Genomic DNA, 144179 nt, shown 5'->3' on the forward strand with positions numbered 1-144179 from the left:
ACTAGAGAGAGACTTAAATGTAATGTAAATGTAAACTCTGACGTGGTGATAGACACCATCAGACCACTAGAGGGAACTCTGACGTGGTGATAGACACCATCAGACCACTAGAGGAACTCTGACGTGGTGATAGACACCATCAGAAGACCACTAGAGGGAACTCTGACGCGGTGATAGACACCATCAGACCACTAGAGGGAACTCTGACGCGGTGATAGACACCATCAGACCACTAGAGGGAACTCTGACGTGGTGATAGACACCATCAGACCACTAGAGGGAACTCTGACGTGGTGATAGACACCATCAGACCACTAGAGGGAACTCTGACGTGGTGATAGACACCATCAGACCACTAGAGGGAACTCTGACGCGGGTGATAGACACCATCAGACCACTAGAGGAACTCTGACGTGGTGATAGACACCATCAGACCACTAGAGGAACTCTGACGTGGTGATAGACACCATCAGACCACTAGAAGGAACTCTGACGCGGTGATAGACACCATCAGACCACTAGAGGGAACTCTGACGCGGTGATAGACACCATCAGACCACTAGAGGGAACTCTGACGCGGTGATAGACACCATCAGACCACTAGAGGGAACTCTGACGTGGTGATAGACACCATCAGACCACTAGAGGGAACTCTGACGTGGTGATAGACACCATCAGACCACTAGAGGGAACTCTGACGTGGTGATAGACACCATCAGACCACTAGAGGGAACTCTGACGCGGTGATAGACACCATCAGACCACTAGAGGGAACTCTGACGTGGTGATAGACACCATCAGACCACTAGAGGGAACTCTGACGTGGTGATAGACACCATCAGACCACTAGAGGAACTCTGACGTGGTGATAGACACCATCAGACCACTAGAGGGAACTCTTGACGTGGTGATAGACACCATCAGACCACTAGAGGGAACTCTGACGTGGTGATAGACACCATCAGAAGACCACTAGAGGGAACTCTGACGCGGTGATAGACACCATCAGACCACTAGAGGGAACTCTGACGTGGTGATAGACACCATCAGACCACTAGAGGGAACTCTGACGTGGTGATAGACACCATCAGACCACTAGAGGGAACTCTGACGTGGTGATAGACACCATCAGACCACTAGAGGGAACTCTGACGTGGTGATAGACACCATCAGACCACTAGAGGGAACTCTGACGCGGTGATAGACACCATCAGACCACTAGAGGGAACTCTGACGTGGTGATAGACACCATCAGAAGACCACTAGAGGGAACTCTGACGTGGTGATAGACACCATCAGACCACTAGAGGGAACTCTGACGTGGTGATAGACACCATCAGAAGACCACTAGAGGGAACTCTGACGCGGTGATAGACACCATCAGACCACTAGAGGGAACTCTGACGTGGTGATAGACACCATCAGACCACTAGAGGGAACTCTGACGTGGTGATAGACACCATCAGACCACTAGAGGGAACTCTGACGTGGTGACAGACACCATCAGAAGACCACTAGAGGGAACTCTGATGCGGTGATAGACACCATCAGACCACTAGAGGGAACTCTGACGTGGTGATAGACACCATCAGACCACTAGAGGAACTCTGATGTGGTGATAGACACCATCAGAAGACCACTAGAGGGAACTCTGACGTGGTGATAGACACCATCAGACCACTAGAGGGAACTCTGACGTGGTGATAGACACCATCAGACCACTAGAGGGAACTCTGACGTGGTGATAGACACCATCAGAAGACCACTAGAGGGAACTCTGACGCGGTGATAGACACCATCAGACCACTAGAGGAACTCTGACGGGTGATAGACACCATCAGACCACTAGAGGGAACTCTGACGTGGTGATAGACACCATCAGACCACTAGAGGGAACTCTGACGTGGTGATAGACACCATCAGAAGACCACTAGAGGGAACTCTGACGCGGTGATAGACACCATCAGACCACTAGAGAGAACTCTGACGTGGTGATAAGACACCATCAGACCACTAGAGGGAACTCTGACGCGGTGATAGACACCATCAGACCACTAGAGGGAACTCTGACGTGGTGATAGACACCATCAGAAGACCACTAGAGGGAACTCTGACGTGGTGATAGACACCATCAGACCACTAGAGGGAACTCTGACGCGGTGATAGACACCATCAGACCACTAGAGGGAACTCTGACGTGGTGATAGACACCATCAGACCACTAGAGGGAACTCTGACGTGGTGATAGACACCATCAGACCACTAGAAGGAACTCTTGACGCGGTGATAGACACCATCAGACCACTAGAGGGAACTCTGACGTGGTGATAGACACCATCAGACCACTAGAAGGAACTCTTGACGCGGTGATAGACACCATCAGACCACTAGAGGGAACTCTGACGTGGTGATAGACACCATCAGAAGACCACTAGAGGGAACTCTGACGCGGTGATAGACACCATCAGAAGACCACTAGAGGGAACTCTGACGCGGTGATAGACACCATCAGACCACTAGAGGGAACTCTGACGCGGTGATAGACACCATCAGACCACTAGAGGGAACTCTGACGCGGTGATAGACACCATCAGACCACTAGAGGGAACTCTGACGTGGTGATAGACACCATCAGACCACTAGAGGGAACTCTGACGTGGTGATAGACACCATCAGACCACTAGAAGGAACTCTGACACGGTGATAGACACCATCAGACCACTAGAGGGAACTCTGATGCGGTGATAGACACCATCAGACCACTAGAGGGAACTCTGACGTGGTGATAGACACCATCAGAAGACCACTAGAGGGAACTCTGACGTGGTGATAGACACCATCAGACCACTAGAGGGAACTCTGACGCGGTGATAGACACCATCAGACCACTAGAGGGAACTCTGACGTGGTGATAGACACCATCAGAAGACCACTAGAGGGAACTCTGACGCGGTGATAGACACCATCAGACCACTAGAGGGAACTCTGACGTGGTGATAGACACCATCAGACCACTAGAGGAACTCTGACGTGGTGATAGACACCATCAGACCACTAGAGGGAACTCTGACGTGGTGATAGACACCATCAGACCACTAGAGGGAACTCTGATGCGGTGATAGACACCATCAGACCACTAGAGGGAACTCTGACGTGGTGATAGACACCATCAGACCACTAGAGGGAACTCTGATGTGGTGATAGACACCATCAGAAGACCACTAGAGGGAACTCTGACGTGGTGATAGACACCATCAGACCACTAGAGGGAACTCTGACGTGGTGATAGACACCATCAGAAGACCACTAGAGGGAACTCTGACGTGGTGATAGACACCATCAGACCACTAGAGGAACTCTGACGTGGTGATAGACACCATCAGACCACTAGAGGGAACTCTGACGTGGTGATAGACACCATCAGACCACTAGAGGCGTCTGCTAAATGACTTAAAATGTAATGTAAATGTAGAGGGAACTCTGACGTGGTGACAGACACCATCAGAAGACCACTAGAGGGAACTCTGACGTGGTGATAGACACCATCAGACCACTAGAGGGAACTCTGACGTGGTGATAGACACCATCAGAAGACCACTAGAGGGAACTCTGACGCGGTGATAGACACCATCAGACCACTAGAGGGAACTCTGACGCGGTGATAGACACCATCAGACCACTAGAGGGAACTCTGACGTGGTGATAGACACCATCAGACCACTAGAGGGAACTCTGACGTGGTGATAGACACCATCAGACCACTAGAGGGAACTCTGACGTGGTGATAGACACCATCAGACCACTAGAGGGAACTCTGACGTGGTGATAGACACCATCAGACCACTAGAGGGAACTCTGACGTGGTGATAGACACCATCAGACCACTAGAAGGAACTCTTGACGCGGTGATAGACACCATCAGACCACTAGAGGGAACTCTGACGCGGTGATAGACACCATCAGACCACTAGAGGGAACTCTGACGTGGTGATAGACACCATCAGACCACTAGAGGGAACTCTGACGTGGTGATAGACACCATCAGACCACTAGAGGGAACTCTGACGTGGTGATAGACACCATCAGAAGACCACTAGAGGGAACTCTGACGTGGTGATAGACACCATCAGAAGACCACTAGAGGGAACTCTGACGTGGTGATAGACACCATCAGACCACTAGAGGGAACTCTGACGTGGTGATAGACACCATCAGACCACTAGAGGGAACTCTGACGTGGTGATAGACACCATCAGAAGACCACTAGAGGGAACTCTGACGTGGTGATAGACACCATCAGACCACTAGAGGGAACTCTGACGTGGTGATAGACACCATCAGACCACTAGAGGGAACTCTGACGTGGTGATAGACACCATCAGACCACTAGAGGGAACTCTGACGTGGTGATAGACACCATCAGACCACTAGAGGGAACTCTGACGTGGTGATAGACACCATCAGACCACTAGAGGAAACTCTGACGCGGTGATAGACACCATCAGACCACTAGAGGAACTCTGATGTGGTGATAGACACCATCAGAAGACCACTAGAGGGAACTCTGACGTGGTGATAGACACCATCAGACCACTAGAGGGAACTCTGACGTGGTGATAGACACCATCAGAAGACCACTAGAGGGAACTCTGACGCGGTGATAGACACCATCAGACCACTAGAGGGAACTCTGACGTGGTGATAGACACCATCAGACCACTAGAGGGAACTCTGACGTGGTGATAGACACCATCAGACCACTAGAGGGAACTCTGACGTGGTGACAGACACCATCAGAAGACCACTAGAGGAACTCTGATGCGGTGATAGACACCATCAGACCACTAGAGGGAACTCTGACGTGGTGATAGACACCATCAGACCACTAGAGGGAACTCTGATGTGGTGATAGACACCATCAGAAGACCACTAGAGGGAACTCTGACGTGGTGATAGACACCATCAGACCACTAGAGGGAACTCTGACGTGGTGATAGACACCATCAGACCACTAGAGGGAACTCTGACGTGGTGACAGACACCATCAGAAGACCACTAGAGGGAACTCTGACGCGGTGATAGACACCATCAGACCACTAGAGGGAACTCTGACGTGGTGATAGACACCATCAGACCACTAGAGGGAACTCTGACGTGGTGATAGACACCATCAGACCACTAGAGGGAACTCTGACGTGGTGACAGACACCATCAGAAGACCACTAGAGGGAACTCTGACGCGGTGATAGACACCATCAGACCACTAGAGGGAACTCTGACGTGGTGATAAGACACCATCAGACCACTAGAGGAACTCTGACGCGATGATAGACACCATCAGACCACTAGAGGGAACTCTGACGTGGTGATAGACACCATCAGAAGACCACTAGAGGGAACTCTGACGTGGTGATAGACACCATCAGACCACTAGAGGGAACTCTGACGTGGTGATAGACACCATCAGACCACTAGAGGGAACTCTGACGTGGTGATAGACACCATCAGACCACTAGAGGGAACTCTGACGTGGTGATAGACACCATCAGACCACTAGAGGAACTCTGACGCGGTGATAGACACCATCAGACCACTAGAGGGAACTCTGACGTGGTGATAGACACCATCAGACCACTAGAAGGAACTCTGACGTGGTGATAGACACCATCAGACCACTAGAGGGAACTCTGACGTGGTGAAAGACACCATCAGACCACTAGAGGGAACTCTGACGTGGTGATAGACACCATCAGACCACTAGAGGGAACTCTGACGTGGTGATAAGACACCATCAGACCACTAGAGGGAACTCTGACGCGGTGATAGACACCATCAGACCACTAGAGGGAACTCTGACGCGGTGATAGACACCATCAGACCACTAGAGGGAACTCTGACGTGGTGATAGACACCATCAGACCACTAGAGGGAACTCTGACGTGGTGATAGACACCATCAGACCACTAGAAGGAACTCTTGACGCGGTGATAGACACCATCAGACCACTAGAGGGAACTCTGATGCGGTGATAGACACCATCAGACCACTAGAGGGAACTCTGACGTGGTGATAGACACCATCAGAAGACCACTAGAGGGAACTCTGACGTGGTGATAGACACCATCAGACCACTAGAGGGAACTCTGACGCGATGATAGACACCATCAGACCACTAGAGGGAACTCTGACGCGGTGATAGACACCATCAGACCACTAGAGGGAACTCTGACGCGGTGATAGACACCATCAGACCACTAGAGGGAACTCTGACGTGGTGATAGACACCATCAGACCACTAGAGGGAACTCTGACGTGGTGATAGACACCATCAGACCACTAGAAGGAACTCTGACGCGGTGATAGACACCATCAGACCACTAGAGGGAACTCTGACGCGGTGATAGACACCATCAGACCACTAGAGGGAACTCTGACGTGGTGATAGACACCATCAGAAGACCACTAGAGGGAACTCTGACGTGGTGATAGACACCATCAGACCACTAGAGGGAACTCTGACGCGGTGATAGACACCATCAGACCACTAGAGGGAACTCTGACGTGGTGATAGACACCATCAGAAGACCACTAGAGGGAACTCTGACGCGGTGATAGACACCATCAGACCACTAGAGGGAACTCTGACGTGGTGATAGACACCATCAGACCACTAGAGGGAACTCTGACGTGGTGATAGACACCATCAGACCACTAGAGGGAACTCTGACGTGGTGATAGACACCATCAGACCACTAGAGGGAACTCTGACGTGGTGATAGACACCATCAGACCACTAGAGGGAACTCTGACGTGGTGATAGACACCATCAGACCACTAGAGGGAACTCTGATGTGGTGATAGACACCATCAGAAGACCACTAGAGGGAACTCTGACGTGGTGATAGACACCATCAGACCACTAGAGGGAACTCTGACGTGGTGATAGACACCATCAGAAGACCACTAGAGGGAACTCTGACGTGGTGATAGACACCATCAGACCACTAGAGGGAACTCTGACGTGGTGATAGACACCATCAGAAGACCACTAGAGGGAACTCTGACGTGGTGATAGACACCATCAGACCACTAGAGAGCGTCTGCTAAATGACTTAAATGTAATGTAAATGTAGAGGAACTCTGACGTGGTGACAGACACCATCAGAAGACCACTAGAGGGAACTCTGACGTGGTGATAGACACCATCAGACCACTAGAGGGAACTCTGACGTGGTGATAGACACCATCAGAAGACCACTAGAGGGAACTCTGACGTGGTGATAGACACCATCAGACCACTAGAGGGAACTCTGACGCGGTGATAGACACCATCAGACCACTAGAGGGAACTCTGACGTGGTGATAGACACCATCAGACCACTAGAGGGAACTCTGACGTGGTGATAGACACCATCAGACCACTAGAAGGAACTCTGACGTGGTGATAGACACCATCAGACCACTAGAGGGAACTCTGACGTGGTGAAAGACACCATCAGACCACTAGAGGGAACTCTGACGTGGTGATAGACACCATCAGACCACTAGAGGGAACTCTGACGTGGTGATAGACACCATCAGACCACTAGAGGGAACTCTGACGTGGTGATAGACACCATCAGACCACTAGAGGGAACTCTGACGTGGTGATAGACACCATCAGACCACTAGAGGGAACTCTGACGTGGTGATAGACACCATCAGACCACTAGAGGGAACTCTGACGTGGTGATAGACACCATCAGACCACTAGAAGGAACTCTTGACACGGTGATAGACACCATCAGACCACTAGAGGGAACTCTGACGCGGTGATAGACACCATCAGACCACTAGAGGGAACTCTGACGTGGTGATAGACACCATCAGAAGACCACTAGAGGGAACTCTGACGTGGTGATAGACACCATCAGACCACTAGAGGGAACTCTGACGCGGTGATAGACACCATCAGACCACTAGAGGGAACTCTGACGTGGTGATAGACACCATCAGACCACTAGAGGGAACTCTGACGTGGTGATAGACACCATCAGACCACTAGAGGGAACTCTGACGTGGTGATAGACACCATCAGACCACTAGAGGGAACTCTGACGTGGTGATAGACACCATCAGACCACTAGAAGGAACTCTTGACACGGTGATAGACACCATCAGACCACTAGAGGGAACTCTGATGCGGTGATAGACACCATCAGACCACTAGAGGGAACTCTGACGTGGTGATAGACACCATCAGAAGACCACTAGAGGGAACTCTGACGTGGTGATAGACACCATCAGACCACTAGAGGGAACTCTGACGCGGTGATAGACACCATCAGACCACTAGAGGGAACTCTGACGTGGTGATAGACACCATCAGAAGACCACTAGAGGGAACTCTGACGCGGTGATAGACACCATCAGACCACTAGAGGAACTCTGACGTGGTGATAGACACCATCAGACCACTAGAGGGAACTCTGACGTGGTGATAGACACCATCAGACCACTAGAGGGAACTCTGACGTGGTGATAGACACCATCAGACCACTAGAGGGAACTCTGACGTGGTGATAGACACCATCAGACCACTAGAGGGAACTCTGACGTGTGATAGACACCATCAGACCACTAGAGGGAACTCTGATGTGGTGATAGACACCATCAGAAGACCACTAGAGGGAACTCTGACGTGGTGATAGACACCATCAGACCACTAGAGGGAACTCTGACGTGGTGATAGACACCATCAGAAGACCACTAGAGGGAACTCTGACGCGGTGATAGACACCATCAGACCACTAGAGGGAACTCTGACGTGGTGATAGACACCATCAGACCACTAGAGGGAACTCTGACGTGGTGATAGACACCATCAGACCACTAGAGAACGTCTGCGTGGTGAAATGACAAATGTAATGTAAACTAGAGGGAACTCTGACGTGGTGACAGACACCATCAGAAGACCACTAGAGGGAACTCTGACGTGGTGATAGACACCATCAGACCACTAGAGGAACTCTGACGTGGTGATAGACACCATCAGAAGACCACTAGAGGGAACTCTGACGTGGTGATAGACACCATCAGACCACTAGAGGGAACTCTGACGCGGTGATAGACACCATCAGACCACTAGAGGGAACTCTGACGTGGTGATAGACACCATCAGACCACTAGAGGGAACTCTGACGTGGTGATAGACACCATCAGACCACTAGAGGAACTCTGACGTGGTGATAGACACCATCAGACCACTAGAGGAACTCTGACGTGGTGATAGACACCATCAGACCACTAGAGGGAACTCTGACGTGGTGATAGACACCATCAGACCACTAGAGGGAACTCTGACGTGGTGATAGACACCATCAGACCACTAGAGGGAACTCTGACGCGGTGATAGACACCATCAGACCACTAGAGGGAACTCTGATGGTGATAGACACCATCAGACCACTAGAGGGAACTCTGACGCGGTGATAGACACCATCAGACCACTAGAGGGAACTCTGACGTGGTGATAGACACCATCAGACCACTAGAGGGAACTCTGACGTGGTGATAGACACCATCAGACCACTAGAGGGAACTCTGACGCGGTGATAGACACCATCAGACCACTAGAGGAACTCTGACGCGGTGATAGACACCATCAGACCACTAGAGGGAACTCTGACGCGGTGATAGACACCATCAGACCACTAGAGGGAACTCTGACGTGGTGATAGACACCATCAGACCACTAGAGGGAACTCTGACGTGGTGATAGACACCATCAGACCACTAGAAGGAACTCTTGACGCGGTGATAGACACCATCAGACCACTAGAGGGAACTCTGACGTGGTGATAGACACCATCAGACCACTAGAGGGAACTCTGACGCGGTGATAGACACCATCAGACCACTAGAGGGAACTCTGACGACACCATCAGACCACTAGAGGGAACTCTGACGTGGTGATAGACACCATCAGACCACTAGAGGAACTCTGACGTGGTGATAGACACCATCAGACCACTAGAGGGAACTCTGACGTGGTGATAGACACCATCAGACCACTAGAGGGAACTCTGATGTGGTGATAGACACCATCAGACCACTAGAGGGAACTCTGATGTGGTGATAGACACCATCAGAAGACCACTAGAGGGAACTCTGACGCGGTGATAGACACCATCAGACCACTAGAGGGAACTCTGATGTGGTGATAGACACCATCAGAAGACCACTAGAGGGAACTCTGACGTGGTGATAGACACCATCAGACCACTAGAGGGAACTCTGAATAGACACCATCAGACCACTAGAGGGAACTCTGACGTGGTGATAGACACCATCAGACCACTAGAGGGAACTCTGACGTGGTGATAGACACCATCAGAAGACCACTAGAGGGAACTCTGATGTGGTGATAGACACCATCAGACCACTAGAGGAACTCTGACGTGGTGATAGACACCATCAGACCACTAGAGGGAACTCTGATGTGGTGATAGACACCATCAGAAGACCACTAGAGGGAACTCTGACGTGGTGATAGACACCATCAGACCACTAGAGGGAACTCTGACGTGGGTGATAGACACCATCAGACCACTAGAGGGAACTCTGACGTGGTGACAGACACCATCAGAAGACCACTAGAGGGAACTCTGACGCGGTGATAGACACCATCAGACCACTAGAGGGAACTCTGACGTGGTGATAGACACCATCAGACCACTAGAGGGAACTCTGACGTGGTGATAGACACCATCAGACCACTAGAGGGAACTCTGACGTGGTGATAGACACCATCAGAAGACCACTAGAGGGAACTCTGATGCGGTGATAGACACCATCAGACCACTAGAGGAACTCTGACGTGGTGATAGACACCATCAGACCACTAGAGGGAACTCTGACGCGATGATAGACACCATCAGACCACTAGAGGGAACTCTGACGTGGTGATAGACACCATCAGAAGACCACTAGAGGGAACTCTGACGTGGTGATAGACACCATCAGACCACTAGAGGGAACTCTGACGTGGTGATAGACACCATCAGACCACTAGAGGGAACTCTGACGTGGTGATAGACACCATCAGACCACTAGAGGGAACTCTGACGTGGTGATAGACACCATCAGACCACTAGAGGAACTCTGACGCGGTGATAGACACCATCAGACCACTAGAGGGAACTCTGACGTGGTGATAGACACCATCAGACCACTAGAGGGAACTCTGACGTGGTGATAGACACCATCAGACCACTAGAGGGAACTCTGACGTGGTGAAAGACACCATCAGACCACTAGAGGGAACTCTGACGTGGTGATAGACACCATCAGACCACTAGAGGGAACTCTGACGCGGTGATAGACACCATCAGACCACTAGAGGGAACTCTGACGTGGTGATAGACACCATCAGACCACTAGAGGAACTCTGACGTGGTGATAGACACCATCAGACCACTAGAGGGAACTCTGACGTGGTGATAGACACCATCAGACCACTAGAGGAACTCTGACGTGGTGATAGACACCATCAGACCACTAGAGGAACTCTGACGTGGTGATAGACACCATCAGACCACTAGAGGGAACTCTGATGTGGTGATAGACACCATCAGACCACTAGAGGGAACTCTGACGTGGTGATAGACACCATCAGAAGACCACTAGAGGGAACTCTGACGCAGTGATAGACACCATCAGACCACTAGAGGGAACTCTGACGCGGTGATAGACACCATCAGACCACTAGAGGGAACTCTGACGTGGTGATAGACACCATCAGAAGACCACTAGAGGGAACTCTGACGTGGTGATAGACACCATCAGAAGACCACTAGAGGGAACTCTGACGTGGTGATAGACACCATCAGACCACTAGAGGGAACTCTGATGCGGTGATAGACACCATCAGACCACTAGAGGGAACTCTGACGTGGTGATAGACACCATCAGACCACTAGAGGGAACTCTGATGCGGTGATAGACACCATCAGACCACTAGAGGGAACTCTGACGCGGTGATAGACACCATCAGACCACTAGAGGGAACTCTGATGTGGTGATAGACACCATCAGAAGACCACTAGAGGGAACTCTGACGTGGTGATAGACACCATCAGACCACTAGAGGGAACTCTGACGTGGTGATAGACACCATCAGAAGACCACTAGAGGGAACTCTGACGCGGTGATAGACACCATCAGACCACTAGAGGGAACTCTGACGTGGTGATAGACACCATCAGACCACTAGAGGGAACTCTGACGTGGTGATAGACACCATCAGACCACTAGAGGGAACTTAAATGTAATGTGACTCTGTGGTGACAGACACCATCAGAAGACCACTAGAGGGAACTCTGACGTGGTGATAGACACCATCAGACCACTAGAGGAACTCTGATGTGGTGATAGACACCATCAGAAGACCACTAGAGGAACTCTGACGCGGTGATAGACACCATCAGACCACTAGAGGGAACTCTGACGTGGTGATAGACACCATCAGACCACTAGAGGGAACTCTGATGTGGTGATAGACACCATCAGACCACTAGAGGGAACTCTGACGTGGTGATAGACACCATCAGACCACTAGAGGGAACTCTGACGTGGTGATAGACACCATCAGACCACTAGAGGGAACTCTGACGTGGTGATAGACACCATCAGACCACTAGAGGAACTCTGACGTGGTGATAGACACCATCAGACCACTAGAAGGAACTCTGACGTGGTGATAGACACCATCAGACCACTAGAGGGAACTCTGACGCGGTGATAGACACCATCAGACCACTAGAGGGAACTCTGACGATAGACACCATCAGACCACTAGAGGGAACTCTGACGTGGTGATAGACACCATCAGACCACTAGAGGGAACTCTGACGTGGTGATAGACACCATCAGAACACTAGAGGGAACTCTGATGTGGTGAAAGACACCATCAGAAGACCACTAGAGGGAACTCTGAAGTGGTGATAGACACCATCAGAAGACCACTAGAGGGAACTCTGATGTGGTGATAGACACCATCAGACCACTAGAGGGAACTCTGACGTGGTGATAGACACCATCAGACCACTAGAAGGAACTCTTGACGCGGTGATAGACACCATCAGACCACTAGAGGGAACTCTGACGTGGTGATAGACACCATCAGAAGACCACTAGAGGGAACTCTGACGCGGTGATAGACACCATCAGAAGACCACTAGAGGGAACTCTGACGTGGTGATAAGACACCATCAGACCACTAGAGGGAACTCTGACGCGGTGATAGACACCATCAGACCACTAGAGGGAACTCTGACGCGGTGATAGACACCATCAGACCACTAGAGGGAACTCTGACGTGGTGATAGACACCATCAGACCACTAGAGGGAACTCTGACGTGGTGATAGACACCATCAGACCACTAGAGGGAACTCTGACGTGGTGATAGACACCATCAGACCACTAGAGGGAACTCTGATGCGGTGATAGACACCATCAGACCACTAGAGGGAACTCTGACATGGTGACAGACACCATCAGAAGACCACTAGAGGAACTCTGACGTGGTGATAGACACCATCAGAAGACCACTAGAGGAACTCTGACGTGGTGATAGACACCATCAGAAGACCACTAGAGGGAACTCTGACGTGGTGATAGACACCATCAGACCACTAGAGGGAACTCTGACGTGGTGATAGACACCATCAGACCACTAGAGGGAACTCTGACGTGGTGATAGACACCATCAGACCACTAGAGGAAACTCTGACGCGGTGATAGACACCATCAGAAGACCACTAGAGGGAACTCTGACGTGGTGATAGACACCATCAGACCACTAGAGGGAACTCTGACGCGGTTATAGACACCATCAGAAGACCACTAGAGGGAACTCTGACGCGGTGATAGACACCATCAGACCACTAGAGGGAACTCTGACGCGGTGATAGACACCATCAGACCACTAGAGGGAACTCTGACGCGGTGATAGACACCATCAGACCACTAGAGGGAACTCTGACGTGGTGATAGACACCATCAGACCACTAGAGGGAACTCTGACGCGGTGATAGACACCATCAGACCACTAGAGGGAACTCTGACGTGGTGATAGACACCATCAGACCACTAGAGGGAACTCTGACGTGGTGATAGACACCATCAGACCACTAGAGGGAACTCTGACGTGGTGATAGACACCATCAGACCACTAGAGGGAACTCTGACATGGTGATAGACACCATCAGAAGACCACTAGAGGGAACTCTGACGTGGTGATAGACACCATCAGAAGACCACTAGAGGGAACTCTGACGTGGTGATAGACACCATCAGACCACTAGAGGGAACTCTGACGTGGTGATAGACACCATCAGACCACTAGAGGGAACTCTGACGTGGTGATAGACACCATCAGACCACTAGATGGAACTCTGACGCGGTGATAGACACCATCAGAAGACCACTAGAGGGAACTCTGACGTGGTGATAGACACCATCAGACCACTAGAGGGAACTCTGACGTGGTGATAGACACCATCAGACCACTAGAGGGAACTCTGACGTGGTGATAGACACCATCAGACCACTAGAGGGAACTCTGACGTGGTGATAGACACCATCAGACCACTAGAGGGAACTCTGACGCAGTGATAGACACCATCAGAAGACCACTAGAGGGAACTCTGACGTGGTGATAGACACCATCAGACCACTAGAGGGAACTCTGACGTGGTGATAGACACCATCATTGCAGGATATTCAGACCACTGAGTACAGTATGGTAAACATGTGTACCCATTTGAAGTTCACTGCTATATTATGAAATGTTTGTGTTCATCACAATACATTTATCCATATAAAATACAGTGCATCTGTACGTCTAGTCATTACATACATCTTCAGGTCCAATTACCTCCCATTGAAATCAAACTCTAGCTGGTCGAAGAGACTCATACAGCAGAGCTAGCATGTCCTTCATTTAGCTTCCGAGTGGCGCAGCAGTCTAAGGCACTTCTTCTCAGCGCAAGAGGCATCACTACAGTTCCTGGTTCGAATCCAGGCTGTATCACATCCGGCCGTGATTGGGAGTCCCATAGGGCGGCGCATAATTGGCCCAGTGTCGTCTAGGTTTGGCCTGAGTAGGCCGTCGTTGTAAATAAGAATTTGTTCTTAACTGACTTGCCTAGTTAAATAAAAGGTCAAATTATAAACATAAAAAAATACAATATATATAATTTTTTACAATTAGATAAATAAAAATCACTTAAGACTGTGTGAGAATCTCTGGCATTTCTTTGCCTCGTTTTCAAAATCATTGGATGAGGTCAGAGGTCTCTCCCCTCAGAACTTCTCATCCAATGGGTTTTGAGGAGGAAGTTACAGTAGAAGAGAGTATGGGAGGAATCAAGGAAATGAAATTGCCATTCTCCCATTGTTCAAATGATGCTGGTACGCAAGCACACCGTTTACAGTTTATTGTTCAGGTCTGGGCCAAATGCTGTTACAGTGAAATGTCAGGGTAAACTGAAATGACAGGTGCCAAACAAGTCAATTACTTCGCTATTTTTGTTTTTATAAGAACATCCTAACATACAACAAAGAAAAATAATGCTACATTGATGAAATAGTCTATAAGACAGTTGAAAGATTCTGTGGATGAGATGATTCCAACATGTAAACTTTTGCCAGTTTGACATAGCACAACCAGCATAGGCATATAGCTAATGATATTGACATTTGTTTGGTAACTTCATTTTAACTATGCATTTATCATATCACTTGTTAAAAGGGGGAAATAGTTAAATCAAGTTAATCTGTAATTGATTTGACCGAGGTAAATAAGGAAATCCTCAAAACGTGTGTAAATAGGTTTTTCCTTCCACCCAGTGTTTTGACCATAGACATACATTGGTTGTGACACAATTATTTTTCCTTCAGTGCTTTCATTCTGGTGGTAGACTTTACCTACAAATACATACATAATGATCATACTACTAACAATACAAGCCTAATGGTTTTCCTGCTAAAGAAATACAATGTATTTGCATGATATTTAATGGACGTTCATATTTAACTGATGCTAAGGTAAGTGAACAAGCTTTCAATATCACTCTTTCTTCCAATGACTCATTCTGTCTCTTTCTCAATTCATCACCTTTCTCTTCGGCTCCTTCTAAAAACGTATTGGAGAAGAAGGTCCTTCGGGAGGGACCTTGGTACTTCTCTTCCAATGAGGTTGAGAAGAAGGTCTAACAGGAGGGACCTTGGTACTTCTCTTCCAATGAGGTTGAGAAGGTCTGACAGGAGGGACCTTGGTACTTCTCTTCCAATGAGGTTGAGAAGAAGGTCCTTCGGGAGGGACCTTGGTACTTCTCTTCCAATGAGGTTGAGAAGAAGGTCCTTCGGGAGGGACCTTGGTACTTCTCTTCCAATGAGGTTGAGAAGAAGGTCCTTCGGGAGGGACCTTGGTACTTCTCTTCCAATGAGGTTGAGAAGAAGGTCTGACAGGCGGGACCTTGGTACTTCTCTTCCAATAAGGTTGAGAAGAAGGTCCTTCGGGAGGGACCTTGGTACTTCTCTTCCAATGAGGTTGAGAAGAAGGTCCTTCGGGAGGGACCTTGGTACTTCTCTTCCAATGAGGTTGAGAAGAAGGTCCTTCGGGAGGGACCTTGGTACTTCTCTTCCAATGAGGTTGAGAAGAAGGTCCTTCGGGAGGGACCTTGGTACTTCTCTTCCAATGAGGTTGAGAAGAAGGTCCTTCGGGAGGGACCTTGGTACTTCTCTTCCAATGAGGTTGAGAAGAAGGTCCGACAGGAGGGACCTTGGTACTTCTCTTCCAATGAGGTTGAGAAGAAGGACCGACAGGAGGGACCTTGGTACTTCTCTTCCAATGAGGTTGAGAAGAAGGTCCGACGGGAGGGACCTTGGTACTTCTCTTCCAATGAGGTTGAGAAGAAGGTCCTTCGGGAGGGACCTTGGTACTTCTCTTCCAATGAGGTTGAGAAGAAGGACCGACAGGAGGGACCTTGGTACTTCTCTTCCAATGAGGTTGAGAAGAAGGACCGACAGGAGGGACCTTGGTACTTCTCTTCCAATGAGGTTGAGAAGAAGGTCTGACAGGAGGGACCTTGGAATTTCTCTTCCAATGAGGTTGAGAAGGAGGCGAGGTGATGGGAGTAGAGAAGGAGGCGAGGAGATGGGATTAGAGGAGGCGAGGAGATTGGAGAATGGACAGAAAGGTGAAATGACAACCATTTGAGCTCCAAGGTGAATCTGGTTGAGCCTAGGTATGACATGGACACAAAAAATGTATAGAAAAATAACCTATATCTTGGTCCCGTGTTCCAACAAGCCAATCTCTTCTACATCAATAAGTAAAACATTTACACTTTAAAAGGCCCAGTACAGTCAAAAATGTGGTTTCCCTGTGTTTTATTAACTTCCCACACTATGAGCTTGAAATAATATTGTGAAAATTATAATGCCCTTTTAGTGTAAGAGCTGTCAGCCTGTTTTGTTGGGATGGAGTTTTGACCTGCCCGGTAACATCAACAGGCTGTAAATTTGTCCATTTTCAATGTTCCTCTCCCCACTCAGACCACTCCTAGACAGTCCCATCAACATTCTTGCTTGAGAAATTGCTCTGTCTAAGAAGTTATTTTTGTTACTTTAAAAAAAAATGTAATTGAAAACAAATCATAATAAAGGTACTTAATTATTACTCAGAAATTATTTGATATTGAGATAAAAACAGCTGCAATGGACCTTTAAGCCCAAGTTTCGTCTGAATGGATTAAACTAGTCAACACCTTGTTCAATAAATGCTTTCATTTTCTGTTGGTGCAGTACCCAACTCTACCCACTGGGGGGCACTACTGTCCCACCCTGATATCAGGAGGTCTGAGCTGCCTCTCTCCCTCAGCCAGGAAGATCTGCATGGCCCTGTAGAGCAGGTGCACCCCCAGCTCCCTCTTCCTCTTCAACTGCCACGTGGACACCACCCCGTAGTAGTCCCCTCGCTTCTGGTTGGTCAACATCTTCAAGCCTGCAATGGGAAGGTTTCTTTTGTTGAAACTGTTTATCTTATTTCGTTGCATTCATTTTAGTTTCGTATATAGATAGGAAAGACAAAAAAAAAATTAAGAATTTGTAGGACAATTTATTTTTAATTTTTAAACGGGACTTAAAATGATACATTAGATAGAAATTAGGGGGGGAAAAATAGACCTAAACACTTAAAAGTGTCATGTAGTTCAGGATGCAGATCAAATCTCAAGATATCCATGGTAACATTATGTATTTTTTTAAATGTAACCTTTATTTAACTAGGCAAGTCAGTTAAGAACAAGTTCTTATTAACAATGACGGCCTACATTGGCCATACCCGGAAGACGCTGTGATACAGCCTGGAATGGAACCAGGGTCTGTAGTACTGAGATGCAGTGTCTTAGACCGCTGTGATACAGCCTGGAATGGAACCAGGGTCTGTAGTACTGAGATGCAGTGTCTTAGACCGCTGTGATACAGCCTGGAATGGAACCAGGGTCTGTAGTACTGAGATGCAGTGTCTTAGACCGCTGTGATACAGCCTGGAATGGAACCAGGGTCTGTAGTGACATCTCTAGCACTGAGATGCATTGTCTTAGACTGCTGCACCACTCGGGACCCATAGAACATAGAAGTACAACCAGGCTACATAAGATGTTTTCCTCTCCTCGCCTCCCTCTCTCCATCTTCATTGACCGTTACGAACTACACCAGCGAAAGGAAATGACTGAAAGGCATCCTCAAAATATCGACTTGTTTTGTAGCCTGTATTTTCAGATGAGTAAGAAAGAAGGAAAAAAGGATTAGTCACTTTAGACTACTGAGACGGACCCCAAATAAAAGAATGGTCACTCACCAATGGCATCCACCATGACGGCCTCACGCGTGTAGGCCTCCACGGGGATGACGTTCTGGAAGCAGTGCAGAGAGATCACCCCCTGCTCAGCCTTCCAAACCTGGAGGATGTGCTGCACCTTGGAGCACAGTTTCTGTCCCCCCCCCAAAAACAAATAGGAGGAACGTTAACATATATATATTTTTTATTTTACCTTTATTTAACTAGGCAAGTCAGGTAAGGACAAATTTTTATTTTCAATTAGGAACAGTGGGTTAACTGCCTGTTCAGGGGCAGAACGACAGATTTGTACCTTGTCAGGGGTTTGAACTTGCAACCTTCCGGTTACTAGTCCAACGCTCTAACCACTAGGCTACCCTGCCGCCTCTACACTCTAACCACTAGGCTACCCTGCCGCCTCTACACTCTAACCACTAGGCGACCCTGCCGCCTCTACACTCTAACCACTAGGCGACCCTGCCGCCTCTACACTCTAACCACTAGGCGACCCTGCCGCCTCTACACTCTAACCACTAGGCTACCCTGCCGCCTCTACACTCTAACCACTAGGCTACCCTGCCGCCTCTACACTCTAACCACTAGGCTACCCTGCCGCCTCTACACTCTAACCACTAGGCTACCCTGCCTCCTCTACACTCTAACCACTAGGCTACCCTGCCGCCTCTACGCTCTAACCACTAGGCTACCCTGCCGCCTCTACACTCTAACCACTAGGCTACCCTGCCGCCTCTACACTCTAACCACTAGGCTACCCTGCCGCCTCTACACTCTAACCACTAGGCTACCCTGCCGCCTCTACACTCTAACCACTAGGCTACCCTGCCGCCTCTACACTCTAACCACTAGGCTACCCTGCCGCCTCTACACTCTAACCACTAGGCTACCCTGCCGCCTCTACACTCTAACCACTAGGCTACCCTGCCGCCTCTACACTCTAACCACTAGGCTACCCTGCCGCCTCTACACTCTAACCACTAGGCTACCCTGCCGCCTCTACACTCTAACCACTAGGCTACCCTGCCGCCTCTACACTCTAACCACTAGGCTACCCTGCCGCCTCTACGCTCTAACCACTAGGCTACCCTGCCGCCTCTACGCTCTAACCACTAGGCTACCCTGCCGCCTCTACGCTCTAACCACTAGGCTACCCTGCCGCCTCTACGCTCTAACCACTAGGCTACCCTGCCGCCTCTACGCTCTAACCACTAGGCTACCCTGCCGCCTCTACGCTCTAACCACTAGGCTACCCTGCCGCCTCTGATGCTCTAACCACTGGCTACCCTCCCGCCACTACACTTTAACCACTTGGGTCCCTTACATTACATTTGACCACTTTGGCTACCCTGCCGCCTTGTCAACCACTGGCTACCCTCCCCCACTGCAACCACTAGGCTCCCTTCCAATCTACACTCTAACCACTAGGCTACCCTGAAACTACATAACCACTAGGCTACCCTGCCGAAAAACACTCTAACCACTAGGCTACCCTGAAGTTCAAATGTAACCACTAGGCTACCCTGCCGCCTCTAGACTTATCTCCTAACCACTAGGCTACCCTGCCGCCTCTGCCTCTAACCACTAGGCTACCCTGCCGCCTCTATAACCACTAGGCGACCCTGCCGCCTCTACACTCTAACCACTAGGCTACCCTGATGAAAGTCTGAAAACAACCACAGGCTACCCTGCCACCTCTACACTCTAACCACTAGGCTCCCTGCCGCCTCTGACTGCTAACCACTAGGCGACCAATGAAATGATGTTGTTTAAAAACTAGGCTACCTCAATATCAACACTTGCAACCACTGGCTAGTTGCACTCTAACCACTTAGGCTACCCTGGAAAAGCCTCTACATCTAACCACTGACCCTGCCGCCTCTACACTCTAACCACTAGGCGACCCTGCCGCCTCTACACTCTAACCACTAGGCGACCCTGCCGCCACATTGATGTGTATTGATGTGGACCACATCCCATTTCACACGACTTTACACTTGGGTCATTTACATTACATTTGAACTTTGGTTAGCCATTGTTGTTTGTCAAAACGAATGACCCAAATCCCCCACTGCACCAATACGGTCTTTTCCAATACAACCAACCGACAGGAGGAAACTACATAGACCCAGAACGAGAGAAAAACAACAAAAACGGGCCAACGGAAGTTCAAATGTAGTTAAAGAAAAGTGCCTCCAACCTTAGAAGTCTTATCTCCTCGGTGGTAGTCTAGAGCCTCGTACAGATGGCTGTAGGGTCGGGAGCGTTTGCCTTTGCCCACGTAGAATATAGCGCTGATGAAAGTCTGAAAACAATCCACAGGGCTCATGGAATGACTCCGATACGGCAGGTTCTTTGTTACTCTGATGCAGGAAAAGGAACACAATGAAATGATGTTGTTTAAAAATGACGCAAGCTCAATATCAAATTTGCAATGGAGTTGCAAGGAAAGATTCATTTAGGCTATTGGAAAAGCCAAACGATTACAACTGACCTGGGGTCCAGTAGCAGGTAGTTGAAGCTGGACTTGATGACACCCTCCCGCCACTTCCTGTTCTGGTCTGGTTGGTCAAACTGCTGGCACAGCGCCAGCTCGTCCTCCTGGCAGTCGGGCAGCACCAACGTCCGCAGGGCCACACACAGCTCTGGACTGTGTCCCTGCGCAGGACCTAAAAAACACACATAACTCAGTCAGTCACCACAGCAGAAAAGAGTAGCGTTTTCATAAGTACTACTAGTTAATTGATAATCTTTCAAAAGGTAACTAACCCAGAGATGTAAGTGGTTTAAAATCAGAAGGTGGTTAAACACTGAACACCTGACTGGGTGTGAGCGAACAAACCACTTTAAGCTCACAACTAGTCTGGAATCAGCAGGATCCTTAGCATCTTCTAGCCTCAATCTAGAAGACTGCTAAATAGTTGACCAAAGAGCTACCTGGACTATCTGCATTGACCCAATAACTTTTTTTTGACACAGCACATAAGCTGCTGTTACTGTTTATTATCTATCCCATTGACTAGTCACGTTATCCCTAACTACAGAATATACAATACATCACTAAAAGTATGTGGACACCTGCTTGTCAAACATCTCATTCCAAAGTCATGGGCATTAATATGGAGTGGGTCCAAGGCTTTCCACTAGACGTTGGAACATTGCTGCTATAACAGCCTCCACTCTTCTGGGAAGGCTTTCCACTAGACGTTGGAACATTGCTGCTATAACAGCCTCCACTCTTCTGGGAAGGCTTTCCACTAGATGTAGGAACATTGCTGCTATAACAGCCTCCACTCTTCTGGGAAGGCTTTCCACTAGATGTTGGAACATTGCTGCTATAACAGCCTCCACTCTTCTGGGAAGGCTTTCCACTAGATGTTGGAACATTGCTGCTATAACAGCCTCCACCCTTCTGGGAAGGCTTTCCACTCGATGTTGGAACATTGCTGCTATAACAGCCTCCACCCTTCTGGGAAGGCTTTCCACTCGATGTAGGAACATTGCTGCTATAACAGCCTCCACCCTTCTGGGAAGGCTTTCCACTCGATGTAGGAACATTGCTGCTATAACAGCCTCCACCCTTCTGGGAAGGCTTTCCACTAGATGTTGGAACATTGCTGCTATAACAGCCTCCACCCTTCTGGGAAGGTTTTCTGGCACTGATGTTGGAACATTGCTGCTATAACAGCCTCCACTCTTCTGGGGGCTTTCCACTAGATGTTGGAACATTGCTGCTATAACAGCCTCCACTCTTCTGGGAAGGCTTTCCACTAGATATAGGAACATTGCTGCAGGGCACTTGCTTCCATTCAGCCACAAGAGTATTGAATAGAAAAGTAATAACACATAATAATAAATACACAATGACGTTACTATATTATTACTATATTATTACTATATTATTACTATATTATTACTATATTATTACTTTTCTATTCGATCTCTCTCTGCATTGTTGGGAAGCATTTCACTGTTAAGGCGTCACATCAGAAACAGTTTGTGGTCTTCGGCAAGGTTTTTGTTTCGGAGGTTTGTGTACACAAATATTTTTCTTGAGGTGCGCCAAAATCGGTAAAATCGGTAGCTGAAGTCTATAGCCCCTTCATCGGCGTTTGGTCAACAGTAAAGATTTTTGTTGTCATTCAATGAAGGAGGAATCTGCAATTGTTTTCACTTGAGAAATACTGAACCAAACATCTTTTGTCAGATGTAAAAACTGCGAGACGAAGATCTCCTCAACAAAAATGTTAAAATTAATGACAGATTTCTTGAGTGATCTTAATTCTGATTATTTTGAGGAAGTGTATACTGGCTACGGTGTCTCAAATTGGACAAAAAGTACTACTGCCATTTTCTTCTTGTTTTTCAAGTGAAGGTCTTTTAAGGGAGTATGCGAACACACTCGTTCGGTTCGTCTACATGTGACCAATAAAATGTTATTTCCATAATTAACAGTGTTAACCCCCCCTCACATCTCTGATCTAACCTTAATGACGTCATCATGAAATTTGATTGAGAGTTAACACAACTGAAAGGAACATTACCTTGGGGTTGGTCCGGCAGTTGTTGTTGAGTGTCCGGCTCCAGCAACAGCCGCCTGAGCCTCTTCATGTACACTGGCCGGGTACGATGACTTATGGGTCCCGGACTCTCTCCCATCTCCACAAGCCTGCGTCTCAGCTCCTTGTCCGTCAGGCATTTGGTCTCTGACCACTCCTGAGCCACCACGGGCTCCTGGTTCTCCTTCCCTTTGGCCACCGTTCCTCCACCACCCTGCAGGGAGCGCCAGTCGTACAGCACTGTGTCCTCGCCACTGGACGTGCTCATGCTGGAGCTGAGCGAGGTGTTGGCCGCAGGTGGGACGTGGGTCTCGATCAGTTCGTGACCCTGCTCCGTGTCCGTGTAGAGGTACTCCACCGGTTCCTCCAGGTCTGGTATTTGAGGACGTCCGCCTGGGGTGTAGGAGAGGTTGGCCAGCCGCTGGGGCTTGTGGAAGTGGGAGAGTCGACTCATGCTGTAGCGCGGGGTAGTGCCTGGGGTTGAGGGGGGCTGATCTCTTTTTGGAGAGAAGTAACTGGAGCTGGATGAAGATGGAGTCTGGGAACTTGACAAAGATGAGCTTGAGTCGGCCTCCTCTGTGGTCCAGGATTCCTCCACTCTTGGCCCAAAGCTACCAACTGTCCCCTCCTTGGTCACTGCATCACTGGAGCTGGACAAATCGTCGGTTAGAAATTCACAACTTTCAAGAACGTCTTTTCTCAGATAAGTGGGTAAAGTCTCTTTGTGAGGATTTTTTAAAGTAAAGTAATTATCCAGTAAAGATAATTTGTCAGCTAAACTTGGAGTTACGATGACTGTGTCAGCCATGGTTTTAGAGATGAGGGTGTCCGCTTGGCTGGCACTAACACAAGATCCCTGACCTCTGTCGTCCTCGGCGATGATGAGGGTGTCTGCTTGGCTGGAACTAACACAAGAACCCTGACCTCTGTCGTCCTCGGCGATGATGAGGGTGTCTGCTTGGCTGGAACTAACACAAGAACCCTGACCTCTGTCGTCCTTGGCGATGATGAGGGTGTCCGCTTGGCTGGCACTGACATATGACCCTTGACCTCTGTCGGCTCTGAGAGTGCTAGATTGAGGCTCTTGGCTCTCATAGATGACAAATGAGTCCCCAGAAGTACTACCTGTCCCGTTTCCAGAAAAGACTGGGGTGCGACTACGCCCGCATGGCGTGTCGTAAAAGACGTTATCGCTGCCTCGCGACTTGATGTTTTGGCGGCGTGTGCGTGTCGGCGTAGGCAAGGTCTGCTCAAACAGCGAGGAGGTGGAGAGGAGGCTTTCGGGGGTCTTGCCGCTAATTACCGAGCAGCGACTCAGCCGCGAGTGCGTCCTACCAGTGACAAAGGGACTTGGGGTCAGAGGCAGGTCCTCCTCCAATGCTGGAGTAGAACCAGGTCCAGGTCTGGGAGTGCATTCAGTCGGTCTTGTTGACAACTCTTCAACATTACCCGCTAAGACAGCATCTGGAAATATTTTTTCACAACCTGGACCTTTGCTTGGAGATATTTTGTCAGTCAATGTAAGGTTATCTACCATGGCTGGTAGTTCTACCATGGCTGGTTTTGACCTCTCTGAGCTGTTGGGAGTTTCATCAGTATCTACATTGTTAGTGGTCATAGGATTTTGTGTGTGTTTGTCGTCTTCAACACCTCTGCTTTTCACTTTACGCTCCTCTTCAGAGGGTGAGACCCGCCTGGGGGACGCCTCCAGGGTCGTAATGTAGTGGTCACTATCACAGCTGCTGTACCTACTAGCTCCGCTGCTACTGCTGCTGCCAGCAGGGCCACATAATGCTCGTTCAGGGACCTTCACTTCTTCTACCTGATTCTCAACGACTTCTCCGTCCTCTTCCTCAAACGGGAAGTGCCCAACAAATGTTTTTTCCATGTCGATCTCAGTGCACTCATTATTATCCTTGGAGAATACAAACACATGTTCAGGGGAGGTGACATCGATCCCCTGGTGATGTAGGACGGTGGCCATGCGCTCTGGATCCAGGAACTCGGAGTATTCTGAGAAGTCGAGAGTATAGTCTTTAGAGTAGGCAGTACCCTGACTCCCTGGCTCCCGCCTCGGGGATTCTGAACTAAAAACGGGGAAGTATTCGTCCGCTTCCTCTCTGAAGCTCACACTCTTGCGGCTCGTGCGTCGTGCAAAGCAAGGAGGGAGAAGGTCCACCGGAGGAGGAGAGAGTCTGTTCCCGTTTACAGACGGATGCAGCGCACTGCAGTCAGCGAGTGGTACGTCCTCCCGAAGTACAGGAAGTGCGGCTCTGGGACCTGCGACGGACATACGAGTGCTGGATAACATTGATGGAGGCTCCCAGTCAGAGTCCGTGTCCCACTCGTTGGTGTGGCGCACCTCAGGGTTAGATTTACAGTTGGACGCCCCTGAATGGGATCCTCTTCTCCAACTGTGCCTGTTGCTAATAGCAGACAGTTCAAAGAACGAGGTCTGACGTGTGCTACTCAGTGGACCCTCCCCGAAGTCACTCAGCAAGGACATGCTGTGAGAGAAAACACTGCAGTCTTCGGAGTCAGTGTAGCTTGACGCGTCACCTTGGCTATTGTAAACAGCTGCAGGAAATTGAAAAGGACAAATTAATTAAGACTCTTAAGAAATCAGACAATTATAATAACATATGCCATTTCTCATATGCTTTTATCCAACACATCTTACAACAGTCAGTCTGTGACCCAAGGGAATTGAACCCACGGCCCTGGCGTCACTAGCTCCTTGCTCTTACCAACCGAGCCACACAGTGACGCGTCACAGAGTTTGCGATGTGAAGCATCACAAACGGTCTAGACAAATGTCTTACAGTATTGGAATTGAGGCAGATCTTCTTCCTCTGTGTCCAAGGACTGAGACTGGTACTCCTGAAGGAGGTGGGCACATCTGCGGTTGTCCTGTTGTTGTGCCAGATCACCTGGTTTGTTCCCTTCCTGACGAGAGCAATGAGACAACATAAGGAGTAGGTGAGAATGATTGCCATACTGTAAATGGGGTTATGAAGAAGGAAAAAGTGGTGATTGTTTCAAAATCTGGAGGCGGGAAAAAAGAGTAGATATTGTCCAGTGTTTCATTTTCTGGTAACATTGTGAGACTCAAGATTTTTATCATTTTTTTGACGATGCAAAGTTTGGTAACAGAATGCCGGCACAAACTGTTGTTCTGTTACAAACTTTGCATATGTTCTTCAAGTAAATGTGTTTTTGCAACAAAATAAATAGTTGGAATTGGTAAAAGTAGTCATTTTTTCATAGAGTTGTTACGTTGGTTTGTTTAACTTTGCAATATTTTAACATACATTTTAAAGTGAAAAATCTCACTATGTTACCATGGAATTGCCTTGTAATAATGACCACCACACCAGAACAACTCAAAGTAGGCGAGAGAGAGAGAGAGGGAGAGACAGAGAGAGAGAGACAGAGAGACAGAGAGAGAGAGACAGAGAGACAGAGAGAGAGAGAGAGAGAGACAGAGAGACAGAGGGAGAGACAGAGAGACAGAGAGAGAGAGACAGAGAGAGAGAGACAGAGAGAGAGAGAGAGAGAGAGAGAGAGAGAGAGAGACAGAGACAGAGAGAGGGAGAGACAGAGAGAGGGAGAGAGAGAGACAGAGAGACAGACAGAGAGAGAGAGAGAGAGAGACAGAGAGACAGAGGGAGAGACAGAGAGACAGAGACAGAGAGAGAGACAGAGAGAGAGAGAGAGAGAGAGAGAGAGAGAGAGAGAGAGACAGAGAGAGGGAGAGACAGAGAGAGGGAGAGAGAGAGACAGTTGATTCATGTTGTTTTACAGAACACTGTACAGAAGAACATAGTTAATATGTAAATGTAACCCTCCTTTGCTCCTCCTGCTTTCTTGCAGCATTGTGACTACTTACAAGTCTTACAGTAACGTAACTCATGCCTACTGTAGCCTACATTTTAAAGATAAGTGCAAAAAAGCTGAGTGAAATCAGACCCAAATGTAATCTCTCCCACCTGATCCTTTAAGTTTGCGTTCCCTCCATTCTTTAACAGCAGTTTGAGATTCTGATAGCAACCCCATAACGCTGCTACGTGCAGGGGTGTCAAGCCATCTGAAGACCTGGATGAAAAAGAAAAGCTAATTTGATGCAAAGTTTTGCTGCCTGCATGTTTATGACATGTTATAAGAATGTAATGGAGCCGACAGACATGTCAGCTCAGATTCTAGCTCACAAGCATTTCACGACACCCGCAATAACATCTGCTAAATATGTGACCACTATAAAATTAGATTTGATTCATATTATAGCCATATTATAGGAATGTCTAGCTATACAACATAATGGCAAGCAACATGATCTGCACATTGGAAAACAGTAGATAACATTGTTTTACAGTAGAGCCTATTTAGTTGAATTTAGGTCTACAGTACCGGATGTTGGGGTCTGCCCCATGTTGTAGAATTAACTTCAGGCAGCGTATACTTTTCTCCGTCTCTTTGCCAACTGCCAAATGCACAGCAGCAACACCTTTACTTCCGACAAGATTGGGATTTGCTCCTTGTGCGAGAAGAATCTGCACGGTTCTAAAAAAATAAAATGTTCAGAAAAGAGTCATGTTATTCTTTTGTCATAGGTAGTGTTAAAATTGCACGTATGTAAATGTATTAAAATTGGTATAAACCTTACAGACAACAAGGTTAAAGTTAAATATCATAGAAGTGCATAGTTAACTAAGCCCTGTTGTTATCTAGCTAACTATAAATAGTTACGTTACCTTCTGTACAGTATGAAGCTACTGACTAGTAACGTGACAGTAGCACATTATGATCCCCTTACATCTGCGGTAACAGTCAGCCTGGTATCTCTGGCCCTTCTCATAACTCTAATGATACATGCTTTCCATAGTTGTACAGTATGAAGATACTGACTAGTAACGTGACAGTAGCACAGATGGATACTCCTCGGTAGTAACGTTAGCTAGTCAGGTAAAGAGATGACAGCACATTACCTTGGTTCTCCGTCATTCACAGCTTTGCACAGCTGTGTTGCCAGACTGGTCTTGCTTCGATGCTGCATGACTCGCGTACTTCTGCAATATTTCGTCTGGTCATCAAAGCTTTTACTTTAGCTACCGAACTAAACGCATGCAACCCAAGTCCTCGTGCACGTCGGATGCAATTTAATTGAGATTGATCGGTTTCGTTTATTTATTTATGTTTTGCAATTTTGATAAATTCACATTTCATCTTCGATTTCCTTTCTTTGTTTATTGTGTTGAAGTTCCCTCCAAGTTCATAAACCCCGCCTGTCCGTTTCCGGCAGACGAGATGCAGTATTGGGTATCGCTGCCTTTCTCAGGTCGGAGTGCGAATTACACATTTAAATATCAACTAGCCTCACAATCCTAGTTGCAGGCCGGTTTGAGTTTATTTTTTTACAGGGACAGTGCACATTAATCAATAACCTGGGCAGGTTATTAAAAACAATTACAATATAGACAATCATTGAGCAGTGAGCAGACGCAGAGCAACATAGGACAAGCAAGACGTAGCATACAGACAGAGAAACATAGGACAAGCAAGACGTAGCATACAGACAGAGCAACATAGGACAAGCAAGACGTAGCATACAGACAGAGAAACATAGGACAAGCAAGACGTAGCATACAGACAGAGCAACATAGGACAAGCAAGACAGCATACAGACAGAGCAACATAGGACAAGCAAGACGTAGCATACAGACAGAGAAACATAGGACAAGCAAGACATAGCATACAGACAGAGCAACATAGGACAAGCAAGACAGCATAGAGCATACAGACAGAGAAACATAGGACAAGCAAGACGTAGCATACAGACAGAGCAACATAGGACAAGCAAGACAGCATACAGACAGAGCAACATAGGACAAGCAAGACAGAGAAACATAGGACAAGCAAGACAGAGCAACATAGGACAAGCAAGATACAGACAGAGAAACATAGGACAAGCAAGACGTAGCATACAGACAGAGCAACATAGGACAAGCAAGACAGCATACAGACAGAGCAACATAGGACAAGCAAGACGTAGCATACAGACAGAGAAACATAGGACAAGCAAGACATAGCATACAGACAGAGCAACATAGGACACGCAGGACGTAGCATACACATAGAGAAACATAGGACAAGCAAGACGTAGCATACAGACAGAGAAACATAGGACAAGCAAGACGTAGCATACAGACAGAGAAACATAGGACAAGCAAGACGTAGCATACAGACAGAGAAACAGGAGAAGCAAGACAGCATACAGACAGAGAAACATAGGACAAGCAAGACGTAGCATACAGACAGAGATACATAGGACAAGCAAGACGTAGCATACAGACAGAGAAACATAGGACAAGCAAGACGTAGCATACAGACAGAGATACATAGGACAAGCAAGACGTAGCATACAGACAGAGCAACATAGGACAAGCAGGACATAGCATACAGACAGAGATACATAGGACAAGCAAGACGTAGCATACAGACAGAGATACATAGGACCAGCAAGACGTAGCATACAGACAGAGATACATAGGACCAGCAAGACGTAGCATACAGACAGAGAAACATAGGACAAGCAAGACGTAGCATACAGACAGAGATACATAGGACAAGCAAGACGTAGCATACAGACAGAGAAACATAGGACAAGCAGGACATAGCATACAGACAGAGAAACATAGGACAAAGCAGCATACAGACAGAGAAACATAGGACAAGCAAGACGTAGCATACAGACAGAGCAACATAGGACAAGCAAGATGTAGCAGACAGAGAAACATACAGACAGAGCAACATAGGACAAGCAAGATGTAGCATACAGACAGAGCTACATAGGACAAGCAAGACGTAGCATACAGACAGAGCTACATAGGACAAGCAAGACACAATATACAGACAGAGCTACATAGGACAAGCAAGACACAACATACAGACAGAGCAACATAGAACACGCAGGACGTAACATACAGACAGAGATACATGTTTCCACACCTCACAAGCTACAGACAACAGACAACATGGAAAGCGGAAACACACAGCTAGGGACCATGTTCACAAATCTGATGGACCTTTAGCCATGTCTTCATGCATTTTGTGAAAGTGTGAAACCACAACAATTTCCTTGCTATTTCGTTATGCCTGTCATTTGAGGCCAAAATTGTTACAAGCGAAAATGTGGTGACACCCAACTCAGCCATCTCACAGAAAAATGTCCTCCTATCCTCAGTATACCGCCTTCAATATAACAGGACATGCTTCACAATCTGTACCTCAACACATTCCTCACACCCCATCTGGGTTTTCCCCCACTAACACTAGCCCACTTCCCAATCCACTATGACCCTGCATCAGCCTATTTTGAGCAGAAGTCCAATATCCCGCCTACAGATAATACTGATTGGTTTAATCTAGTATCTGTCAGCATTCGAACCAATTACACTTTACCATCAAAACTGGGTGGCATGTATTTTTTATTTTACCTTTATTTAACTAGGTAAGTCAGTTAAAGAACAAATTCTTATTTTCAATGATGGCCTAAGACCAGTGGGTTAACTGCCTTGTTCAGGGGCAAAACGACTGATTTTTACCTTGTCGGCTCTGGGATTCGATCTTGCAACCTTTCGGTTATGGGGTTTATCTCAATGAAGAAAAGAGGAATAATTTCCTTGTTTCGTTAGTTATGAGTAATTCTTAAATATTCTTTCACCATGTATTCAGTTAACTAGATATAGGTCAGTCAATATTTATTTAACTAGCTATAGATCAGTCAATATTTATTTAACTAGCTATAGATCAGTCAATATTTATTTAGCTCGCTATAGATCAGTCAATATTTATTTAGCTAGCTATAGATCAGTCAATATTTATTTAGCTAGCTATAGATCAGTCAATATTTATTTAGCTAGCTATAGATCAGTCAATATTTATTTAACTAGCTATAGATCATTCAATATTTTTTTAACTAGCTATAGATCATTCAATATTTTTTTAACTAGCTATAGATCAGTCAATATTTATTTACCTGGATATCGATCAGTCAATATTTATTTACCTGGATATCGATCAGTCAATATTTATTTACCTGGATATCGATCAGTCAATATTTATTTACCTGGATATCGATCAGTCAATATTTATTTACCTGGATATCGATCAGTCAATATTTATTTACCTGGATATCAATCAGTCAATATTTATTTACCTGGATATCGATCAGTCAATATTTATTTACCTGGATATCGATCAGTCAATATTTATTTACCTGGATATCGATCAGTCAATATTTATTTACCTGGATATCGATCAGTCAATATTTATTTACCTGGATATCGATCAGTCAATATTTATTTACCTGGATATCGATCAGTCAATATTTATTTACCTGGATATCGATCAGGGAATGATATGAGACCTATCTATGGCTCCATTTCAATAGTTTTGTTTTTTACAGTTCCTTTCCTTTATCACAGCGTTTCCCAAACTCGATCCCCGGGACCCCAAAAGGTTTTTTTTTTTTTTTGCCCTTACACTACACAGATGCTTCAAATGATCAACGCTTGATGATTAGTTGATTATTTCAATCAGCTGTGTAGCGCTAGGGCAAACAAAATGAACTTGGGTTCCCTAGGACTGAGTTTGGGAAAGACTGTTTCATCCTGTACTTTTTGAATAATCAATTAGCACATAATTTACTCTAAAGAAATACCCAGCTACATGTATTTTAAAAAATGTCATTCTATATTCCAAAAATATATTAATTTATTTGTTTGTTTATTTGTTATTTGTTGTCCACAGTATTGCGTTTCATAGTAGATTACTGACTGAAGTCATAGCCGTTTATCTTTTCCTTACAATAGTCATAATATAATAAATAATAATATATGCCATTTAGCAGACGCTTTTATCCAAAGCGACTTACAGTCATGTGTGCATACATTCTACGTATGGGTGGTCCCGGGGATCGAACCCACTACCCTGGCGTTACAAGCGCCATGCTCTACCAACTGAGCTACAGAAGGACCACGTCATGTTACTAACTATGACAATAAAATGGTTAACAAGCATTAACTTCTTCAAGAATTATTGTTTCCTACCAAAAAATGTCATTTTATTTGAAATGATTTAGACTAACCGCAAGTACATTTGGATACGTTTTTATAGAGTGTCAATGGAGATTATACTGTAGATCAGCTCAGTTTACACAACACCATTACTATCCATACCCCTTTCCATTTCCTTAATAACAAACATTACTATCAATACCCCTTTCCATTTCCTAAATAACAAACATTACTATCAATACCCCTTTCCATTTCCTAAATAACAAACATTACTATCAATACCCCTTTCCATTTCCTAAATAACAAACATTACTATCAATACCCCTTTCCATTTCCTAAATAACAAACATTACTATCAATACCCCTTTCCATTTCCTAAATAACAAACATTACTATCATTTCCTAATAACAAACATTACTATCAATACCCCTTTCCATTTCCTAAATAAACTATCAATACCCCTTTCCATTTCCTAAATAACAAACATTACTATCAATACCCCTTTCCATTTCCTAAATAACAAACATTACTATCAATACCCCTTTCCATTTCCTAAATAACAAACATTACTATCCATACCCCTTTCCATTTCCTAAATAACAAACATTACTATCTACCCTATCTAACCATTTCAAATAACAAACATTACTATCAATACCCCTTTCCATTTCCTAAATAACAAACATTACTATCCACCCCTTTCCATTTCCTAAATAACAAACATTACTATCAATACCCCTTTCCATTTCCTAAATAACAAACATTACTATCAATACCCCTTTCCATTTCCTAAATAACAAACATTACTATCAATACCCCTTTCCATTTCCTTAATAACAAACATTACTATCCATACCCCTTTCCATTTCGTAAATAACAAACATTACTATCAATACCCCTTTCCATTTCCTAAATAACAAACATTACTATCAATACCCCTTTCCATTTCCTTAATAACAAACATTACTATCCATACCCCTTTCCATTTCCTTAATAACAAACATTACTATCCATACCCCTTTCCATTTCCTAAATAACAAACATAACTACCCCTAACTCAATAACAAACATAACTACCCCTAACTCAATAACAAACATAACTACCCCTAACTCAATAACAAACATTACTATCCCTAACTCAATAACAAACATAACTACCCCTAACTCAATAACAAACATAACTACCCCTAACTCAATAACAAACATAACTACCCCTAACTCAATAACAAACAAACATGGGTTGAACATGATGACCCATATCTTGATTGAACATTAGCAATGCCAACAAATAAGGTATATCATTATTTCAGGACAGAAGAGCAATCCGAGTGTTGCTATTGGTCCCGTGTAGGTCAGTTGGTAGAGCGTGATGCTTGCAAAGCCAGGGTTGTGGGTTCGATATCCCCATGGGGGGGACCAATACAAAGATGGATGTACTCACTACTGTAAGAAAATCTGCTAAATGACTCAAATGTAAAATGTCTGTGTGGTGGAATATCGGAAAAATCTCAGTAGGTTAATCATAGCTGGGTCTCTACATGTTTCCAAAATCAGACAGATATAATGGAGAGGAGGGCAGGTATGAGGCCCATCAGAGGAAACAGAGTGCAGGTATGAGGCCCATCAGACAGCGAAGAGGGAGAGGAGTGCAGGTATGAGGCCCATCAGCAGCACTATGAGGCTGGGGTTGGTGGCTCCTGTGTGGTCAGGCTCTGGCTCTAGGTCTGGGATGAAGCAGTCTGTGTAGGGCTCAATGCAGGCTGCGTAGGCCATGACGTGGGCAATGTAGCTCTGCTCCTGGACCCCGTGAAAGAGGTGAGCCATGGGACCCTTGGCAAAGATGGCCACGTCCTCTGAGCCGTGAGTCTCAGATTCCAGAGGTACGGCTGACTGCTGCTTGTAATCTTTGTGATCTGAAGGGGAGGTGAGAAGGAGAGACAAAGTTAGGAGAGAGAAAATATACATGCAATTTAGAAACTGTAGGTCTTTTAAGGAGTTTTGAAAAGAGGGGAGGATAATTAATTATCAATCATTGGCTTTCATGTTGATGTTCATTTCCTAGTATTATCTGCAGTATAAAAGCATTGAAACTATTGTAATCTTCAATAACTGATATCAGGGTTGGGGTCAATTTGAACTAAAGACTGTCAATTCAAGAAATAAACTAACATTTTAATTATATTTTAAATAACTTCTCATTAAACTGAAAGTATAAGATTTTATTTTTTAAAGTTGAATTTTTTAAATGTACATTTTAAATGCAATTTACTTCCTAAATGTACTGCCCCGCCCCTAATTCTTTTGCCAACACAATTTTTCCATTTAATTAGACAAGATTGTCTTATTTTGCTGTCCTTTTCCTCTACACATTCTGTTAAATTTAGAGTTCCTCAATATGATGCATCACTTTAAAGCCAAACGTACCTGCTTCCGTCGTGTTGACATCTGCACGAGATCCATTGACTAACTTGTATCCCGGTCCGTTTCCATAGAGTGTGGTGGTAAAGCTCTTTTTATCGTCAGCCAGGTTACGAGACAGACCTTCAAGACACAACGCATACCAGCATGCCATTAGATTTTGTCAGTCTAACACTAAGCTTGCTCAAATACACATAACATCCCCCTTGACCACATAATTATATAAACCCCTATGTTTAGCCCCCCAAAAATAGCATTAAAGCAAAATGGAATAGGGGGCCTGATCTATACACTGCATTTTATGGCCATATTTGATGGACCATGTATGATGTGGTCTACCTAGGGATGCAAAGAGTGCATATATTACTGGAAACTTTCAAATTTACCTGTAAACTACCAACATCTTAGTAGCTTTCAAGCAGGGGTTGGAACCGGTTCAGGGAACAAAACCGAAAACAGTAAAAGAGCGAAATCAGAACCTGGAACGAAAGTGATCTCTACTGTTCCAGAAAATAACCGTTATTTTCAAAGGTATGGGAACCGGTTGATACATTTATTTGACTTTCTAAGCATTTTTTCCAGCCCCACAAAAAAACGCAACAAAGCGCCTATGCAAACCACTTACGCTGTCACTCAGAAACATATTCCAGTGCCTGCCTTCCAGCTGAAAATCTTTGCCAGTGTGTGTAATTGTGTAGGCTACCTGCTACCCCATCTGAAGCCTAGGTTACTGTAGCCCCTCCCCCTCCGAAGCCTAGGTTACTGTAAGCCCCTCCCCCTCTGAAGCCTAGGTTACTGTAGCATACTGACGTTACAAGCGAGATTTAGAAATTAGGGAAATATTTTGGATTACATTATACTATAGTTATTACGTTTCACATTGGATTTATTAGCCACAAAAAGGTAAGGCATGTTTTTATTGTACCACTCTGGACACACAAGCTTGTTATCTGGCTCGCTCGCTCTGGTCCAACATTAAGCAAACTCAAACTCAAGACATTCAAAGTTCCTCCATAGAAGCCACAAACTCCTCTAATTCAGATAATGCATGTCATAACAAGATACCCAGCGCTTCAAGCCTCTCCCTCTCTTCTGACCAGCAAAATGTCAATCGCATCTCTCGCCACCTGTCTTTCCATCACACATGTAAACAACTATAGCTTGCACTTCCCATAACAAGCTGCTCTATCAGCACTGATTGGTGAAGTAATTTAAAATAAGTTGATTTCAAGAGGTTTAAAACAGAACAGAAAGGAATTATCCACTGAGTGTACAAAACATTAAGGACACCTTCCTAATATTGAGTTGCCCTCAGAACAGTTTCAATTCATCAGGGCATGGACTCGATCAGGGCAAGATGTCGAAAGCCTTCCACAGGGATGCTGGCCCGTGTTGACTCCTATGCTACCTTTCTAATATTGAGTTGCCCGTTCAGACCGAAACGATTGGAAAATAATTTAAGTTCCACCCCGTTTTCAAGTTTATTTCAAGTTTATTTTAGATGAACCTTTATTCAGATGATCAAAATGTGTCTGTAGTAGTGGTGCCTCTAGTAGTGGTGCCTCTAGCACTGAGATGCAGTGCCTTTGACCGCTGTGCCACTCGGGAGCCCCCGCGTGGCCTCATCACATGTAATGTACAGAGTATTCAGAAAGTATTGACTTTTTCCAGATTTTGTTATGTTACAGAATTATTTGAAAATGTATTAAATAAATGTTTCCCCTTCATCAATCTACACACAAAACCCCATGATGACAAAGCAAAAATAAGTTTAGAAATTTTGGCAAATGTAAAAAAATAAATAAAATAATAATAATATCACATTTACGTACAGTGCCAGTCAAAGTTTTGGACACACCTTCTAATTCCAGGATTTTTATTTATTTGGACAATGTTCTACATTGTAGAATAATAGTGAAGACGTCAAAACTATGAAATAACACATATGGAATCATGTAGTAACCAATAAAGTGTTAAACAAATCAACATAATTTTTCAACATATTTCTTCAAAGTAGCCACCCTTTGCCTTGATGAAAGCTTTGCACACTCTAGGCACAGCATGATGCTGTCACCACCATGCTTCACTGTAGGCATGGTGCCAGGTTTCGTTCAGATGTGACGCTTGGCATTCAGGCCAGAGAGTTCAATCTTGGTTTCATCAGACCAAAGAATCTTGTTTCTCATGGTCTGAGAGTCTGTAGGTGCCTTTGGCAAACCCCAAGTGGGATGTCATGTGCCTCTTACTGAAGGCTTCCGTCTGGCCACTCTACCATAAAGGCCTGATTGGTGGAGTGCTGCAGAAATTGGTGTCCATCTGTAAGGTTCTCCCATCTCCACAGAGGAACTTTTGAGCTCTGTCAGTGACCATCGGGTTCTTGGTCACCTCCCTGACCAAAGCCCTTCTCACCCGATTGCTGAGTTTGGCTGGGTGGCCAGCTCTAGGAAGGGCCTTAGTGGTTCCAAACTTCTTCCATTTAAGATTGATGGAGGCCACTGTGTTCTTGGGGTCCTTCAAGGCTGCAGACATTTTTTGGTACCCTTCCCCAGATCTGTGACTCGACACAATCCTGTCTCGGCGCTCTACGGACAATTCCTTCGACCTCAAGGCTTGGTTTTTGCTCTGACATGCCCTGTCAACTGTGGGACCTTATATAGACAGGTGTGTGCCTTTCCAAATCATGTCTAATCAATTTCATTTACCAGAGGTGGACTCCAATCAAGTTGGAATAACATCTCAAGGATGATCAACGGAAACAGGATGCAGCTGAGCTCAATTTCGAGTCTCATAGCAAAGGGTCTGAATAATTATGTCAATAAAGTTTTACATTTTTTAATTTTTTTAATACTTTTGCAAACATTTCTTTAAAACGTGTTTTCTTTTTGTCATTATAGGGTATTGTGTGGGGATTTCTGAGGACATTTTTTCAATTAATAAATTTAAAACATTTGTCTAATGTAACAAAATGTGGGAAAAAAAGTCAAGGGGTTTGAATACTTTCCAATGGCAAATAAGACATTTTTAAAATAAAATAAATTATGACAAAGCTGTAAAACAATATCCTAAATATAAACCATCAACTTAGTGAATACCATTGATGTTTAATATGTTTTCTTTGGCGAATTACCGGTAGCTTTGTAATGCTAGGCCTAACTATGGACTTCATGATGTAGCCTACCTAAGACGGGGTTCCCTCTGTTGGAGTACCCTCCAAAGGAGAAGACGTGGGAGTGGTCAGCAGTGACCACAGACAGAGTGTCCAGCTCACTGGTCAGTTCTGCCGCCCGCTCGATGGCATTGTCAAACTCCACCGCCTCCGTCAGGGCAAATTTGGCCCCGCTGCCATGGTGACCGTGATCAATTCTCCCCCTTGAAGTGAAAATCCCCCGCAGCAATTGTCAATATAATATGATCTTTATGAATTATATTTGTTAGTCTCCTCACTCGCAGAAGCTTTAAATAGATGTAATAGGCTGTTAAACTGTGCTCCATCTAGGAGAGATGATGTCACTGTCAAAATTGTACTCCATCTTGGAGAGATGATGTCACTGTCAAAACTGAACTCCATTTTGGAGAGATGATGTCACTGTCTAACCCATACTCCATCTTGGAGAGATGATGTCACTGTCAAAATTGTACTCCATCTTGGAGAGATGATGTCACTGTCAAAACTGTACTCCATCTTGGAGAGATGATGTCACTGTCAAAACTGTACTCCATCTTGGAGAGATGATGTCACTGTCTAACCTGTACTCCATCTTGGAGAGATGATGTCACTGTCAAAACTGAACTCCATTTTGGAGAGATGATGTCACTGTCAAAACTGTACTCCATCTTGGAGAGATGATGTCACTGTCAAAACTGTACTCCATCTTGGAGAGATGATGTCACTGTCTAACCTGTACTCCATCTTGGAGAGATGATGTCACTGTCAAAACTGAACTCCATTTTGGAGAGATGATGTCACTGTCAAAACTGTACTCCGTCTAGGAAAGATGATGTCACTGTCAAAACTGTACTCCATCTAGGAGAGATGATGTCACTGTCAAAACTGTACTCCATTTTGGAGAGATGATGTCACTGTCAAAACTGTACTCCATTTTGGAGAGATGATGTCATTGTCAAAACTGTACTCCATCTTGGAGAGATGATGTCACTGTAAGAAGGAACACCATGTACAAATTGTCAACAAAATGTAAGAACTAAAATGGAATGACATACTTGATGGTCATTGATTCATAGGGCTTGAGTTAAGTACCCTATATAGGCATGATTTCGTCCACAATTACTCCTGTACAATACACTCCCCAACTACTGCCAACTGCATTAGTTTACACTGAAAAGCTCTCGTCCTCCTGATTTGATTATCCTGGCCTAGGTTCTCCTACACAGGACATCATTTGGGGATGCTGTTACCCAAGGTCATCCAGGGATGTATCAATACTCATCTTCCACAAAGAGGTAGTATCCTTTGGGGTTCCTGCGGAGGATCTTGATGGCTTTGTCCACCATCTCAGTGAGGGAAGGGTCCAAGGTATGGTCACGCTCTAGCTCATAGCGGCAGTCACTTGGCTCAAACAGACCTGGATTAGAAAAAACACAGAGGGAAATCCCCAGGTAAAATGGCCAATCCACTGTTACAAGATATGGGTGAATAGAATGCAGAAAAGAAGCATTCAGTAATATTGACTATAAAACGTTTTAACAGTTGAAATCGGAAGTTTACATACACCTTAGCCAACTACATTTAAACTCAGTTGTTCACTATTCCTGACATTTAATCCTAGTAAAAAGTCCCTGTCTAAGGTCAGTTAGGATCACCAATTTATTTTAAGAATGTGAAATGTCAGAATAATAGTAGAGAATGATTTATTTCAGCTTTAATTTCTTTCATCACATTCCCAGTGGGTCAGAAGTTACATACATTCAATTAGTATTTGGTAGCATTGCCTTTCAATTGTTTAACTTGGGTCAAACGTTTTGTGTAGCCTTCCACAAGCTTCCCACAATAAGTTGGGTGAATTTTGGCCCATTCCTCCTGACAGCTGGTGTAACTGAATGAGGTTTGTAGGCCTTCTTGCTCGCACACGCTTTTTCAGTTCTTCCCGGGAAATTTTCTATGGGATTGAGGTCAGAGCTTTGTGATGGCCACTCCAATACCTTGACTTTCTTGTGCTTAAGCCATTTTGCCACAACTTTGGAAGTAAGCTTGGGGTCATTGTCCATTTGGAAGACCTATTTGCGACCAAGCTTTAACTTCCTGACTGATGTCTTGAGATGTTGCTTCAATATGTCCACATAATTTTCTTTCCACATGATGCCATTTATTTTGTGAAGTGCACCAGTCTTTCCTGCAGCAAAGCACCCCCACAACATGATGCTTCACGGTTGGGATGGTGTTCTTCGGCTTGCAAGCATCCCCCTTTATCCTCCAAACACAACTATGGTCATTATTGCCAAACAGTTCTATTTTTGTTTCATCAGACGAGAGGACATTTCTCCAAGAAGTACGATCTTTGTCTCCATGTGCAGTTGCAAACCGTAGTCTGGCTTTTTATGGCGGTTTTGGAGCAGTGGCTTCTTCCTTGCTGAGCGGCCTTTCAGGTTATGTCGATATAGGACTCGTTTTACTCTGGAAATAGATACTTTTGTACCTGTTTCCTCCGACATCTTCACAAGGTCCTTTGCTGTTGTTCTGGGATTGATTTGAATGGGCCAAAATTCACCCAACTTTTTGTGGGAAGCGTGTGGAAGGCTACACTACACGAAACGTTTGACCCAAGTTAAACAATTGAAAGGCAATGCTACCAAATACTAATTGAGTGTATGTAAACATCTGACCCACTGGGAATGTGATGAAAGAAATTAAAGCTGAAATAAATCATTCTCTACTATTATTCTGACATTTCACATTTTTAAAATAAATTGGTGATCCTAACTGACCTTAGACAGGGACTTTTTACTGGGATTAAATGTCAGGAATTGTGAAAAAATGAGTATCAATGTATTTGGCTAAGGTGTATGTAAACTTCCAAACTTCAAATGTATATTTTTAGCAAAGTGATGCAGACAATTACATTGATGGAAGCAACAATCTAATATAAGCTGATCTACCACCTACATTTAAAAAAAATATACATTTCAAATAATTATTGTTAACTTCTAAAAGCTCAGTGTTCCTTTCTAGCAGAGCAAGATGTACGTATATTCTTACCCATCAGGTAGTCTGTTTTTTCCGGATTCACTTTGTCAAATTCATCTTTGTTCCACACATACTTTGCATTCTGTAAAGCAGAGGTACGGGTAAGGGTTTATTGAAAAGGGTTGAGAAATGGTGAAGAAGCAGGAAAGTGGAAATTGTCTGATCTCATTGTGACTTATTGTCCAGATTCAGACTTTTTTTGTTCAGCCTACAGATACCAATAACACAAGGGTCACCAATTGCCAAGGTTGTCTAAGCTGGTATAACACCTTCAGTCCAGCATTACCACATTGCTGTGAATGAGTCCTTGATACAATTGTAGTGAAGGTTTAGTGTCTGCAGCCATGTTTAACCTGTTTGTTATTGAGCCACACTGCGGTGAGGTCAATCTTGTCGTTACGGACTCCTTTGTATGATGGATACTCTGGGTCCGGTGTTTCCTTGGAAAACATATATTTTCGTCCTCCACCAAGAATGACCTGTCACAGGACACATGGAGGTTAATGGACAGTAGATGTTGGTTGGTTTCCATGTATGGATCAATGTTCATGCTGTGGGATACATTTTGGTAGCCTGATGGAAGCAGTTTGATCGCTAACCATTCTATTTAACTTCACTGACAATCAACATGTCAGCAATTGGGTTACTTTCAACCAATCAGTGGAAGGCTTAATTCAACACACAGTGAGGGATTTTGATAAAGACGAAACGTGCTGCACCGGTCTATGGCCCGTGACGTGAACAGACCAAAGTGGTGAGGGAGGAGCACCATGTTCAAATGGACTAGTAAAACCACGCCGATTGGTCATGTTGTCAACAAGGAAGCATGATGCATCATTCAGAAATGTCTTTTCCATAAAACAAATATTTTAATTTTCAAACTAGTTGTTACTGGGAAGTCAAACGAAGGCAGATAAAGCGTGTTTATCGAAAGCCATCTCTTTAGCATGTGAACACAGAATCCTACTCATTACTCCATGTGTTTATCCAAAGCCATCTCTTTAGCATGTGAACACAGAATCCTACTCATTACTCCATGTGTTTATCCTATGTGACTTTAGTTTTGAGACGACGTCGTTGTCGGCCAGAGCAGGGCACCTGGCTCACGCCCGGGATGCAGCCTAGTTCCAAAATGAATTCCGGTGCAAACTCCTTCCACCAGGGCAACACCAAACTCCTTCCATCAGGGCAACACCAAACTCCTTCCACCAGGGCAACACCAAACTCCTTCCACCAGGGCAACACCAAACTCCTTCCACCAGGGCAACACCAAACTCCTTCCACCAGGGCAACACCAAACTCCTTCCATCAGGGCAACACCAAACTCCTTCCATCAGGGCAACCCCAAACTCCTTCCATCAGGGCAACACCAAATCCTTCCATCATGGCAACCCCAAACTCCTTCCATCAGGGCAACACCAAATCCTTCCATCATGGCAACCCCAAACTCCTTCCATCAGGGCAACCCCAAACACCTTCCATCAGGGCAACCCCAAACACCTTCCATCAGGGCAACACCAAACTCCTTCCATCATGGCAACCCCAAACACCTTCCATCAGGCCACCCCAAACTCCTTCCATCAGGGCAACCCCAAACTCCTTCCATCAGGGCAACACCAAACACCTTCCATCAGGCCACCCCAAACTCCTTCCATCAGGGCAACCCCAAACTCCTTCCATCAGGGCAACACCAAACTCCTTCCATCATGGCAACCCCAAACTCCTTCCATCAGGGCAACACCAAACTCGTCCCATCAGGGCAACACCAAACTCCTTCCATCAGGGCAACCCCAAACACCTTCCATCAGGGCAACACCAAACTCCTTCCACCAGGGCAACACCAAACTCCTTCCATCTGGGTAACACCAAACTCCTTCCATCTGGGTAACACCAAACTCCTTCCATCAGGGCAACACCAAACTCCTTCCATCAGGGCAACACCAAACTCCTTCCACCAGGGCAACACCAAACTCCTTCCACCAGGGCAACCCCAAACAACTTCCATCAGGGCAACACCAAACTCCTTCCACCAGGGCAACACCAAACTCCTTCCATCTGGGTAACACCAAACTCCTTCCATCTGGGTAACACCAAACTCCTTCCATCAGGGCAACACCAAACTCCTTCCATCAGGGCAACCCCACACTCCTTCCACCAGGGCAACACCAAACTCCTTCCATCAGGGCAACACCAAACTCCTTCCATCAGGGCAACCCCAAACTTCTTCCATCAGGGCAACACCAAATCCTTCCATCATGGCAACCCCAAACTCCTTCCATCAGGGCAACACCAAACTCCTTCCACCAGGGCAACCCCAAACTTCTTCCACCAGGGTAACACCAAACTCCTTCCATCAGGGTAACACCAAACTCCTTCCACCAGGGCAACCCCAAACTCCTCCCACCAGGGCAATTCCAAACGGCTCCTACCAGGGTAATACCAAACTACTCTCACCGGGGCATCGCAGAATCCTCCCACCTGGGTAACCACATACTCCTCCCACCGGGGAAACACCAGAATCCTCCCACAGGGGCACTGCAGAATCCTTCCACCGGGGTAACCCCAAACTCCTCCCACCGGGGAAACACAAATCTCTTCCCACCGGGCACCCCGTGACAATTATTCAATCCCCTCAGTGTTTATAATCAATTTTAGTTTCATAGTTCCGACTAGCACGTGAATGCGGCATAAGCCCAGACTGATAAGTAAAGTGAAATAGAATGGGGGATGCAGCGACTGGGCTGGTTCCACCATAACAGAATGGGGGGATGCAGCGACTGGGCTGGTTCCACCATAACAGAATGGGGGATGCAGCGACTGGGCTGGTTCCACCATAACAGAATGGGGGATGCAGCGACTGGGCTGGTTCCACCATAACAGAATGGGGGATGCAGCGACTGGGCTGGTTCCACCATAAAAGACTGGGGGATGCAGTGACTGGGCTGGTTCCACCATAACAGAATGGGGGATGCAGCGACTGGGCTGGTTCCACCATAACAGAATGGGGGATGCAGCAATCGGTCTGGTTCCACCAGGAAAACCTTTTGGGAGCAGGCTAACTTAATGTTTCAAGATGCTACATTCCAAAAAAGCTTGGAAAGTGTGGAATTACTTTTTAAAAATGTAATGTTGTATGCTATTTTGAATTATCTTGCTGGATGAGTTAACTGACTGAACTGATATGTCTTGCAATGTAAACAATACACATTCAACATGTTTCATTCACATAAGATAATATCCATTATGGTACTCAATATCCTTGAAAGTCAGCCATCTTGTCTATTATCTAAGATGACCACCTCTGGAGTCTTACATTGATGTCAGTGTTGTGGACCAGCTGGTAGGCGATGTCACGGCATCCTGCTGTGATGTCGGCGGTGTTCATGTCAGAGTCGGCGTACCAGTTTCGGTTGGCTGTGTGGGAGTAGGCGGCTCCAGGAGAGGCATGCTGCACACGGGTGGTGGAGACGATGCCCACCGACTTCCCTGAAACGCAAAACCACAGGCTCATGTTCATAAGGAACCAACGGGAGAGAAACTGAGTGACGCTGAGGGAAAGTACAACTTGTTCAATAAGAAACACTCGTTTATATTTTCTAACCTGATGTTTTACTATGGTCTCTAAACCATCTCAATATCTAGCTAACTACTCTAACTCTGAAAATACCAATGTGATATCGGACCCTTTAAAAAAATGTTCACCTAAAATGACATACCCAAATCTAACTGCCTGTAGCTCAGGCCCTGAAGTGAGGATATGCATATTCTTGATACCACTTGAAAGGAAACACTTTGAAGTTTGTGGAAATTGGAAATTAATGTAATATAACACATTAGATCTGGTAAAAGATAAACGATTTTATTTTTTTATATCCTCATTGAAATGCAAGAGAAAGCCCATAATGTAATATTGCAGTTTAGGCGCAATTTAGATTGTGGCCACTAGATGGCAGCAGTGTACGTGCAAAGCTTTAGGCTGATCCAATGAACCATTGCATTTCTGTTCAAAATGTTTTATCAAGTCTGCCCAAATGTGCCTAACTGGTTTATTGATACATTTTCAAGTTCATAACTGTGCACTCTCCTCGAACAATAGCATGGTATTATTTCACTGTAATAGCTACTGTAAATTGGACAGTGCAGTTAGATAAACAAGAATTTAAGTTTTCTGCCTGTATAAGACACCTGTATGCATGCTAATCACATTCGCACACGTTAGCTCCCGTACGGGGACACCGATCCCGTAGAGGTTAAAAATAGTCCCAGGTAGTGTCTCAATACACTTAAAAATAGTCCCAGGTAGTGTCTCAATACACTTAAAAATAGTCCCAGGTAGTGTCTCAATACACTTAAAAATAGTCCCAGGTAGTGTCTCAATACACTTAAAAATAGTCCCAGGTAGTGTCTAAATACACTTAAAAATAGTCCCAGGTAGTGTCTAAATACACTTAAAAATAGTCCCAGGTAGTGTCTAAATACACTTAAAAATAGTCCCAGGTAGTGTCTAAATACACTTAAAAATAGTCCCAGGTAGTGTCTCAATACACTTAAAAATAGTCCCAGGTAGTGTCTAAATACACTTAAAAATAGTCCCAGGTAGTGTCTAAATACACTTAAAAATAGTCCCAGGTAGTGTCTAAATACACTTAAAAATAGTCCCAGGTAGTGTCTCAATACACTTAAAAATAGTCCCAGGTAGTGTCTCAATACACTTAAAAATAGTCCCAGGTAGTGTCTAAATACACTTAAAAATAGTCCCAGGTAGTGTCTCAATACACTTAAAAATAGTCCCAGGTAGTGTCTCAATACACTTAAAAATAGTCCCAGGTAGTGTCTAAATACACTTAAAAATAGTCCCAGGTAGTGTCTAAATACACTTAAAAATAGTCCCAGGTAGTGTCTAAATACACTTAAAAATAGTCCCAGGTAGTGTCTCAATACACTTAAAAATAGTCCCAGGTAGTGTCTCAATACACTTAAAAATAGTCCCAGGTAGTGTCTCAATACACTTAAAAATAGTCCCAGGTAGTGTCTCAATACACTTAAAAATAGTCCCAGGTAGTGTCTAAATACACTTAAAAATAGTCCCAGGTAGTGTCTCAATACACTTAAAAATAGTCCCAGGTAGTGTCTAAATACACTTAAAAATAGTCCCAGGTAGTGTCTAAATACACTTAAAAATAGTCCCAGGTAGTGTCTAAATACACTTAAAAATAGTCCCAGGTAGTGTCTAAATACACTTAAAAATAGTCCCAGGTAGTGTCTAAATACACTTAAAAATAGTCCCAGGTAGTGTCTAAATACACTTAAAAATAGTCCCAGGTAGTGTCTAAATACACTTAAAAATAGTCCCAGGTAGTGTCTAAATACACTTAAAAATAGTCCCAGGTAGTGTCTCAATACACTTAAAAATAGTCCCAGGTAGTGTCTAAATACACTTAAAAATAGTCCCAGGTAGTGTCTAAATACACTTAAAAATAGTCCCAGGTAGTGTCTAAATACACTTAAAAATAGTCCCAGGTAGTGTCTCAATACACTTAAAAATAGTCCCAGGTAGTGTCTCAATACACTTAAAAATAGTCCCAGGTAGTGTCTAAATACACTTAAAAATAGTCCCAGGTAGTGTCTCAATACACTTAAAAATAGTCCCAGGTAGTGTCTCAATACACTTAAAAATAGTCCCAGGTAGTGTCTAAATACACTTAAAAATAGTCCCAGGTAGTGTCTAAATACACTTAAAAATAGTCCCAGGTAGTGTCTAAATACACTTAAAAATAGTCCCAGGTAGTGTCTCAATACACTTAAAAATAGTCCCAGGTAGTGTCTCAATACACTTAAAAATAGTCCCAGGTAGTGTCTCAATACACTTAAAAATAGTCCCAGGTAGTGTCTCAATACACTTAAAAATAGTCCCAGGTAGTGTCTAAATACACTTAAAAATAGTCCCAGGTAGTGTCTCAATACACTTAAAAATAGTCCCAGGTAGTGTCTAAATACACTTAAAAATAGTCCCAGGTAGTGTCTAAATACACTTAAAAATAGTCCCAGGTAGTGTCTAAATACACTTAAAAATAGTCCCAGGTAGTGTCTAAATACACTTAAAAATAGTCCCAGGTAGTGTCTCAATACACTTAAAAATAGTCCCAGGTAGTGTCTCAATACACTTAAAAATAGTCCCAGGTAGTGTCTCAATACACTTAAAAATAGTCCCAGGTAGTGTCTAAATACACTTAAAAATAGTCCCAGGTAGTGTCTAAATACACTTAAAAATAGTCCCAGGTAGTGTCTCAATACACTTAAAAATAGTCCCAGGTAGTGTCTCAATACACTTAAAAATAGTCCCAGGTAGTGTCTCAATACACTTAAAAATAGTCTCCTTTCCTTGTTTTTCCACTGAGGACCAAGGATGACCCCTAATTTAATGAAAGCTCTGGATGGATTTACACCAAAGGCCCATCTCCAGTACAATCCCTTTTAGATGTAAGTCGCTCAGGATAAGAGCGTCTGCTAAATGACTTAAATGTAAATGTAAATGTAGATCTGAAATAAAAGGAGGCGAAAGGAGGAATCTATTCCACTAGATCAGGGTTTCCCAAACTAGGTCCTGCCCCCCACCCCCCACCCCCCCACCCCCCTGATTGCACATTTTGGTTCTTGACCTAGCACTACTGTACACAGCTGATTCAAATAACCAACTCATTGTCAAGTTTAGATTATTTGAACCCTCTGGGTAGTCAGGGTTGGGGAGTAACGAATTACATGTAAGGGATTACATAAAACTGGTAACTGTAATCCGTTTACGTTACCAGCAAAAACATTGTACTCGGATATCAGATATTTTTGAAAAACTAGATGATTACTTTGAGGATGACTTTAAACATCAGAAAGGATGTTTTTTTTGCTGACATGTTCAAATCAGCATTGAAAAAAGGCGCAAGTTTAAGTTTGTTCCACCTGAGCGAGTCTGACCAACAAGTCAGAGACCACTGTGATGTCACAGACCACTATGATGTCAGAGACCACTGTGATGTCACAGACCACTATGATGTCAGAGACCACTATGATGTCAGAGACCACTGTGATGTCAGAGACCACTATGATGTCAGAGACCACTATGATGTCAGAGACCACTGTGATGTCACAGACCACTATGATGTCAGAGACCACTGTGATGTCAGAGACCACTATGATGTCAGAGACCACTATGATGTCAGAGACCACTGTGATGTCACAGACCACTGTGATGTCAGAGACCACTGTGATGTCACAGACCACTGTGATGTCACAGACCACTATGATGTCAGAGACCACTGTGATGTCAGAGACCACTGTGATGTCACAGACCACTATGATGTCAGAGACCACTGTGATGTCAGAGACCACTATGATGTCAGAGACCACTATGATGTCAGAGACCACTGTGATGTCACAGACCACTATGATGTCAGAGACCACTATGATGTCAGAGACCACTGTGATGACACAGACCACTATGATGTCAGAGACCACTATGATGTCAGAGACCACTGTGATGTCACAGACCACTATGATGTCACAGACCACTATGATGTCAGAGACCACTGTGATGACACAACAAATGTGTGATGGATCGGGGAGAAAGAGCAGGAATTGGCTTTTGTAGGCTACAGTCCAAGCTATGTCTTCCAATGGTGCGACTGCTGTCTTCATCCAAGGATTATACCATTTGAATAAACGCTTGGCGGTAAGGATGATAGTAGTGGTGTAGTCTAGGGCAACACGGATATCACTTACTATTGATACTATTGAGGCGGCAGGGTAGCCTAGTGGTTAGAGCGTTGGAAGTTTAAGTTCAAACCCCCGAGCTGACAAGGTAAAAAATCTGTCGTTCTGCCCCTGAACAGGTCGTTAACCCACTGTTCCCAGGCCATCACTGAAAATAAGAATTTGTTCTTAACTGACTTGCCTCGTTAAATAAAGGTCAAATAAATAAAAAATATTGACATAGCGCATTAGCGCATTGATGTGAATCACACTGTTGCTCTCTCATTTAGGTATTTGCACCTTACGGATTGTGGTTGGTGTGGATGGCTGTTCACAAATCTCAATGTGTATTTCAACCCAATAATGGTTGAATTCAAGAAGTTTAAAGATGCCTATCAATCATTGTTTTTGAAACCAGTGGACAGTCTGTGAAAAATGCGCTTTTGAAACAGCTGCATAGTGCAGATCCCAGCCTATGGAATAACAGCTGCATAGTGTAGATCCCAGCCTATGGAATAACAGCTGCATAGTGTGGATCCCAGCCTATGGAATAACAGCTGCATAGTGTAGATCCCAGCCTATGGAATAACAGCTGCATAGTGTAGATCCCAGCCTGTGGAATAACAGCTGCATAGTGCAGATCCCAGCCTATGGAATAACAGCTGCATAGTGTAGATCCCAGCCTATGGAATAACAGCTGCATAGTGTAGATCCCAGCCTATGGAATAACAGCTGCATAGTGTGGATCCCAGCCTATGGAATAACAGCTGCATAGTGTGGATCCCAGCCTATGGAATAACAGCTGCATAGTGTAGATCCCAGCCTATGGAATAACAGCTGCATAGTGTAGATCCAAGCCTATGGAATAACAGCTGCATAGTGTGGATCCCAGCCTATGGAATAACAGCTGCATAGTGTGGATCCCAGCCTATGGAATAACAGCTGCATAGTGTGGATCCCAGCCTATGGAATAACAGCTGCATAGTGTGGATCCCAGCCTGTGGAATAACAGCTGCATAGTGTGGATCCCAGCCTATGGAATAACAACTGCATAGTGTGGATCCCAGCCTGTGGAATAACAGCTGCATAGTGTGGATCCCAGCCTATGGAATAACAGCTGCATAGTGTAGATCCCAGCCTGTGGAATAACAGCTGCATAGTGTGGATCCCAGCCTATGGAATAACAGCTGCATAGTGTGGATCCCAGCCTATGGAATAACAGCTGCATAGTGTGGATCCCAGCCTGTGGAATAACAGCTGCATAGTGTGGATCCCAGCCTATGGAATAACAGCTGCATAGTGTGGATCCCAGCCTGTGGAATAACAGCTGCATAGTGTGGATCCCAGCCTATGGAATAACAGCTGCATAGTGTAGATCCCAACCTATGGAATAAAAGCTGCATAGTGTGGATCCCAGCCTATGGAATAACAGCTGCATAGTGTAGATCCCAGCCTGTGGAATAACAGCTGCATAGTGTAGATCCCAGCCTGTGGAATAACAGCTGCATAGTGTAGATCCCAGCCTGTGGAATAACAGCTGCATAGTGTGGATCCCAGCCTGTGGAATAACAGCTGCATAGTGTGTATCCCAGCCTATGGAATAACAGCTGCATAGTGTGGATCCCAGCCTATGGAATAACAGCTGCATAGTGTGGATCCCAGCCTGTGGAATAACAGCTGCATAGTGTGGATCCCAGCCTATGGAATAACAGCTGCATAGTGTAGATCCCAGCCTGTGGAATAACAGCTGCATAGTGCAGATCCCAGCCTATGGAATAACAGCTGCATAGTGTAGATCCCAGCCTATGGAATAACAGCTGCATAGTGTAGATCCCAGCCTGTGGAATAACAGCTGCATAGTGTAGATCCCAGCCTATGGAATAACAGCTGCATAGTGTAGATCCCAGCCTATGGAATAACAGCTGCATAGTGTAGATCCCAGCCTATGGAATAACAGCTGCATAGTGTAGATCCCAGCCTATGGAATAACAGCTGCATAGTGCAGATCCCAACCTATGGAATAACAGCTGCATAGTGTAGATCCCAGCCTGTGGAATAACAGCTGCATAGTGTAGATCCCAGCCTATGGAATAACAGCTGCATAGTGTAGATCCCAGCCTATGGAATAACAGCTGCATAGTGTAGATCCCAGCCTATGGAATAACAGCTGCATAGTGCAGATCCCAGCCTATGGAATAACAGCTGCATAGTGTAGATCCCAGCCTGTGGAATAACAGCTGCATAGTGTAGATCCCAGCCTATGGAATAACAGCTGCATAGTGTAGATCCCAGCCTATGGAATAGCAGCTGCATAGTGTAGATCCCAGCCTATGGAATAACAGCTGCATAGTGTGGATCCCAGCCTATGGAATAACAGCTGCATAGTGTGGATCCCAGCCTATGGAATAACAGCTGCATAGTGTAGATCCCAGCCTATGGAATAACAGCTGCATAGTGTAGATCCAAGCCTATGGAATAACAGCTGCATAGTGTGGATCCCAGCCTATGGAATAACAGCTGCATAGTGTGGATCCCAGCCTATGGAATAACAGCTGCATAGTGTGGATCCCAGCCTATGGAATAACAGCTGCATAGTGTGGATCCCAGCCTGTGGAATAACAGCTGCATAGTGTGGATCCCAGCCTATGGAATAACAACTGCATAGTGTGGATCCCAGCCTGTGGAATAACAGCTGCATAGTGTGGATCCCAGCCTATGGAATAACAGCTGCATAGTGTAGATCCCAGCCTGTGGAATAACAGCTGCATAGTGTGGATCCCAGCCTATGGAATAACAGCTGCATAGTGTGGATCCCAGCCTATGGAATAACAGCTGCATAGTGTGGATCCCAGCCTGTGGAATAACAGCTGCATAGTGTGGATCCCAGCCTATGGAATAACAGCTGCATAGTGTGGATCCCAGCCTGTGGAATAACAGCTGCATAGTGTGGATCCCAGCCTATGGAATAACAGCTGCATAGTGTAGATCCCAACCTATGGAATAACAGCTGCATAGTGTGGATCCCAGCCTATGGAATAACAGCTGCATAGTGTGGATCCCAGCCTATGGAATAACAGCTGCATAGTGTAGATCCCAACCTATGGAATAACAGCTGCATAGTGTAGATCCCAACCTATGGAATAACAGCTGCATAGTGTAGATCCCAACCTATGGAATAACAGCTGCATAGTGTGGATCCCAGCCTATAGAATAACAGCTGCATAGTGTAGATCCCAACCTATGGAATAACAGCTGCATAGTGTGGATCCCAGCCTATGGAATAACAGCTGCATAGTGTGGATCCCAGCCTATGGAATAACAGCTGCATAGTGTGGATCCCAGCCTATGGAATAACAGATGCATAGTGTGGATCCCAGCCTATGGAATAACAGCTGCATAGTGTGGATCCCAGCCTATGGAATAAAAGTGGGGCTTTTATCGCTCAATCTAATTCATGATGATAAAAAATAAATATCCAAAGGCCTAATGGACATGTGATCAAACTCACACAATTTTGATAGACTTAAAGGGGCAATCTGTAGTTGCTAAATCCATTTTATTTTAATGTAATCATATTATTATATGTAGTAGAAAGTGATGGGTGAGAAGAAGCCTACATAACCAACCCATTAAGTAAAATTTGAGTAAACTTTAACATTGACCTGCAATTGATGTCATTCAATTGGAAACATACATTTTTTTTGTCTTCTTCTAATGCCTCTTTTCAGGGGAAAGTAATGTAAAAGTGTTAAGGGATTTTTTTTTATCAATAATGACTAATTATGTATACATTTCAATCAGGACTGACTAATCAGAATACTATTATGTTACTGTATATATACTAATCAGAATACTATTATGTTACTGTATATGTACTAATCAGAATACTATTATGTTACTGTATATATACTAATCAGAATACTATTATGTTACTGTATATATACTAATCAGAATACTATTATGTTACTGTATATATACTAATCAGAATACTATTATGTTACTGTATATGTACTAATCAGAATACTATTATGTTACTGTATATGTATGAATTTTCTTTCTTAATCCTAGTACTGAATATAATGTGTGTAAATATAATCAAGAATTAGAACAATGACTGTCTGTTCCTTGGTAGAAATGAATGAACTATATCTTCAGAATGGCTAGAATACTTATCTACACAAGAAGACCTTGGCTCGACCATAACTTATATTAAATTAGTAGGGAGACGATGTGGGAAGGCTTGAGATACTGCCTTTGTACCAGGGTGGGAGAAGAGACGGGTTGGTACTGGAAATAATGACGTCATTTTCAGTTTATAACCTGTGGTAAACTGTATCGTGTTCAGTACTCTCGTGAATAAAGGCTGCTATTTGACTTTAAGACCGGGCTCTATCCATTACTATAAAATAAGGGTCTTACAAATCCTTATGAATTGACAGAGTGTTTCATTTTAATTGGGTATTAAAACATAGAGGAATTTAATTCCTGTAACAAAAAGTAACTGAATGTAATCAGATTACGTTATTACGCGTTAATAATCCAAAAAGTACGTTACTGATTACAATTGTGGACAGGTATCTAGTAACTGTAAGGGATTACATTTAGAAAGTAAACTTCCCAACCCTGTGTGTAGTGCTAGGGCATAAACCAAAATGTGCACCCAGGGGGGGCCTCAGGACTGAGTTAGGAAAAGCCTGCTGTAGACCCTTCAGACAAGGACCCTATTTAAAACCCCTACCTGCCATCTTGGCGCGGTGAAGGACAGATTCCACCTCGTTTCCGAAGGTGCTGTTGCAGTTGTAGCGCAGAGCTGAGGCACTGAGACCCAGGGTTCCATAGTTGGCCTTCACACCACACAGGTAGGCAGTGGCTGTGCCGGCACTGTCAGGCATCTGCTGGTCCACGTTGTACGTCTGAAGAGTCAAATACACATGCACGCACGCACGCACACACACACACACACACACACACACACACACACACACACACACACACACACACACACACACACACACACACACACACACACACACACACACACACACACACACACACACACACACACACACACACATATATTTGTTGTAAACCAGTGAAACATCTTAATTTACATGTTCAGTTCTCCATTAAATTTATTGGATAAATATATAACTATTTTATTTTTAGTAATTTATTTATTGAATGGATTCTTTTACAGTGGAATAGAACCCTCCCCTGGTGTAAACACTATCAGTATAATGGTAGTATAATGATATTACTAGTATCCTGAAGTCATAAAGGCCATCAGGTGGGTTAACTTCACATCTTTACAGCAATAGGCCTGTTCAAAGTAGTGAGCATGATACATATTTGAAATGTCTGACATCAAAATGAAAAAAATGACGAGGTTCAAAAAATATTGTCTTCATGAGAGGAGATTGGACAGACCTTAGACAGGGCTAAGTGTGGGAAGGTGTCCATTGCCAGACTAAACTCCTCTCCGTTCCCTCCATTCATCTGGCCTTTGAGGATCCTCGCTGCAGTCACTGTGGAGATGCCCATACCTGCATGGACATTGGCGGAGCACACAACCTTTTGACAACTTCACCTGAATTGACAGATAATGTTTTTACAGCTTCTCCTGAAAGACACACAACCTTTTGACAACTTTACCTGAATTGACAGATAACATTTTTACAGCTTCTCCTGGGTGTCACGAATATTACCGAAGGTGACTCCCCTTCTTGTACGGGTGGCGCTCGGCGGTCGTCGTCGCCGGTCTACTAGCTATCGCCGATCCGTTGTTCTGTGTTCCTTTAGTTCTGTCTATTGGTATCACCTGTTTCTTGTTTGGTTGTTAGGGTAGGGTTATATATAGTCTGTTCAGCCCGCTTCTGTTTCGTGCGGGCTTGTTCGTCTGTTTTGTTGGTTGAGTGTATTTTGTTGGCATTTGGGTTTCACGCTGTCCGTTTATATTTCTGTTCATTTGTGTTTCCACTTTTGTTCATGTTATGTTTCCGGGACATTAAAGCATTTTTTTTTTTAATTTCCCCACATCTTTTGCTCTCTGCGCCTGACTCCACACCTCATCACTCATTTACCGTTACACTGGGGCGGCAGGTAGTCTAGTGGTTAGAGTTTTTCCTGGGGCGGCAGGTAGTCTAGTGGTTAGAGCTTTTCCTGGGGCGGCAGGTAGTCTAGTGGTTAGAGCTTTTCCTGGGGCGGCAGGTAGTCTAGTGGTTACAGCTTTTCCTGGGGCGGCTGGTAGTCTAGTGGTTACAGCTTTTCCTGGGGCGGCAGGTAGTCTAGTGGTTAGAGCTTTTGGCCAGTAACCAAAAGGTTGCTGATTGATTCCCCTGAGCTGACAAGGAAAAAAATCTGTAGTTCTGCCCCTGAACAAGGCACTGTTCCCCGGTAGGCCGTCATTGTAAATAATAATTTGATCTTTAACTGACTTCACTTTTTAAATAAAGGTTCAATAAAAAATGTCCTGTGCTGTGTGGAAGAGAAATCAAATGTACTGAATACGTTACTGTGAAATGTTTACTTACAAGCCCTTAACCAACAATGCAGTTCAAGAAATAGAGTTAAGAAAATACTTACAATGTACATTTTTTAAATAAAAAGTAACACTATAACATAACAATAACAAGGCTAGAAACAAGGGGTACTGGTACTTGGTCAGCAGGTCAGCCAAGGAATTAATTATACTCCTGAGCAAACATTCCATAACTCCAGGTGACAGTAAATCACCAACATTGGCTTTATACCTACTACGCATCTTATCACATTATTTATGAACTGCCAATACACTTAAAGAAGTAGGAGAAGAAATGTATCATTTTAGAATGGAGAAATCAGCACCTCAATGGTGCAGCCCAGGCTATCACAGGAGACCTGGCCTCCACAATCCCCCGACTTCAACTAAATTGAGATGGTTTCGGATGAGTCAGACCGCAGAGTGAAGGACAAGCAGCCAACAAGTGCTCAGCATATGTGGGAACTCCTTCAAGACTGTTTGAAAAGCATTGCAGGTGAAGCTAGTTGAGAGAATGCCAAGAGTGTGCAGAGCTGTCATCAAGACAAAGGGTGGCTACTTTGAAGCATCTCAAATATAAAATATATTTTTATTTGTTTAACACCTTTTTGGTTACTATAAGATTCCATATGTGTTATTTCATAGTATTGATGTCTTCACTATTTTTCTACAATGTAGAAAAAGGTAAAAATAAAGAAAAACCCTGGAATGAGTAGGTGTTCTAAAACCCTGGAATGAGTAGGTGTTCTAAAACCCTGGAATGAGTAGGTGTTCTAAAACCCTGGAATGAGTAGGTGTTCTAAAACCCTGGAATGAGTAGGTGTTCTAAAACCCTGGAATGAGTAGGTGTTCTAAAACCCTGGAATGAGTAGGTGTTCTAAAACCCTGGAATGAGTAGGTGTTCTAAAACCCTGGAATGAGTAGATGTTCTAAAACCCTGGAATGAGTAGGTGTTCTAAAACCCTGGAATGAGTAGGTGTTCTAAAACCCTTGAATGAGTAGGTGTTCTAAAACCCTTGAATGAGTAGGTGTTCTAAAACCCTGGAATGAGTAGGTGTTCTAAAACCCTGGAATGAGTAGGTGTTCTAAAACCCTGGAATGAGTAGGTGTTCTAAAACCCTGGAATGAGTAGGTGTTCTAAAACCCTGGAATGAGTAGGTGTTCTAAAACCCTTGAATGAGTAGGTGTTCTAAAACCCTGGAATGAGTAGGTGTTCTAAAACCCTGGAATGAGTAGGTGTTCTAAAACCCTGGAATGAGTAGGTGTTCTAAAACCCTGGAATGAGTAGGTGTTCTAAAACTTTAGACTGGTCGTGTATGACTCATACAATTTACAACTTTCAGTCCACTTACCACTGCCTTGCCGCAAGACCTGATAATGATTGCATGGTTCAATGAGCTACAGATTATCAGCTCTAACATTGATGTGTGACTACAGAATATCAGCTCTAACATTGATGTGTGACTACAGAATATCAGCTCTAACATTGATGTGTGACTACAGAATATCAGCTCTAACATTGATGTGTGACTACAGAATATCAGCTCTAACATTGATGGGTGACTACAGAATATCAGCTCTAACATTGATGGGTGACTACAGAATATCAGCTCTAACATTGATGTGTGACTACAGAATATCAGCTCTAACATTGATGTGTGACTACAGAATATCAGCTCTAACATTGATGGGTGACTACAGAATATCAGCTCTAACATTGATGTGTGACTACAGAATATCAGCTCTAACATTGATGGGTGACTACAGAATATCAGCTCTAACATTGATGTGTGACTACAGAATATCAGCTCTAACATTGATGTGTGACTACAGAATATCAGCTCTAACATTGATGTGTGACTACAGAATATCAGCTCTAACATTGATGTGTGACTACAGAATATCAGCTCTAACATTGATGGGTGACTACAGAATATCAGCTCTAACATTGATGTGTGACTACAGAATATCAGCTCTAACATTGATGTGTGACTACAGAATATCAGCTCTAACATTGATGGGTGACTACAGAATATCAGCTCTAACATTGATGTGTGACTACAGAATATCAGCTCTAACATTGATGGGTGACTACAGAATATCAGCTCTAACATTGATGTGTGACTACAGAATATCAGCTCTAACATTGATGTGTGACTACAGAATATCAGCTCTAACATTGATGTGTGACTACAGAATATCAGCTCTAACATTGATGGGTGACTACAGAATATCAGCTCTAACATTGATGTGTGACTACAGAATATCAGCTCTAACATTGATGTGTGACTACAGAATATCAGCTCTAACATTGATGGGTGACTACAGAATATCAGCTCTAACATTGATGTGTGACTACAGAATATCAGCTCTAACATTGATGTGTGACTACAGAATATCAGCTCTAACATTGATGGGTGACTACAGAATATCAGCTCTAACATTGATGGGTGACTACAGAATATCAGCTCTAACATTGATGTGTGACTACAGAATATCAGCTCTAACATTGATGTGTGACTACAGAATATCAGCTCTAACATTGATGTGTGACTACAGAATATCAGCTCTAACATTGATGGGTGACTACAGAATATCAGCTCTAACATTGATGTGTGACTACAGAATATCACCTCTAACATTGACGGGTGACTACAGAATATCAGCTCTAACATTGATGGGTGACTACAGAATATCAGCTCTAACATTGAATGTGGAGGGAGTTTATCCTAGCCACCGTGCTTCTACACCTGCATTGCTTGCTGTTTGGGGTTTTAGGCTGGGTTTCTGTACAGCACTTTGAGATATCAGCTGATGTACGAAGGGCTATATAAATACATTTGATTTGATTTGATAGACTGACTAGAATTAATAGTTGAGAACTTGTTCTCAACTGCCCTACCTGGTTAAATAAAGGTGAAATAGAAAATAAATATAAGGCCGCTGGCCTTCTTGATCATACCTGTTGCTCATCTGCCCTATATGTCATGAACATGCCATTCATGAGCAGGTGATGTAAAGTTATCCAACAATATTACTGATAAGATCACCATCATGAAATAGCTGAACTCTCAATCCAACCAACTGCGTTAGTCAGTTTTTAACGAGATGAAAGCTGATATATTTTGCTAAATTGTTTATTTATGATTTATTTATAATTTATTTATAATAATTATTAACTCTGACTATGTTTTACACTTGAATCGTTTAAGTCTATTGTTTGTACACAGAGAGAATAGCATCCTTTCCATCCTCATCCTGCTTGTAATATATGTTTTAATGAGTGCTTCATAATGCATTATAAACTGGGTGGTTCCAGCCCTGAATGCTGATTGGCTGACAGCTGTGGTATATCAGACTGTATACCATGGGCATGACAAAACCATGTATTTTTACTGCTCTAAGAACAGCCCTTGGCCATGGTATATTGGCCATATACCACACCCCCTTGTGCCTTATTATATCATGTGTCAAGTGTCTACAGGTTTTCGCTCCACCCTGGATGGATGTATTACGGTCTCCCTCACATGGTTGTCTTTATTAAAAGAAAAACCAAAAAATTGCATGTAATGAGTTTGACACCCCTGTATTATATTCATAGTTGGTGGCAGGTAGGCCTGGTGATTAACGGCCAAGCATACAGCACTTAACCCTAATTTCCCTGTAAGTCTCTGAGGATAAGAGCATCTGCTAAATGACTAAAAATGTCTATAAAAAAGCCTCGTAGTTCCGCTATCATAGGTAATATCACTAAATATCTGCAACCGAGCCATGCTGCTGCCTGGAGGACAGAGTCCAACAACTGCAACCGAACCATGCTGCTGCCTGGAGGACAGAGTCCAACAACTGCAACGGAGCCATGCTGCTGCCTGGAGGACAGAGTCCAACAACTGCAACGGAGCCATGCTGCTGCCTGGAGGACAGAGTCCAACAACTGCAACGGAGCCATGCTGCTGCCTGGAGGACAGAGTCCAACAACTGCAACCGAGCCATGCTGCTGCCTGGAGGACAGAGTCCAACAACTGCAACGGAGCCATGCTGCTGCCTGGAGGACAGAGTCCAACAACTGCAACGGAGCCATGCTGCTGCCTGGAGGACAGAGTCCAACAACTGCAACCGAGCCATGCTGCTGCCTGGAGGACAGAGTCCAACAACTGCAACCGAACCATGCTGCTGCCTGGAGGACAGAGTCCAACAACTGCAACCGAACCATGCTGCTGCCTGGAGGACAGAGTCCAACAACTGCAACCGAACCATGCTGCTGCCTGGAGGACAGAGTCCAACAACTGCAACCGAACCATGCTGCTGCCTTGAGGACAGAGTCCAACAACTGCAACCGAGCCATGCTGCTGCCTGGAGGACAGAGTCCAACAACTGCAACGGAGCCATGCTGCTGCCTGGAGGACAGAGTCCAACAACTGCAACCGAGCCATGCTGCTGCCTGGAGGACAGAGTCCAACAACTGCAACCGAGCCATGCTGCTGCCTGGAGGACAGAGTCCAACAACTGCAACGGAGCCATGCTGCTGCCTGGAGGACAGAGTCCAACAACTGCAACCGAACCATGCTGCTGCCTGGAGGACAGAGTCCAACAACTGCAACCGAACCATGCTGCTGCCTGGAGGACAGAGTCCAACAACTGCAACCGAACCATGCTGCTGCCTAGAGGACAGAGTCCAACAACTGTAACCGAGCCATGCTGTTGCCTAGAGGACAGAGTCCAACAACTGCAACTGAACCATGCTGCTGCCTGGAGGACAGAGTCCAACAACTGCAACCGAACCATGCTGCTGCCTGGAAGACAGATCCCAACAACTGCAACCGAACCATGCTGCTGCCTAGAGGACAGAGTCCAACAACTGCAACCGAGCCATGCTGTTGCCTAGAGGACAGAGTCCAACAACTGCAACCGAACCATGCTGCTGCCTGGAGGACAGAGTCCAACAACTGCAACCGAGCCATGCTGCTGCCTAGAGGACAGAGTCCAACAACTGCAACCGAGCCATGCTGCTGCCTGGAGGACAGAGTCCAACAACTGCAACCGAGCCATGCTGCTGCCTGGAGGACAGAGTCCAACAACTGCAACCGAACTATGCTGCTGCCTAGAGGACAGAGTCCAACAACTGCAACCGAACCATGCTGCTGCCTAGAGGACAGAGTCCAACAACTGCAACCGAACTATGCTGCTGCCTGGAGGACAGAGTCCAACAACTGCAACCGAGCCATGCTGCTGCCTAGAGGACAGAGTCCAACAACTGCAACCGAGCCATGCTGCTGCCTAGAGGACAGAGTCCAACAACTGCAACCGAGCCATGCTGTTGCCTAGAGGACAGAGTCCAACAACTGCAACCGAGCCATGCTGCTGCCTGGAGGACAGAGTCCAACAACTGCAACCAAACCTTGCTGCTGCCTAGAGGACAGAGTCCAACAACTGCAACCGAGCCATGCTGCTGCCTAGAGGACAGAGTCCAACAACTGCAACCGAGCCATGCTGTTGCCTAGAGGACAGAGTCCAACAACTGCAACCGAGCCATGCTGCTGCCTAGAGGACAGAGTCCAACAACTGCAACCGAGCCATGCTGCTGCCTAGAGCACAGAGTCCAACAACTGCAACCAAGCCATGCTGCTGCCTGGAGGACAGAGTCCAACAACTGCAACCGAACTATGCTGCTGCCTAGAGGACAGAGTGCACTAACTGCAACCGAGCCATGCTGCTGCCTAGAGGACAGAGTCCAACAACTGCAACCGAGCCATGCTGCTGCCGAACATTGAGTGCTACAATGCGCAACGCCTCCTATGAACCAGATTAGGGATGGTACATTTCCTGGACTGACTCCGTGTTTCTCCAGCCAGACCCCTTGCTCTGTTCTTTCCCCCTGACCCCTTGCTCTGTTCTTCCTCTCTGACCCCTTACTCTGTTCTTCCCCCCTGACCCCTTGCTCTGTTCTTCTCCCCTGACCCCTTACTCTGTTCTTTCCCCCTGACCCCTACTCTGTTCCACCCCCCTGAACAGTACTCTGTACTTTCCCCTGACCCCTACTCTGTTCCACCCCCCTGAACAGTACTCTGTACTTTCCCCCTCACCCCTACTCTGTACTTTCCCCTGACCCCTACTCTGTTCCACCCCCTGAACAGTACTCTGTACTTTCCCCCTGACCCCTACTCTGTACTTTCCCCTGACCCCTACTCTGTTCCACCCCCCTGAACAGTACTCTGTACTTTCCCCCTGACCCCTACTCTGTACTTTCCCCCTGACCCCTACTCTGTTCCACCCCCTGAACAGTACTCTGTACTTTCCCCCTGACCCCTACTCTGTACTTTCCCCCTGACCCCTACTCTGTTCCACCCCCCTGAACAGTACTCTGTACTTTCCCCCTGACCCCTACTCTGTTCCACCCCCCTGAACAGTACTCTGTACTTTCCCCCTGACCCCTACTCTGTTCCACCCCCCTGAACAGTACTCTGTTCTTTCCCCCTGACCCCTACTCTGTTCTTTCCCCCTGACCCCTACTCTGTTCCACCCCCCTGAACAGTACTCTGTTCTTTCCCCCTGACCCCTACTCTGTTCTTTCCCCCTGACCCCTTGCTCTGTTCTTTCCCCCTGACCCCTACTCTGTACTTTCCCCCTGACCCCTACTCTGTTCCACCCCCCTGAACAGTACTCTGTACTTTCCCCCTGACCCCTACTCTGTACTTTCCCCCTGACCCCTACTCTGTTCCACCCCCCTGAACAGTACTCTGTACTTTCCCCCTGACCCCTACTCTGTTCCACCCCCCTGAACAGTACTCTGTTCTTTCCCCCTGACCCCTACTCTGTTCCCCCTGACCCCTACCCCACCCCCTGAACAGTACTCTGTTCTTTCCCCCTGACCCCTACTCTGTTCTTTCCCCCTGACCCCTACTCTGTTCTTTCCCCCTGACCCCTATTCTGTTCTTTCCCCCTGACCCCTATTCTGTTCTTTCCCCCTGACCCCTACTCTGTTCTTTCCCCCTGACCCCTTGCTCTGTTCTTTCCCCCTGACCCCTACTCTGTTCTTTCCCCCTGACCCCTACTCTGTTCTTTCCCCCTGACCCCTATTCTGTTCTTTCCCCCTGACCCCTACTCTGTTCTTTCCCCTGACCCCTATTCTGTTCTTTCCCCCTGACCCCTACTCTGTTCTTTCCCCCTGACCCCTACTCTGTTCTTTCCCCTGACCCCTATTCTGTTCTTTCCCCCCTACTGTTCCCCCTTGCCCCTATTCTGTTCCACCCCCGACCCCTACTCTGTTCTTTCCCCCTGACCCCTACTTTCTTTCCCCCTGCTCTGTTCTTTCCCCCTGACCCCTACTCTGTTCTTCCCCCCGACCCCTACTCTGGTCTTTCCCCCCTGACCATTGATCTGTTCTTTTCAACTGACCCCTGCTGTTCTTCCTCCTGACCCCTGCTCTGTTCTCCCCCCCGACCCCTTCTCTGTTTGACCCTCCCAGCCCCCGCTACGTTCTTTACCCCTGACCACTGCTGTTCTTCCCCCCGACCCCTGCTCTGTTCTCCGCCCCTGACCCCTGCTCTGTTCTCCCCCTGACCCCTGATCTGTTCTCCCCCCCGACCCCTGCTCTGTTCTCACCCCCGACCCCTGCTGTTCTTCCCCCCTGACCCCTGCTCTGTTCTCCCCCCCTGACCCCTGATCTGTTCTCCCACCCTGACCCCTGCTCTGTTCTCCCCCCCTGACCCCTGATCTGTTCTTCCCCCCTGACCACTGTTCTGTTCTCCCCCTTGACCCCTGCTCTGTTCTCCCCCCCTGACCCCTGATCTGTTCTCCCCCCCTGACCCTTGCTGGATGAACAACCTACTGGTAGTGGCGGCTATACTGTTCACCTCACCAGCAGCTAGAACTTCATCTTGGGACTGACTTGTCTTGTGTCTTGTGTTTTTGAATGTTTGTAAACTTCCCAAGACTTACAAGCAAATTGCCTTTTAAAACTGTCTGTGGTGGCCTGGTATCGGTAGAACCTGTGTTTGACACATGCATACAGCATACATCATTCAGCGAAGCATATTCCCCTCCAAGCATTTTGCCCATTCAATAACCTATCCCTGTCCCCAAGGGTCGCTTTGATTGCATATGGGGTGGGACAACATAACGGGTCTGTCTGAAAATGTTTTGCCATTCAAAGCTATTTTTTTTATTAGGCTCTAGCTTCCATGAATTCAAATGTTACCCTTTAAATAACATAAATAGACACATTTTTAAGTGTGGGGGGGACATGTCCCCCCTCCATTCATCCTGTCCATAGTGGAAATCATGCCAACACTTAGCCCCATCTCACTCACCATCTCCCAGGAACAGAATAGTGTTCTTAGCCCGACGGACGTTTGGCTTCATATCCAGAGCTTTGTGGAGGGCCTGCTTCGCCTTGTTGTTCCAGTAGCTGGGATGCTTCTCGTTCTCTAAGGAAGAGCATCAACATTTTGTTACGTTTGTTTTTTATTCATGACATTGTCCACGTAGTTCCAATAGCTCAGAGACTTTGGTTCTGGAAATATCAGGGTTGGAGGTTTACAATGGTTGTGATTCCTGCTTAGGTCAGATATGAATTGGTGTTTAAGATCACTTTATTGATCAATTTGCCTACAAGGTCCAACCAAAATGTTTACTTTAACCCAAACCCTCCAAAAGACACCTACAGCACCAGTCAAAAGATTGGACACACCAAATCATTCCAGGGTTTTTCTATTTTTTTTCTCTTCTATTTTCTACATTGTAGAATAATAGTGAAGACATCAAAACTATGAAATAGCAAATCTGTAATCATGTAGTAACCAAAAATAAAAATAAAAATCTAAATATATTTCACATTTGAGATTCTTCCAAGAATTACCAACGTTTGCTTTGATGACAGCTTTGCACATTCTTGGCATTCTCTCAACCAGCTTCACAAGGATGCATTTCAATTAACAGGTGTGTCTTCGTAAATGTCTTAGTTTAATGCGTTTGAGCCAATCAGTTGTGTTGTGACAAGGTGGGGGTGGTATACCTAGATAGACCTATTTGTTTTAAATGACCAAGTCCATACTATGGCAATGACAGCTCAAATAAGAAAAGAGAAACGACAGTCCATAATTACATTAAGACATGAAGGTCAGTCAATTTCAAGAACTTTGAAAGTTTCTTCAAGTGCAGTAGCAAAAACCATCAAGTGCTATGATGAAACTGGCTCTCATGAGGACTGCAACAGGAAAGGAAGATCCAGAGTTACCTCTTTTGCAGAGGATAAGTTCATTAGAGTTACCAGCCTCAGAAATTGCAGCCCAAATAAATGCTTTACAGAGTAACAGACACATCTCAACATTAACTGTTCAGAGGGACTGCGTGAATCAGGCTTTCATGGTCAAATTGCTGCAAAGAAACCACTACTAAAGGACACCAATAAGAAGAAGAGACTTGCTTGGGCCAAGAAACACGAGCAATGGACATTAGACAGGTGGAAATCTGTCCTTTTTGTCTGATGAATCCAATTTTTAGATTTTTGATTCCAACTGCCGTGTCTTTGTGAGAGGCAGAGTAGATCTTTGCATGTGTGGTTCCCACCGTGAAGCATGGTGGAGGAGGTGTGATGGTGTAGGCGTGCTTTGGTGCTGACATTTGTCTGCGATTTATTTAGAATTCAAGGAACACTTAACCAGCATGGCCACCACAGCATTCTACAGTGATACACCATCCCATCTGGTTTGCGCTTAGTGGGAATATCATTTGTTTTTCAACAGGACAATGACCCAAATCCCAACTGTATAAGGGCTATTCTATCAAGAAGGAGAGTGATGGAGTGCTGCATCAGATGATCTGGCCTCTACAATCACCCGACTTCAACCTAATTGAGATGGTTTGGGATGAGTCAGACCGCAGAGTGAAGGAAAAGCATATGTGGGAACTCCTTCAAGACTGTTTGAAAAGCATTGCAGGTGAAGATGGTTTTGAGAATGCCAAGAGTGTGCAAAGCTGTCATTTAGACAAAGGGTGGCTTTTTTAAGCATCTCAAATATAAAATGTATTTGTATTTGTTTAACACCTTTTTGGTTACTATATGATTCCATATGTGTTATTTCATAGTGTTGATGTCTTCACTATTATTCTACAATGTAGAAAATAGTACAAATAAAGAAAACCCCTGAGTGGGTGAGTAGGTATGTCCAAACGTTTGACAGGTACTGTAGATAGATAAACAGGTTTTTGGAGAGGTGCGGCAGGCTATTGTTGTGGGGGGTTAAGTGCCTTGCTCACGGTCACAACAGCAGGCAATGGCATCTAGGATTTGAAACCAGCAACCCACCGGTTTCCGTCTCGCCTCCCTTACCGGTAGGCTACCTCTCACTAGCCTTTATGCTGCTTTGCATTAAAGCATCTCTCCATATAATTGCTACTTCAGACACAACTTTAACATACAGTTAATACAGAAAGAGTAGAAATGTTTTGCGCTCTTCAAAGAAGTACCGTCATACTATATGCACTGTACTTCAGCAAACCTGCGAGATGCCATATCTCTCTTAAATAGTTACAGTTGAAGTTGGAAGTTTACATAAACTTAGGTTGGAGTCAGTAAAACTAGTTTTACAAACTTTAGTTTCGGCAAGTCAGTTAGGACATCTACTTTGTGCAGACACAAGTCATTTTTCCAACAATTGTTTACAGACAGATTATTTCACTTATAATTCACTGTATCACAATTCCAGTGGGTCAGACGTTAACATGCACTTAGATGACTGTGCCTTTAAACAGCTTGGAAAATTCCATAAAATGATGTCATGGCTTTAGAAGCTTCTGATAGGCAAATTGACATAATTTGAGTCAATTGGAGGTGTACCTGTGGATCTATTTCAAGGCCTATCTTCAAACTCAGTGCCTCTTTGCATCATGGGAAAATCAAAAGAAATCCACCAAGTCCTCAGAAAAAATTGTAGACCTCCACAAGTCTGGTTCATCCTTGGGAGCAATTTCCAAACGCCTGAAGGTACCACGTTCATCTGTACAAACAATAGTACGCAAGTATTAACACCATGGGACCACGCAGCTGTCAAACCGCTCAGGAAGGAGACTCGTTCTGTCTCCTAGAGATGAACATACTTTGGTGTGAAAAGTGCAAATCAACCCAGGACAACAGCAAAGGACCTTGTGAAGATGCTGGAGGAAACAGGTACAAAAGTATCTATCTCCACATTGAAATGAGTCCTATATTTGTCACAAATCCCGCTTCCTAAGTCTGTGTTTGCCTGTGTTTCTGTCCTGGAGTGTGTTTCCGGTGTCCTGGAACGCACCCAGTCTGGTTGCCGGGCGAATTAGCTTGTTGGGAGATCAATGTTCACCCGCACCTGTATCCCATCAGTAATCTGCACACCTGTCCTGATCATCACCTCTCCCCTTCAAAAGCTCTGACCTGACATCCATTCCCTGCCGGATCGTTAGCCATGAACAGTATGTTGTGCCATAGTATCAGCCTCAAGTTGGATAGCCTACTCAATCACTTTTTATTGCTACTGTTTACAGGCCTCCTGGGCCATATACAGCGTTTCTCACTGAGTTCCCTGAATTCCTATCAGACCTTGTAGTCATTGCAGATAATATTCTAATCTTTGGTGACTTTAATATTCCCATGGAAAAGTCCACAGACCCACTCCAAAAGGCTTTTGGAGCCATCATCGACTCAGTGGGTTTTGTCCAACATGTCTCTGGACTCACTCACTGTCACAGTCATACGCTGGACCTAGTTTTGTCCCATGGAATAAATGTTGTGGATCTTAATGTTTTTCCTCATAATCCTGGACTATCGGACCACCATTTTATTACGTTTGCAATTGCAACAAATAATCTGCTCAGACCCCAACCAAGGAACATCAAAAGTCGTGCTATAAATTCACAGACAACACAAAGATTCCTTGATGCCCTTCCAGACTCCCTCTGCCTACCCAAGGACGCCAGAGGACAAAAATCCATTAACCACCTAACTGAGGATCTCAATTTAACCTTGCGCAATACCCTAGATGCAGTTGCACCCCTAAAAACTAAAAAAATGTCTCATAAGAAACTAGCTCCCTGGTACACAGAAAATACCCGAGCTCTGAAGCAAGCTTCCAGAAAATTGGAACGGAAATGGCGCCACACCAAACTGGAAGTCTTCCGACTAGCTTGGAAGGACGGTACCGTGCAGTACCGAAGAGCCCTTACTTAATGGTTGTACAGTCGTCTCAAATAAAACTGTGAAGGACCTCGGCGTTACTCTGGACCCTGATCTCTCTTTTGAAGAACATATCAAGACCATTTCGAGGACAGCTTTTTTCCATCTACGTAACATTGCAAAAATCAGAAACTTTCTGTCCAAAAATGATGCAGAAAAATTAATCCATGCTTTTGTCACTTCTAGGTTAGACTACTGCAATGCTCTATTTTCCGGCTACCCGGATAAAGCACTAAATAAACTTCAGTTAGTGCTAAATACGGCTGCTAGAATCCTGACTAGAACCAAAAAATTTGATCATATTACTCCAGTGCTAGCCTCTCTACACTGGCTTCCTGTCAAAGCAAGGGCTGATTTCAAGGTTTTACTGCTAACCTACAAAGCATTACATGGGCTTGCTCCTACCTACCTCTCTGATTTGGTCCTGCCGTACATACCTACACGTACGCTACGGTCACAAGACGCAGGCCTCCTAATTGTCCCTAGAATTTCAAAGCAAACAGCTGGAGGCAGGGCTTTCTCCTATAGAGCTCCATTTTTATGGAACGGTCTGCCTACCCATGTCAGAGACGCAAACTCGGTCTCAACCTTTAAGTCTTTACTGAAGACTCATCTCTTCAGTGGGTCATATGATTGAGTGTAGTCTGGCCCAGGAGTGGGAGGGTGAACGGAAAGGCTCTGGAGCAACGAACCGCCCTTGCTGTCTCTGCCTGGCCGGTTCCCCTCTTTCCACTGGGATTCTCTGCCTCTAACCCTGTTACTGGGGCTGAGTCACCGGCTTGCTGGGGCTCTCTCGTGCCGTCCCTGGGGGGGGGGTGCGTCACCTGGGTGGGTTGATCCACTGCTGTGGTCGGCCTGTCTGGGTTGGCGCCCCCCCCCCACTGGTTGTACCGTGGCGGAGATCTTTGTTGGCTATACTCGGCCTTGTCTCAGGATGGTAAGTTGGTGGTTGAAGATATCCCTCTAGTGGTGTGGGGGCTGTGCTTTGGCAAAGTGGGTGGGGTTATATCCTTCCTGTTTGGCCCTGTCCGGGGGTGTCCTCGGATGGGGCCACAGTGTCTCCTGACCCCTCCTGTCTCAGCCTCCAGTATTTATGCTGCAGTAGTTTATGTGTCGGGGGGCTAGGGTCAGTTTGTTATATCTGGAGTACTTCTCCTGTCCTATTCGGTGTCCTGTGTGAATCTAAGTGTGCGTTCTCTAATTCTCTCTTTCTCTCTTTCTTTCTCTCTCTCGGAGGACCTGAGCCCTAGGACCATGCCCCAGGACTACCTGACATGATGACTCCTTGCTGTCCCCAGTCCACCTGGCCATGCTGCTGCTCCAGTTTCAACTGGCCTGGGCCCTAGGACCATGTCCCAGGACTACCTGACATGATGACTCCTTGCTGTCCCCAGTCCACCTGGCCATGCTGCTGCTCCAGTTTCAACTGTTCTGCCTTACTATTATTCAACCATGCTGGTCATTTATGAACATTTGAACATCTTGGCCACGTTCTGTTATAATCTCCACCCGGCACAGCCAGAAGAGGACTGGCCACCCCACATATGCTCTCTCTAATTCTCTCTTTCTTTCTCTCTCTCGGAGGACCTGAGCCCTAGGACCGTGCCCCAGGACTACCTGACATGATGGCTCCTTGCTGTCCCCAGTCCACCTGACTGTGCTGCTGCTCCAGTTTCAACTGTTCTGCCTTATTATTATTTGAAAATGCTGGTCATTTATGAACATTTGAACATCTTGGTCATGTTCTGTTATAATCTCTACCCGGCACAGCCAGAAGAGGACTGGCCACCCCACATAGCCCGGTTCCTCTCTAGGTTTCTTCCTAGGTTTTGGCCTTTCTAGGGAGTTTTTCCTAGCCACCGTGCTTTTACACCTGCATTGTTTGCTGTTTGGGGTTTTAGGCTGGGTTTCTGTACAGCACTTTGAGATATCAGCTGATGTACGAAGGGCTATATAAATAAATTTGATTTGATAGAATTTGTTTTGTTGTTTTTTACGTATTGCTTGCCTTAAACTTACCTCCGTTTGTTCTGTCTTCAGTTACTCACCCGGATCATTTACCCCATTCCCACCTGGTCGTCGGAGGATTCCGCTACCCCATTGGATCCACCTATTTACTCCCATCAACTCACCACCGCTGCCCGCTACGCCACCTGGATATATCTACCCATTCACATTCACTTGTAAATAAATACTCGCCTTCTTCCTACTCTCCTTGTCCTGGTCTGCTTCTGGGTTCGATTTTGAAAGAACGTGACAATATTGACATAACCTGAAAGGCCACTCAGCAAGGAAGAAGCCACTGCTCCAAAACCGCCATAAAAAAGCCACACTACGGTTTGCACCTGCACATGGTGACAAATATTGTACTTTTTGGAGAAATGTCCTCTGGTCTGATGAAACAAAAATAGAACTGTTTGGTCATGATGACCATCGTTATGTTTGGAGGACATTTGGCTTGCAAGTCGAAGAACACCATCTAAACCGTGAAGCACAGACGTGGTAGCATCGTGTTGTGGGAGTGCTTTACTGCAGGAGGTTCTGGTGCACTTCACAAAATAGATGGCATCATGAGGAAGGAAAATTGTGGGTATATTGAAGCAACATCTCATGGCATAGGTCAGGAAGTTAAAGCTTGGTAGAAAATGGGTCTTCAAATGGACAATGACCCCAAGCATACTTCCAAAGTTGTGACAAAATGGCTTAGGGACAACAAAGTGAAGGTATTGGAGTGGCCATTACAAAACCCTGACCTCAATCCTATAGAAAATGTGTGGGAGGAACTGAAGAAGCGTGTGTGTGTGTGCGAGCAAGGAGGCCTACAAACCTGACTCAGTTACGCCATCTCTGTCAGGAGGAATGGGCCAACATTCACCCAACTTATTGTGGGGAACTTGTGGAAGGCTACCCAAAACGTTTGACCCAAGTTAAACAATTTTAAAGGCAATGCTACCAAATACTAATTGAGTGTATGTAAACTTCTGACCCACTGGGAATGTGATGAAAGAAATAAAAACTGAAATGAATCATTATCTCTACTATTCTGACATTTCACCTCCTTAAAATAAAGTGATTCTAACTGACCTTAAACAAGTATATTTTACTTGGATTAAATGTCAAGAATTGTGAAACTGAGTTTAAATGTATTTGGCTAAAGTGTAGGCAAACTTCTGACTTCAACTGCACATGTGATGTGTGATACATGTCATATTGCATTACATTTATTTACATTAGTCCCTATCGTATTTTGTCACACTTTGTGTCACACATGAGTTGTTACTCCTAAAATAATTTTAAAAAGAAAAGTCTGTCCATCATCCTGATGAGTTGATATTTGTTATGTTTCTCTTGTTAAAAATATTTTTAATTCATTATTGTTCAACATGTATGAATAGTCGTCGATAACCAATTCATTGCAGATAATGTAAGAATACCATAAATGAATTGCTTAATTGGTAAACATATACCTAGCAAATAAAACAGTTGTTTACCTGGAATGACAGATGAAGTCCAATCCACTGATAGAAATAGGATTAATCCAATGAGGGTATGTTGACTAGCCATGATGTGTGCTTAGTAATGACATTAGGACATCTGAACAAAGTTAGGAAGGTTGAAGCACTGTCAGTGGTCCGATTTATGACCTGAATGTGGTGTGTTCAAAGGGCAAATGTGTAATCCTCGACATGTGAGAGGACACACACACACACATGCAGAGTTGCAAAGAAAAAGCCATATATCAGACTGGCCAATAAAAATAAAAGATTAAGATGGGAGAAAGAACACAGACATTGGACAGAGGAACTCTGCCGAGAAGGCCAGCATCCTGGAGTCGCCTTTTCACTGTTGACGTTGAGACTGGTGTTTTGTGGGTACTATTTAATGAAGCTGCCAGTTGAGGACTTGTGAGGCATCTGTTTCTCAAACTAGACACTCTAATGTACTTGTCCTCTTGCTCAGTTATGCCCTGGGGCCTCCCACTCCTCTTTCTATTCTGGTTAGAGCCAGTTTGCGCTGTTCTGTGAAGGGAGTAGTACACAGCATTGTACGAGATCTTCAGTTTCTTGGCAATTTCTCGCATGAAATAGCCTTCATTTCTCAGAACAAGAATAGACTGATGAGTTTCAGAAGAAATTCATTTGTTTCTGTCCATTTTGAGCCTGTAATCGAACCCACCAATGCTGATGCTCCAGATACTCAACTAGTCTAAAGAAGGCCAGTTTTATTGCTTCTTTAAACAACAGTTTTCAGCTGTGCTAACATAATTGCAAACAGGTTTTATAATGATCAATTTGCCTTTTAAAATGATACACTTGGATTAGCTAACACAACGCGCCATTGGAACACAGGAGTGATGGTTGCTGATAATGGGCCTCTATACGCCTTTGTAGACATTCCTTAAAAAATCTCCCGTTTCCAGTTAGTGGGGCAAAAAAAGTATTTAGTCAGCCACCAACTGGCGGCGTAGTGTGTTACTGATGGTAGGCTTTGTTATTTTGGTCCCAGCTCTCTGCAGGTCATTCACTAGGTCCCCCTGTGTGGTTCTGGGATTTTAGCTCACCGTTCTTGTGATCATTTTGACCCCACGGGGTGAGATCTTGCGTGGAGCCCCAGATCGAGGGAGATTATCAGTGGTTTTGTATGTCTTCCATTTCCTAATAATTGCTCCCACAGTTGATTTCTTCAAACCAAGCTGCTTACCTATTGCAGATTCAGTCTTCCCAGCCTGGTGCAGGTCTACAATTTTGTTTCTGGTGTCCTTTGACAGCTCTTTGGTCTTGGCCATAGTGGAGTTTGGAGTGTGACTGTTTGAGGTTGTGGACAGGTGTCTTTTATACTGATAACAAGTTCAAACAGGTGCCATTAATACAGGTAACGAGTGGAGGACAGAGGAGCCTCTTAAAGAAGAAGTTACAGGTCTGTGAGAGTAAGAAATCTTGCTTGTTTGTAGGTGATCAAATACTTATTTTCCACCATAATTTGTTAATACATAAATTAAAATTAAAGAGCAAATCAACAAATTTAGTTTTTATTTTTGGAGATATTCAAAACAAATTTCTACAAATGTATAAAAATACAATGTCTTTTATACAAAAAAAACATTCATTTTCAAAATCAACAACAAAAACAAGATTATAATGCTAATATGAGGTACAATCTGAGGAAGACAATTGATCTGGTAACAAAAAGGTCAAAATACACCAATTAAACCTTTGCTAAATGGCAGTTAACTTCCCGTTTACTTCTAAACCGTGTCCATAATACAGTTCAGTGGGAGAATTTCATCCTAAATGTTCTCAGAACAACCTTTGACTTCCTTTGACCCTTGGCCAAGCCAAGGGATCTAAGCAATAACAGGGTAAAAAGACTGATGAAATTAGAATGAGCTGTATTTTCCGTTCCCCAGACACGTATTAAGCCTAGCACTTGTCTAAGAAGCATATTGAACATGCTTTTTAGTCCGGACTAGGATTAACTTCAAAAGGCTCCTTTGTTCTCCACTTCCTGTCTGAATGACGTGCCCAAAGTAAACTGCTTGTTACTCAGGCCCTGAAGCCAGGATATGCATATAATTGGTAGCATTGGAAAGAAAACACTTGGAAGTTCGTCTAAATGTTACAATAATGTAGGCAAGTATAACATAATAGATATGGTAGGAGAAAATCCAATGAAAAACCACCCGGAAATTTAGTTTTTTTGAGAGACCATGCTCTTCCAATGGCCAGTATAAAGGCATACTCAATTCAAGCTCCCAAGATGCAATTCCTACGGCTTCTACTTGGTGTCAGTAGTCTATGTTCAAGGGTTCAGGCTTGTAACTTGAAAAACGAGTAAGAAATAACAGTGTTATTACAGGGACACAGTCTTGGTAATCCGTGTTTGCGCACGACCAAGAAGACAAGACGTACCTTTCCTATTACTTCTTTCCGTAAGAAATACTATAGTTTGATTACATTTAAGGGTATCTGAGGAGTAAATAGAAACATATTTTGACTTGTTGAAACAAAGTTTAGGGGTAGATTTTCAGGTTTCCTTCTTTGCAAGTTGAACAAGTAGATTACTAAAATCAATGGCGCCAACCAAACAGACTTTTTGGGATATAAAGAAGGATTTTATCTAATAAAACGACACTACATGTTATTTCTGGGACCCGGGGACGTCGTTAGCCCCCTCCCAAATAAATCAATATATCAGTCAATATATTTTCTCTGTGATTTCTTTTTTTTTCATCAACCGTTCCATCGCATCTTAAACTGCTTACCGGGCAGGCACTAGGACCTGGGGTTAGGCTCCTGGACACGTTGGTGACAGTTGGGTCTACTTGTATCTAACATGTTGGTTAACGTTACTGCTGTGGCTTGAGACTGCTAGCTAACAAGAAACTGACAGGAAAAGACTCTGACAGGACGGATTCATGCAGATAGGCTACGATGTGAATTTGTGGTATGTTAGAACAGAGAGAGAGAGACTATTCACGATTATAGACTTTGGTCATAATCAAAGCTTTGTTAACCAATACGTGTTTAAGTGAGGCTGCCTGTAAGTTACAGTGTAACAGACGTTACGAGCTAGTTAATGGTAACGGTGTCTTTTAAACGCGACATAAGTTATGTGGCGATGACATCTAGTTAACGTTGTATTTAATGTAGTTTTGCAATCTGTGCCAGGCTATAAATGAGACACATGACGAAACATCATGCACATATCTTTTCATACTCAATTGCTTTCATTCAGTAGGCCATTGTAAAACAATGATAAGGTCATGTGTAGAAAAGGTGACATAGTGTTGATCACAATAATTATACAGATCCAGAGAGAGAGAGGGAGAACAAACAGATCCAGAGAGAGAGAGGGAGAACAAACAGATCCAGAGAGAGAGGGAGAACAAACAGATCCAGAGAGAGAGGGAGAACAAACAGATCCAGAGAGAGAGGGAGAACAAACAGATCCAGAGAGAGAGGGAGAACAAACAGATCCAGAGAGAGAGGGAGAACAAACAGATCCAGAGAGAGAGGGAGAACAAACTGATCCAGAGAGAGAGGGAGAACAAACAGATCCAGAGAGAGGGAGAACAAACAGATCCAGAGAGAGGGAGAACAAACAGATCCAGAGAGAGAGGGAGAACAAACAGATCCAGAGAGAGAGGGAGAACAAACAGATCCAGAGAGAGAGGGAGAACAAACAGATCCAGAGAGAGAGGGAGAACAAACAGATCCAGAGAGAGAGGGAGAACAAACAGATCCAGAGAGAGAGGGAGAACAAACAGATCCAGAGAGAGAGGGAGAACAAACAGATCCAGAGAGAGAGGGAGAACAAACAGATCCAGAGAGAGAGGGAGAACAAACTGATCCAGAGAGAGAGGGAGAACAAACAGATCCAGAGAGAGAGGGAGAACAAACAGATCCAGAGAGAGGGAGAACAAACAGATCCAGAGAGAGAGGCAGAACAAACAGATCCAGAGAGAGAGGGAGAACAAACAGATCCAGAGAGAGAGGGACAACAAACAGATCCAGAGAGAGAGGGACAACAAACAGATCCAGAGAGAGAGGCAGAACAAACAGATCCAGAGGGAGGGAGAACAAACAGATCCAGAGAGAGAGGGAGAAGAAACAGATCCAGAGAGAGAGGCAGAACAAACAGATCCAGAGAGAGAGGGAGAACAAACAGATCCAGAGAGAGAGGGAGAACAAACAGATCCAGAGAGAGAGGGAGAACAAACAGATCCAGAGAGAGAGACAACAAACAGATCCAGAGAGAGAGGGAGAACAAACAGATCCAGAGAGAGAGGGAGAACAAACAGATCCAGAGAGAGAGGGAGAACAAACAGATCCAGAGAGAGAGGGAGAACAAACAGATCCAGAGAGAGAGGGAGAACAAACAGATCCAGAGAGAGAGGGAGAACAAACTGATCCAGAGAGAGAGGGAGAACAAACAGATCCAGAGAGAGGGAGAACAAACAGATCCAGAGAGAGAGAGACAACAAACAGATCCAGAGAGAGAGGGAGAACAAACTGATCCAGAGAGAGAGGGAGAACAAACAGATCCAGAGAGAGGGAGAACAAACAGATCCAGAGAGAGAGAGACAACAAACAGATCCAGAGAGAGAGGGAGAACAAACAGATCCAGAGAGAGAGGGAGAACAAACAGATCCAGAGGGAGAGAGAGAACAAACAGATCCAGAGAGAGAGAGAGAGGGAGAACAAACAGATCCAGAGAGAGGGAGAACAAACAGATCCAGAGAGAGAGGGAGAACAAACAGATCCAGAGAGAGGGAGAACAAACAGATCCAGAGAGAGGGAGAACAAACAGATCCAGAGAGAGGGAGAACAAACAGATCCAGAGAGAGGGAGAACAAACAGATCCAGAGAGAGGGAGAACAAACAGATCCAGAGAGAGAGGGAGAACAAACAGATCCAGAGAGAGAGGGAGAACAAACAGATCCAGAGAGAGAGAGAGAGGGAGAACAAACAGATCCAGAGAGAGGGAGAACAAACAGATCCAGAGAGAGGGAGAACAAACAGATCCAGAGAGAGAGGGAGAACAAACAGATCCAGAGAGAGAGAGAACAAACAGATCCAGAGAGAGGGAGAACAAACAGATCCAGAGAGAGAGGGAGAACAAACAGATCCAGAGAGAGAGGGACAACAAACAGATCCAGAGAGAGGGAGAACAAACAGATCCAGAGAGAGGGAGAACAAACAGATCCAGAGAGAGAGGGAGAACAAACAGATCCAGAGAGAGAGGGAGAACAAACAGATCCAGAGAGAGAGGGAGAACAAACAGATCCAGAGAGAGAGGGAGAACAAACAGATCCAGAGAGAGAGGGAGAACAAACAGATCCAGAGAGAGAGGGAGAACAAACAGATCCAGAGAGAGAGAGGGAGAACAAACAGATCCAGAGAGAGAGGGAGAACAAACAGATCCAGAGAGAGAGGGAGAACAAACTGATCCAGAGAGAGAGGGAGAACAAACTGATCCAGAGAGAGGGAGAACAAACAGATCCAGAGAGAGAGGCAGAACAAACAGATCCAGAGAGAGAGGGAGAACAAACAGATCCAGAGAGAGAGGGAGAACAAACTGATCCAGAGAAAGAAAGTAGTTAAGCCGCTGCAGCAACTCCTTCCAGAAATGAGAGCGATTTAATTGACAAAGACACTGGGCCCAGACAAGTGAAGCTGGATAGCTACCAACACAAACGTTTTGGTACTCAGAAAAGGGGTTTGAGAAATACAATTGTGTAGAGTCCTCTGTCCACAAAAACACAGCTTTCTGCTTTCCATCTAGAGTTTTTTGGCAAAAACATTCAATTTTATTCTTTTGTCAGTAATGGCTGCAAAAATTGGGAAAAAAAAGCTTTGTTTATCTTCGGTAAACATGAAATGGCACAAACACACAGAGACAGTGTTGTGGCATGGCAAAGCTACCAGGCAACTAGCACTCATGGGAACATTGCTCAGATTTGAACATGTGCCCATGCTCGTGATATTGCAGAGAGAAGGGAGTATCTGAGGAGAATTGTTGCGGTCCCCTCAATGTTAGGAAGACCGGGACTCTCTTTCCGTGCCAATGATGAATCTAGTGGAAGCACAAATAGAGGGAACTTTCTAGAATGTATGGAGCTTTTGAAGGAGTTTGACCCTTTCCTGCAAAGGTACAATACTCAATCAAATGCGATGTATGTCTCTTCAGAATCTCAGAATGACATGATCGAATGCTGTGCTCAAGAGATTATGGACACCATGGTCTCTGAGATGTCAACGTCTGGAATGTATACCATTATGGTAGATGAGGCCAGGGATGGGCAGTCTGAACAGTTGGCTCTGTGTGTTAGATATGTGACAGAGGGGACAGTTAAGGAGAGTTTACTAGCACTAGCAGAAATCAAGTCATTTGATGCCAAATCGATAGCAGATGAGTTGCAATAGCAACTCCAAATGAGTGGGGTAGCAGGCGTAAAGTGCGTTGCACAGACCTCCCCGGGACCACCCATACGTAGAATGTATGCACACATGACTGTAAGTCGCTTTGGATAAAAGCGTCTGCTAAATGGCATATATTATTATATTATACCTATGATGGTGCAGCTGTCATGAGTGGGTTCAAAGGAGGTGTGCAAGCACATACCAGAGTGCTGCATCCGGAGGCAATTCATGTACATTGCTATGCTCATGAGATTAATTTGGTGTTGTGTCATACTTGCACGGCTATTTCAGAGGCTGCTGAGTTTTTCAGTTTCTTTTGAGAACGTGTATTCGTTTTTCAGTACATCCCTAGTTAACCACCAAAAGTTCAAAGAAGCTCAGTCCAAACTTGGAATAGCGTCAGCTGAACTTGTACAGCTCTCAAACACTGGCTGGGCATGCCAGCTGAGGTCCATAAAGGCAGTCCTGGATTTTCTTCTAATGGTATAATATGACCTGCAAGTCTTCACATTTCTCTCTCTCTCTCAAAATAACACCCAGAAAGTATTTTGGCTAGTATTCTGGCTAGCAATGTTTGTGCCTTTTGTTGGTGTTGGATGGATGGGGACAGAGTGGACTTTAATTTCTTTATTTGGTTAGAATTTAAGTAAGTCATATTAGATCAGTGTCTAACACAAACTATGAGACAGGTATACTTTTACCCAACCAAACATAACATTTATTTGATCGATTTTACACCCGTTGTTACTCTAAAAATACATGATGATTTTGGGGGCTTAAAAACAAATCCTAGGGGAGTATGCCCAGTTCCCCCTAAAAGAGGCTTAGCCCCCCTATCCACGAATCTCTAGTGACGTCCCTGCTGGGACCCATTGGATGACAAATCAGAGGAAGATTTTCAAAAAGTAAGTGAATATTTCATCTCCATTTGTGAATTTATGAAACCTGTGCCGGTGGTCATCCCATCACATGACATGCTTTCTCTTTAATAACTACTGTAAATCGGACAGTGCAGTTACATTAACGAGAATTTAAGCTTTCAACCGATATAAGACACTTGTATGTACCTCAATGTTAAATATCCATAATTTGTATGATTATTTATTTGAATTGCGCGCCCTTCAGTTTCACCGGAAGTTGTCCCTCTAGCGGGACGCCCAGGCTTGACCTGTGTCTGGGATACCTGACCATACTGCTTAAAGGGGAATGGAAACACTTTAGGAAATACATCGAAGCAAAGACATGTATTTAATACTAAACATGTGCATTTAACATAAAAACATCTCTATATTTAGCATTTAGGATTATTTGAGCTATGGTCAGCTCCATTTTAAATTGCCATAGTAACAATTTAGATACGTGACCATACTACTTAAGCCACTACATCTTCTTTAGTTACCAGTCATCTTATTGTCTTAGTCCAGCTATAGTGATTGCAAATCAAATATACAGACCCCATCTCTTTGGAGTTTATAGTAAGGCCTACTTCTACTAGGAAATACATCTAGGTGACATTCCAGGTTTCCTGTTTTCCAGTTTCACTACAAACCACATTAATAGTGTACACACTAAAACATGAGGGTTCCTCAAGGGGTTCTTTGGGATTTGTGATGGTTATCAGTGGAACCGTAATGACTCCAATAACCCTTTGAGCTCTTCAATGGTTCTTTACAGGGTTCTTTGCTCTTTTAGTGGCTTGTGTGAATATTTTGGACCGTGGTTTTAGTCATAGCTCTTTTAGTGGCTGGTGAATATTTTGGACCGTGGTTTTAGTCATAGCTATTTTTGTGCAACCGTGAGTAAGAGTGTAATTCCAGTTGATCTAATGTGTCGTGTTATTCCGTTACATATTATATATGACTGTGGCCGGTGACGGTGTCTTGTGAAAGACTTGCGTATGACCTTGTGTCAATTGTGAACGGTTGACTACTCCCGGTTGTTCCAGAGGTAGCTCACTTGATTCTACTTGTCAAGTAACACAAAAATTACACAGATGGAATTTTAACAATATAATATGGCTGACCAGATTAAAATACCCTTTATGTTTCTTCAAAAGGATCTACAAAGAACCTTTCGGATTGTGAAAGGTTAGTTATAGAATCATTCTCCATAAATGTTCTATAAAGAACCTTTCGGACTGTGAAAGGTTAGTTATAGAACCATTCTCCATAAAGGTTCTATAAAGAACCTTTCGGACTGTGAAAGGTTAGTTATAGAACCATTCTCCATAAAGGTTCTATAAAGAACCTTTCGGACTGTGAAAGGTTAGTTATAGAACGATTCTCCATAAAGGTTCTATAAAGAACCATAAAAAATGGTTCTTTATAGTCCCAAACAGAGTTGTATAAGCATAGCGGAACCCGGTTTTGGTGCTATGTAGAATCTTTCTTAACAGTTCTTTATAGAACCTTAAGAAAATTATCTTTATAGCACCTTACATGTTCCATTTAGAACCTTATGGGGATGGTTAGAAATTGCTGCAGTGCAATATGACGTAGCAATCTAGACACTTCTCCAAAATAGACAACCTAGAACTATCCCGTTTCCACCATCTCCGACACAACTTTTATGGACCGGTAACTGTCTTAATATGGACACTGTACCCATGATGGTCGGATTGTGTGTCGTCATCTGAACAGGATCCAGAGGAGGCTAGCCAGACAGAGAAGCAGCCCAGAGAGGGTGTGTGTGTGTCCGGTTGAGGCGGGTGGATGTGGTGGGCAGTCCGTGTAGGGTGGGATGCAGGCTGCGTAGGCCATGGCGTGGGCGATATAGTTCTGCTCTTTGACCCCGTGAAAGAGGTGGGCCATGGGGCCTTTGGCGTAGATGGCCACGTCCTCCCCGCCGTGGGTCTCAGAGTCCAGAGGGACTGCAGCCTGCTGCATGTACTCTTCATCGTCTGAGAACCAGAGAGGTAGTGGTTAAAGCCCAATTTGTCTACATGTTTATAAACACATACAAGGCGCGTTCACACTGCACCTTAGCCCTGGGCTAAGAGCCTCCTGAGAGCCTGAGCTAAGGGAGATTTTAGCCCGGGGCTAAGAGCCTCCTGAGAGCCTGAGCTAAGGGAGATTTTAGCCCTGGGCTAAGAGCCTCCTGAGAGCCTGAGCTAAGGGAGATTTTAGCCCGGGGCTAAGAGCCTCCTGAGAGCCTGAGCTAAGGGAGATTTTAGCCCTGGGCTAAGAGCCTCCTGAGAGCCTGAGCTAAGGGAGATTTTAGCCCGGGGCTAAGCGAGTGTTCACACTTGAACATTGTAAGTGGGCTAGCACCAACGTTAGCCCAGGGCTAGCTGGCCCTGCTCCGGAGCAGGGTTAGCACCGACTTTTTGAAGTTAGCCCCAGAAACACAGTGGCAAAATAGCCCGTGTGAAACGGGGACAATAACCACGCCTAGACTGCTGTCTGTCCAATCACAAAAGCTGCACTGTCACTTAATTTACATATGCTGGTGATGCCTGTAATGTGTTCTGCATTTTATTTTTTAGAAGTAAGTCCATACTATTTAATTCTTCTAGGACAAAAAAACAAAATACTTTCATCAATGCAAAATCATTGTTTGCTATGCCTAACAAAAACTGCCAAATAAAGCTACACACTCTACAGCTGGAAGGGCAGAAAACACTACATTTTCCTCTTTCTTCGTAGCTTTTTTATTAATATTTAATTAGATATATCCATGATAATAATATTGTTGCATGATTTTGCCTGGATCAGAAAAGTTGATGTCTCGTTCCTTCACAGCATTCTCTGTGAATTTCATGGCAGAGAATTAATGTTGGTCATTTGGCATAGATAAAATGTTGGTTGCATGGCAGAGATGGAATGTTGGGCTCCTGGCAGAGATGGAATGTTGGGCCCCTGGCAGGGATAGAATGTTGGTCCCCTGGCAGAGATGGAATGTTGGTCCCCTGGCAGGGATAGAATGTTGGTCCCCTGGCAGAGATGGAATGTTGGTCCCCTGGCAGGGATAGAATGTTGGTCCCCTGGCAGGGATAACATGTTGGTCGCCTGGCATGGATAGAATGTTGGTCCCCTGGCAGGGATAGAATGTTGGTCCCCTGGCAGGGATAGAATGTTGGTTGCATGTGTGTTTGTCTGTTAGCCCAAGTCAGGTTCATCCTTGGGAGCAATTTCCAACTGTACAAATAATAGTATAAACACCATGGGACCATGCAGCTGTTATACTGCTCAGGAAGAAGACGTCTCCTAGAGATGAACGTACTTTGGTGCAAATCAATCCCAGAACAACAGCAAAGGACCTTGTGAAGATGCTGGAGGAAACAGGTACAAAAGTATATATAAAAGTATAGAGTAAAACGAGTCCTATATCGACATAACCTGAAAGGCCGCTCAGCAAGGAAGAAGCCACTGTTCCAAAACCGCCATTAAAAAGCCAGACTACGGTTTGCAACTGCACATAGGGAAAATATCATACTTTTTGGAGAAATGTCCTCTGGTCTGATGAAACAAAAATAGAACTGTTTGGCCATAATGACCATCGTTATGTTTGGAAGCCGAAGAACACCATCCCAACCGTGAAGCACTGGGGGTGGCTGCATGATGTTGTGTGGGTGCTTTGCTGTAGGAGTGACTGTTGCACTTCACAAAATGGATGGCATCATGAGGAAGGAAAATTATGTGGATATATTGAAGCAAAATCTCAAGACATCAGTCAGGAAGTTAAAGCTTGGTTGCAAATAGGTCTTCCAAATGGACAATGACTCCAAGCATACTTCCAAGGTTGTGGCAACATGGCTTAAGGACAACAAAGTCAAGGTATTGGAGTGGCCATCACAAAGCCCTGACCTCAATTCTATAGAAAATTGGTGGGCAGAACTGAAGAAGTGTGTGCGAGCAAGGAGGCCTACAATCCTGACTCAGTTACACCAGCTCTGTCAGGAGGAATGGGCCAAAATTCACCCAATTTATTGAAGCTTGTGGAAGGCTACCCGGAACGTTTGACCCAAGTTAAGCAATTTAAAGGCAATGCTACCAAATACTAATTGAGTGTATGTAAACGTCTGACCCACTGGGAATGTGATGAAAGAAATAAAAATGGAAATAAATCATTATCTCTACTATTATTCTGACATTTCACATTCTTAAAATAAAGTGGTAATCCTAACTGACCTAAAACAGGTAATGTTTACTTGGGTTAAATGTCAGGAATTGTGAAAAACTGAGTTTAAATGTATTTGGCTAAGATGTATGTAAACTTCTGACTTCAACTGTATGTACATGCATGTAACAAACAAACAAACAAACAAACAAACAAACAAACAAACAAACACACACACACACACACACACACACACACACACACACACACACACACACACACACACACACACACACACACACACACACACACACACACACACACACACACAATTCACATGCGTATTACTTTAATAGTTGTAGTACACTTACAGTAATCCACCAATGTGATGTTTCCTCTCGTTCCATTCACATGTACATAACCAGGACCGTTGGCATACAGGATGCTAGTGAATGGCATCCTATCATCTGCCTTCTTGTGTGCCAAACCTGACACAAAATGGTTGACATAACATGACGGTGAACATTACGTTATGTGCTGGACACAAAAATGTATGACTTTGCACCCTTACAGGCCAGTGTACATTGTAGGACATCATTGTGATCCTTGAGGATCTCCTATAATAGTAGCATGTATATCTGTAACACACATGGGACTACGACTGTTTTGGGTCGTACCAAAAATGGGGTTTCCGCGGGGGGTGTTTCCTCCGAAGGTGAAGACGTGGGAGTGGTCTGCGGTTACGACAGTGAGGGTGTCTGATTCTCTGGTGAGCCGGGAGGCTCGTTGCACCGCCCGGTCAAACATCACAGCCTCAGTCAGCGCCAGCTTGGCAATGCCATCATGGTGCCCATGGTCAATTCTCCCTCGTAAAACAAGAACAACACAACACAACGCAGACCGAGTTGATGATCGACTCAAGAAGGGGAGGACCTTTAAGACTGAGTGTGTCCTAAAAATTGACATATTTCTACTCCTTTATCATTGAATCCTAACTTGAGATCCTCACAACAAACACATCTGCATGAATCATTAAATGTGAAAATTGTGTGAACATTTAAGTAGCCTATCTCAGTTTAGGACTTGACCCCTCTTGAACAATACTGTTTCAAAATCAAGTAGAATTTCACTTTGTTAACTAACAAAAAACAATTCTGATGCCACTACAACCACAGCTGTTAATACAGCCACAGCTACCATTACAACTACAGCTGTCATTACAACCACAGCTGTCAATACAACCACAGCTACCATTACAACTACAGCTGTCATTACAACCACAGCTGTCAATACAACCACAGCTACCATTACAACTACAGCTGTCATTACAACCACAGCTGTCAATACAACCACAGCTGTTAATACAACCACAGCTACCATTACAACTACAGCTGTCATTACAACCACAGCTGTCAATACAACCACAGCTACCATTACAACTACAGCTGTCATTACAACCACAGCTGACAATGCAACCACAGCTGACAATGCAAACACAGCTGTCAATGCAACTACAGCTGCTGTTACAAACGCACAATCACAGCTGTCATTACAACCACAGCTGACATTACAACCACAGCTGTCAATACAACCACAGCTGTCAATACAACCACAGCTGTCATTACAACCACAGCTGTCAATACAACCACAGCTGTCAATACAACCACAGCTGTCAATACAACCACAGCTGTCAATACAACCACAGCTGTCATTACAACCACAGCTGTCAATACAACCACAGCTGTCAGTAATTGCTGTCAGTAATTGCTGTCAAAAATTACAATATCATAAATGCAAAACAGGATGCAGCCTGGGTAAAAAAATAATATCTTCGCAGTTCTTGTTGTATATGTAATAGTAGCCCATGCTACAGTATGTGTTTAAATAAAGGTGCTCATCTTCTACAAAGAGGAAGTAGCCTTTGGGTTTTAAATAAAGGTACTCATCTTCTACAAAGAGGAAGTAGCCTTTGGGGTTCTTGCTGAGGATCTGAATGGCTTTCTCTGTCATCTCGACGATGGACGGGTCACGTGAGGCATTCCGGAAAACCTCAAACCGCATATCCTTTGGCTCAAAGAGACCTGCCGCCACAAGAAGGAAAGAGAGAGGGAGGAAGAAAGTTATAAAAGAGAGAACACAATGTTGGGAACGCAGTTCACCTTTTGGTAACAAACTCAAGCCCCCCCCCCGTGTGGTCCTTCTGTAGCTCAGTTGGTAGAGCATGGCGCTTGTAACGCCAGGGTAGTGGGTTCAATCCCCGGGACCACCCATACGTAGAATGTATGCACACATGACTGTAAGTCGCTTTGGATAAAAGCGTCTGCTAAATGGCATATATTATATTATTATTACATCATCCATATTAGGAAATCAGCAATTCTCAGACAAAACTTCAGTAACAGTCTTATCATTCATTACTTAGGCTATAGAATGGCATGGTATACAGTATATAACACCAACACCTGATAACATATACACTAGCGGCTCAGGGAATGTTTGTGAGTGTGTATGATAGTACGTGTGGCTGTGTGTAGGGTGTGCGCATATGTGTGCGACGTAGAGGAGGCTGGTGGGAGGAGCTATAGGATGACATTTGTAATGGCTGGAATGGAGAGAAAAAATACATGGTGGGAGGAGCTATAGGAAGACATTTGTAATGGCTGGAATGGAGAGAAAAAATACATGGTGGGAGGAGCTATAGGAAGACATTTGTAATGGCTGGAATGGAGAGAAAAAATACATGGTGGGAGGAGCTATAGGAAGACATTTGTAATGGCTGGAATGGAGAGAAAAAATACATGGTGGGAGGAGCTATAGGAAGACATTTGTAATGGCTGGAATGGAGAGAAAAAATACATGGTGGGAGGAGCTATAGGAAGACATTTGTAATGGCTGGAATGGAGAGAAAAAATACATGGTGGGAGGAGCTATAGGAAGACATTTGTAATGGCTGGAATGGAGAGAAAAAATACATGGTGGGAGGAGCTATAGGAAGACATTTGTAATGGCTGGAATGGAGAGAAAAAATACATGGTGGGAGGAGCTATAGGAAGACATTTGTAATGGCTGGAATGGAGAGAAAAAATACATGGTGGGAGGAGCTATAGGAAGACATTTGTAATGGCTGGAATGGAGAGAAAAAATACATGGTGGGAGGAGCTATAGGAAGACATTTGTAATGGCTGGAATGGAGAGAAAAAAATACATGGTGGGAGGAGCTATAGGAAGACATTTGTAATGGCTGGAATGGAGAGAAAAAAATACATGGTGGGAGGAGCTATAGGAAGACATTTGTAATGGCTGGAATGGAGAGAAAAAATACATGGTGGGAGGAGCTATAGGAAGACATTTGTAATGGCTGGAATGGAGAGAAAAAATACATGGTGGGAGGAGCTATAGGAAGACATTTGTAATGGCTGGAATGGAGAGAAAAAATACATGGTGGGAGGAGCTATAGGAAGACATTTGTAATGGCTGGAATGGAGAGAAAAAATACATGGTGGGAGGAGCTATAGGAAGACATTTGTAATGGCTGGAATGGAGAGAAAAATACATGGTGGGAGGAGCTATAGGAAGACATTTGTAATGGCTGGAATGGAGAGAAAAAATACATGGTGGGAGGAGCTATAGGAAGACATTTGTAATGGCTGGAATGGAGAGAAAAATACATGGTGGGAGGAGCTATAGGAAGACATTTGTAATGGCTGGAATGGAGAGAAAAAATACATGGTGGGAGGAGCTATAGGAAGACATTTGTAATGGCTGGAATGGAGAGAAAAAATACATGGTGGGAGGAGCTATAGGAAGACATTTGTAATGGCTGGAATGGAGAGAAAAAATACATGGTGGGAGGAGCTATAGGAAGACATTTGTAATGGCTGGAATGGAGAGAAAAAATACATGGTGGGAGGAGCTATAGGAAGACATTTGTAATGGCTGGAATGGAGAGAAAAAATACATAACGGTATAAAACATATCAAACATATGGAAACCATGGAAACCACGTTCGACTCCGTTCCATTTATTCCATTCCAGACGTTACATCCTCCTATAGCTCCTCCCACCAGCCGCCTCTGTGTGTGTGTGTGTGTGTGTGTGTGTGTGTGTGTGTGTGTGTGTGTGTGTGTGTGTGTGTGTGTGTGTGTGTGTGTGTGTGTGTGTGCCCATTTATACAGAATGTCGTTTTTTTTTTTTTAAACAACCTACCCAGGAGACGGTCAGTAGTCTTTACATTTATCTCGTCAAACTGCTTCCTGTGCCAAACATACTGGGAACTCTTGTGCTGAAACACAGACAATCACAGAGGACACAGTTTGATTCATAGCTTTACATTGACGTCATGCGGTACCGCAACATTAATTACACCTAACAATTTTACTGGCAATTAAGTAGTAAATAAATACAGCCCTAAGCTCTAAATTACGCCTGGCTCATGTTCAGCGGGTAACAAATGGAAGAAAAACAGACTGGAACAGGATATCAACCTGGACTTAATCAATGTTACTAGCCGGCTACCACCTGGTACTCAATCCTGCACCTTAGAGACTGCTGCCCTATGTACATAGACATGGAACTCTGGTCACTTTAATAACGGAACACTGGTCCCTTTTAAAAATGGAACACTGGTCCCTTTTAATAATGGAACACTGGTCACTTTAATAATGGAACACTAGTCACTTTAATAATGGAACACTGGTCACTTTAATAATGGAACACTAGTCACTTTAATAATGGAACACTGGTCCCTTTTAAAAATGGAACACTGGTCCCTTTTAATAATGGAACACTGGTCACTTTAACAATGGAACACAGGTCCCTTTTAATAATGGAACACTAGTCACTTTAATAATGGAACACTGGTCACTTTAATAATGGAACACTAGTCACTTTAATAATGGAACACTGGTCCCTTTTAAAAATGGAACACTGGTCCCTTTTAATAATTGAATACTGGTCACTTTAATATGGAACACTGGTCCCTTTTAATAATGGAACACTGGTCACTATAATAATGGAACACTGGTCCCTTTTAATAATGGAACACTGGTCCCTTTTAATAATGGAACACTGGTCCCTTTTAATAATGGAACACTGGTCACTTTAACAATGGAACACTGGTCACTTTAATAACGGAACACTGGTCACTTTAATAACGGAACACTGGTCCCTTTTAATAATGGAACACTGGTCCCTTTTAATAATTGAATACTGGTCACTTTAATATGGAACACTGGTCCCTTTTAATAATGGAACACTGGTCACTTTAATAATGGAACACTGGTCCCTTTTAATAATGGAACACTGGTCACTATAATAATGGAACACTGGTCCCTTTTAATAATGGAACACTGGTCCCTTTTAATAATGGAACACTGGTCACTTTAATATTGAACACTGGTCCCTTTTAATAATGGAACACTGGTCACTTTAATAATGGAACACTGGTCCCTTTTAATAATGGAACACTGGTCACTATAATAATGGAACACTGGTCCCTTTTAATATTGGAACACTGGTCACTTTAATAATGGAACACTGGTCACTTTAATAATGGAACACTGGTCCCTTTTAATAATGGAACACTGGTCACTTTAATAATGGAACACTGGTCACTATAATAATGGAACACTGGTCCCTTTTAATAATGGAACACTGGTCCCTTTTAATAATGGAACACTGGTCACTTTAATAATGGAACACAGGTCACTAATAATGTTTCCGTACTGTTTTACCCATTCCATATGTATGATACTGTATTCTAGTCATGGTTCATCCTATTTAACTACTGCTGTACACACCTTTTCTATTCATATACTGTTCATACTCTCTATACACACCATGCCTTCAGACAATATCCATACCCCTTGACTTACTCCATATTTTGTTGTGTTACAGGCTGAATTCAAAATTGATTAAATACTATTTCTTCTCACCCATATATATATATATCCCATAATTACAAAGTGAAACATACATAAATATCTCATTTACATCAGTATTCACCACCACTGAGTCAATACATCTAAGAATCACCTTTGGCAGTGAATACAGAGTCTTTAAGAGTCAGAGCTTTGCACATCTGGATTGAACAATATTTGCATGGTCTGTCAAGTCAGTTGTTGATCGATCATTGCTAGACAGCCATTTTCAAGTCTTGCCATAGATTTTCAAGCAGATTTAAGTCAAAACTGTAACTGGGCCTCTCAGAACTTTCAATTTCGTCATGGTAAGGAACTCCAGTGTATATTTGGCCTTGTGTTTTACGTTATTGTCCTGATGAAAGGTGAATTTGTCTCCCAGTGTTTGTTGGAAAGCAGACTGAACCAAGTTTTCCTCTATGATTTTTCCTGTGCTCAGCTCTATTCATTTTCTTTTTATCCTAAAAAACTCCCTCCATTTGTCGATGACAAGCATACCCATAACATGATGCAGCCACCACCATGTGGGGTTCTAACAGACAACAGGTTCCAGAACACTAACACAGTTCTGTGGGGTTCTAACTGACAACAGGTTCCAGAACACTAACACATTTCTGTGGGGTTCTAACAGACAACAGGTTCCAGAACACTAACACAGTTCTGTGGGGTTCTAACAGACAACAGGTTCCAGAACACTAACACAGTTCTGTGGGATTCTAACAGACAACAGGTTCCAGAACACTAACACATTTCTGTGGGGTTCTAACAGACAACAGGTTCTAGAACACTAACACAGTTCTGTGGGGTTCTAACAGACAACAGGTTCCAGAACACTAACACAGTTCTGTGGGGTTCTAACAGACAACAGGTTCCAGAACACTAACACATTTCTGTGGGGTTCTAACAGACAACAGGTTCCAGAACACTAACACATTTCTGTGGGGTTCTAACAGACAACAGGTTCCAGAACACTAACACATTTCTGTGGGGTTCTAACAGACAACAGGTTCCAGAACACTAACACAGTTTTGTGGGGTTGTAACAGACAACAGGTTCCAGAACACTAACACAGTTCTGTGGAGTTCTAATAGACAACAGGTTCCAGAACACTAACACAGTTCTGTGGGGTTCTAACAGACAACAGGTTCTGGAACACTAACACAGTTCTGTGGGGTTCTAACAGACAACAGGTTCCAGAACACTAACATAGTTCTGTGGGGTTCTAACAGACAACAGGTTCCAGAACACTAACACAGTTCTGTGGGGTTCTAACAGACAACAGGTTCTAGAACACTAACACATCCTTAAGTGTAAAAGCTCATACAATATCCCCTCAATATGACCAGACATTATCAATGTGTACCTGCTGGGCCTTCATCCAGACGTCAATGAGGTTCCTCTTATCTTTCCGATCCCCTTTCCGGGACGAGGAAGTGGGGTACTCAGGGTCTGGAGTTCCCTTTGGTGTCATATACATCCGCCCCCCACCCAGGATAACCTGATGCACCAGAAAGATACTTCATATTACTGTGTACATTCCACACACAGTAAGTAGTACAGTATGTCCCAATCCTGGTCCTGGGGACCTAAAGGTGTGCATATTTCAGTTTGTTTGCCCTTGAACTAACACACCTAAATCAGGTCAAATACTTGATGTTGATTACTGTTACCACAGGGGGAACTGATTTCCCCAGATTGTGTTTATTTTATTTTCTCTCCCTCCCAAATCAAATCAAATCAAATTGTATTCGGCACATGCGCCGAATACAACAGGTGTTTCACCTTACAGTGAAATGCTTACTCACGAGCCTCTAACCGACAGTGCAGTTTCAAAAAAATACTCTCTCTGTCCTTGTTGAGTGCTAGGGCCCAAAACTAAAATCTGTCCTTGTTGAGTGCTAGGGCCCAAAAGTAAAATCTGTCCTTGTTGAGTGCTAGGGCCCAAAAGTAAAATCTGTCCTTGTTGAGTGCTAGGGCCCAAAACTAAAATCTGTCCTTGTTGAGTGCTAGGGCCCAAAAGTCAAATCTATCCTTGTTGAGTGCTAGGGCCCAAAAGTCAAATCTGTCCTTGTTGAGTGCTAGGGCCCAAAACTAAAATCTGTCCTTGTTGAGTGCTAGGGCCCAAAAGTCAAATCTATCCTTGTTGAGTGCTAGGGCCCAAAACTAAAATCTGCATGCCTTTGGGACTCTTCCCACTGGGCAAACCATTGGTTGGGATTAATGATGCTTCTACATCATTTCAACCAAAAAAAAGCCAATGTGATGACATTGAATCAACGTGGAAACATTTTTGTATTTAAAAATAAAATCTACGTAAGGGAATTGTGTTTTATTTTTTTTCACTCAACATTTAACCTAAATACAATGACATGGGTGAATTATTTTGTCAATTTCAATCGAAAAATCAAAAATAGACATTGAACGTTGAACTGACATCTGTGCCCAGTGCGTTAGGACCAGGTTTGGGAAATACTGCAGTGAAAAGCAATTACATGAGATGATAGTTATTATAGACTGTGATACCAATAAAAGGCCTTCATGGAGACTTACATCAATGTCAACGTTGGTCACCAGCTGTGTGGCAATATCAACACAGCCCTGTCGGCGGGCACTAGAGGGAATGTCAGCATCGCTGTACCAGCTGCGGCTCACTGAGTGGGCATAGGCGGCAGCAGGAGATGCATGCTGTACACGAGTGGTGGTCACGATGCCCACTGACTTCCCTGGAACACATATCCCATTGAGAAACATAGAGGTGTACATTGTTTCATATTAGGACACACTTCCACACCCTAGACATGCACACAACTATTCACTGATAGACACAAAAACAACTGATTCTACAATGGTACTCATCTATTCAATTATATTGAGGCATACAAACATTTTAAATAGACGCTCTTATTCTTAGTGACTAACAGGAGCAACATCATTTTCACATAGTCGGCTCAGTGTTTGGAACGAGCAACCTTGGGTTACTAGCCAACCACTAGGCTACCTGCCGCTCACAAAATGATTTCTTCTTCAGTCTACATCTACAGCATGGTTACTATCAAGTCAATGTCCACAGATGTCTGGGAAATTGCGTTTAAAAGTATTTTATTGTGTGCAGGTTCTTAATCTGTTTTGGAATGAATCCCGGCCGTAAATATAAGAATCAATGATTAACAAGTATAAGGGTTATGGGTCTTAAAGGCCCAATGCAGCCATTTTATATCAATATCAAATACTTTTCTGTGTAACAATTTAGTACCTTACAGTAATAGATTTCCATTAAAATGGGCAAAAAATGCTTTTTAGCAAAAAACTATTTCTCAAGCAAGAAATGTGCTACAACTGCCTGGGAGTGGTCTGAGTGGGGACGGGAAAAGGGAAAACTAGCTGTTATTGGCAGAGAGGTTTGGAACTCGTTTTGTTATTGGTCTATTAACCAATTTACCACATGGTGATGTCACCATGGAAAGCCGAAACTCCCACCCAAGCTAACCTGCTGATTAGAAGGTCCTGTGTCCATTTTATTTTCAAACAGCAACTATGAGGAATTTGTTCACAGTTTTACAGTGTTAGTTTCATCCGCTGTTGTAAAATATAATATAAAACACAGGCAAAAATATAATTTTAACTGCACTGGGCCTTTAAGGGTCACTTAATATCAGATTATCGTTTTACTCCCAGACACAGTAGATAATGAGTTGAGAACATTGCACTTTAGATAACCTTGCAATCCTATCATCCTCATCTATCTATCTATGGTGGAGTGTGTGAGGGTGTGGATACAATATAATGATAGTGAACCTTGACCATTTGTAAGCCCTGCCCCCTTTTGTTACTGCTGCTACCTCAATCAACCATTTCAATGACCCTTTGGACCTACTGGAGAAAACCCCTGTCGATGAACTCAAACTGTGTTTTTGACAATGAAACCATACAACAAACTACCCCTTGCTAATCTGGAGACTCGCTTTTGTTGAACTGTCATTAAAACTGCTTGATGGCAAAATTGGTCAAATAAACCTGGTAAAATGAAGTTTGTAGTCTGGCTATGGGTCTTAAATGGCTCTGAATGCATTGTCAGCATGCAGTCAAAGCTACTAACCAATTTTGGAACTAATTAGTAATCAAAAATCATATCCTGCTGTCAACAGTAGATGAGAGTTGTATTTATAATATAACGTTGGCTAATTTAGCTAGTTAACATGCATTTGGAGAAAACAAGTTATATTAACTGACTAGCTAGCGTTAGCAATGGTGGTCAATGAGACACTGAGACTAAGACAAGACCAAGACTGAGAGCTAGCTAACCAGCTAACAAACAATGCAACTTCGCATCATTTTCTGGACAACCGAGAGTCGGAGTCGACTCCAAAAGCCCTGTCTAGGCAGCTAGACGTAGGTTACTGATTATCCTTGAATATTCTGGTAAGTAGAGATTGTAAGAAGGCTCCATGTGTATTGCTAATCAATTACCCAGATCATTAGGGTGCAGGCACACACTAACTAGAGAAGTGGAATGAATGGGCTGCTGCACAGTCACTATGGGAGCTCTTTCTAGGTCTAATGTTCATTGCTCTTGTTTCTTGGCCCAAGCAAGTCTCTTCTTATTATTGGTGTCCTTTAGTAGTGGTTTCTTTGCTGCAATTTGACCATGAAGGCCTGATTCCTCTGAACAGTTGATGTTGAGATGTGAACTTATCCTCTGCAGCAGAGGTAACTCTGGGTCGTCCTTTTCTGTGGCGGTCCTCATGAGTGCCAGTTTCATCATTGCGCTTGATAGTTTTTGCGAAGTGCACAAATTTTCCATATTGACTGACCTTCATGTCTTAAAGTAATGATGTACTGTCAATTCTCTTTGCTTTTTTGAGCTGTTCTTGCCATAATATGGACTTGATCTTTTACCAAATAGGGCCATCTTCTATATACCACCCCTACCTTGTCACAACACAACTGATTGGCTCAAACACATTAAGAGGGAACAATTCCACAAATTAACTTTTAACAAGGCACACCTGCCAATTGAAATGCATTCCTGGTGGCGACCTCATTAAGCTGGTTGAGATAATGCCAAGAGTGTGCAAAGCTGTCATCAAGGCAAGGAGTGGCTACTTTGAATATTCTCATTTACAGAATGTATTTTGATTTGTTTAACACCTTTTTGGTTACTACATGATTCCATATGTGTTATTTCATAGTTTTGATGTCTTCCCTATTATTCTACAATGTAGAAAATAGTAAAAATAAAGAAAAACCCTTGAATGAGTAGGTGTGTCCAAACATTTGACTGTTACTGTAATTGTGGCAATAATTTGTGGTTAACATACAGGTAACTGCCAAAATAAAGGAAACACCAACATAAAGTGTCCTTATAGGGTCTTGGGCAACCACAAGCCAGAACAGTGTCAATGCACCTTGGCATAGATTCTGGAACTCTATTGAAGAACTCATAGAGTGTCTGGAACTCTATTGAATAACTCATAGAGTGTCTGGAACTCTATTGAAGAACTCATAGAGTGTCTGGAACTCTATTGAATAACTCATAGAGTGTCTGGAACTCTATTGAAGAACTCATAGAGTGTCTGGAACTCTATTGAATAACTCATAGAGTGTCTGGAACTCTATTGAAGAACTCATAGAGTGTCTGGAACTCTATTGAAGAACTCATAGAGTGTCTGGAACTCTATTGAAGAACTCATAGAGTGTCTGGAACTCTATTGAAGAACTCATAGAGTGTCTGGAACTCTATTGAAGAACTCATAGAGTGTCTGGAACTCTATTGAAGAACTCATAGAGTGTCTGGAACTCTATTGAAGAACTCATAGAGTGTCTGGAACTCTATTGAAGAACTCATAGAGTGTCTGGAACTCTATTGAAGAACTCATAGAGTGTCTGGAACTCTATTGAAGAACTCATAGAGTGTCTGGAACTCTATTGAAGAACTCATAGAGTGTCTGGAACTCTATTGAATAACTCATAGAGTGTCTGGAACTCTATTGAAGAACTCATAGAGTGTCTGGAACTCTATTGAAGAACTCATAGAGTGTCTGGAACTCTATTGAAGAACTCATAGAGTGTCTGGAACTCTATTGAAGGGATGCGACACCATTCTTCCACAATAAATTCCATCATTTGAATGTATGTTTTTAACGGAGGTGGAAAACGCTGACTCAGGCACCGTTCCAGAATCTCCCATCAGTGTTAAATCGGGTTGAGATCTGGTGACTGAGACAGCAATGGCATATGGTTTACATTGTTTACATGCTCATTAAAGCATTCAGGTACCTCTCGTGCCCTGTGGATGGGGGCATTGTCATCCTATAGTGGCATAGCCATGGTAGACAAAATAATGTCCTGCCCAGCATTTTTTTACTTGACCATGTGTGGAAGCCCCTGCTTTCTGTATATTGTACTTGGTATCTCTCATTTACTCAAGTGCTTCCCTTTTTTGGCAGTTACCTGTATACTGTCTTCATAACCCTTTCCCGAAGTCAATGACCAAAAGCGGCCCCTTCAGTCTCATGTGTGAAATGTTAAATATTATATTTTAGAAATTCATAATTAATAAAGATAAAATCATATTTTTTTTTACTGCGAAAATTGTGTGTTTCTATGTCAAACAGTTGTGTTATATTTCAGTCTTCTGTGATGTATATGAAAGGTAATATTGGGATGCAAACTCTATATCTGACATGGTACAAGTATCTTATTTTTTAAAAGTCCATAACTATGTGTGTGAGGTGTATACTTTTGTTTCAAAGTAGATTTGTTTAAGACTACCAAGAAACACTCCATGTGCCTCTGGTGGCAGGTAGCCCTGTGGTTAGGCGTGTAGAGCCAGTAATCAAAAGGATGCTGGATCAAAGCCCCAAGCTGACAAGTTAAAACTCTTGTTGTTCTACTCCTGAGCAAGGCAATTAGCCCCCTGTTCCCCACGCGCCAAAGATGTGAATGTCGATTAGGGCAGCCTTCCTCCGCTCTCTGATTCAGAGGCTTTGGGTTAAATGCAGAAGACACATTTCAGTTGTACAACTGACTAGATATCCCCTTTCTTTCCCCTTCATTTAGCCTACCGCAGTAAAAGGTTCAATTGAAAGTTACGAGGTATAAATATCATACCATATCAGTAACTTTTTCCCTCATCATTATTCACATTTCCTTCATGATTTTCCGTAACCGTGGTAGCATCCACATGAATGTACAAGTGTTCAGAAACACATTATATTCTTATTTACAATAAAAGTGACTCCGTAAGGACACAGTACATTATTTACCATTCATTCTTATTGGGCGTAAAATAATCTGAAACACAACAGTACATTATTTACCATTCATTCTTATTGGGCGTAAAATAATCTGAAACACAACCAAAACAAACAGCAAATGCATCCAAACGAGTTTGTAAAATCACAAGCTTGATGTTGCCAAGAATATAGGACCAAATAAACTTTTGACCAAATACACTTTTTTACTACTTTGAAACACTGTAAGTGAATTTGTCCACATACTTATGACACCCTCAAATGGGGGGACCAGATACATCAAGTGCATTCAATTCTAAAGGTCGCACAGATATGTATGAAAATTCCCTCAAATAAAAGGTGACATTCTGTACTGTCGCCTCATATTAAAACATCTGAAATCCAAAATGCTGGAGTATAGAGACAAAGTGAAAGTGGTTGCTTCACTGTCCAAGTAAATACATGTATGTAGGGGAGTGTATATGTAGATAGTACATTTTATGTTTAGGTTTCAATGTATCACAAACTGTTTCTGCATATTGGTTAGTGATTTGGAAACTTTAAAACTGTACTGTCTATTTATCAAAAGGGACGGACAGGAAGCAGCGACAGCATCATTTTCAACTTATCTTTTCAATAGTATTCAACTTAATCAGGTAAAAAAACTGCTGAATGAGTCCAAAAATGTGCTGAGATTAATTACTTTTGATGATATACCAGACATCGTCTAAACAGGTTGGCCATGCCTATGCTGACATTGCAGCTGTAGCTATTGTTATCTCATTTTGGTCTAGTCTTGTCAAATTGGAGTCAGAATTGAGAGTGTTGACTCCAACGACTCCGATACTATAGCTACAAACACAAAACAGGTTAGCGACAGTTGCTATCCACCGGAGCGTTGCGATTGGTTTTCCAAAATGTTGGGGCGGGACTTAGCGAAGGGTCAATTGTGCAATGGAATGTGTATGGGGTGGCTTTGAATGGGTTGTGTAAGTGAGCATGTGTGTGTGTGTGTGTGTTTGTGCTTGTCTGTATAAAATGAGTGTGTGTGTGTTGCGGTACACCATACCTTGTGTTTTGGCACGATGTAGCACGGAGTACACTTCATTCCCAAACGTGGTGTTGCACTCGTAGGCCACTGCATTGGCGCTAAGGCCCACTGTCTTAGCGTTAGCCTTCACTCCGCAGTGGTACGCTGTAGCTGTGCTAGCGCTGTCTGCTACCTGCTTATCAACACTGTATGTCTGTATGGCACAAAACAAACACATACACACTCAAATGATAGGGATACATAAGTACTGGAACAACCTTTCCCCAACACCTAGGAACTTCGCCAAGAGGCTTGGAGCTCTTTGCGTAACAGCTAAGCTGCAATAGCTACTAAAGTCCAAAGTCCGAAGTCTCTTCTTGACTCTTAAACACTAGTTTATAAGATAACGTACAACTTTGCAGTCTATCTTGGGTTGGAATCTTAGGGAAACATATAAAAAAAAAAAGGAAGGGTCATTGAGTCCCTGTAAACTACATTATTTTGGTTGCCATTTAGTGCACCTTATCTGATGAATGTGAGCTAAGTTGGAATGGACATCGAAGAGACCGGAAATTCTTATCCAAATGTGTAGAATTCAATGGAGAATGAAAAGATTCTGGAATTATGTTTGGCTAACTTCTATCTGACCATAGACCTCAATTCTGTGTTTCCTGCTTTCACCACAATGGTTATGGTTGCATTTTCATTTTAAATGTCAAATTCAACTTAATTAAGCTGTGTAACATTTTCTTACAACAACACCAAGAGCTGAGCTGTAGTAGAGTGGAAAAACGACAAGATACAACATGTCAGGAGAACAGAGCAAAACATCTTCCTGAAATGAAACCAAGGACTGAGTGAATTGAATGGATGCATAGTGAGAGGTTTAGGGTGAGAATAGAGCAGGGTTCCATCCGACCTTAGAGAGCGCGAGGTACGGAAAGGCATCCATGGCGAGCACTGTCTCCTCTCCCGACCTTCCTTCCATCTGGCCCCTCAGGATGCGAGCCGCAGACACAGTGGACACACCCATTCCTGAGTGACCAATGAGATGACAATGATGTCATCCACCCTCATTAATGTGTTCTAAGACCTAACACAATGTAATTTCTAAAATGTTTAATTGAGAAGCCTCTTATATTGATACAATTCTATTTATACTGAACAAAAATATAGACACAACATACAACCATTTAAAATATCTGAATTACAGTTCATATAAAGATGTAAATAAATAAATGAGGCCCTAATTCATGGATTTCACAAGACATATACATAAATGAGGCCCTAATTCATGGATTTGACATGCCTGGGCAGGGGCGAAGCCATATGTTGGCCTGGGAGGGCATAGGCCCACCCACTTGGAAGCCAGACCGACCCACTGGGGAGCCAGTCCCAGCCAATCATAATGAGTTTTTCCTTACAAAAGGGCTTAACTAAGAACCTTGGCGTGACCCTGGACAACACCCTGTCGTTCTCTGAAAACATCCAAACAGTGACTCGCTCCTGCAGGTTCATGCTCTACAACGTTCGTAGAGTACGACCCTACGTCAGACAGGAAACGGATCAGGTCCTAGTTCAGTCACTTGTCATCTCCCATCCGGACTACTGCAACTCGCTGGGCTCCCTGCGTGTGCCATCAAACCCCTGCGACTTATCCAGAACTCTGCAGCCCGCCTGGTGTTCAACCTTCCCATGTCACCCTGCTTCTCCGCACACGCCACTGGCTCGAAGCTCGCATACACTATAAGACCATGGTACTTGCCTACGGAACAGCACGAGGAACTGCCCCTCCCTAACTTCAGGCTATACTCAAACCCTACACCCCAGCCCAAGCACTCAGTTCTGCCACCTCTGGTCTCTTGGCCCTCCCGTTCAGCCCAGTCCAAGCTCTTCTCTGTCCTGTCCCCCTTCATGATGGAACCAGCTTCCCCCTGAAGCTAGTACAACAGAGTCCCTGCCCATCTTCTGAAAACATCTGAAACCTCTTCAAAAAAGTATCTTAAATACAAATCAAATCAAATTGTTATTTGTCACATACACATACACTGTTTTAATTAAGATGAATGCACTCTGGATAAGAGCGTCTGCTAAATGACTCAATTGGCAATGTAAATGACTCATGAAGAAGAAGAAGAAGAAGAAGAAGAAGAAGAAGAAGAAGAAGAAGAAGAAGAAGAAGAAGAAGAAGAAGAAGAAGGAGAAGAAGAAGAAGAAGAAGAAGAGGAGGAGGAGAAGAAGAAGGAGGAGGAGAAGAAGAAGAAGAAGAAGAAGAAGAAGAAGAAGAAGAAGAAGAAGAAGAAGAAGAAGGAAGGAGAGAAGAAGAAGAAGAAGGAGAAGAAGAAGAAGAAGAAGAAGAAGAAGGAGAAGAAGAAGAAGAAGAAGGAGAAGGAGAAGGAAAGAAGAAGAAGGAGAAGGAGAAGAAGGAGAAGAAGAAGGAAGAGGAGAAGAAGAAGAAGAAGAAGAAGAAGAAGAAGAAGGAGAAGAAGAAGAAGAAGAAGAAGAAGAAGAAGAAGGAGGAGGAGAAGAAGAAGAAGAAGGAGAAGAAGAAGAAGAAGAAGAAGAAGAAGGAGAAGAAGGAGAAGAAGGAGAAGAACAAGGAGAAGGAGAAGGAGAAGAAGAAGAAGGAGAAGGAGAAGAAGGAGAAGAAGAAGGAAGAGGAGAAGAAGAAGAAGAAGAAGAAGAAGAAGAAGGAGAAGAAGAAGAAGAACTTCCCCATAAATATCACAAAATAGACCTTTCATGCAGAGTAGAAATTCTGTCAGCCAATGACAAAAACACTGAGACCTTGTGTCCCTCTAAGCGTGCATCGCAAAGCCGCTCTACTCTCTTTAAACCACATTCGTTGGATGCACGCCTGAGCCTCAATAACTACAATTCCAATTATTTATCCAACAGTATTCCTCCAGTGTAACTCCTGTAATTGACAAAGAAATCCCTGTGCTAGATAGTAAAGTGGCTGTGCTCTGCAGTGCCAGATAATGCCGGGCTTTACATAAACACCATCTGGTTATCGTATGTCTATGGTTCTGCCTCTTTACCGTCCCCCAGGAAGAGGATGATGTTCTTGGCGCGGTGCACTCGGGGGCGGAGTCTCAGCGCGGCTCGGAGTGTCTCTTTGGCCTGAGCATTCCAATAGGCTGGGTCCCTCTCTTTCTCCAGCTCCTCTATATGAAAACAAAAAACACAAAAGCACGTTACAGTTGAGACAACATTTTTCCTAGGGGACTTGGGTTCTGAGGAGGCATCAAAAAGGACAAAACCAGTTAAGAAACACCTTGATGTCTCAGAATAGTGTCAGCAGTCCTGATGGTGTGAGGAAGACTGAACACAAAAACAACGGAAAGACAAACAGTCCATCCATCCCGTTGTGTCATAACAATTTACTTAAGCTGGATCTGACACACACACACACACACACACACATACAGAGACACACACTTTCTTTCTCTCCACTCACACACCTGACCACAATTACTTACGAACCACAGCTGAGGTTACCTGTGAGACGAACCAAGCCTAAGCATGTGAGATGACTTTAACAATGTAAAAAGAAAAGGACAGCCTCACAGACAAGGAGCTCAGATACAATAATTTAGGCAGGCAAGCTGTCATCATCAGGGTAAAATACCTGTGAGACAAACCACGGCTGAGGTTAGCTGTGAGACTAACCACGGCTGAGGTTAGCTGTGAGCCCCACCCGCCCGTCCACCCAGACCACTGGTAATATTACCGGCAGGGACAAAGCGACTGCTGGGTCCTGAATCCTCACCTTCAGCTGTGACAATACTCCCGGTAACGGCAAGCAGGCGAGAGGCCAGGAGGAGAGGGAGCAGCCTGAAGGCCCAGCGTTGTGGTGATGCCTGCATCACTGGCCTGGAGGATGGAAAAGCTGTCCCACCGACCCACACAGCACTCAGGAGGAGAGGAGAGTGTACCTCCTCAGACCTCCAGCCCAGCCTTTTAAAAGCTCAGGGTGTGCTGTAAGCTAAGGGCCCTAGCCAGCTCATAGGCTTAGGCAGAGTGAGAGAGAGAGAGAAAGGGGAAGCAGGGACCACACAAGACCAAACTCCTCCAGAATCGTTCCACACTCAGAGGAGCCCCTTTCTCTTAAAAGGCTTGCCCCCCCTCTCTCTTCCCTCCAGCTCACTCTCTAAAAATGTGTATTATTTAAAATGGAATTGTTTCTTTGATGTGGGAAATGCTCTAATGTGTATTTTTATATGGCAGTTAATTTAACAGAAAGGAAAAATGGCTACCCAATGTGTGTTGGCATTGACGTACTGTAGTGCAAATCACAAATGACTCTTTTCATTGCTTAAAAATGTGAGAATGTACAATTCCCCAGTCTTATTCTTGGGGATAAGTTATTGAGTCATGATCTGAGCTGTGCTTTTCATGTTGGAAAGGGTTCAAATTTCAACTTTCCTTTGCTTTAAAGGGGAAATTAATTCCAAAACAATGTGAAATGTGTTATTTTCATGTAAAAGACCTTCTACCGTACGGTAAAAAAAAATCATCCAGAAATGTTGACTGTTTTGATGGGAAGTAAATGGGATATAAAGTGGGCTGCATGTTTCTTCCGTGAGGTAGTGGAGACTGCCTGTGGTGTTAATACATTTTAAAAAATCACACAAAGACAACAGTTAGTGTGTGAAACGAGGTGACGGGAACCAACATTGTTCCTCCTGCACCCACTGACTGACTCTAAGGTTCGGGTCTTGATGTTGAATGTCGAATGTTGATGTGAACAAAAAACCCAAAAGGCTTGTAAGAGGGGACTGCATCCTGTTATCCCTGTTGCCATGAGAAACCTCTGCCATTTCGCCAAGTGACTCACACGCAGAGTAGCAGATTGTGGTTAGTCACGTGTACAGTGTGCCTAATCAAGCCTAATCAAAAAGAGGAATCAGAGCAGAGGGGCGTCACATGATTTGGCTAACAGCACATGTACCACCATGGTAACAGAATAACTAGAATGGGGGGGAAATGTTTAAATTTTATTTAACTAGGCAAGTCAAAGCTCCATCACAGAACATTGACCCTGAATGGGAGGGGGTTGTGTGCTCAAGCAGTGGTGTAAAGTACTTAAGTAAAAATACTTTAAAGTACTACTTAAATATTTTTGTGGGGTCTCTGTACTTAAGTAAAAATACTTTAAAGTACTACTTAAGTATTTTTGTGGGGTATCTGTACTTAAGTAAAAATACTTTAAAGTACTACTTAACTATTTTTGTGAGGTATCTGTACTTAAGTAAAAAGACTTTAAAGTTCTACTTAAGTATTTTTGTGGGGTATCTGTACTTAAGTAAAATACTTACTTTCTGGCGGACTCACTAAACAGAGAACATCCCTGGTCATCCCTCCTGCCTCTGATCTGGCGGACTCACTAAACACACATGCATCTTTTGTAAATTATGTCTGAGTGTAAAAATAAGAAAATGGTGCCGTCTGCTTTTCTCTCATTTAAAATGATTTACACTTTCAGTATATTTGAGCAAAATTACATTTACTTTTGATACTTTAAGTATATTTGTAAGTCGCTCTGGATAAGAGCGTCTGCTAAATGACTTAAATGTAAATGTAAATGTATATTTAGAACCAAATACTCAAGTAGTATTTTACTGAGTCACTTTTACTTTTTTTCTTGAGTCATTTGCTATTCAGGTATCTTTACTTTTACTCAAGTATGACAATTGGGTACTTTTTCTCCACCACTGCGTTCAAGCCCTTCTATTTCTGCGTGCACCAACACCAACCAAAATACCAGCGCAGACACGGGAGCCTCTGAGCTTGTGGAGGCACGTCTGTCTATTATAATGAGGGATCTGTCTCTAGACTCTCAAAAGAAGGCTGGTTTATTTAGAGAGAGTTGCTGAGTTTCCATCAAGACAAGTGGAAATACCACAAGATCTGCCGGTCTTAACACGGCTTCTCTTCCACCAACAACTCACGTCCGTAAGTTAATTACTTACTTAAAAAAGCGTGTTTTAACAGGCTGAGTTTTCCCTCCTAAAGCACAGAAGGGTACGGCATTCACCAAGTCTGACTTCTTAAGCAGATGACTGACGACTTACTGTGATAATTTTATCATGATGAACTTGTCAACACGCTCATGCTCCAAGACTCTATTACTGTGGAGAGAGAGTGGAATGTCATGGAAACTCACTTTATTATAAACCTATCTCTGTACACACCATTAAACACTAACCTTGAATACACCATTAAACACTAACCTAACACTAACCCTGTATATACCATAAACACTAACCCTGAACACACCATTAAACACTAACCCTGAACACACCATTAAACACTAACCCTGTACACACCATTAAACACTAACCCTGAACACACCATTAAACACTATAGCTAGTCTCCCATCCAGGGACCGACCAGGACCAACCCTGCTTGGGTGGCTTGGTGGATGCAGGGTGGTATGTTGGGGAAGTGTCCAGTAAAGTGACGTTAAGAGGGGCGGCAGGGAGGCCTAGTGGTTAGAGTGTAGAGACGGCAGGGTAGCCTAGTGTTTAGAGTGTAGAGGCGGCAGGGTAGCCTAGTGGTTAGAGCGTTGGACTAGTAACCGGAAGGTTGCAAGTTCAAACCCCCGAGCTGACAAGGTACAAATCTGTCTTTCTGCCCCTGATCAAGTGACTAGGCTGTCATTGAAAATAAGAATTTGTTCTTAACTGACTTGCCTAGTAAAACAAAGGTTAAATAAATAAAAGAGAAGAACACACGAGTGACTACACAGCGGGAGTGAAGCCATTGTCCGTCCACATAAGATGCTACAGACCCACATCATACTGAGTCCATAATCAAACTGTTTATGTGTTTAATTGTATATACAGGGTTAGTGTTTAATTGTATATACAGGGTTAGTGTTTATTGTATATACAGGGTTAGTGTTTATTGTATATACAGGGTTAGTGTTTATGGTGTATACAGGGTTAGTGTTTATGGTGTATACAGGGTTAGTGTTTATTGTATATACAGGGTTAGTGTTTATTGTATATACAGGGTTAGTGTTTATGGTATATACAGGGTTAGTGTTTATTGTATATACAGGGTTAGTGTTTATGGTATATACAGGGTTAGTGTTTATGGTATATACAGGGTTAGTGTTTATTGTATATACAGGGTTAGTGTTTATGGTGTATACAGGGTTAGTGTTTATTGTATATACAGGGTTAGTGTTTAATTGTATATACAGGGTTAGTGTTTATTGTATATACAGGGTTAGTGTTTATTGTATATACAGGGTTAGTGTTTATGGTGTATACAGGGTTAGTGTTTATTGTATATACAGGGTTAGTGTTTATTGTATATACAGGGTTAGTGTTTAATTGTATATACAGGGTTAGTGTTTATGGTATATACAGGGTTAGTGTTTATGGTATATACAGGGTTAGTGTTTAATGTATATACAGGGTTAGTGTTTAATGGGTGTACAGGGTTAGTGTTTAATGGTGTATATATGGTTAGTGTTTAATGGTGTATACAGGGTTAGTGTTTAATGGTATGGGAGACCTATATAGGTGAATGTGGAGAAAAGTTATCTATACAGGGTTTTCACATTATTTTTAATATTTTTAAATGTCAGTGTTTTTTTTCAAGATTGTGTGTATATAGGGTTAGTGTTTATTGTATATACAGGGTTAGTGTTTATGGTGTGTAAACATTACACATACAAAAGTTTCAGGGTTAGTGTTTAATGGTGTATATATGGTTAGTGTTTAATGGTGCTTTGTAACAGGGTTAGTGTTTAATGGTGTATATATGGTTAGTGTTTAATGGAGAGATGTGGAGAGATATACAGGGTTAGTGTTTAATGAAGTGTATATATGGTTGGAGTGTTTAATTGTGTGGAGAGATACAGGGTTAGTGTTTAATGGTGTATATAAGAGAGGGAGAGAGAGAGCAATGGTTAGAAGAGAGGGAGAGAGAGAGCAATGGAGAGATTTAATGGTGTGTACAGGGTTAGTGTTGGAGAGATACAGGATACAAGGATACAGGATACAATGGAGAGATACATGAAGAGAGGGAGAGAGAGAGTATTGGAGAGATATTTGAGGAGATAGAGAGAGAGCAATGGAGAGATATATGAAGAGAGGGAGAGAGAGAGTAATGGAGAGATATATGAAGAGAGAGAGAGAGAGAGATAATGGAGAGATATATGAAGAGAGAGAGAGAGAGAGAGCAATGGAGAGATATATGAAGAGAGAGAGAGAGAGAGCAATGGAGAGATATATGAAGAGAGAGAGAGAGAGCAATGGAGAGATAATGGAGAGATATATGAAGAGAGAGAGAGAGAGCAATGGAGAGATATATGAAGAGAGGGAGAGAGAGAGTAATGGAGAGATATATGAAGAGAGAGAGAGAGAGAGATATGAGAGAGAGAGAATGGAGAGATATATGAAGAGAGGGAGAGAGAGAGTAATGGAGAGATATATGAAGAGAGAGAGAGAGAGAGAGAGAGAGATAATGGAGAGATATATGAAGAGAGAGAGAGAGAAATGGAGAGATATATGAAGAGAGAGAGAGAGTAGAGAGATAATGGAGAGATATATGAAGAGAGAGAGAGAGAGAGAGCAATGGAGAGATATATGAAGAGAGAGAGAGAGCAATGGAGAGATATATGAAGAGAGAGAGAGAGAGAGTAATGGAGAGATATATGAAGAGAGAGGAGAGAGTAATGGAGAGATATATGAAGAGAGAGAGAGAGTAATGGAGAGATATATGAAGAGAGAGAGAGAGAGAGCAATGGAGAGATATATGAAGAGAGAGAGAGAGTAATGGAGAGCTACATGAAGAGAGAGAGAGAGTAATGGAGAGATATATGAAGAGAGAGAGAGAGTAATGGAGAGATATATGAAGAGAGAGAGAGAGAAATGGAGAGATATATGAAGAGAGAGAGAGAGAGCAATGGAGAGATATATGAAGAGAGAGAGAGAGTAATGGAGAGATACATGAAGAGAGAGAGAGAGTAATGGAGAGATATATGAAGAGAGAGAGAGAGTAATGGAGAGATATATGAAGAGAGAGAGAGAGCAATGGAGAGATATATGAAGAGAGAGTAATGGAGAGCTACATGAAGAGAGAGCAATGGAGAGATATATGAAGAGAGAGAGAGAGTAATGGAGAGCTACATGAAGAGAGAGAGAGAGTAATGGAGAGATATATGAAGAGAGAGAGAGTAATGGAGAGCTACATGAAGAGAGAGAGAGTAATGGAGAGATATATGAAGAGAGCTACAGTGCATTCAGAAAGTATTCTGAAACCTTGACATTTTCCAGATGTTGCACCGTTATAGCCTTATTCTAAAACTGATTATTTTTGTTTTGTTATCCTCAGCAATCTACACACAATACCCCATAATGACAAAGTGAATACAGGTTGTTTTGCAAATGTATAAAAACATTTTTTTTGTTAAATACCATATTTGCACAAGTATTCAGACCCTTTGCTATGAGACTCAAAGTTGAGCTTAGATGCATCCTGTTTCAGTTGATCATCCTTGAGATGCTTCTCCATCTTGATTGGAGTCCACCTGTGGTAAATTCAATTGATTTGACATGATTTGGAAAGGCACACACCTGACTATATAAGGTCCCGCAGTTTACACTGCATGTCAGAGTAAAAATCAAGTCATGAGGTTGAAGGAATTGTCCGTAGAGCTCCGAGACAAGATTGTGTCGAGGCACAGATCTGGGGAAGGGTACAAAAAAGTCTGCGGCATTGAAGGTCCCCAAGAACACAGTGGCCTCCATCATTCTTAAATGGAAGGAGTTTGGAACCACCAAGACTCTTCCTAGAGCTGGCCACCCAGCCAAACTTAGCAATCGGGGGAGAATGGCCTTGGTCATGGAGGTGCCCAAGAACCCGATGGTCACTCTGACACAGCTCTAGAGTTCCTCTGTAGAGATGGGAGAACCTTCCAGAAGGACAGCCATTTCTGCCGCACTCCACCAATCAGGCCTTTATGGTAGAGTGGCCAAACGGAAGCCACTCTTCAGTAAAAGGCACATGACAGCCTACTTAGAGTTTGCCAAAAGGCACCTAAAGTCTCTGAGACCATGAGAAACAATATTCTCTGGTCTGATGAAATCAAGATTGAACGCTTTGGCCTGAAAGCCAAGCGGCACGTCTGGAGGAAACGTGGCACCATCCCAACGGTGAAGCATGGTGGTGGCAGCATCATGTTGTGGGACTGGGAGACTAGTCAGGACTGAGGGAAATATGAACGGAGCAAAGTACAGAGAGATCCTTGATGAAAACCTGCTCCAGAGCGTTCAGGACCTCAGACTGGAGCGAAGGTTCACCTTTCAACAGAACAACAACCCTAAGCACACAACCAAGTCAACGCAGGAGTGGCTTCAGGACAAGTCTCTGAATGTCTTTGAGTGGCCCAGCCAGAGCCTGGACTTTATCCTGATCGAACATCTCTGGAGAGACATGAAATTAGCTGTGCAGCAATGTCCCCCATCCAACCAGACAGAGCTTGAGTGGATCTGCAGAGAATAATGGGATAAACTCCACAAATAAAGGTGTGCCAAGCTTGTAGCATCATACCCAAGAAGGCTCAATGCTGTTATCGCTGCTAAAGGTGCTTCAACAAAGTACTGAATAAAGGGTCTGAATACTTATGTAAATGTGATATTTCAGTTTAAAACGTTTAATAAATTAACAAGCATTTCTAAAAAACTGTTTTTGCTTTGTCATTGTGGGGTATTGTGATGTCATTGTGGGGTATTGTGATGTCATTGTGGGGTATTGTGATGTCATTGTGGGGTATTGTGATGTCATTGTGGGGTATTGTGATGTCATTGTGGGGTATTGTGAGTAGATTGACGAGGAGGGGGGGATGACGACAATTTAATACATTTAGAATATGGCTGTAACATAACAAAATGTGAAAGAAGTCAAGGGGTCTGAATACTTTCCTGAAGGCACCGTATATGGAGAGAAATCAGAGAGAAACAAAAAGACAGTGAATGAAAGAGAAAGAGGGAAACGTAGTGTTGTTGGAATGATCTAGTCAAACCCCAGTCCAAGATGTCTGTGATCTACTTTGACTCAGTTATGTACACGGCATGGGGGTGTCGCTCATATCTACCTAAATAGACTGATGCCATAAGTCCAAATCAATAAGATGAATTTAACCAGGCCGTAAATGACGTAATGGCGTTTATGTGTAGAGCTGCAGCTCTTATCAAATCAAATCAAATCAAATTGTATTCATATAGCCCTTCGTACATCAGCTGATATCTCAAAGTGCTGTACAGAAACCCAGCCTAAAACCCCAAACAGCAAGCAATGCAGGTGTACATGCTCTCATGGCCATACTGCAGCTCTCATGGCCATACTGCGGCTCTCATGGCCATGCTGCAGCTCTCATTGCCATACTGCAGCTCTCATGGCCATACTGCAGCTCTCATGGCCATACTGCGGCTCTCATGGCCATACTGCAGCTCTCATGGCCATACTGCAGCTCTCATGGCCATACTGCGGCTCTCATGGCCATGCTGCAGCTCTCATTGCCATACTGCAGCTCTCATGGCCATACTGCAGCTCTCATGGCCATACTGCAGCTCTCATGGCCATACTGCAGCTCTCATGGCCATACTGCAGCTCTCATGGCCATACTGCGGCTCTCATGGCCATACTGCAGCTCTCATGGCCATACTGCAGCTCTCATGGCCATACTGCAGCTCTCATGGCCATACTGCAGCTCTCATGGCCATACTGCAGCTCTCATGGCCATACTGCAGCTCTCATGGCCATACTGCAGCTCTCATGGCCATACTGCAGCTCTCATGGCCATACTGCAGCTCTCATGGCCATACTGCAGCTCTCATGGCCATACTGCAGCTCTCATGGCCATACTCTCATGGCCATACTGCAGCTCTCATGGCCAGCTCTCATTGCCATACTGCGGCTCTCATGGTCATACTGCGGCTCTCACGGCCATACTGCAGCTCTCATTGCCATACTGCAGCTCTCATGGCCATACTGCAGCTCTCATTGCCATACTGCAGCTCTCATGGCCATACTGCGGCTCTCATTGCCATACTGCAGCTCTCATGGCCATACTGCGGCTCTCATTGCCATACTGCAGCTCTCATTGCCATACTGCAGCTCTCATGGCCATGCTGCGGCTCTCATTGCCATACTGCAGCTCTCATGGCCATACTGCGGCTCTCATTGCCATACTGCAGCTCTCATGGTCATACTGCAGCTCTCATGGCCATACTGCAGCTCTCATGGCCATACTGCAGCTCTCATGGCCATACTGCGGCTCTCATGGCCATACTGCAGCTCTCATTGCCATACTGCAGCTCTCATGGCCATACTGCGGCTCTCATGGTCATACTGCAGCTCTCATGGCCATACTGCAGCTCTCATGGCCATACTGCAGCTCTCATGGCCATACTGCAGCTCTCATGGCCATACTGCAGCTCTCATGGCCATACGGCAGCTCTCATGGCCATACTGCAGCTCTCAGAAAGAAAAGGGCAACCAATGAAGAAGAACACCATTGTAAATGCAACCCATATTTATGTTTATTTATTTTCCCTTTTGTACTTTAACCATTTACACATCGTTCCAATATTGTATATATACATAATATAACAATTGAAATGTCTTTATTCTTTTGGAACTTCTGTGAGTGTATTGTTTACTGTTGATTTTTATTGTTTATATCACTTTTGTTTATCTACTTCACTTGCTTTGGCAATGTTAAAATGTGTTTCCCATGCCAATAAAGCCCTTGAATTGAATTGAATCGAGTGGACGGAGGGAGAGTGGAGGGACGGTGAGTGGAGGGACGGTGAGTGGAGGGAGCGAGAGTGGAGGGACGGTGAGTGGAGGGCGTGAGAGAGAAGGGACAGTGAGTGGAGGGAGCGAGGGAGGGAGGGAGGGAGGGAGGGAGGGTGGGTGGAGGGAGAGTGGAGGGAGAGTGGGAGAGTGGAGGGAGCTGTGCCTCACAAGTAATACAACACATGATCAGTGTAATAAAATACCTATGTTATTTTCAATGTAAGCCTAGCCAGAATGCAGGGATACTGTAATGGGCCTATAGCTTACTGCACAAACCTCATTGCTACAGAACTGCTTTTAATTAGTTCATGTTGCAAGTCATTTTGAAACAAATCTGAGCGGTAGATCTCGGCCTGCATTTTGACTCAGAAAATGATCTTGACTGAAAAAAATGTTTAACTGTTCTACAGTATTTATAATCACATTAGAATTTCACGTGTCACGACTCTGCTATTCATGTTTACTCCTCATTATGGATGTGTGCCCATTAAATTGTCAACCAAGATACAACACCTGAATATATATATATATACTGCAGAGCAGCAGCATCCACAGAAAAGACGAGCAGGTACAGCGCCACAAGCCTCATCTTGCCCCTTGTGCCCTAGGACACTACAGCATCTTGGTCCGTACAGCATCTTGGTCCGTACAGTATCATGGTCCGAACAGCATCTTGGTCCGTACAGCATCTTGGTCCGTACAGTATCATGGTCCGAACAGCATCTTGGTCCGTACAGTATCATGGTCCGAACAGCATCTTGGTCCGAACAGCATCTTGGTCCGTACAGCATCTTGGTCCGTACAGTATCATGGTCCGTATAGCATCTTGGTCCGTACAGTATCATGGTCCGTATAGCATCTTGGTCCGTACAGTATCATGGTCAGAACAGCATCTTGATCCGTACAGTATCATGGTCCGTATAGCATCTTGGTCCGTATAGCATCTTGGTCCGTATAGCATCTTGGTCCGTACAGTATCATGGTCCGTATAGCATCTTGGTCCATACAGTATCTTGGTCCATACAGTATCTTGGTCCATACAGTATCTTGGTACATACAGTATCTTGGTCTGTACAGTGTCTTGGTCCTCAGAATCTCTGACGTTGAGACTTTCTATGTAAGTCTTGTATCCCTCTCTATGTGACCGTTAAACACCAGATCTGCAATCTGCCTCTTAAAACGCCTTCCACAACAATGGCTGGCAAAGTTTCCCACCTCTGGGAATTACAGAAGTCATAAATTATGGACGTAAACACTAGCTAGCTTCCATCCCCCTACTTCCACACCGTAGCTCCTCATTTTATTGTGTTAAAGAGAGGGGGAAGGAGAAAAACAAAGTAAAAACACCACTCACCTTTTGGTTTTGACCATTAACACACGTCAGAACAATCCCAGTGCTTTGAAAGCTAGATGGCCCATTCCTGTTCTCCCTCTTCACCACAGCAGCACACTTGAAGTCAGACTAATAAGTTTTGTTCTCTATCTTTGTGAACACAAGCCTGTTAGGTATGTTCTGTCAGTTTCTCAGGTTGTGGGGCTTTGTAGCTATATGCAGGTTATTTCTTTGAATTTATTCGTGAGGAACCGAAGAGGGACTCTGAGGGTTCATGAGAAGGAGAGAAAGAGATAGGCACAGGCACACATACTGCACACACATACACACACACACACACACACACACACACACACACACACACACACACACACACACACACACACACACACACACACACACACACACACACACACACACACACACACACACACACACACACACACACACACACACAATTAGAAACAGTCACAAAGAGACACAACCACAGCTGGCAAAGGAGTTATATGTAAACATACTGATATAATAGATACTGCTATAATAGATACTGCTACAATAGATATACTGATGTAATAGATACTGCTATAACAGATATACTGATATAATAGATACTGCTATAATAGATACGGATATATAGATATACTGATATAATAGATACTGCCATAACAGATATACTGATATAATAGATATACTGATATAATAGATACTGCTATAATAGATATACTGATATAATAGATATACTGATATAATAGATACTGCCATAACAGATATACTGATATAATAGATATACTGATATAATAGATACTGCTATAATAGATACGGATATATAGATATACTGATATAATAGATACTGCCATAACAGATATACTGCTATAATAGATATACTGATATAATAGATACTGCTACAATAGATATACTGATATAATAGATACTGCTATAATAGATATACTGATATAATAGATACTGCTATAACAGATATACTGATATAATAGATATACTGATATAATAGATACTGCTATAATAGATATACTGATCTAATAGATACTGCTATAACAGATATACTGATATAATAGATACTGCTATAACAGATATAATAGATATACTGATATAATAGATACTGCTACAATAGATATACTGATATAATAGATACTGCTATAATAGATATACTGATATAATAGATACTCCTATAATAGATACGGATATATAGATATACTGATATAATAGATACTGCTATAACAGATATACTGATATAATAGATATACTGATATAATAGAAACTGATATAATAGATATACTGAAATAATAGAAACTGATATAATAGATATACTGATATAATAGATACTGATGTAAAATAAACGTATATAATAGATATTCTGACACAAGCCTTGTATGGACGGTCAACCAGTGGCTACATTGACAGGGACCTGTTCAGGAAGTGGTTTCAGCACTTCACTAAGCATGCAGTGAAGGAGCGCCCTCTCCTTCTCCTCTTTTGATTGGTTACAAGAGCCACATGGACCCGGAGGTGCTCACGGCGGCACAAAAGGAAGGAGCTATACTTCTTTGTCTTCCACCACACTGCACCCATGTCCTTCAGCCTCTGGACTTGGAATACTTTGTATAGTTGGCATAGTTCTCCAAGGTAGCTGGAGACCTCAGCCAATTTAACCACTCCTACATGGTCAACAAATCAGAATTTGCCAGAGTATTCCGCTACCCGTACCAGCGCTGCAAAGACATGCGCTATGTGGTGGAAGGGCTTCCTCCCCAGCGACCACAGAAGGACCCTCAGTCCCAGCTCCAGTCCCTGCTCCAGTCCCAGTCCTAGTCCCTGCTCCAGTCCCAGTCCTAGTCCCTGCTCCAGTCCCAGTCCTAGTCCCTGCTCCAGTCCCTGCTCCAGTCCCTGCTCCAGTCCCAGTCCATGACCCAGCTCCAGTCCCAGCTCCAGTCCTAGTCCCTGCTCCAGTCCCTGCTCCAGTCCCAGTCCCTGCTCCAGTCCCAGTCCCTGCTCCAGTCCCAGTCCATGACCCAGCTCCAGTCCCAGCTCCAGTCCTATTCCCTGCTCCAGTCCCTGCTCCAGTCCCAGTCCCAGCTCCAGTCCTAGTCCCTGCTCCAGTCCCAGTCCCTGCTCCAGTCCCAGTCCCTGCTCCAGTCCTAGTCCCAGCTCCAGTCCCAGTCCCTGCTCCAGTCCCAGTCCCTGCTCCCGTCCTAGTCCCTGCTCCAGTCCCAGTCCCTGCTCCAGTCCTAGTCCCAGCTCCAGTCCCAGTCCCTGCTCCAGTCCCAGTCCCTGCTCCAGTCCTAGTCCCTGCTCCAGTCCTAGTCCCTGCTCCAGTCCTAGTCCCAGCTCCAGTCCTAGTCCCTGCTCCAGTCCCAGCTCCAGTCCCAGTCCCAGCTCCAGTCCTAGTCCCTGCTCCAGTCCTAGTCCCTGCTCCAGTCCTAGTCCCAGCTCCAGTCCCAGCTCCAGTCCTAGTCCCAGCTCCAGTCCCAGCTCCAGTCCTAGTCCCTGCTCCAGTCCTAGTCCCTGCTCCAGTCCTAGTCCCAGCTCCAGTCCCAGTCCCTGCTCCATAGTATTGTGTTTATATTGGTGTTATCGTGTATTAAATACCTTGTCCACGCATCTCAGCTCTCCTGCGCCTGACACCTTTCACCAGTTACTCACAGCCTTGACAGATATACTGATGTAATAGATACTGATATAATAGATTTTTTTATTTTTTTTATTTTTATTTCACCTTTATTTAACCAGGTAGGCTAGTTGAGAACAAGTTCTCATTTGCAACTGCGACCTGGCCAAGATAAAGCATAGCAGTGTGAACAGACAACACAGAGTTACACATGGAGGAAACAATTAACAAGTCAATAACATATACTGATACAAAAGGGGACGAGAAGGCAGTAGTATCCAAGAAGGATTTGATGGCGATCCTATTGAGAAAACTAACTGTACTCTTTTTTTAGTCAACTCTCAATCTAACCTGTATTTTCTTTACTTCAAAGACATCTCGATTACGAAGTGATGTTAGTAACAAAATAAATCAAAATTGAAATAAAAAATGTCATGTTGTCCTAGATATAGTACATTCACATAAAAAATACCAGGAAAGAGCTAACCTATTTAATCACATTCAAACTCCATTGAAACCAAATGACCTCCAGCTGTTTCATTTATTTCCACAATATAGTAACCCTCCATTGACCGGGCACATACACATGCATAGATACCCGCTGCCAGATAGTGAAATGAGAAAGAGACTGTCAGCATTTTATGGTGGTCAACGTTGTCTAAACCTGTCTCCTTTATTAACGTGGAGAGAGTCTGTGTGGTTGTGCATGGTGGTCAACGTCTGTTTGTGTCTGTATGTCTGCTGACTTTATTAACGTGGAGAGAGTCTGTGTGGTTGTGCATGGTGGTCAACGTCTGTTTGTGTCTGTATGTCTGCTGACTTGACCATGCTGACGCGGCAGTTTCACCATTAAGGAGAGGCTGTGTGTGTGTGTGTCCTGCTGACTTGACGGTGCGAGTGGTTTCTTTTCCTAAAGGACGCCTGCCTGCTCAGGCATCGAGGGTAATCTTTCCTGCACGGTCACCGGGGCGTGACGTTCCAGTTACCGCACATGAGGGAACATGTTACCCAACAAGGAGGTCAACAGTTCCACCAATGGGGCTTGAGGTCAGACCCTGGTTTATTTACTCAGGGGGGGCGTGCATGTAGCTAGAAAGGCCCCAGTCCAAAAACATCCTCTTGCGGTGACCTCCACGTCAAACAGGTGTTGACCAGACATAGCCTATTAGCTGGAGAGAAGCTTACCACTCTGGAGCTCTGGATCGTGGTGCTTCTATCGTTCAACCGGTGAAAGGGTGAATCTCAATAGTCTAAAGGATATCCTCTCCTTGTCTCCTTCCCTTATCAAATCCTTTGTTTCTACTAGTGGACCTTTCTGCTTTGCCTTTGCTATCATCTCAGTGCAAATGAGAGGAGGCAAATAGAGGAAGGCGTTGAAGACTAGCGAGATTCACCCATGATTGTTCTTGTTTCCAGTTTATTAGCTGGGGAATGGATTTCTTCTCAATAAAACATGTGTTTTATTGCGTTGCGAAGGACTTTAAACAATGGTCTCGCTAGATATCAAACACAGTTATGTATGAGTCAGTTTTCTGCATTGGTTTTCACAGGAAGTAACACAGGACACCATCACCGTGGGCTGCAGATGGCGAACATGCTGTAAATGCAAGAGTCCTTTGTCGGTTGTGGCCTGTCTAAATTAATACATGGAGATATATATATATATATATATGTATGTAGGCCTACTAATGGAAATGACCATTGAAAAGCCACACAGAAGCGTTCCCAAGACAAGGCCAAAAGAAAACAGAGAAAAAACAGAAGTGACCTCTACTGCATAACTAGGTATTATTTACAAAAGCTACGTACGGGAGGATATTTTTGGCAAAGTTTCACTCTCGATTTGTGCATAGTATCGGATCACCATAGGCAACTAAAAGGTACAGTATTTCAATGCCATTAGCTACCAGTGTAGATTTTAGAGTCAACCTTTCTGCTGGCATTTCTACACCGTGCAATAAGACAAGTTTAAAAAAATATATATATATATTTTTTTTTACCAGACTAATTATATTTAACAGTGGCATCTTTGTGGGAAAACACGAGTTCGTCAACAATGGTCTGCTTCTTCTGAGAACATCTGGGTATAACAGTAGCTTAGTCTACAAGTCACAGTGTAGGTAATACACTGACTGTGCAAGACATGAAGAACACCTGCTCTTTCCCATGACATAGACTGCCCAGGTGAATCCAGGTGAAAGCTATGATCCCTCTGTTACGGATACAGTTATCCTGTGTGTGTGTATCCTGTGTGTGTTTCTTTTCTCTCCTTCTCCCCTCACAGGTGAAAATCATCACTCCCCAATCAGTCAACAATCAATCATCAATCAGAAGACACACCTCCTCCTATTTCCTAGCCTATCACAGTTCCTTCTCCATGGTTTAAAAACCCCATCATTTGTTTGTTCTAGAGCTCAATCTCTCTGTAAATGCCAGGTTTCAAGACTAGTCATTCAACTGAGACTGCTCTTCTCTGTATCACGGAGGCGCTCCGCACTGCTAAAGCTAACTCTCTCTCCTCTGCTCTCATCCTTCTAGACCTATCGGCTGCATTCGATACTGTGAACCATCAGATCCTCCTCTCCACCCTCTCCGAGTTGGGCATCTCCGGCGCGGCCCATGCTTGGATTGCGTCCTACCTGACAGGTCACTCCTACCAGGTGGCGTGGCGAGAATCTGTCTCCTCACCACGCGCTCTCACCACTGGTGTCCCCCAGGGCTCTGTTCTAGGCCCTCTCCTATTCTCGCTATACACCAAGTCACTTGGCTCTGTCATAACCTCACATGGTCTCTCCTATCATTGCTATGCAGACGACACACAATTAATCTTCTCCTTTCCCCCTTCTGATGACCAGGTGGCGAATCACAACTCTGCATGTCTGGCAGACATATCAGTGTGGATGACGGATCACCACCTCAAGCTGAACCTCGGCAAGACGGAGCTGCTCTTCCTCCCGGGGAAGGACTGCCCGTTCCATGATCTCGCCATCACGGTTGACAACTCCATTGTGTCCTCCTCCCAGAGCGCTAAGAACCTTGGCGTGATCCTGGACAACACCCTGTCGTTCTCAACTAACATCAAGGCGGTGGCCCGTTCTTGTAGGTTCATGCTCTACAACATCCGCAGAGTACGACCCTGCCTCACACAGGAAGCGGCGCAGGTCCTAATCCAGGCACTTGTCATCTCCCGTCTGGATTACTGCAACTCGCTGTTGGCTGGGCTCCCTGCCTGTGCCATTAAACCCCTACAACTCATCCAGAACGCCGCAGCCCGTCTGGTGTTCAACCTTCCCAAGTTCTCTCACGTCACCCCGCTCCTCCGCTCTCTCCACTGGCTTCCAGTTGAAGCTCGCATCCGCTACAAGACCATGGTGCTTGCCTACGGAGCTGTGAGGGGAACGGCACCTCCAGGCTCTGATCAGGCCCTACACCCAAACAAGGGCACTGCGTTCATCCACCTCTGGCCTGCTCGCCTCCCTACCACTGAGGAAGTACAGTTCCCGCTCAGCCCAGTCAAAACTGTTCGCTGCTCTGGCCCCCCAATGGTGGAACAAACTCCCTCACGACGCCAGGACAGCGGAGTCAATCACCACCTTCCGGAGACACCTGAAACCCCACCTCTTTAAGGAATACCTAGGATAGGATAAAGTAATCCTTCTCACCCCCCCCCCCTTAAAAGATTTAGATGCACTATTGTAAAGTGGCTGTTCCACTGGATGTCATAAGGTGAATGCACCAATTTGTAAGTCGCTCTGGATAAGAGCGTCTGCTAAATGACTTAAATGTAAATGTAATGTCTGTAGGTCTCTGTGTCTCACTCTCGCTTTGTGTCTTAACCTCTCTTTTGTTTAAGCACCTCATAGCACTTTGTCATCACCTGTGAGTATTGTTTTTGGTTATGGTGTTTGTTTGTTGCTGGTGGGAAAAGGGGGAAACCAAGACAAATCGCCCATGGGCATACACTACCCGTAGGTGAACTTTGTTAAATACACTAGTTAGAACTGGGCGGACCACCCACTGTATTTTTGGTTAGTTAGTTAGCTGTTGTTAAAGTAGGCTAGTCTAGCTTGGGGGTGTTTTTGAATACTTATTGTTTCTTTCCTTGGGTCCAGCTCAGCCCCTTTTCCTGCTCCCCCCATTACCGTGTGTTTATAAATAAACCTGGAGTTTGACGGTAGATTTCTGTTGTCGTGGTTATTTCGTTCACACTTTTACTTTGTCACAATAATAATTTGCATGAGTTATGTTACGGGTCTCATTACCATCCCCCCTAGACTGTCGGGCCAAAAGGGATTCGTAACATAAGTGGGGGCTCGTCCGGGATCTGTCATAACTGACACCCATGCCGCTCATGTAGATTGTTGTAGTGGTATAGTTCAGTGTTGAGCGTCATAGCTGAAGTAGCATTAGTGTTTGCTATTTTCTTTGGCACTTGTGAAGTAGTGTAAAATGACTACTTTTGATTTGAAATCCTTTTTGGATAACCCTTCGTGGGAGGTTTTTGACAAATGTCGTAGAGTTGATTTCATGACCTTGGCTGACCATTATTCAGTATCGATTCCGCAGAGTTTAGTTAAGGCGGAGGTGAAACGGCTAGTAATAAATGTATTGTTGGAAGAGCAGGTGCTTGTGTTACCGCTGCCTGAGCCTACTACCCCTGTAACGGATGTTGCTGCTCCTGTAAGCCCATTGGTGTCTGATAATGAGGGAGAGGCTAAAACACCAGCCACATTGTCCCGTTTTGATCCACTCTCCCCACTGTCAAATGGTGATGCCAGGAGGGATGTCCGTTTAGCACAGTTCCACCTGGAGGTGGAAGAGAGAGCCCAAATTAGGCGAGAGACTCTCCAGTTGGAGATGTGTAAAATAGAGGCAGAAAAAGAAGGAGAACAACGGCATTTGGTGATGTGTAAAATTGAGGCAGACAGAGAACAAAGGCAGTTGGAGTTCAAAATGCGCCAGATGGAACTGGAGGCAGAGACAGCGAGGCTAGCCTCCGGTCCTACTGTGCCTGTTTGAGTCGTCCTCACCTGTTGTGTCCTCAAACACGTTTGACATTAGTAGGCAGATTGCCTTAGTACCTTTGTTCAGAGAGTCAGAGGTTGACTCCTATTTTTGTGTATTTGAGCGTATAGCCGTAGCATTGAAATGGCTTGAAGAGGTATGGTGCCTATTACTTCAGTGTAAATTAACTGGTAAAGTCCAAGAGGTTTTGTCAGCGCTACCTCTGGAGGACAGTTTGAATTATGAAGTGGTCAAAGCTACTGTTCTTCGTGCCTATGAGCTTGTGCCTGAGGCATACCAACAGAGATTTAGGTCTCATAGAAAGTCTTCTAGTAAGACTTATGTGGAATTTGCTAGAGACAAGGGAAATCTGTTTGATAAATGGCATGCTGCTAGTAAGGTAACTGATTTCAACTCTCTCTGGGAGTTAATCTTATTGGAAGAGTTTAAAAATTGCTTACCCGAACGCATTGTAGTTTACCTAAACGAACAGAAAGTATCCTCCCTGGCAGAAGCGTCTGTGTTGGCAGACGAGTTTGTGTTGACGCACAAGAGTGTGTTTTCGGCTCAAACTGAGAGTAGAGCCACTGAGTTTCCTACCTTTAGCCCTAGTCGGCCAGCAGTAGTATGTCAAGCACGCCAGAAGAATGAGCGTCCATGTTTCTATTGTCATAAAGTAGGACATATGATTAATGATTGCTTCCTGCTTAAATGCAAACAAGGGATGCCTCTTCGTGCCAAGCCACCAACAGGTGTTGCTCTAATTCATACGGTTGTGAGGTCTGCAACAAAACAGGTGCCTCAGGGTAACTGTAGTGTGAAAGTCTCAGTCCCCGACCACAGTTATGAACCATTCATTTTCGAGGGGTTTGTGTCCCTAACGAATGACGAAGCGTCTCGCAGTCGTTTATATTGTCTGATGTGTTGCCCTTATCTGACGATACATACTGTGGTTCCAGTGTGTTAGTGCAGGGTATTGACATGGGTTTTGTCCCAGTGCCATTGCACTTTGTGAAAGTACACTCTGAGTTAATCAGTGGAATATTCAGAGTGGGGGTACGTCCTATGTTGCCAGTGAAAGGTGTGACCTTTATAATGGGTAACGATATTGCCGGAGGAAAGGTAGTACCCATATTGGAAGTATTGGATAAAAGTGACCACTCTCTCTCGAATGAGCTGGCACAGAGTTATCCACATGTGTTCCCCGCTTGTGCTGTCACTCGTGCTCAGGCACGGCAAGAGGGTGATGAGATAGATTTGTCGAACACTGTTCTGTTCAAAGAGGTTGATCAAGAGGATGGATTGTGTGATACCTCTGAGAAGCTGATCACCTCTGACAAACAGCCCAGGAAAGAATCAAAGAACGTTGAACTTATTGCGGATGCAATACAGTTACCAGTCACTCGTGAGCAGCTGATTGCTAACCAAAAGGTTGACAACAAGCTTGCTAAATGTTTTTCTAGTGTTGTCTCATTGGAAGATGTGAAGAAGAACGTGGCTTACTTCATTGATGGTAATCTCCTCATGCGTAAATGGAAATCCCATGTAGACGCGGATGGAGATTGGAATGCTGTTTATCAAATAGTGATTCCTACAGCCTTTTGACAAAATGTGTTATCCCTTGCTCATGATCACCAGTGGTCTGGTCATTTAGGAATCACAAAAACTTATGATCGGATCCTTCGACATTTCTTTTGGCCGGGTTTAAAACAAGATGTGGCTCAGTTCTGTCGGACATGCCACACATGTCAGATAACAGGTAACCAAATCAGGTTATTCCTCCCGCTCCTCTTTGTCCCATACCTGTCATAGGTGAACCATTCGAGCATGTGGTGGTTGATTGTGTCGGACCGTTACCGAAGACAAAATCGGGTAACCAGTTTTTGTTAACGATAATGTGTATGGCTACAAGATACCCCGAGGCCATTCCTCTGAGAAGGATTACAGCCCCGGTAGTGAGTAAAGCCTTAATAAAATTCTTCACGACATTCGGGTTACCTAGGGTGGTACAAAGCGATCAAGGTACCAATTTCCTATCCAAGCTCTTCAGGCAGGTGTTAAAATCCTTGTCAATTACGCACCGTGTGTCAAGCGCCTATCACCCAGAGTCTCAGGGTGCACTTGAAAGATGGCATCAGACACTGAAGTCTATGCTACGTAAATATTGTTTGGAATCTGAGAAAGATTGGGATGAGGGAGTTCCTCTAGTTTTGTTTGCTGCTCGTGAAACTGTGCAGGAGTCCCTAGGTTTCAGCCCGGCTGAACTGGTGTTTGGTCACACAGTGAGAGGACCAATGAAAGTCCTTAAAGAACAGTTCTTGTCCCAAGAGTTGTGTACCAGAGATGAGAATGTGTTGGACTACGTTAGTCGCTTTCGTGAGCGCCTACACCAAGCTTGTGCTCTCGCAAAGGAAGCTCTGTCTTCCTCACAGAGGAGCATGAAAAGACACTATGATAAAGAGGCTGTTTCTCGTCCACTACAGCCAGGTGACCAAGTACTGGTGTTATTACCTGTTCCAGGATCTTCACTGTCTCGTTTCTCGGGTTCTTATTTAATTGAAAAGAAAATAAGTGAAACTGACTATGTGCTTCAAACTCCTGATAGACAGAACAGGGCTCCGGGCAGCCGAGCGGAAATGGAGGAAAACTCGCCTCCCTGCGGACCTGGCATCCTTTCACTCCCTCCTCTCTACATTTTCCTCCTCTGTCTCTGCTGCTAAAGCCACTTTCTACCATTCTAAATTCCAAGCATCTGCCTCTAACCCTAGGAAGCTCTTTGCCACCTTCTCCTCCCTCCTGAATCCTCCCCCCTCCTCCCTCTCTGCAGATGACTTCGTCAACCATTTTGAAAAGAAGGTCGACGACATCCGATCCTCGTTTGCTAAGTCAAACGACACCGCTGGTTCTGCTCACACTGCCCCACCCTATGCTCTGACCTCTTTCTCCCCTCTCTCTCCAGATGAAATCTCGCGTCTTGTGACGGCCGGCCGCCCAACAACCTGCCCGCTTGACCCTATCCCCTCCTCTCTTCTCCAGACCATTTCCGGAGACCTTCTCCCTTACCTCACCCCGCTCATCAACTCATCCCTGACCGCTGGCTACGTCCCTCCCGTCTTCAAGAGAGCGAGAGTTGCACCCCTTCTGAAAAAACCTACACTCGATCCCTCCGATGTCAACAACTACAGACCAGTATCCCTTCTCTCTTTTCTCTCCAAAACTCTTGAGCGTGCCGTCCTTGGCCAGCTCTACCGCTATCTCTCTCAGAATGACCTTCTTGATCCAAATCAGTCAGGTTTCAAGACTAGTCATTCAACTGAGACTGCTCTTCTCTGTATCACGGAGGCGCTCCGCACTGCTAAAGCTAACTCTCTCTCCTCTGCTCTCATCCTTCTAGACCTATCGGCTGCCTTCGATACTGTGAACCATCAGATCCTCCTCTCCACCCTCTCCGAGTTGGGCATCTCCGGCGCGGCCCACGCTTGGATTGCGTCCTACCTGACAGGTCGCTCCTACCAGGTGGCGTGGCGAGAATCTGTCTCCTCACCACGCGCTCTCACCACTGGTGTCCCCCAGGGCTCTGTTCTAGGCCCTCTCTTATTCTCGCTATACACCAAGTCACTTGGCTCTGTCATAACCTCACATGGTCTCTCCTATCATTGCTATGCAGACGACACACAATTAATCTTCTCCTTTCCCCCTTCTGATGACCAGGTGGCGAATCGCATCTCTGCATGTCTGGCAGACATATCAGTGTGGATGACGGATCACCACCTCAAGCTGAACCTCAGCAAGACGGAGCTCCTCTTCCTCCCGGGGAAGGACTGCCCGTTCCATGATCTCGCCATCACGGTTGACAACTCCATTGTGTCCTCCTCCCAGAGCGCTAAGAACCTTGGCGTGATCCTGGACAACACCCTGACGTTCTCAACTAACATCAAGGCGGTGTCCCGTTCCTGTAGGTTCATGCTCTACAACATCCGCAGAGTACGACCCTGCCTCACACAGGAAGCGGCGCAGGTCCTAATCCAGGCACTTGTCATCTCCCGTCTTGATTACTGCAACTCGCTGTTGGCTGGGCTCCCTGCCTGTGCCATTAAACCCCTACAACTCATCCAGAACGCCGCAGCCCGTCTGGTGTTCAACCTTCCCAAGTTCTCGCACGTCACCCCGCTCCTCCGCTCTCTCCACTGGCTTCCAGTTGAAGCTCGCATCCGCTACAAGACCATGGTGCTTGCCTACGGAGCTGTGAGGGGAACGGCACCTCAGTACCTCCAGGCTCTGATCAGGCCCTACACCCAAACAAGGGCACTGCGTTCATCCACCTCTGGCCTGCTCGCCTCCCTACCACTGAGGAAGTACAGTTCCCGCTCAGCCCAGTCAAAACTGTTCGCTGCTCTGGCCCCCCAATGGTGGAACAAACTCCCTCACGACGCCAGGACAGCGGAGTCAATCACCACCTTCCGGAGACACCTGAAACCCCACCTCTTCAAGGAATACCTAGGATAGGGTAAGTAAGGGTAAGTAATCCTTCTCACCCCCCTTCTCTCACCCCCAAAAAAAAAAAAGATTTAGATGTAAGTGGCTGTTCCACTGGATGCCATAAGGTGTATGCACCAATTTTGTAAGTCGCTCTGGATAAGAGCGTCTGCTAAATGACTTAAATGTAATGTAAATGTAATAGACAACGCCAATCTCGTGTGTGTCACATTAACATGTTGAAAGCTTACCACACCCGACCCATCACACAGTTAGAGAGTTCAAAAACAGGGGAAGGTACTGCTGTCTCCTCTGCTACTACTGCTATGATAGTGTATGTAAATGTAATGATAGTGGACTGTCATATTGATGATGTTGATGGCTTGGAGTTGCGCAATACTCAGCAGCAGTGTGTTAGATTGCCCAACTCAGAAATGCTGCTGTCTATCCTATCCGGTCTGGTTCATTTAACAGATGGACAGGCCAATGATATTGTGAGGCTACTACACAGTTTTCCATGTCTCTTTAATGACGTTCCTACTCGCACAAATGTGTTGGAACATGACATTAATGTTGGAAATGCTACACCTATCAAGCAACACCCATATCGTATCAATGCTTCCAAGAGGAAGATAATGAGGGATGAGGTGAGATATTTGTTGGAGAATGACCTGGCTAAGCCAAGTTCAAGCCCTTGGAGTTCTCCTTGCATTTTGGTTCCTAAACCTGATGGTACGTCCAGGTTATGTACGGATTATCGAAAGGTTAATTCTGTCACAATGCCAGATTCGTTCCCGTTACCCCGACTGGATGACTGTATCGACACTATTGGTGCTGCTAAGTATGTAACTAAGTTAGACCTCTTAAAAGGTTACTGGCAGGTTCCGTTAACTTCACGTGCTTCTGAGATTTCTGCCTTTGTGACCCCAGACAACTTCCTACAGTACTCAGTCATGGCTTTTGGGATGCGAAATGCACCAGCCACCTTCCAACGACTGGTTAACTCCGTATTAGCTGGCGTTCCTAATTGTAGTGCATACCTTGATGACCTAGTGATTTATATTCGTCTGAGTGGTCAGATCATGTTGACTCGCTAAGGGTAGTATGTGAACGGTTGGCAGCTGCTTCTCTAACCCTGAACTTGGCAAAGTGCGAGTTTGGGAAGGCTACTGTTACCTATCTCGGTAAAGAGGTTGGCCATGGACAGGTGCGCCCTGTTGATGCCAAGGTCTTGGCTATAACTGCATTCCCTGCACCTACCACCAGACGAGAGCTACACCGCTTTTTAGGGATGGTTGGCTACTACCGTAGCTTCTGTAAAAATATCTCTGCCCGGCTAGATCATTTGTGTGGTCCCCTGATTGTAAGAGAGCTTTTGAATCAGCGAAAGCACTCTTATGTAGTACACCTGTATTTGCTGCTCCAGATTTTGAACAACCGTTCAAACTTGAGGTAGATGCTAGTGCCAGAGGTGCTGGTGCTGTTCTACTGCAGCAGGACAAGAGTGGAGTGGATCATCCCGTTTGTTATTTTTCACGTAAATTTAATAAATGTCAAACAAACTATGCGACAATAGAACAAGAAGCTCTTGCTTTGTTGTTGGCTCTGCAATACTTTGAAGTATTTATTGGTTCCAGTGCCCTACCCGTGATTGTATATACTGACCATAACCCCTTAGTTTTTCTCCACCGAATGTACAACCAGAACCAGCTCCTTATGCGTTGGGCGCTGATTGTACAAAATTATAATTTGGAGATCCGCCACAAAAAGGGTTCTGATAATGTGTTGGCAGATGCATTGTCTCGTGTGTGAAAATGATTTCTGTATGTTTTGCAAGGTTGTTGCTTTGTTGTGAGTATTCATTGAAATACTGTAGTCGCAACCCCTAGGGTTGCTCTTTTAAGGGTGGGAGTGTTACGGATACAGTTATCCTGTGTGTGTGTATCCTGTGTGTGTTTCTTTTCTCTCCTTCTCCCCTCACAGGTGAAAATCATCACTCCCCAATCAGTCAACAATCAATCATCAATCAGAAGACACACCTCCTCCTATTTCCTAGCCTATCACAGTTCCTTCCCCATGGTTTAAAAACCCCATCATTTGTTTGTTCTAGAGCTCAATCTCTCTGTAAATGCCATGTCTGTAGGTCTCTGTGTCTCACTCTCGCTTTGTGTGTCTCACTCTCGCTTTGTGTGTCTCACTCTCGCTTTGTGTGTCTCACTCTCGCTTTGTGCCTCTCTTTTGTTTAAGCACCTCATAGCACTTTGTCATCACCTGTGAGTATTGTTTTTGGTTATGGTGTTTGTTTGTTGCTGGTGGGGGAAACCAAGACAAATCGCCCATGGGCATACACTACCCGTAGGTGAACTTTGTTAAATACACTAGTTAGAACTGGGCGGACCACCCACTGTATTTTTGGTTAGTTAGTTAGCTGTTGTTAAAGTAGGCTAGTCTAGCTTGGGGGTGTTTTTGAATACTTATTGTTTCTTTCCTTGGGTCCAGCTCAGCCCCTTTTCCTGCTCCCCCCATTACCGTGTGTTTATAAATAAACCTGGAGTTTGACGGTAGATTTCTGTTGTCGTGGTTATTTCGTTCACACTTTTACTTTGTCACAATAATAATTTGCATGAGTTATGTTACGGGTCTCATTACCATCCCCCCTAGACTGTCGGGCCAAAAGGGATTCGTAACACCCTCATTGATGTCACTTGTTAAATACACTTCAGATTACTTGACCTCCACAACACCCTGACCTCAAACTAATTGAGATGGTTTGGAATGAGTTGGGCCGCAGAGTGAAGGAAAAGCAGCCAACAAGTGTTCAGCATATGTGGGAACTCCTTCAACACTTCATGAAGCTGGATAAGAGAATGGCAGGAGTGTGTAAAGCTGTCATCAAGGCAAAGTGTTCAGCATATGTGGGAACTCCTTCAACACTTCATGAAGCTGGATAAGAGAATGGCAGGAGTGTGTAAAGCTGTCATCAAGGCAAAGTGTTCAGCATATGTGGGAACTCCTTCAACACTTCATGAAGCTGGTTGAGAGAATGGCAGGAGTGTGTAAAGCTGTCATCAAGGCAAAGGGTCGTTACTTTGAAGAATCTAAATTATAAAAATATATTTTGATTTGTTTAACACTTTTGATTACTACTTGATTCCACATGTATTATTTCATAGTTTTGAAATAAAAATATAGAAAACATTGGAATGAGTAGGTGTGTCCAAACATTTGACTGACACTGTGTGTATATATATATATATATAATACTTTTGACTGGTACTGTATATACACATATATATATATATATATATTTATTTATTTATAATACTCTTGACTGGTACTGTGTATATGAAAACAAACATTATAATGAGTAAAATGTGAAGTATGTTTTAGTTGATGACTTTGGCTTTTGCTAGTATTCTCACCCAATGTTGGTTGAACCTGACAATCTAAGAGGCTGTGTCCCACATGGCCCCCCTATTCCCTATATAGTGTACTACTTTTGACCATGGTTTATAGGGAATAGGGTGCCATCATATCCTCAGTGTGTTGTGAAACGAGGCATGCTTGTACTCTTCCCTTTAATATAAGTATGGATTGTCTGACACCTTTCGGGAAGTGCAATCAATAAATCAATGTTCTAAAGGTTACTAGACAACAGGGGGAATTTTCAAGGGAAACGTTTTGCAGAAGAAGAAAGAAAATGGAAACTATCTGGAAGAAAGATGATTGTTTGAGTTACGGTGCCTTTTGAATGAAATGTGCCTCACCAGATGTTCTTCATAACCTGATATTACATTTCAGTCTTTTCTATTTAACTAGGCAAGTCAGTTATGAACAAATTCTTATTTTCAATGACGGCCTAGTGGGTTAACTGGCCTAGGAACAGTGGGTTAACTGGCCTAGGAACAGTGGGTTAACGACAGATTTATACCTTGTCAGCTCAAGGATTCCGAACTTGCAACCTTTCGGTTACTAGTCCGACGCTCTAACCACTAGGCTACGCTGCCGCCCAAGAGGCACTTATACAAAGTGACTTGCAGTTCAGTGCATTCAACTCAAGTAGGTAAAACAACCACATATCAACCATTACAAGCATAACTTCCTTAAATATATGTATATATCATATATGACAATGGTATTTATGTGTAATTGTTTTATGATTATATTTTGTGTAATTTCTTTATGATTGTATCTTGTGTAATTGTTTTATGATTGTATTTTGTGTAATTTCTTTATGATTGTATCTTGTGTAATTGTTTTATGATTGTATTTTGTACCGTTGGCATCATGACTCACACTGTAATTTGACACCACATGACTGGAGCATGAGGTAGCATGATACGAGGAAGCTTTTAATCTGCATGGATTATCATGGATACTTTTGGGTGCATTTAGTGCCTTACTTGATGAAAAAAAGGTTATGGCAGACTCATACATAGAGGAGAACATTTTCCACTTCTAAATAAAACTAGAACCTTTCCAGCAAGGAGGGCATGCCAATTGAACAAAAACAGATTGTAAAACTGGAGTTTTTCATTATTACTCTTCTATGTGCTTCTACATCTGCATTGCTTGCTGTTTGGGGATTTAGGCTGGGTTTCTGTGCAGCACTTTGTGGCATCGGCTGATGTAAAAAGGGCTTAATAAATACATTTGATTGATTGATACTCTGTGTGCAATGTATTTACATGCTGTTTGCCTTGATTTGACATAATGCCCACCCTTTTTTTGAATCCACATAGTTTTGGATTCAGAAGCATAGGAATAGAAGACTGTTGTATTGTGTATGATTAGAAGGGGAATTGTCGGCCACCGTGGCAGGGCCAAAGGACATCTCCTCCGCACATGTAAACATTAACCTTGTGATCTGCGTTCACTTGGTCACGCTCACATTGCACATGTGCAGAGCGGATGAATGTGAGTTCACTTCTCCGGGTGCGTTTCAGTGGGATGACTTTACAGATGAGGAAATGTGGCAGAGCAAAGTCCTTAAACTGAGTGGATTCTTTGAAATGACTGAAGAGTCTGAAGGGCAGGTGGCTTTGATTAGTTACCAATATGACTAAAATCACTCGTCGTTATCATCCTCATCGTTACCATCATCACATTGCGAATATATGATCTCATTGACGCAAAGTGACTTCTTTGTCAAGTTATTAATCACCGTACCTAAACCTCTGTGTGCATTTGGGGTGCTGCATCAGTCAAAGGGTAGGTGGGGAAATCCTTGGGAAGCGTTTATGTACATTGTCACATAATCTTAAAGGAATCTTAAACCTCATCGCTAGACATTTATTTGGGTTATTCTTCCAGGCTTCCTATTAATTATGAGGGATGAGAGGTGTTTCAGACATAATTATACACTATAGTGGTATTTTTAAATTTTCGCACAGGGAGATTCCAACCAATGATGTCATTGGTTGATTGAGCCTGCTGTCGGATCTAAAAACTAAATGGAGTCATGTTTGTAGCAATTATTGTGGCCTTTGTTACACAGATTGCGAGATCACGCTCCCTTTTCAATCGAGTAATTGAACTTGTCTCAACGATTATACAGGTTCATGGGAGCTACTGTATGTCACTATGTACTGTCTATCCAAGATTGCCAAATAATTATAATGGTTACTTCTGATGATCCCTCTTTCCAAGAAGAGCTGGACGACAAAACTGTTTTTTTTATGTTCTTTTACATGCTAACATAAGGACATACTGCCCTATTCATTTGAGCCGGAAAACACTGAAGATGAGTTGACAGCGAGAACAAGAATTGCGAAAGCAGCAAGCAGTCACGGAGATCCACGGTCAGACTCTGACTGGTGGTGTCTATGTGGGTGCTGTCCAGCCATGCAGACAGAAGAAGAGGATTGTCTGTGCTGCAAAGAATTCGATTACGGACAGTTCTTAGTGGAGGGTCACTGCAGACCCTATGGAACATGTATCAAATCAAATCAAATTTTATTTGTCACATACACATGGTTAGCAGATGTTAATGCGAGTGTAGCGAAATGCTACATACAATAACATTTGACGCACGTAGGAGTGCTGGAGATGTTCCTCAGAACCTCCGAGATCAACTGGCGGGGGCAGCCGATACAAGCTGGACCAGGAGGGCAAATAACAAAGTTGTTTTGTTTTTACTAGCTAGCTAGCTAGCAATAGAAACTCGCATTTCATGAGGCGATGTTCATTACTGTATAATTTTGTGATCGATTCGGCTATAACGGGGCTTGCTAGTACCACTTTCACCAAGTCGCGATAGCTAGCTTTGTTAGCTTTACAGTAAACAGTACTGTAGCTCATATTATAGCTAGCTAAAGTTAGCTAGCTAGCTAGCCTCAGTGCATCTCATTAGGAGTAAAACTGGATACCTGTTTTGATGATGATGATGAAGAGCAAATGACTGCCTTTGTCATTACGACTCAGATTACACTGTACCAGTGTGTTGTAGCTAACTAGCTAACGTGCGTCTGTGAGATATGTTAATATTCTACACCATGCTGCTACAGTAGGAATACAGACAGTACACAACGATATCCCATGAATGTCTAACAGTGTTTTTGCCGTTCTGTGACAGACAATACCGCTTGGTGGCCTACTGATTACTTATGGAGTGTGTTCTACGTGGGGAGAATCCCCTTACCTGTGTGTGTGTGTGTGGGTGTGTGTGTGTGTGTTGTTGGGGACCATACAAGAAATGTATCCCTCACACGATGGACAGTATGTTGGATACCTCACACGATGGACAGTATGTTGGATACCTCACACGATGGACAGTATGTTGGATACCTCACACGATGGACAGTATGTTGGATACCTCACACGATGGACAGTATGTTGGATACCTCACACGATGGACAGTATGTTGGATACCTCACACGATGGACAGTATGTTGGATACCTCACACGATGGACAGTATGTTGGATACCTCACACGATGGACAGTATGTTGGATACCTCACACGATGGACAGTATGTTGGATACCTCACACGATGGACAGTATGTTGGATACCTCACACGATGGACAGTATGTTGGATACCTCACACGATGGACAGTATGTTGGATACCTCACACGATGGACAGTATGTTGGATACCTCACACGATGGACAGTATGTTGGATACCTCACACGATGGACAGTATGTTGGATACCTCACACGATGGACAGTATGTTGGATACCTCACACGATGGACAGTATGTTGGATACCTCACACGATGGACAGTATGTTGGATACCTCACACGATGGACAGTATGTTGGATACCTCACACGATGGACAGTATGTTGGATACCTCACACGATGGACAGTATGTTGGATACCTCACACGATGGACAGTATGTTGGATACCTCACACGATGGACAGTATGTTGGATACCTCACACGATGGACAGTATGTTGGATACCTCACACGATGGACAGTATGTTGGATACCTCACACGATGGACAGTATGTTGGATACCTCACACGATGGACAGTATGTTGGATACCTCACACGATGGACAGTATGTTGGATACCTCACACGATGGACAGTATGTTGGATACCTCACACGATGGACAGTATGTTGGATACCTCACACGATGGACAGTATGTTGGATACCTCACACGATGGACAGTATGTTGGATACCTCACACGATGGACAGTATGTTGGATACCTCACACGATGGACAGTATGTTGGATACCTCACACGATGGACAGTATGTTGGATACCTCACACGATGGACAGTATGTTGGATACCTCACACGATGGACCGTATGTTGGATACCTCACACGATGGACAGTATGTTGGATACCTCACACGATGGACAGTATGTTGGATACCTCACACGATGGACAGTATGTTGGATACCTCACACGATGGACAGTATGTTGGATACCTCACACGATGGACGGTATGTTGGATACCTCACACGATGGACGGTATGTTGGATACCTCACACGATGGACAGTATGTTGGATACCTCACACGATGGACAGTATGTTGGATACCTCACACGATGGACAGTATGTTGGATACCTCACACGATGGACAGTATGTTGGATACCTCACACGATGAACAGTATGTTGGATACCTCACACGATGGACAGTATGTTGGATACCTCACACGATGGACGGTATGTTGGATACCTCACACGATGGACGGTATGTTGGATACCTCACACGATGGACGGTATGTTGGATACCTCACACGATGGACGGTATGTTGGATACCTCACACGATGGACAGTATGTTGGATACCTCACACGATGGACCGTATGTTGGATACAGCGATGTTGATGTCTTAAGAGGAGATGTGAAAGGTCCATAACAATCTCGCCCTGTATCAAAGTGACTCCCAACACCTCACTGCACCTTCCGCCGCCCTATCACACCACCATGTACAAGTATTCTCTTTATAGAACCATAGTACTGGAACGGCCGTCATCGGTGAAAGAAGGTGAGGACCAAGGTGCAGCGTGGTAAGTGTTCATGATTTTTAATATAATCATAACTGAACACTAAACAAAAGAACAACTAGGAAGAACGAACAAACGAAACAGTCCTGTCTAGTGATGACACACAAAACAGAAAATAAACACCCACGAAACACAGGTGGAAAAAGGCCACCTAAGTATGATTCTCAATCAGAGACAACTATCGACACCTGCCTCGGATTGAGATCCATACCAGGCCAAACTTTTTAAAAAACATAGAAAAACAAACAGACTGCCCAACCCAACTCACACCCTGAACAACCTAAAACAAAGACAAAACAAAGGAACTAAGGTCAGAACGTGACAAGTATTTATTCTAGATGAATACAGTAGAAGAACAATATACTACTGTATACATGTCATACATTGACATAACTGTTCCTACATACTGCTGTGTAAACTCACCTCGGTCTCCAGAGGAAATAAACTTGGTCTTGAATACAAGTCATGTCTACATATTAGATACATTGCCAGACAAAATCTACTGTTTTATTGAAACATGTTAACTTGCCAACAAATGATAGGTGAAATGATATACCAACTCCCTGCAGTCATTTGGAGGACCTGAGCCCTAGGACCATGCCTCAGGACTACCTGAAATGATGACTCCTTGCTGTCCCCAGTCCACCTGGCTGTGCTGCTGCTCCAGTTTCAACTGTTCTGCCTGTGATTATTATTATTTGACCATGCTGGTCATTCATGAACATTTGAATATCTTGGCCATGCTCTGTTATAATCTCCACCCGGCACAGCCAGAAGAGGACTGGCCACCCCACATAGCCTGGTTCCTCTCTAGGTTTCTTCCTAGGTTTTGGCCTTTCTTGGGAGTTTTTCCTAGCCACCGTGCTTCTACACCTGCATTGCTTGCTGTTTGGGGTTTTAGGCTGGGTTTCTGTACAGCACTTTGAGATATCAGCTGATGTACGAAGGGCTATATAAATACATTTGATTTGACATTTGATTTGTTTTAGCAGTAAGATTGTAGCTAATTACTTACAAATACATTTCATGAATAACACAAGACATTGACACATAAGTTGAAGTCAACACTTTATTGGTTTCTGATGCAGCTGGAATCATTTAGTTAAACTTGTAAAAAACACATAATATACCCACCTCCAACAGACACCAGTCAGTCACCCACACCCCTCCTTGCTAATAACTCTACTTTTCTCCAATGTAGACTTCAAGCTTTGCATAAAGAATCATCAACTAAACAACAGTAGAAGTTGTAGCCTACTTGTAAACACACCAACTATGACAACAAGACACAGACCATGTTTATGCCTAGCTCCAATGTATTTATTTGCTCATCATGGGTAGGTAACTTACACTAGCTCCTGGTGCTGAGGTTGATGTTGAAGCTGCTGCAGTTGTTGATGGGCTCAGTCTCTGTAAATAGAACATAAAGGCCAGTCACGTTAGCCTCGGTGGTAGATAGTTAGCTAGCTAACGATTAGATCCAGTCCGGTAGCCTGTAGCTAACATAAACCTAACGTAGCTAACGTTAGCTTGCAAAGTTACAAATCATATCGCCAGATAACAGCTGGCTAATTACATTGATTTGCTTTGGAATGTCTAGCCAGCGTATTATCAAACTAGCTAGATTTTGGTTTAGATAAACAAATGCAGTTCGGTAGCTAGGTAGCTACGTCACCTCTGCTCGACTTCTTAGTAAGGTAAACGAGAAAATCACAGGAGATTGGTGGCACCTTAATTGGGGAGGACGGGCTCATAGTAATGGCTGGAACGGAATTAATGGAATGATATTGAACTCAAACACATTCCATTGACTCGTTCCCAGCCATTATTATGAGCCGTCCTCCCCTCAGCAGCCTCCTATGGATGGAATATTAGCAGCCTGTCTTGCTTGAAGGTTTCACATCCAGGTACTGGTACAACCAGGTACACAGGAGCTAGAAGCAGACCTGACATGTCTGTCGGCACCTTCTTACTTAGTACCACACTATGACTAAACTGTACAGTTGTTATTGACACACACACACACACACACACACACACACACACACACACACACACACACACACACACACACACACACACACACACACACACACACAAAAAGTTATGAATGAGTGCCTGGTCCAGTGGGTAAAGTTAGCTACGTGTGGACGGATCCACCTCGACAGGGGTGGTACTGCGCCCTGAATTCGCTATGAATTCTGGATATTGTGGATGGTTTCTACCAGTGATGCTGAAACGCTGGTATTTGAGTGAAATTCTAGATGTTTATGTTTTTATGTTAATAGCATATTAATGGACATATAAAGTGAAAGAACAGCAGTGAAATGTCCCTTTAAGCATCTCAAATCGTCTTAATGATGAATTAATTAGCTAGTTATCCAGGTAGTTGCCCTGTGTCTATCCGTCTGTCTGTGTGTGTGTGTCTTTATGTTTGTGTGTGTGTGTGTGCCTATCTGTCTGTCTGTGTGTGTGTGTGTGTCTATCTGTCTGTCTGTGTGTGTGTGTCTTTATGTTTGTGTGTGTGTGTGTGCCTATCTGTCTGTATGTGTGTATGTGCTTATCTGTCTGTGTGTGTGTGTGTGTGTGTGTGTGTGTGTGTGTGTGTGTGTGTGTGTGTGTGTGTGTGTGTGTGTGTGTGTGTGTGTGTGTGTGTGTGTATGTGTGTGTGTGTGTCTGTGTGTGTGTCTGTGTGTCTATGTGTCTGTGTGTCTGTCTGTCTGTGTGTGTGTGTCTGTCTTTATGTCTGTGTGTGTGTCTGTGTGTCTATGTGTCTGTGTGTCTGTCTGTCTGTGTGTCTGTCTGCGTGCGTGCGTGTGTCCTTTTCGCAGGGAGTTACAGGAGCCAGTTTGTCACGGTAACTGGAGGTGGCACATGGGGCCCACCGAGTCGGATTCACAGACAGGATGAGAGCACGTCTGGGGACTTCACATGTGGCAACACTTTCTGCCGGTCTGACACTGTCTGTAACTAACCCCTTAAAGAGACCACAGTTCCAGCTTTACTGGAGCTAGAGGAGCTATGAGGAGCTCGTGTGGCGCCCTCTGGTGTTGCTATGGAGATATTTCAGATTCAAGTGCACTACGCCAAGCTACACTAAACTACTCTAGACTACGATAGACGACAATAGTAGGAAGTAGAAGGAAGACCACTTTCTGCAGGTCTCCGTGCACTATCAATTAACATTTAAGCTTAATATATATATATAAATAAGCTTACCAGTAAATCATTAAAAACAATCAAGCAACCCAGACAAGTGCTAAACATATCCCATTTTAACATATGCAGTCGAGGGAAACAAGGTCAGTGAAGTCAATAACTTGCTTGTAACAGATGACATTCATATTCTGACTCTCTCTGAAAACTCACTTAGAAAATACCTTTGATGATACAGTGGTAGTAATACATTGATTATAACATTTACCGAAAAGACAGAAATGCCAATGGGGGCTGTGTTTTTTTTATCCCCCCTCTTTCTATATAAAGAATCACATTCTTGTAACACTTAGAGAGGATCTCATGTTAAATACTGTTGAAGTGATATGTCAACAGGTTCATCTGCCTCCCCTAAAGCCCATTCTAGTGGGAAGCTTCTATAGACCACCAAGTGCTAACAGTCAGTATCCGGATAATGTTAAATACTGTTGTAGTGATATGTCAACAGGTTCATCTGCCTCACCTAAAGCCCATTCTAGTGGGAAGCTGCTGTAGACCACTAACAGTACTAACAGTCAGTATCTGGATAATATGTGTGAAATGCTTGGTAATGTATGTGATGTCAACAGAGAAGTACATTTTCTGGGTGATTTAAATATTGACTGGTTCTCACACAGAACTTCAAAGTGTAACCAGTGCCTGCAATCTGGTTCAGGTCATCAGTCAATTTACCAGGGTAGTTACAAACAACACAGGAATGAAATCATCAACATGTATTGATCACATTTTTACTAATGCTGCAAAAATGTGCTTCAAAGCAGTATCCAAATCCATTGGATGTAGTGATCACAATATAGTAATGTCTAGGAAAACCAAAGTTCAAAAGGCTGGACTTAATATAGTGTATAAGAGGTCACACAATAAGTTTTGTAAGTGATTCATATCTTGATGATGTAAAGAATATTTGCTGGTCTGTGGTGTGTAATGAGGAGCAACCAGATGCTGCTGTTCTGTGGTGTGTAATGAGGAGCAACCAGACGCTGCTGGTCTGTGGTGTGTAATGAGGAGCAACCAGACGCTGCTGGTCTGTGGTGTGTAATGAGGAGCAACCAGATGCTGCTGTTCTGTGGTGTGTAATGAGGAGCAACCAGACACTGCTGGTCTGTGGTGTGTAATGAGGAGCAACCAGATGCTGCTGTTCTGTGGTGTGTAATGAGGAGCAACCAGACGCTGCTGGTCTGTGGTGTGTAATGAGGAGCAACCAGACGCTGCTGGTCTGTGGTGTGTAATGAGGAGCAACCAGACGCTGCTGGTCTGTGGTGTGTAATGAGGAGCAACCAGATGCTGCTGTTCTGTGGTGTGTAATGAGGAGCAACCAGATGCTGCTGTTCTGTGGTGTGTAATGAGGAGCAACCAGACACTGCTGGTCTGTGGTGTGTAATGAGGAGCAACCAGCTGCTGCTGTTCTGTGGTGTGTAATGAGGAGCAACCAGACGCTGCTGGTCTGTGGTGTGTAATGAGGAGCAACCAGACACTGCTGGTCTGTGGTGTGTAATGAGGAGCAACCAGATGCTGCTGTTCTGTGGTGTGTAATGAGGAGCAACCAGACGCTGCTGGTCTGTGGTGTGTAATGAGGAGCAACCAGACGCTGCTGGTCTGTGGTGTGTAATGAGGAGCAACCAGACGCTGCTGGTCTGTGGTGTGTAATGAGGAGCAACCAGATGCTGCTGTTCTGTGGTGTGTAATGAGGAGCAACCAGATGCTGCTGTTCTGTGGTGTGTAATGAGGAGCAACCAGACACTGCTGGTCTGTGGTGTGTAATGAGGAGCAACCAGCTGCTGCTGTTCTGTGGTGTGTAATGAGGAGCAACCAGACGCTGCTGGTCTGTGGTGTGTAATGAGGAGCAACCAGATGTTGCTGTTCTGTGGTGTGTAATGAAGAGGAACCAGATGCTGCTGTTCTGTGGTGTGTAAATGAGGAGCAACCAGATGCTGCTGTTCTGTGGTGTGTAATGAGGAGCAACCAGATGCTGCTGGTCTGTGGTGTGTAATGAGGAGCAACCTGACGCTGCTGGTCTGTGGTGTGTAATGAGGAGCAACCAGATGCTGCTGGTCTGTGGTGTGTAATGAGGAGCAGCCAGATGCTGCTGTTCTGTGGTATGTAATGTGGAGCAACCAGTCGCTGAACATGACACATATGAAATAGTTATTCCAGTTAATAATAAGCCTGCACCCATTAAGAAAATGAATATAAAAACTGTTAAATCCCCTTGGATTGATGAGGAATTGAAGGTATGTGTTACGAATAACTATGAGTGGTGGATGGAATCAGGCGCAGGGAGCAGGGTTCTGTCATTTATCAAATGTATTACACCGGTGCAACTGAAAATGATCACGTCAACACACAGGGCGTATATAAGTTGCCAGTCCAAAACAACAGGACAAAATAGACCAGAGAATAAAGATAAGAAAACAAATCACACCATCAAACACAGAGTAACAAAAAACAAGCCCGCACAAAATACCCAGCGGGCCTAGTACCCTTAAATACCCCACAAACAAACCCTAATACAAAACAGGTGTACCCAATTAACCACTAACCAACACAAACGGAACAGGAATCGATGGCAGCTAATAGGCCGGTGACGACGACCGCCGAGCCCCGCCCGAACAGGAAGAGGCCCCCCTCTTCAGCGAGGTTCGTGACAGTATGGCAAAAAAAAGTCTGGCAGACCAACTGAATGGCAAACATACTGCAAATTAAGAAATCATCTGGCTAAGCTAAATACAAATAAAAATAAACTATACTATGAAACAAAGATTTGGAGCACATTAAATGACATTTTGGGGGAAAAAGCCAACTCGGCTCCATCATTCATTGGCTCATTTGTCACAAAACCCACTGATATTGTGAACTAATTTAATTACTTTTTCATTGGCAAGATAAACAAACTTAGGGATGACATGCCAGCAACAAACTCTGACACTACACATCCAAATATATCTGACCGAATTATGACAAAAATTGTACTTTTGAATTCCGTAGCCAGTGTGGAAGAGGTATTTTTTTTTCATTGTTGTCTATCAACAATGACAAGCCACCGGGATCTGACAATCTGGATGGAAAATTACTGAGGATAATAGAGGATGATATTTCCATTCCTATTTGCCACATCTTCAATTTAAGCCTACTAGAAAGTGTGTGCTCTCAGGCCTGGAGGGAAGCTAAAATAATTCCGCTACTCAATAATAGTAAAGCCCCCTTTACTGGCTCAAATAGCCATCCAATCAGCCTGTTACCAACCCTTAGTAAACCTCTGGAAAAAAGTGTATTTGACCAGATACAATGCTATTTCATAGTAAACAAATGGACAACAGACTTTCAGCACACATATAGAGAAGGACACTCAACAAGCACAGTACTTACACAAATTACTGATGATTGGCTGAGAGAAATTGATGCTAAAATGATTGTGGGGGCTGTCTTGTCAGACTTCAGTGCAGCTTTTGACATTATTGATCACCGTCTGCTGCTGGAAAAACTGATGTGTTATGGCTTTACACCCCCTTATGTGGATAAAGAGTTACTTGTCTCACAGAATACAGAGGGCGTTCTTTAATGGAATCCTCTCAAGCATAATCCAGGTAGAATCAGGAATTTCCCAGGGTAGCTGTTTAGGCCCCTTGCCTTTTTTCAATCTGTACTAACATCATGCCACTGGCTTTGAGTAAGGCCAGTGTGTCTATATTTTCAGATTACTCAACACTATACACGTCAGCTACTACAGCGACTGAAATGACTGCAACACATAACAAAGAGCTGTAGTTAGTTTCTGAATGGGTAGCAAGGAATAAGTTAGTCATAAATATTTCCAAAACTAAAAGCATTGTATTTGGAACAAATAATTCACTAAACCCGAAACCTAAATTACATCTTGTAATAAATAATGTGGAAATTGAGCAAGTTAAACTGCTTGGAGTTACCCTGGGATTGTAAACTGTCATGGTCAAAACATATTGATACAACAGTAGCTACAATGGGGATAAGTCTGTCCATAATAAAGTGCTGCTCTGCATTCTTATCAACACTGTCAACAAGGCAGGTCCTACAGGCCCTGGTTTTGTCGCACCTGGACTACTGTTCAGTCGTGTGGTCAGAAGCCACAAAGAGGGACTTGGGAAAATTGAAGTTGGCTCAGAACAGGGCAGCACGGCTGACCCTTAAAAGTACACCGAGAGCTAACATTAATGACATGCATTTAAATCTCTCATGGCTCAAAGTGGAAGAGAGATTGAAATCATCATTACTTGTTTTTGTAAGAGGTGTTGACAAGCTGAAGATACAGAGCTGTCTGTTTACAATACCTGCACACAGCTCGGACACCAATGCATACCCCTCAAGAAATGCAACCAGAGGTCTCTTCACAGTCCCCAAATCCAGAGCAGACTATGGGAGGCGCACAGTAGGACATAGAACTCAATTCCACATCTGGTAACTGATGCAAGCAGTAGAATACGATTTAAAAAGCAGATGAAAAAAACACCTTATGGAACAGCCGGGACTGTGAAGCAACACAAACATAGACACAAACACATGCTAACATACGCACTATACCAAATCAAATCAAAGTTTGTCATGTGTGCCGAATACAACAGTGGAATGCTTACTTACAGACTCTAACCAATAGTGAAAAAAAGGTTTTAGGTGAACAATAGGTAAGTAAAGAAATAAAACAACAGTAAAAAGACAGGCTATATACAGTAGCGAGGCTATAAAAGTAGCGAGGCTACATACAGACACCGGTTAGTCAGGCTGATTTAGGTAATATGTACATGTAGATATGGTTAAAGTGACTATGCATATATGATGAAAAGAGAGTAGCAGTAGCGTAAAAGACAGGTTGGCGGGTTGTGGGACACAATGCAGATAGCCCGGTTAGCCAATGTGCGGGAGCACTAGTTGGTCGGCCCAATTGAGGTAGTATGTACATGAATGAATAGTTAAAGTGACTATGCATATATGATAAACAGAGAGTAGCAGCAGCGTAAAAAAGAGGGGTTGGGGGGGAACACAATGCAAATACTCCGGGTAGCCATTTGGTTACCTGTTCAGGAGTCTTATGGCTTGGGGGTAAAAACTGTTGAGAAGCATTTTTGTCCTAGACTTGGCACTCCGGTACTGTTTGCCATGTGGAAGTAGAGAGAACAGTCTATGACTGTGGTGGCTGGGGACTTTGACCATTTTTAGGGCCTTCCTCTGGCACCGCCTGGTGTAGAGGTCCTGGATGGCAGGCAGCTTAGCCCCAGTGATGTACTGGGCCGTACGTAGTGCCTTGCGGTCAGAGGCCGAGCAATTGCCATACCAGGCAGTGATGCACTTGATGTTGCAGCTGTAGAACCTTTTGAGGATCTCAGGACCCATGCCAAATCTGTTTAGTTTCCTGAGACGGAATAGGCTTTTACGTGCCCTCTTCACGGCTGTCTTGGTGTGTTTTGACAATTCTAGTTTGTTGTTGATGTGGACACCAAGGAACTTGAAGCTGTCAACCTGCTCCACTACAGCCCCATCGATGAGAATGGGGTTGTGCTCGGTCCTCCTTTTCCTGTAGTCCACAATCATCTCCTTAGTCATGGTTATGTTGAGGGATAGGTTGTTATTCTGGCACCACCTGGCCAGGTCTCTGACCTCCTCCCTATAGGCTGTCTCGTCGTTGTCGGTGATCAGGCCTTCCACTGTGTCGTCTGCAAACAATGGTGTTAAGGCCGTGCAGTCATGAGTGAACAGGGAGTACAGGAGGGGACTGAGCACGAACCCCTGTGGAGTGCCAGTGTCGAGATTCAGCATGGCAGATGTGTTGTTCCCCTCCCTCACCACCTGGGGGCGGCCCGTCATGAAGTCCAGGATCCAGTGCAGTAGGAGGTGTTTAGTCCCAGGATCCTTAGCTTAGTGATGAGCTTTGAGGGCACTATGGTGTTGAACGCTGAGCTGTAGTCAATGAATAGCATTCTCACATAAGTGTTCCTTTTGTCCAAGTGTTCCTTTTGTCCATTTTGTGTTGTTGATATGTGGTTGTGGAGTATGGGCCTGAGGGCACACGCTTCGTGTGTCGTGAGGTCTGTAGGGAACGTATTGAAATTCATTTAAAATTGTTTAACTACCTTAATAATTATGTTGTACCCCAGGAAGAGTAGCTGCTGCCTTGACAAATACAAATACACTACACTGGACTACACTAGACTACACCGGACTATACTGGACTACACTAGACTATACTACACTAGACTAGACTACAGTAGACTAGACTACACTATACTATACTACACTAGACTAGACTACAGTAGACTAGACTACACTAGACTACAGTAGACTAGACTACAGCAGACTACACTATACTAGACTACACTAGACTACACCGGACTATACTGGAATACACTAGACTATACTACACTAGACTAGACTACAGTAGACTAGACTACAGTAGACTAGACTACACTAGACTACACTATACTGGACTACACTAGACCATACCACACTAGACTAGACTAGACTAGACTAGACTACACTATACTGGACTACACTAGACTACACCGGACTATACTGGTTTACACTAGACTATACTACACTAGACTAGACTACAGTAGACTATACTACAGTAGACTAGACTACACTAGACTACAGTAGACTAGACTACAGCAGACTACACTATACTAGACTACACTAGACTACACCGGACTATACTGGAATACACTAGACTATACTACACTAGACTAGACTACAGTAGACTAGACTACAGTAGACTAGACTACACTAGACTACACTATACTGGACTACACTAGACCATACCACACTAGACTAGACTAGACTAGACTACACTATACTGGACTACACTAGACTACACCGGACTATACTGGTTTACACTAGACTATACTACACTAGACTAGACTACAGTAGACTATACTACAGTAGACTACTACACTAGACTAGACTACAGTAGACTGACTACAGCAGACTACACTATACTAGACTACACTAGACTACACCGGACTATACTGGAATACACTAGACTATACTACACTAGACTAGACTACAGTAGACTAGACTACAGTAGACTAGACTACACTAGACTACACTATACTGGACTACACTAGACCATACCACACTAGACTAGACTAGACTAGACTACACTATACTGGACTACACTAGACTACACCGGACTATACTGGTTTACACTAGACTATACTACACTAGACTAGACTACAGTAGACTATACTACACTAGACTAGACTACAGTAGACTAGACTACAGCAGACTACACTATACTAGACTACACTAGACTACACCGGACTACACTGGACTACACTAGACTATACTACACTAGACTAGACTACAGTAGACTAGACTACAGTAGACTAGACTACACTAGTTAACACTAGAGTAGACTAGACTACAGTCAACTAAACTATACTAGACTAGACTACAGTTGACTGGACTAGACCGGATTACACTAGACTACACTGGACTAGACTATACTACAGTAGACTATACTACAGTAGACTACACAATACTACACTAGATTACACTACACTGCACTGGATTACACCCGACTACACTACATTAGACTACACTACACTGCACTTGACTATACTGGACTACACCGGACTACACTACACTGGACTACACTAGACTACACTAGACTAGACTACACGTGACTACACTACACTAGACTACACTACAATTGACGACACTGGACTACACTAGACTACATTGGACTACACTAGACTAAAATAGATTACACTAGATGACATTAGATTACACTACACTAGACTACATTGGACTACACTAGACTACACTACACTGGACTACACTAGACTACACTAGACTAGACTACACTTGACTACACTACACTAGACTACACTACACTTGACTACACTACACTTGACCACACTGGACTACACTAGACTACACTAAACTACATTGGACTACACTAGACTACATTAGACTACACTAGACTAAAATAGATTACACTAGATGACATTAGATTACACTACACTAGACTACACTGGACTACACTAGACTACATTGGACTACACTAGACTAAAATAGATTACACTAGATTACATTAGATTACACTACACTAGACTACATTGGACTACACTAGACTACACTAGACTACACTAGACTAAAATTGATTACACTAGATGACATTAGATTACACTACACTAGACTACACTGGACTACACTAGACTACACTAGACTGCATTGGACTACACTAGACTAAAATAGATTACACTAGATTACATTAGATTACACTACACTAGACTACGTTGGACTACACTAGACTACACTACACTTCACTACACCTGACTACATTGGACTACACTGGACTACACTGGACTACACTACACTTAACTACACCTGACTACATTGGACTACACTGGACTACACTGGACTACACTGGACTACACTAGACTACACTAGATTACACTACACTTCACTACACCTGACTACATTGGACTACACTGGACTACACTGGATTACAATACACTTCACTACACCTGACTACATTGGACTACACTGGACTACACTGGACTACACTACACTTCACTACACCTGACTACATTGGACTACACTGGACTACACTGGACTACACTGGACTACACTGGACTACAATAGACATCACTACATTACACTAGACTACACTACACTACACTAGACTACACTACACTGGACTACAATAGACTATATTACACTTGCCTACACTACACTAGACTACACTAGACTAGACTACACTACACTTGACTACACTTGACTACACTGGACTACACTAGACTACACTAGACTACATTGGACTACACTAGACTACACTAGACTAAAATAGATTACACTAGATTACATTAGATTACACTACACTAGACTACACTACACTAGACTACACTACACTTGACTACACTTGACTACACTGGACTACACTAGACTACACTAGACTACATTGGACTACACTAGACTACACTAGACTAAAATAGATTACACTAGATTACATTAGATTACACTACACCTGACTACATTGGACTACACTGGACTACACTCGACTTCCCTGGACTACAATAGACTACAACATACTATATTACACTAGACTACACTGGACTACACTGGACTACACTATACCACACTAGACATCACTGCATTACACTAGACTACACTACACTACACTGGACTACAATAGACTATATTACACTAGACTACACTGGACTACACTATACCACACTAGACATCACTACATTACACTAGACTACACTAGTGTGCTAGACTACACTAGACTACACTAGGTTACACTACACTGGACTTCACTGGAGTACAATAGACTACAATAGACTATACTACACTAAATGACTCTAGACTACACTAGACTACACTAGAATGTGCTAGACTACACTAGAATGTGCTAGACTACACTAGAATGTGCTAGACTACACTAGACTACACTAGACTACACTACACTGGACTTCACTGGAGTACAATAGA

General features: G+C 44.0%; 4 protein-coding genes across 76 annotated transcripts; 1 reads left to right on the forward strand and 3 right to left on the reverse strand.

Moving 5' to 3' along the window:
- Positions 1-15466: 15466 nt before the first annotated feature.
- On the reverse strand, positions 15467-28769 carry ankle1 (ankyrin repeat and LEM domain containing 1). 50 transcript variants are annotated; one of them, XM_052475481.1, is made up of 12 exons: positions 28448-28769; positions 27870-28022; positions 27452-27557; positions 26285-26408; positions 23448-26039; positions 21398-21572; positions 21104-21266; positions 18910-19042; positions 16930-18051; positions 16675-16776; positions 16471-16521; positions 15467-16317 (listed from the first exon to the last, which is right to left on the reverse strand). In XM_052475481.1, exons 1-9 carry the CDS (start codon positions 28513-28515, stop codon positions 17879-17881), a joined length of 3687 nt encoding a protein of 1228 aa, XP_052331441.1. In that variant the 5' UTR covers positions 28516-28769; the 3' UTR covers positions 15467-16317; positions 16471-16521; positions 16675-16776; positions 16930-17878. The 50 variants fall into 50 exon arrangements, with proteins under 50 accessions (XP_052331441.1, XP_052331439.1, XP_052331438.1 ...); XM_052475479.1 differs by having other exon boundaries at positions 16624-16776; XM_052475478.1 differs by having other exon boundaries at positions 16573-16776.
- Positions 28770-32613: 3844 nt separating this feature from the next.
- Positions 32614-71274, reverse strand: alpi.2 (alkaline phosphatase, intestinal, tandem duplicate 2). Of its 11 annotated transcripts, none has more exons than XM_052475502.1 (13): positions 71114-71274; positions 63727-63843; positions 54328-54443; positions 53639-53813; positions 44471-44643; positions 41511-41636; positions 41170-41239; positions 39404-39538; positions 38134-38325; positions 34962-35078; positions 33723-34450; positions 32997-33150; positions 32614-32938 (listed from the first exon to the last, which is right to left on the reverse strand). In XM_052475502.1, the coding sequence occupies exons 1-11, from the start codon at positions 71184-71186 to the stop codon at positions 34161-34163; spliced, it is 1584 nt and encodes a 527-aa protein (XP_052331462.1). In that variant the 5' UTR covers positions 71187-71274; the 3' UTR covers positions 32614-32938; positions 32997-33150; positions 33723-34160. The 11 variants fall into 11 exon arrangements, with proteins under 11 accessions (XP_052331462.1, XP_052331460.1, XP_052331461.1 ...); XM_052475500.1 differs by having other exon boundaries at positions 33696-34450; XM_052475501.1 differs by having other exon boundaries at positions 33077-33150; positions 33615-34450.
- On the forward strand, positions 56120-58441 carry LOC127910703 (uncharacterized). Of its 12 annotated transcripts, none has more exons than XM_052475514.1 (3): positions 56198-56237; positions 56420-56445; positions 56524-58441. In XM_052475514.1, exon 3 carries the CDS (start codon positions 56811-56813, stop codon positions 58218-58220), a length of 1410 nt encoding a protein of 469 aa, XP_052331474.1. In that variant the 5' UTR covers positions 56198-56237; positions 56420-56445; positions 56524-56810; the 3' UTR covers positions 58221-58441. The 12 variants fall into 12 exon arrangements, with proteins under 12 accessions (XP_052331467.1, XP_052331466.1, XP_052331465.1 ...); XM_052475511.1 differs by having other exon boundaries at positions 56224-56263; XM_052475512.1 differs by lacking the exon at positions 56198-56237 and adding an exon at positions 56250-56289.
- A 5630-nt stretch (positions 71275-76904) lies between the features above and the next one.
- On the reverse strand, positions 76905-100730 carry alpi.1 (alkaline phosphatase, intestinal, tandem duplicate 1). Of its 3 annotated transcripts, none has more exons than XR_008075895.1 (12): positions 100556-100730; positions 99825-99950; positions 97703-97818; positions 96823-96997; positions 91072-91244; positions 89885-90019; positions 86810-86885; positions 84550-84684; positions 83281-83472; positions 82975-83091; positions 79675-80444; positions 76905-79615 (listed from the first exon to the last, which is right to left on the reverse strand). XR_008075895.1 is itself a non-coding variant. In XM_052475491.1 (11 exons), exons 1-11 carry the CDS (start codon positions 100650-100652, stop codon positions 80173-80175), a joined length of 1614 nt encoding a protein of 537 aa, XP_052331451.1. In that variant the 5' UTR covers positions 100653-100730; the 3' UTR covers positions 76905-80172. The 3 variants fall into 3 exon arrangements, 1 of the variants encoding a protein (XP_052331451.1); XR_008075896.1 differs by having other exon boundaries at positions 76905-77595; positions 77694-80444; XM_052475491.1 differs by having other exon boundaries at positions 76905-80444.
- Positions 100731-144179: the final 43449 nt, after the last annotated feature.

This window comes from Oncorhynchus keta, chromosome 22 (genome assembly GCF_023373465.1).
Source record: "Oncorhynchus keta strain PuntledgeMale-10-30-2019 chromosome 22, Oket_V2, whole genome shotgun sequence".
Taxonomy (NCBI): domain Eukaryota; kingdom Metazoa; phylum Chordata; class Actinopteri; order Salmoniformes; family Salmonidae; genus Oncorhynchus; species Oncorhynchus keta.

Excerpts from the sequence above, each read along its gene's own strand:
- ankle1 (XM_052475473.1), bottom strand. The coding sequence starts at position 28,515 with ATGCAGCATCGAAGCAAGACCAGTCTGGCAACACAGCTGTGCAAAGCT. Across the intron at positions 26,409-27,451 it reads ACGCAAACTTAAAGGATCAG|GAAGGGAACAAACCAGGTGA; the intron begins GTGGGAGAGATT and ends TGCTCTCGTCAG. Across the intron at positions 21,573-23,447 it reads ACTGCCGGACCAACCCCAAG|GTCCTGCGCAGGGACACAGT; the intron begins GTAATGTTCCTT and ends TGTGTTTTTTAG.
- LOC127910703 (XM_052475507.1), top strand. The coding sequence starts at position 56,811 with ATGAGCTACAGATTATCAGCTCTAACATTGATGTGTGACTACAGAATA.
- alpi.2 (XM_052475502.1), bottom strand. The coding sequence starts at position 71,186 with ATGGCTAGTCAACATACCCTCATTGGATTAATCCTATTTCTATCAGTG. Across the intron at positions 44,644-53,638 it reads TCACCGCGCCAAGATGGCAG|GGAAGTCGGTGGGCATCGTC; the intron begins GTAGGGGTTTTA and ends TTTGCGTTTCAG. Across the intron at positions 41,637-44,470 it reads TCCACAACACTGACATCAAT|GTCATTCTTGGTGGAGGACG; the intron begins GTAAGACTCCAG and ends GTCCTGTGACAG.
- alpi.1 (XM_052475491.1), bottom strand. The coding sequence starts at position 100,652 with ATGCAGGCATCACCACAACGCTGGGCCTTCAGGCTGCTCCCTCTCCTC. Across the intron at positions 90,020-91,071 it reads TGACCAACGTTGACATTGAT|GTTATCCTGGGTGGGGGGCG; the intron begins GTAAGTCTCCAT and ends CTGGTGCATCAG. Across the intron at positions 80,445-82,974 it reads CATCACATTGGTGGATTACT|ACGATGAAGAGTACATGCAG; the intron begins GTAAGTGTACTA and ends TCTGGTTCTCAG.